The 144,179-nt window shown below is 38.0% G+C and overlaps 3 protein-coding genes across 25 annotated transcripts; all 3 read right to left on the reverse strand.

The window, feature by feature from the left end:
- Positions 1–2,616: 2,616 nt before the first annotated feature.
- Positions 2,617–11,772, reverse strand: FBXO5 (F-box protein 5). Of its 3 annotated transcripts, none has more exons than XM_085541503.1 (5): positions 11,634–11,772; positions 6,583–7,304; positions 5,819–5,909; positions 4,662–4,823; positions 2,617–3,754 (listed from the first exon to the last, which is right to left on the reverse strand). In XM_085541503.1, the coding sequence occupies exons 2-5, from the start codon at positions 7,287–7,289 to the stop codon at positions 3,503–3,505; spliced, it is 1,212 nt and encodes a 403-aa protein (XP_085397629.1). In that variant the 5' UTR covers positions 7,290–7,304; positions 11,634–11,772; the 3' UTR covers positions 2,617–3,502. The 3 variants fall into 3 exon arrangements, with proteins under 3 accessions (XP_085397629.1, XP_015713717.2, XP_085397630.1); XM_015858231.3 differs by lacking the exon at positions 11,634–11,772 and adding an exon at positions 8,764–8,802; XM_085541504.1 differs by lacking the exon at positions 11,634–11,772 and adding an exon at positions 8,695–8,802.
- MTRF1L (mitochondrial translation release factor 1 like) lies at positions 10,811–24,170 on the reverse strand. Of its 8 annotated transcripts, none has more exons than XM_015858226.3 (7): positions 23,799–24,170; positions 21,355–21,434; positions 19,140–19,323; positions 15,191–15,354; positions 14,253–14,370; positions 12,365–12,501; positions 10,811–12,098 (listed from the first exon to the last, which is right to left on the reverse strand). In XM_015858226.3, exons 1-7 carry the CDS (start codon positions 24,094–24,096, stop codon positions 11,895–11,897), a joined length of 1,185 nt encoding a protein of 394 aa, XP_015713712.2. In that variant the 5' UTR covers positions 24,097–24,170; the 3' UTR covers positions 10,811–11,894. The 8 variants fall into 8 exon arrangements, with proteins under 8 accessions (XP_015713712.2, XP_015713715.2, XP_015713716.2 ...); XM_015858229.3 differs by having other exon boundaries at positions 10,875–12,098; positions 19,140–19,298; XM_015858230.2 differs by having other exon boundaries at positions 10,875–12,098; positions 19,140–19,298; positions 21,355–21,495.
- Positions 24,171–26,935: 2,765 nt separating this feature from the next.
- Positions 26,936–96,320, reverse strand: RGS17 (regulator of G protein signaling 17). Of its 14 annotated transcripts, none has more exons than XM_085541512.1 (6): positions 95,829–95,977; positions 57,074–57,217; positions 36,842–36,939; positions 35,460–35,549; positions 31,552–31,786; positions 26,936–29,530 (listed from the first exon to the last, which is right to left on the reverse strand). In XM_085541512.1, exons 4-6 carry the CDS (start codon positions 35,486–35,488, stop codon positions 29,342–29,344), a joined length of 453 nt encoding a protein of 150 aa, XP_085397638.1. In that variant the 5' UTR covers positions 35,489–35,549; positions 36,842–36,939; positions 57,074–57,217; positions 95,829–95,977; the 3' UTR covers positions 26,936–29,341. The 14 variants fall into 14 exon arrangements, with proteins under 14 accessions (XP_085397638.1, XP_085397637.1, XP_015713723.2 ...); XM_085541511.1 differs by having other exon boundaries at positions 95,825–95,977; XM_015858237.3 differs by lacking the exon at positions 36,842–36,939 and having other exon boundaries at positions 95,825–96,320.
- Positions 96,321–144,179: the final 47,859 nt, after the last annotated feature.

The following is a 144,179-nucleotide window of genomic DNA, read 5'->3' on the forward strand; positions in this document are numbered from 1 at the left end:
CCTGTTTTTAGTAGGAGTTAATTTACGCCAAGGTTTCTAAGAACATGCACCTTTTTGCAATACTTAAATACAGACATTTCCTGTAAAGTGTTCACCTTGCTGCTAAAGACACATCTTCTTCAAGCAGTGATGGGCTGTGCTAAAACATGAAGTTTTTTTGCTTACCTTGTGCTGACAAGTTGAACATGAGTTAGTAGTTTCCCTAGACTTTAAGAGTAGGCAGAAGTCACAGAATCATTTAGATTGGAAAAGACAATGAAGGTCAAGTACAAAATCATCAAACTGACTTGCCTACTCCCGTCACTGAACCATGTCCCTTAGTGTATGTATGTAGTATATGGTATGTATCTTACATACCACCAGGGAGGGAAAATCTACCACTTATCTAAGCAGCTTGTTCCAATGTCTCACTACCCTTTCCATGAATAAACTCTTCCTAAAGTCTAATCTAAACCTCCCCTGGCACAAACTTGAGGTTGTTTCTACTTCAGTAAAGAGACCAAGCCCTAACCCACTGCAGCCTCCTTTCAGGTAGTTGTAGAGAGTGATGATGTCTCCCTCTTCTCCAGACTAAGCAGCCCCAGTTCCCTCAGCTGTTCCTCAGATATTTTCTGTCATCCGTTATCCAGCTTTGTGCTTCACTGAACACACTTCAGAATCTCATTCTTTTTCTTGTACAGAAAGGGCCCAAACTGAACACATTGCCTGAGGTGCAGTTTCACCAGTCACAATTTGCATTCAATTTCTACTAAGCACAGCTTCCCTATAATTTCTTTCTAGAAGAAAGAACCTATGCTTTTAGTTTCAGATTCACCAGGGTCACTACTTTGTTTCCACTCCACCTACGAAAGGCTGTAAGCCCATTACAACCTGGCTGAAGTTTCATTAGTAGTCAACCTTTTCAGCAAGGTTTGAGGTAGAAGCTTGAGGTTCTAAAGACAGTGAAAAACATCTTTGTATCATTTATACCCCATGACCACCAAAGCCACATAATCCAATTTCTCCCCATTAGCTGTGAGAATGTTATCCTCAAAATTCTGTATAAGTCAGTAATACAAGTAAATTGACATTTCTAAAGGAAAACAAACAACAACAAAACAACACAATTTTTCACTTTCACTGTGTAAAAATTATTAGGTCTATCAGAAACTATTTAAAGTTTGCTGTATTAATTTCAAAGGTTGAAAAAGTGAACTTATTCAGTCTGTAATATCCACATTCAGCTTCAAAACTTCCATGTCAAACACCATATTGTCAGACCAACCCTCTGCTGCCATCTGTTACTTGCCAATGGTCATGTAATATTGTCAGGAAAGGTTCAGCCTCTACTGCCATACCATCAACACCTGCCTCTGATATCATGGGCTGACAAGAAATAGAAGGCATTACATTCAGAGAAGACTTTGTATAGTGGGATGAAGGGCTTTTAGCTTCCATTCTAAATTAACCCAGAGACCTTTTACATAAAGAAAGTTACTGATATAACTCACTCAGCCTCCTAGGCTAAGTCTCAGATTTATGTTAGGAAATTAAGTATACCACATAAAAACAGAAATTAAGCGATTCTGCCTATTTGTACCCCAGCTGCCAAGAACGAAAAATTCAAGGGGTCACTACAATATTTGATGACTGCTATACCAGCAGCTTAAGCAGGGCATCGTGCTGCTTATCCCAGTCATTTGTTTGCTCGCTAACTGAAAAACAAGCAACAGAAAACCACAATCATTTCCAGAAAAAAAAAAAAATGGAAATAAAAACTAGCGGTTTCATGAAAACCTTCCTTCCTTTGCTGTGGAACGGTCAGGATGAGTTTACTAACAAGGTAGATCACAGAATCATAGAATAAGCCATAAAATGGCCTGGGTTGAAAAGGACCACAATGATCATCCACTTTCAACCCCTCTGCTATGTGCAAGGTCACCAACCACCAGACCAGGCTGCCCAGAGCCACATCCAGCCTGGCCTTGAATGCCTTCAGGGATGGGGCGTCCACAGCCTCCTTGGGCAACCTGTTCCACTGTGTCACCACCCTGCACAACAGCGTAACAAATTCAGTCAACAGAAAATTTGTTACAATGTAGTAGATCAGAAAACTATTAGTTACAAGGGCCCTTCAGTAAGGAGGCAGGAAGGCAGAGAGGGGATTTGGTAGGTGTTGAGTAGGAAATAATACAAGAATGGTGGTATAATAGATAGCCAAAAGGTTATCTATATGAAAAACTCACTGATTCTGCAGCCTTCAATCTAGATGGAAAATACTGAGACTGGCTACCCAAACTTCACGAAGGATCAATCTCCAAAAGAGATGCTGCTGTCATGGTGGTCAGCCCTTAAATGAAGTCTAGGAGAGGTGGAGTCAAGCTCCACCCCTTCCGGGATCACAGCTGGATTACCTTCATCTGTGCTCCCACAGCTGACCCCACACTTGCCTCAGATGGTTAATCAGATGTTCAGGCTGTTATCAACAGTTTCCTATACAGTAGGTTTTACACAAAACCAGGAGATTTGACTGTTGTAAAATGAGCTTTTTTAGGAAACACTACTAGCAATGATAACAAATGAGCATGAAAAATTGTTTTAAGATGAAAAGCAAGAAGTCCAGAGATACCAATCAACTTTTGGAAAACTGTAATTTATTTTTCACATTTACAAGATGAACAAAAAAAAAATATTTAACTTATTTACAAATATATACAAATACTAAAATGCACCTTATTATTTGGAAAAGGAAACTGGCAGTATTTTTTTAAAATATTGAACATGACACAGTACTTTCCTTTTTTTTTTTTTAAATAAAAATGATAATAAAGTGTTTCACCACATTTCTAACAAAACATCTGTAGATCCTGAATAAATGAAGGAAAAGGAAATTTAAGATTCAAGTAATGTAAACCATCAGAGAACATGGGATTATTAACATTCACAGTTCAAAAAACTCAGGGAAAACCTTGAAAAATTACTAAAATTTTGAGTCCCACACAATTTTATTTTAAAAGAGACTTCACTCACCTCATCTGACATTTTCACTAGAAATGCTGTTAAAAACCTAGAAGAACAAGAGTAAGCATTTAAATAAAACAGAGCTTAGGCTTCCTCCTGTTAACAATTCAAGAATGGTTTGCATTATGCCAGGAAGATAACTTGCCAAAACCATGTTGTTTTTTTTCAATTCAGTACTTCTGTGAGGAAGTTTGGAAGTCTTCAAACACCGAGGACAGAAATCATCAGAACGACATTTAAAACGTTACCAGTACCCACATCCAGAGTTTTCTTTTCAATTTGGAATCAAGACATTTCAAAATAGTTATTTCTGAAAACTCTGAGAAACACACAAGGAAATGATAAAATTTACTTTTGCTTTTTTTTTGTTTTTGTTTCTGTTTTTGTTTTTTTTTTAAACAAGTAGAATAGCAGAAAGCATTTTTTGGTTTGGTTTCCTTTATGGAAGAATTAACGTCCTAAAAACCTTTTATGGCACATCTGACAACGCTATCAGGATGGATCACAATCGACGCAGATTCTGCTTGCTTTTCTTAGTCCCAGGGAGTGCTCCCAGTTTAAAGCTTGATTTCACTGGTTTGCCACTCATACAGTCATTGGAGCTGTGGTAGCTGCACATGCACTTTGTGCAGAAGTCAAAGCCACAGCCTTCACGATTGCACGTTGCTCTTTGCAGGTAGGAATCGTACTTTGCAGGTGAGCCACAGCGACTGCAGACTTTGAAGCTTTCAGTGTTTTTCAAGGTCTTGGCTGCCTAATGGAAGAAACACATAAAGTCATAAGTGGAAGGTAAACATTCCCCAGTGTTATTAATGTGCCACAAAATATATCATAATTGCTCTCACTCTAGCAAAAGTAACTACATGCATACTAAGTTTAATTCTGGTTGCACCAGATTCTCATGGGAGACAGGACAGTCTGCAGGTACTTTGGACTGAATTAGAGGTATGCAGTTTGTAATTTTTTCAGCTTGAAGGACAGTCAGAATAAATTCTAAGCATTTATGTATGAAAAACAGCCCAAGTCAAGCTCTGAATCCTCCAAACCTCATCCAAGAACAGTGATTTAGCTAACCTTAAAAAGGAAAAAAATTCTAAATTCTACTGAAATTATACATCCCATTTTTCAAAAAATGAACAGGCTACTTAGTTCTTGAAACAAGAAATTGCCCACTGGAGTTGAAGTAAAACTGACAGATTCTCTTGGATTGCATAATTGGAAAATGTGTGACTCATTATAAACGCATGGGAAATAAAAGGAAATGACTACAATTCTTATGCCTGATGGAGGCCAATATTGAAGACAAAGAAAAAAATACAGAAAACACTGAGCCATTTAGATGATACCTAAACACAAGGAGGAAAAAGGTGGTGTAAAACATCCCAGTGTATTAACGTTCTCCATTTTATTTCTGTCACTCTCTTATGATAGCCTCAATAAGCAAAAGCAGACAGCTTACAATCATAGAATGGCCCGGGTTGAAAAGGACCACAATGACCATCCAGTATCAACCCCACTGCCACAGGCCGGGCCACCAGCCACTAGATCAGAATGTCCAGAGCCACAGCCACAGCCTGGCCTTAAACACATCCAGGAACGGGGCAGTTACAAGTACTTCAAGCTGGAGATGCTTTACAAGTTGAACAAAAATCCCCAGTTACCTCAGAGAATTCCACGAGCCTGCTGTGATTTTTAGATGCTTTGGATCTGCTGCCTTTTTTACTCAGGCTCTTCGGTGGGGTTGCCTTCTGAACTGGAGCCAAAGCTGCTCGGTAGAGAACATACTCCCTTGTTGCAGCATGTTCTGACGTCTTAGTGCCATTCTAACAAAGAGAACACAAAAGAAACATTTAAGAGACTGTTTATGGCAACTGTTCAACTTTTTGTTTAATAGAAAACAAGAACTTTAGAATTTACTTTCTTATTATAATATCATACATATTTAAGCAGAATGTTAAATTTAGCAATGTTTTAAAGCACAAAGCAATATTTCCACATTTTTGCAGAGAACAGGAGTGCTTTTACACTTTCCTTCTGAAAAGTAAACTCCTCCCCACCACTGATTTTCTGTTTGCGTTTCTGTACAATGGGAGGGGGAAAAATCAAGCTTTGTGAGATGAATGTTTCTGTCAGTGGTGTCCAGCTGTTTCTCTATGACAGGCTGGGATCAGGAAGAAGAGAGTAGTTGACTACCTCATTTTGTGGCAGACACCAAGCCTTGTTTTATTGTCTTTTCAACTCTCAAGGAAAAAAACAAACAAAACACTTTTGGTGTTCTTAAAGAATTCTGCCTTAGTAGAGTGCTAGATATAGGTCTGTAGAGCTCTATAACTAGATCTTGTATCTATTGTTCATCCAAAAAATAGACATTAATAGTAGCTCAAAGTAGTGCAAAGTTTTTTTTTGTTATTTGTGGCCAACACACTTCAGACTGCTGCTATAAAATTAGCATCTCTGAGTCTCTCTCCTTCCTGGATCACCATGAACACCAAAGCAGCAATCCTCTATGGAGTCTCTCAGTGAGCAGTGCTGGAACTGACCCTACTTTCTTCTCCTCTAAACAGGACTTGTGGAAGAACATCCACATCTCTTGGTGTAACTTCTAGCCAACATCCCTTGGACTGCAAAAAGCAGTGTATGCACTACTAGTAACCATCAACACAAGAGATAATAGGGCGTCCTAATAGCACAAACTTTGGCACACCAGTAAAACTCTTTCCAATCTAATAACCTCTTGGATCGCTTAAGGCTGGGAAGATTCCTGGAATAACAAAGACACACCACTGGTTTAAAATACCCTACAAGTGCAAAAACTTACAGAAAGGTTTTTCAAAGCTTTACTATACATTTCGAATCCCCGTTTATCTTCTTGCAAAACCTTCTTCCATGTTGCGCTGACTTTGGCGAAACTGTAACGACAACACAAATATATCAGTTACCTTCTAAGAAAGTTGGAAAACTCATTACCTAATAGCAGGGATAACTAACCATGTTTCTTTCTTCCATACACAAATGGGAAACGTCAACAATAATTGTTTCGTCTTTCTAGAAAAACATACTGTCTACCAATACATCAACAATTCTTGTATTAATAGAACGGAAGGGATCTTAAGGACCATCTAGTTCCAGTCCCTCTGCTATGGGCAGGGCTGCCATTCACCAGATCAGGCTGCCTGGAGTCCCATCCAATGTGGCCTTGAAGGACTCCAGGGATTGGACACTCACCATCTCTCCATGCAGCTTGTGCCAGGGCCTCACTGCCCTCTGAATACAGAATTTCTTCCAAACATCTAACCTCAACCTCCCCTCTTTTAGCTTAAAACCATTCCTCTTTGTCCTGTCACTATCAGGCTGTATAAAACATTTGTCTCCCTCCTTTAAGCACTGGAAATCCCTCTAGAGTCCCCCAGACTCCCTTTGTGAATGAACCCACACTAGCTGTGCCTAATGACTGTATTGTCTTCTAGGTACTTTTTAATAAGTCCCACACTAATCTCTACAATTTTGCCAAAGAATACATGTGTGTTATGTGAGAATAGGTGGTTTACTTTCCCAGTGAAATACCAAGATTGGTATACTTACTTTATTAAGTCCATTTCACCAAGATGCCTTAAGATGCTTGCTAATATATGCTTCAAGTTCTTTTGGAAGAGTTCAGCAAGAATGTCTACTCTATCTAATCCCATTTTCTTTCCAATTAAATTACGAAGTTCAAAACTTTCCCTGAAAGCAATTCTGTCAAAAGCAGTCCAAGATTTGAGATTTCTTTTACCACTTTTTTTCAAAGTTGAGCACATCACTTCTTCATAATGGCTTACAGGTAACAAAGTCTTCTTGGACAAGTGTACTTGGATCTCATTCTTCTCAAGGCAGTGTTCTGGTGTACTGCAGAAATTTCCAGCCAAGGGTAGGCTGTCCTCTTGTTCTGTTGCATCACTGTATTGGCTACTTAACATAGAGGAATAACCACTGTCCTCAATAAGTTTACTATTTTCCAGTGCCTCCATTTCATAGACTCCTTCATCAAATCTTTGGGTTACATGCTTGTTTTCTTTGTTATATACAGGCTTTCCTTCATCTTCAGGATCTGGAATTCTGGGGGCTGCATGGTATGGTTCACTCAGTATTTTCTGATGCTCTTCAGCACAGCTTCTGCAAAGCTTTTCCTCAAAGGGTTCTTCCAGTTTTGTTTTCTCTGCAGCAGACTTTACAGGTGTGAACCCACCGTGAAGAGCCGTTCGATCAAAATCACATTTCATTTTGAAAGAGCGATTAAGGTTTGATTTCATTGTTCTGTTTGTATTCTGCAGATAATAAAAGAGAACATATTAGTGCATATCCTAAACTGCATCACAAACTCTTTCTATTGCTAAGATATGCGTTCTTTGGGAAGCATGAATTAACTTCTATCCAACTGACCCTCTGGAACCTCAAGTACGGACAATGAGTGGAACTAAAAGCTCGATTAACTGCTCAAAGCTAGAGCTTGAATGCTTTACATTGTCGCCATTCCACCAACTTAGATTGGTTTCACACACCAGTGCCTCCCATTCCTGTCCTAGTGCAATGATATGATGGGGACACTTGCTCCTTGCTAATAGTAGCTCCAAAGGCCATAAGAGACAGCAGAGTGCCCAGGAAAGAGCAGAGCCAGCCCAGGGCTGCCCAAAGGACTGGCACCCCAGGGCCAGAGGCCCTGCACCCTGCAATTTTGGGAAGGGAGGGAGGTGAACAGCACAGCAGAAATGAAATAGACCACGTGGATGCGTGGGGACAGAAGTAGAGCTCAAGGTGAAGTAGGGCTACAGGAATGATTTTGGCGGGTGAGAGGTAGAGGCGCGGGGACTGGTGGCTGCCGGAGGAAATGGGGCCCGCGCTGCCCGCTCCCTCCCGCCCGCCAAGTGCGGGGCTCTTCCGTGCTGTGACCGCGGGGGGATGGGCGCGGGGAGCCAGCATTGCTGCCCAAACCAGAGGGGAAAGCATTTCCCATATGCTTCGAAATCGCTAATGAAAGAGAGGCATCCCACATCCGAGCCGATATTTAATTTAGGGAATTCAGGTAACTTCAGTAGATTGACAAATACTATTTAAAAAAAAAAAAATAGAAACCTTTCAAGGCTCTTCGGAAAAAAACCCACTTCTCCGTACCTACGTGCCGAGGAAGAATGAACGAATCCTCCTCTGCCACTGAACAACCAAAACCAGAGGCAAGAGGTGCGGCCCCCTCACCCCTTCCCCCGCCACGAGCTCTCAGGCCGGGCCCACACCCCGCGCTGTCAGCGAGCAGCTCCAGTTCGGCTGGGGGCAGGGACGCGCGCTTTCTTTCCCCAGACCGGCGGCTTTTCCCCCAAAATGGTGGTAGCGGGGCGGCAGCGGATACCTCCCATCGGCGGCGCGGCCCCGCGGACGGGAGGGAGACAACGGCGGATCTGCCCTCCGCTGGGATGGGCTCATTGCCGCATGGCACAGCCCGACCCCAGAGCGGCTGGAGTGCGGCGGGCAGCGTACCGCATGCGGCGCGGAGGCAGGACCGCGATTTCCATTAATCACTATCCCATCTCAGTGCCGTCAGTAAGGAGAAGCAGGCAGGGCTCAGGGACCCCCATCCCCAGGCCCCTAATTCATCCCAGAGCAACTCGGCCTGCGCCCCCCACCCCACCGCCCCATCCATCCTCAGTACCCAGCAGTTCACACCTCATTACCCCCAGTGCGGCTCCCGGCCCGGCACTACCCCGCCCCGAGCGCCCCGCAGCCGGCGCTCACCTGCAGCGCTGCAGCCGCCGCGTCCCGCGAGCTGAGAGTGCGCGGCCGAGCTCACCGGGTACTTTTAAAAACTTTGAATTTGGTACCAAAAGAGCGCCAGCCAATTGAACGCCGCCTGCTCCGGCCAATCTGCCAATGGGGAGGAGGGCAGGAGGCGGGGGCCAATCCGAGGAGCGGCGAGCTGAGCCGCCTCCTTCCCCGCTTTCCCTCCTCGGCAGGCGGGGAGAGATGAGAGTGGTCGGGCGGTGGCGCGGGCGCGCTCCGCAGAGGTGTGGCCGCCAGCGTTACCCGCTCGGCAGCGCTCGCCCCTCGGCCCCGGCAGCGCGGGAGTCGCGTAGAGCGCGGTCTCCGCTCGACTCGCGGTCTCTGCTCGACCCGCTCCCTGTCTGCTTCCTGCCCGCGTGGAGGGCATCTCACTGCCTGTTTAAATGAATGTGATGCTGCAACGCTGCATCTGAGCGCTATTGCTGCCTTCCTCCGTCTCCATTCATTTTCAAATGGATGTGTATAGGACAGTCATAGCATCTCTCTGCGTGCACACGGTGTGAATTCACCACCAGTGAACTCTCCCAGGGAAGAACATGTCACATATAAAGTACGCCTCATCACCTCTTCCCCACCGATAACACAGGGATGAGAAGGATTTCTTTTAAAGTATATGGATGCCATCAGTTGCTGGCATCTTGAGAACGGACTGGATATAAGGAGGTACCCCACCACCCATATAGTGCCATCTCATAGCTCAGAAGGGCTACGAGTGCAGTGACACTATGGGGGTTACTCCTAAAGTAATGCCTCCATGGGATCCCCCCTCCAAAAAAAAACAGCACCCACTGACATTCAATCAATGATTGCTGAATGTTGATGGCCACCAACCAGTGGATGTAAGCATAGTGAGGGTTGGATGGTGTTTCAGCAGTGGGAACAGCAGGTCACCTCTGCTCTTGTTCACTGCTGCTAAATGTGCATAGTTAAATGGTGGTGACTATGTTGAAAAATTGTGTTTTGTAGTTGAGAATTTGCTCTATCAAATAGTGTTACTGTGCACTTTGCATCTGTTGTAGTTGCCCTGGAAATAAACAGGAGGCATAACTTTCAGAGCAACCTACTTACAAATCTTGCATTAAAACAAATACAGAGCATAAAAGAGACTTCAAGCCTTTATGGCATAAAGTCTGCACTGGTAGACCAAAGAGATCCCCACACTATGTTACAGTGAGGTTTAACAAGGCCAAGTGTGATGTGTTTCATTTGTGTCGAGGCAATTCCAGATATGAGAACAGACTGGGAGACAAACTCAAAAGCAGCTCTGTGGAGGATTTGGGGATTCTGATGGACAGAAAGCAGTACATGAGCCAGCAGCGTGCTCTTGCAGCCCAGAAGGCCAGCTGCATCACAAGACGGATGGCCAGCATAGAAAGAGTGGTGACTGTCTCACTCTACTCTACCCTTGTGAGGCTCCATCTGGAATACTTCACATAAGCCTGCAGATCCCAACACAGGAGGAATGCAGAGCTGCTAGAATAGGTCCAGAGGAGCCCACAAAGGGCTGGAGCACCTCTCCTACAAAGAATGGTTGAGGGAGCTGAGCTTGTTTAGCTCGAAGTAGGCTTGGGGAGATCTTACTGTGGCCTTTCAGTACTTGAAGAAAGCTTACAGGCACGAGATGTACTGACATTTTACACATTCTGAAAGCAACAGGATAAGGGGGAACAGCTTTAAGCTAAATTAAAGTTAATTTAGGTTAGATGTTAGGAAAAATTTTTTTTACTCATAGGATGGTGACAAGCTGGAATAGGTTGCGGTTGCCCAGAGAGGCTGTGGATGCCCCATCTCTGGAGGGGCTCAATGCCAAGTGGGATGGGACCTTGGGCAGCCTGGTCTAGCGGCTGACAACCCTGCCATAGCAAGGGGTTGGACCTGGATGATCTTTAAGGTCCCCACCAACTTAAGCCATTCTTTGATATGACAGATTGATAACGATCAGTTTTGGTTTTTCATTCCTTGTCACATTTTATATAGCATGCTTAGGCATACTCCTGTAAGCTACCTGTAGCAAACTCCTGCTTTATTTACTGCATTTACATTCTTACTCTGATTTCTTATGCTAATAAGTGTCAAAGTAAACAGCTTTATTCATGGTGATATTTTCCTTAGGGTCTCATTTCTTATTTACTGGTACTTTGAATACATTCTGTGTGTGTATACACACATATCTACAATGTATGATGGGATAATGTAGCATGGAGGCAGCAAGTTTTGCATTACCACAAATCCTTAAGACTGTAAAATGCCATCTTATTTAACCTCAGATAGAGACGTGTACTGACATTAGTAAATGAAAAAGGCAGTTTTTTGCACTCTGTACAAATGTTTTAAGATGCTGTTAAACCGAATAGTTTAAAACAGTGAGCAGCCACACATATTATGTAAACTTCAGAGAAATAAAATCAGTAAAATGCAGATCCAATTAAAAATAAAAGATAAACTGCAAAGAAACGGAGACTGAAATTGTATCAGCCTTCAAGACAGTCAACCAATTTTGTTTTGTTTCAGTTCCGATACAAGAAACATTCTTTTTAAAGATAATTCCAAAAAATAGCTACTTCTAGAACTCTTACTGGAAGGAGTATTCCTACACAATTCTTACTGCTTGCTATGTAAGAACTCCCTGTCCCATACCATGTATAAGTCATCAACAAATCTGCAGATTAGCAGTGTGTTCATTTATCACTTTCTTCCCATCACTAAACAAAAACAGGATTTATTTTTTTTTTGTTACCTTGACTAAGCTATCTGACACTGTGGTGATGCTGAAACTACTGTTTGAACAAGATTGGAACTAGAAATAGCTTATTTTTAAGGCATACCTTTTGAGAGTCGTGTATCAGTATCTTCTCAGTGGAGAAGGTTAAAAACTGCAGTTACATCTGGCCCAGTCAAATTTACTTTAAGCGCACTGCAGCAGCAACAAGGTGTTTTACTCAACAAGTAAGAATACTGTTCATCAGTCACAAGGAAACCAGCTTCCATTATCTGAAAAGCAGTTCAGTTCTCTGAATGGTACTCCAAGAAGTTCTTTTGCAGGTGAGTATCTATACCTGCAGACATGGCTTGACAAAGAGCAAGATTCACTTTTCATATTCTGAAATAATTTCCATTAAAGATTCATACTCAGCGTATTCCTTCAGAGCTTGTATCATTTCATCTAGCATTTCCTCCCCTAACATGAAGCTCTCAGTATGATGCACTGATCTGCTTATCCTGTGGTCAGTAATCCGGTCCTGTAGGAAGTTGTACGTTCTGATCTTCTCCGATCTTCCTTTGGTTCCAATCTATCAAACAAGAAGAATCAGTTTACAATACCGATTAAAAACCTTCTTATAGGAAAGCTGAAATACTGACTAAGCATTTAAAAATGGAAATCTTTCTCATCAACACACAGAATCCATTACATGGTACTTAGACTAGACTAGATCAGTAGTCACACTAACTGCTCTCAGACTTAGGAAAGAACACAGGAATTAACAAAGAACACACGAGTTAACCCCCAAGAACATAATGTTCATACAGAATAAAATCTTCATAAAATGAAACTTACTTGAATCTTTCGAACGCTGTTTCTCTTTTTGGTTTCTTCTTCTAGTTTGATGTTGTAGAGTTTAGCACAAAGCATTTGCATAGCCTTCTCTTTGTTTCTAATTTGAGATCTTTCTTGCTGACATTCAGATGTGACCCCTGCCAAAAATATGATAAGAAGTAACACTAAACTGTAACATATATAAAAAAAGAGTTTGCAATTTCTAGAGACTGTTATTATGAGTGAAAAAATTACGTATATTTGGACAAGGAGGATAACAGTCTAGGCCCCTTCGTGTCTGATGATATTTGGGGAGACAATTGCCAACTGCAGGCTGAGTTGTGTTCTAAGCTTTACAGCAGAAGAAAATAAATTTATTTTGGTATATTGAACAATGAAATAGATGATAAACTTATGGAAGATATCTGTAATTTTTTACCACAGTTCCAGGAAATTTAGCAGTAAAAAACAGTAACGTGCACTAGATAGTGGTTATACAGAACATACAAAAAAAGTACGGTTTCTTCCCAAAAATATACAATTCAAGTGAAGGTATAAATGAACAACCTAAGAAAACAGCAGGAAAAAGAAATGCAGGAAAAAGATGGTACAACCTAAGTTTCTATTTGGAAATACTGTAAGTAACTGGTAAGATTACAGTATACTGTTACATAATTACTTAGTGTTAATGTATGAAAGACAACTTCTGTTGTCTTAAACTTTACAAACAACTTCTGGGTCACAATGAAGACTTGTAAATGGACTTGGGATGAGAGAAATTGAAAGTAAAAGTATATTTGTAAAGGAAGAACGATTATGAAGATAAATAAGAAAATTTCAGATTAGGTGAAATGCAAAAAAAAAAAACCAAAAAAACCAAAAACCAACAAAAACCCCTACGCACTATTCCTAGGGCATAACCACAAAAAATAACTGCAATACATTTTGAGATTGCTACAAAAAACAAAATATAATGACTGCCTTCAGCAAAAGCTAAGACCATTTACTGCTTTTTGTCCTCACATTTGGAAAAGAACAAAACTATACAAAACTCTTCTAATTTGAATACCTTTTTGTCACTTTATCTTAATTAGAATTCTATCATCTTCAATATTTACATTCTACTTTACTGAGGTGATGCAACAAGTGTAGAGTGGAATTATGTATTCAATAAAGACAAAGAAATGGGTGGCAAAAACCTGGATATGCAAAGATAAAGTGTACTCAGGATTACCCTGAGGCTGTAAAGCCTGACTAATGTTTGTGGTAGAGAAGAGGAAAAGTTAAAAAGCAATGAAAGTCAAGGCAGATGTTCTGAATTGCTCAAAAGGAAGTTAAAATCTTAGAAACAGCAATAAAAGCAAAGATATGATAGCTGACGAGGTAGCATTTGAGGGTGTCTCTTATTCTTCTTACATTTCCTAACCTGGGCCCCGGGGATGGGTGTTGTAATTATATATGTAACCTATGAGAAAGGAGACAGAAGACAAATGGAAGTAGAACTTAAAACAACAGTTTAATAAGGAAAAAGAGCAACCTCTCTTTCAGAGAACAGTAAAAAAAAAACCCATGTCCTAAAATTTTAACCTCTGTTTTTCAGTTTCTTTTCCATTAGTTGAAAGCTTAATATAAAACTTTTTCTTATAAATTGATTTGAACAGCTCAAGAGTGTCACACAGTGGAAAAACAGATGGCTTACCTACAAAGGCCTTAACTATTACAAATAAGGGTAGGTATAAGACACCACCTTTACAACAGTATGGATATTTTCTGCACGCACAAAAATGACATGAAAACTTTGCTCTACAGTTACCCAGGTTTAAAGCTGTTGTTTCAAATCATATAGTACAGAAGAAATTACGACCGTATTTTTACAGTGTAGTTCTTGTACTAAGGAAAACTGAAGCACCTGTTGGAATATGAACTATCCGTACAGCACTGTCTGTGGTATTGACATGCTGCCCTCCAGCTCCACTAGCTCTCTTCGTTTCTATTCGCAAATCTTTCGGATTAATTTTCAGCTCCATCTGTCATGAAAGACAAAAAGAAAATAAGTCAAATATGCATAATTGGTTTATTTTATAAAGCATATTCATGTAAGATCTATTTTTTTTTCCCCTAAAGTTTGAGTGGTAGCTCAGATCCGCTTGTTAAAAGCTGAAAAATCAAAGATATAACCATCCATTAGCACTAATCTTCCCCTTCTTCTGAAAGCTCTGCACTCCCTCAGACAAGTTAAACATTATTTGAACTTGACTAGATGGGTTTCAGATAAAAGGGAACATACTGACTTTGTATGGCTCTGGAATGGAGTGGTGATCCCTAGGAGGAAGTAATGAAGCACATTAGGGACAAGAGGAAGGAATAAAATATTTTGACAGCTTGGTAGGACGAACATCCAAAGTTTTAATTATTAGCTAATTATTTATAACCAAGCAAATTTGCTACGGATGAATTGTCACTCATGCAACTTAGAAGGGGAAAATGAGGATATTATAAAAATGGAGAAGAGGGATGCTAAAACAAAACTCTATGTCTTCTCTAAACTAAATCAGCCACTGCATTCACTGAGCATGCAAGGCACAGTTACAGTAAATTTTCAAGTGACAGTGAAATAAACTGCCAGTAAGCTTGATATAAGGATTATGATGAAATATAGAAATTCTTTATTTCATTCCCTTAGGCAAAAATAAACAAACAAATACATCTTAAAACTTTTAGATTAAAAGGCAAAATCATAATTAAGAGACAACAATTAAACAGACAGAAAAGACTTTGGTATCAGCAATATGGCAAGTAAAAACATTGCTTATGGTAGTGTCTGTTATACCAAAAATAGTATATTACCTCAGTGGGCTGGGGTAATATTGCAACAGTCATTGTGCTGGTGTGAATGCGCCCTTGTTTTTCTGTCTTTGGAACCCGCTGAACACGATGCACTCCTCCTTCAAATTTCATGTACTTGTAAGCATCAAGTCCCGCTATACTGGCAACTGCATGTCTTAGGCCACCTTAAATAAAAAAGCAGTTGTAAAAGTGCAAACACTATTACATTTTGAGCATACTTAGGCATCGTTGTTTATTTCTTAAAATTACAAACTTATCATTTGGGTGTTTGGGTAGAATCACATCAAAAATGCAAGAAAACTCCAAAACATACATACTCACACAATATATCAAGTAAAGGACAGTAAACTCCTTCTAACAGAGTCCAATTACATTTTTAACATATGCTTAAAAGATTATTCATGAACCATGTGCAGATACAATACTTCCAACTATCGCAGAAATCTGACAGCAATAATGAGCTTATGTAAAGACCAAGTTTTGAAAGCCACTTTCAGCAATGACATCAAATTCTTTTGAGTAGTATTTGAGAACCTCAACGTGTAATGATAAGAAAAAAAAAAAAAAAATCACAGTAAGTTTATAACTTTCAAGTGACATCTGCTTTTTTAATAAATTCTTCTTTCTCATTCTCCTTTAAGCCTCATCTTAGCTCTTCCATTTCATTTTAACTTTTTACTCTGTAAGAGTTAGCTGAGCTCCCACCTCTCTACCCATGTATTAAGCAGAACATTCCATAGCAACACAGCGACATACTGAAAGTCAGCATGGAATGTTCACAATTGGAACTTTTGAACTAAGGCCCAGTACAATCAAGACAGAAGGTCTGTTGCAACATTAGTTGATGGTATTCTTCTTCTTCCTTGTTTGTACTACTGCAAATATTTTTGCTCTGCAGAAATTTAACGTTCCTTCCTAATTTTACTGAAACATTTTACTTTTTACAGTTAGATTTGTCAAAATTGGTCAAAACTGCCTCTTTTTCTTACTTTCACATGATTTTTGTCCCTGTGAATTCTAAAATTTCACTCCCACTTGTAGAAATCTTTCCAGTCAAATGAACCACTCAACACAAGCAGTTCTTGATTTATAGTCGTTATCTACAACTAACTCTGCAAGACAAAACCATCACAATTAGAATATATATGACTCCAAAGCATGTATTTTAACAAATAAGAATACACTCCAAAAAGTTCAGTTCAAATCTGTAAGGTACACTCTAACAGGTACTGTGAAATCTTAATTATTATGCAAACAGTATTCAAATAAACAAAATAACCCTTCTTGTAAAATAAGATATATATATGTAAACTATATAACTTGTGCATTTATTTGCACAATTAAAACATACTTGCTTCTTTACATGTAAAAGCAGACAAACAAAAAATAAATCAGAACAAGAACAAAGAATAGAATAAGTATATAGAAGAAGCCAAGCCAAATGAGATGTAGAAGTAACTTGAATGTTCAAAATTCAACGGCACTCCAGACAAGATTAATTATGTAATAAGCAATTCATTGCAAAAGCTAACGTTCTGTCTTTTCTCTCACACTTGTCCTGGCATTAGTACATCTACAACGGGTACAGTCTGCCTATCTGAGTTGCTACATCTGTGATATGTCCAGGAGACTAAGTCTGTAGCGATGATTGTGTAATCGTGGTAATGTGGAGCTTAGTACAAGATGACCAGGAAACTAGTTTAAGACTATTTATTTAGGTCATATTGTTTCGAATAAACTATATCAAATACAGAGTAATTTCAGGTTCATCAAGAAACAGTCAAATACAATGAAATTTCAACAAACCCTCTACTCATTTTGATTTATTTTTTACATTGCAGACATTTTTATGCATCTATCTCCAATAAACAAGAAACTTCAGTAAGAAAAAAAAATGGCTAGATTTTTATTTCAGGCACTGAAAGGAATATTTCTGCAGGTTTGTGTTCAATACCTAAGAATCAAGCTTTCACCAAAAGGGTAGTGAAGCACAGCTCCCTTTCTCTTGCAATCTCAGGGCTGCTAGTTGAGTCAGATCTGCCTTAACTATCCAGTAACAATAGGTAGCTTTCAAGCCAAATCAGCAGATTGATCCAATTAGCACAGTGGACTCAAAACAGCTAAAGCAGAGACACAGAAGGGATGTAAAGTTGGCAGCTGGCTAGAAAGGGGGACTGCCCTTAAAAAAGCTGACTTCCACCTTAAATCTTCTCGAGGTATAAAATAAAGACCCTTTCTCTCATATCATTTACACACATCTAACCTGTACAACACTGATTCAACTTGCTTTAAAAAGAAAGTTCCTGTCATTTCAGAAGCTAGTTCAGCTTCTGGTGAAGCACTGACTAAAGAGAGATTAGTTGCTCTGATGGATTGCATCCCATAACTTCCTACCTTTTCCAACTACATCTTCAATATTTCTCAAGCGAGCTGTTTTCCTTGTTTTTCTTTCCTCGATTAAAACGAAAATTTTCTATGATTATTTTTCATGTTGTTCATTACTTTTTATCAACAACTATTTATCAGAAGAGTTAATAAGAACAAAATTAAAACTATTAATTAACTGTTCATGTCTACAAAAAAAGAAAAAAAGGATGCTGATGGAAGTACAAACAGTTTCAAGTTACTAGTTGTAAACTGCAGGAGCACTCATCTACCAATCCATTCCCACTACAAAATATACATTACAGCCACAGCAAAACATAGGTTACACTAGCTTTACTCACTACACTGTATAACAGCAAGGCTGCAGATCTGTCAACACAGACTTAGTAAGTCTAGCCTGCTGAGAACTGTGACTAGCACTTTGTCAGTCAAAAAATGTAGTCCCTGCTACCGCTCATGCAAACCATCACATTTCAGACTGCAGTTAACTTGAGCTCAGTGAACCTTTGGCTGCTAGAAGGAGATGAAGTCACATTTTTCTGCTTTCACTCTCTCCATGAGTACTTCTCTTCCCTCTGTTGTACTGGATCACCTGAAAACTAATCAATTTTTGTATGTAGTTTGTCTGCTGAATTAACTTGGTAATGAGACTTTCAGCAACGATGGAAGTGTCAGTACAGAAAAGTCACACAGAGACAGCAGCCGGATTTCTGTGAAACAAATTTACACACCAGCTGGTACAATCAGTAAATTAATGTCCCTGCCTCTGTTTGTTATGTAAACCTACCACGTTCCCTTTCTGTAAACACACTGCTCTGAGAGATGCAGAGAATCAGCAGCTCCAGATCACCAAACATCTGACAGGTTAAATTTTACCCAAAGGTTTTCTCAGGCAATTGTGTTTTAGTTCCTTCAAAGTTTCAACGACTCCCTCACTTGGCGTATAAATTAGCTGTTACACAAGCTATATCTAAACATCTCCTTTCCTCATACAATCATCAACTGACATTACCTGAAAAAATTCAAGATGTTTTGGATTAAATGCCAAGAATCCTTTTAATCATAACGTTTTCCCTCTGCCAAAAAAAGAACATAACAAATGGACTTTCAACCCACCTTTAAGCCAACCTATAAACACAAGGTGTTTGTATTTTTAAGTAAATAGTACAGCATATTGAGCTAAAATTAAAAAATACATATTTCTTTTTAAAAATACAGGTTATATAAAACTAAAATATATCTGCATGACCTTCTGTATTTCTAATCTGCAAGCACTTTGTTTCATTTCTACTTTTTTGAAACTACTGAAAGACAGTATTTATTTATTTTTAGTATGTTTTAGTATGTTAGCATTTTAACAGTGCTTCTCAAGTGGAATTTCAGTCTCAAATACATAAGCTGAAGAAAATCGTACCCAGACATTCAATCTCTGCTTCTAAATAGATTTTCCCAGAAATCAGTTTCCCATAGTCAGGAAATTCATATGGCATAAGAATGAACATTTCAACTTAAATTAGAAAGTTATAAACAGTTACAAACATTTTCTTTTTTTTAAGTTACTGACCTATTTCACTGGGAAAATATTCTAATATTTCAAATTTCCACTTTTTATAAGCAGCATATCGTCGATACATATCAAATATCTCCGAAGTGAACAGCATCGCTTCTTGTCCTCCAACTCCAGCAGTTACTTCCATAACAAGATCACTGTTGTGTGTTTCTTCTGAAGGAATCAAAAGCAATACTATCTGTAAATGCAAAAACAATCATCTAAGATCTCCCCCTTCAATCCAAAACTGTTATTGTATAAAATGCCATGCAATAATTTACCTACTCTGCATTTTCCTGCATTAACTCACAGACTCTCCAGAGCGCTGTCTGCTCAATGCCTTCTGAGAGCCCTGGAATTAATACACAGGAATAGGGAGGGGAGGATGCTGCATTGACAAAAGTCTGCCTTTGTCTATTAGCAGAAAAAACAGATTTCTTTCAAGATCCACAAAATTTCATAGAACTTTCCATCAATTAGACTGCACTGGTTGGACACCATAGGATACATAATGATTCTTGCAAGAAAACAAAGCACCTCATTCCCATCAGATTCCTTTATAAACCAATATCGACTTCAGAACTAAGATGGTCTAGATTGCATTTCTTCAACACCGATTTATCTATATTATTTCTACTTATTTAAAGGCAAAATGGCTTTATTGATCTGTTGGATAGATATACCACAGAATCATCAAGGTTGGAAAAAATCATCCAGTCCAACCATCCACCAATCACCACTAGTTCTCACTAAACCACGTCCTTCAGCACAACACACAAATGTTTCTTAAGCACCTCCAGGGTCAGTGACTCCACCACCTCCCTGTGCAGCTCATTCTACTGCCCGGCCACTCTTTCAGAGAAGTATTATTTCCTAACATCCAGCCTAAATAAATCATCCCTGGTGCAGTTTGAAGCCATTCCCTCTAGTCATACCACCAGTTACATGAGAGAAGAGGCTGACTCCCAGCTCACAACAACCTCCCTTCAGGTAGTTATAGAGAGCAATAACATCTCCCCTGAGCCTCCTCTTCTCCAGACTGTACAATCCCAGCTCCCTCAGCTGCTCTTCATAAGGCCTGTGCTCCAGACCCCTCACCAGCTTTTCTGCCCTCCTTTGAACACGCTCCAGGGCCTCAATGTCTTTCTTGCAGTGAGGGGTCCAAAACTGGACACAGTACTCAAGGCGCGGCCTCACCAGTGCTGAGTACAAGGGGACAATCACTTCCCTGTTCCTGCTGGAAACACTGTTTCTGATGCAAGCCACGATGCCACTGGCCTTTTCGCCACCTGGGCACGCTCCCGGTTCATTCTCAGCTGAACATCAACCAATACCCCCTGGTCCATTTCCTCTACACAGTCTTCCAGCCACTCTGCCCTAAGCCTGTGGCGCTGCCTGGGGTTGTTGAGGCCAAAGTGCAGGACCCGGAATTTGGTCTTGTTGAACCTCATCCCACTGGCTTCAGACCAGCTATCCAGATCCTCACTACCCCCCACGCAGATCGACACCAGAATATTAGAACCAAAAACTATATAATAGTTCTGAAGGATTGATTAAAACTCTGTACAGCTCATAAATAATTTTTAGTCATCCTTTTTTTACTAGTATTAGGTGATGTCTCTTTCTACTTTAGCTTTCCTTTTCTACTTTTAACATATATCATAAGTATCTACATTTTAAAAATAATTTTAATTAAAAAACTTATTTTTAATAAGATGGCTGCTTTATTGCTGCCAAAGGAATACGAGTTATATTCTATTTCTACTAACAGCCAGCCAGCTTCTTGTTTGCCAGTAGCATTAGGAACATATTAACAGTGTAGGCAAAGGTTAACTATTTTGATACAAATATCCATGGATACTTAGTAGAACCTATACAAAGTAGCAGTGTAAAGTAGTTACATTGTATTACACTATTCCTTTCAAAACCATATCATGCAAGTAGCAAGTTTCTAACCAATAACAAACTGAACACCCATAAAGGCACATCCAGAAGAGACAAACTATAGCACCTACATATCAGGATGAACTGATAAAAAGAATTCAGCTGTAGACTATCTACATGCATTACCACACCTTAGGTAACATACTAGTTGAGGAGTATAGTTAATGGAGATTGGGATGGGCGGGGAAAGGAGCAGAGTTCATCATACATATTTAATGAGAGGACAACTTGGCTTTTTTAACTTAGGAATGATAAGGAAATAATAAGCTTTCAGAGGCAATCTAACCTGTTGTTTCAGTTCAGCTATTTCTTCTTCACAGGAAACGATTTCCCTTTCTGCAAGTTTCCGCAGATCTTCACTCTCATCTGGAATATTTGAGTATGGTTAATCCTCAGATTTAAGCCACTGGCACTCTCAGAAAACCTTCTGAAAAATAACCATGTGAAGAACTTACTCCACAAAATAATCACACCGGATCTATCAGAAAACTGTATTAATGTTACAGTCTAGAACAATGACAAACAATATCGTTCGAGTGAAATACAAGGATATGAAATACAAGAAAACCCACTTAGGCATAAGAAAATATAGGTTATTTACTGTAACGGTGGCCAAAAACTGAAGAAGGTGGCCCAGGGGTGTTCAGGGGTCACACCCCTGGAGACAGTCAGACCCAAACCAGACACAGCCCTGGGCTACACATTACTCTGCTCTGGGCAGTGGGCTGAGCCATTCCCTGAGGGGTCTTCTCACTTCAGCCACCCCACTATCCTGGGGAACACCCTCTTGTATTTCACTGTAATAGGGACATCAAGAACCAAGGGGTAGAGGAGTCCAACAATTAATATTTCATTAAAAGTACTACTGCTGTATGTAAAAACTGCATGTCAGTAGCAGCAACTTCAAGCAAACTATCTGCAAAAAGTCACCGTAAAGCAGCTGCAGAATTTCTAACACATTGCTGAAAGACATAAATGTGCAAGACTGCAGATAAGAGGAACTTGTAATTCTTACAAGTCAAACTTGTAATTGACTGTTAATCAGTCAAGTAATACTTGACTGATTAACATTAGTGATTTACAGTTAAATAGTTTTCCTGTGCTGCAGTTTGAATATATTAAGATGTCCCTTCCTCCCACTCCCTAGTCAGTATCAAACTTCAGACTTAAATGAAATACAGCTTAAGCTACCTCTGACCTGTAGTAATTCAGCTCACTTGCCCAAAAGAAAACAAAATTAAACCCCCAAAAGGAGAAAATTATGCACATAATGAAAGGCGTGGAACACAAGGACAAAACTGCAGAGTCAATGGCAAAAGACCTGAAAGAAAGATGTCAGCCACCAGCTCACTGTGCACAGCAGAGTCTGGGAGGTTCCCTCACAGCAAATGCACACATTTTCAGTACTGCAATTCATGTTAGTGATCAACTACTTTTTAAAACACGTTTTGTTGACTTTCCAGATCACATTTAATATCTGGGAAACAACAAATATTATTTTTTTCCAAATCATTTCAGCAAAAACGGAAGGAAAAAAAAAAAAAGCACATGTAAATTGGTTTCAATAACAAGTATGCTTTACTGTTTCAATAACAAGTGTGCTTTGCTTACAGCTGGCAAGAAGCACACATGGCTGAGTGGCTGACAAACTGTGACACCTCAAACACACTAAGCTGGTCACCTGCATCCATCTACTTGTTTATTTTAGACTAACTACCGTCTGATCAAGGCCTTGCGTTAAGGCCAACAGAATCAGATATTCACTAATTGTGAAGAATGAATCTATTCCATAGCACAGTCGCATATTTTACTATACAAATGTGTAATAAGCTCTAAAATCACTTAAGAGACATACGGTCTGATTTTTGGGTGGCTCTGTGTAGAGCCAGAAGTTGGACTCAATGATCCCTGGATAGTGATAGCACAAGGGGAAATGGTTTTAAACTAAGACAGGAGGTTTAGATGAGATACTGGGAGGAAGTTTTTCACACAGAGGATGGTGATGCAATAGAACTGATTGCCCAAGGAGGTTGTGGATGGCCCATCCCTGGAGGCATTCATGACCAGGCTGGATGTGGCTCTGGGCAGCCTGGTCTGGTGGTTGGCGACCCTGCACATAGCAGGGGTTTGAAACTACATGATCTTTGAGGTCCTTTTCAACCCAGGTCATCCTATGATTCTATGATGATTCTATGATCCTTGTGGGGTCCTTTCAATTTCACATATTCTACGATCCTATTATACGGAAATATTTTTAAGTATGAAGTGCTCACAGTGACCGATTAAACCCTTATGGTCACTTTACTTAAGATCAGCATAGGTTTTTAATGATATTGGTTCAGAAGGGAGACAAAAATCCTTCACTCTATTTCCCTATAAGGGAAACTAGCAGCTTTGGGCCAATTATTAACTTCACGAAAGGAAGCATTTCTCCTTTTTGCACTCCATGCCGGATGAAAATGAACAAGGGGAAAACGAGGCAACACAGTGCATTTTCTTTTCAAACAACATCAGTCACCTCCTACAGCCAAAGCAACGAGTTGTTAGTTCACACGCACCGTCGATACCCTTAAAGGTCTGCAGTGCCAACCATCCGTCTGCACCCGCCCCCTCCTGGGGGTCACCCAATTACGTCGGGTTATACAAATACCTCCCCGCACCGCCCCCTAGGCCCGATTGGGGCCTTTCCCCCACCTCGGGGTCGTGCACAGGCCTTTCGTTTCGCTTCACCTTGTAGTGCCAGCTCCCGCGTGTCTCGCAGCTCCCGTTCCTTGTCACGCAGCCGCTGGATCAGCTCCGCCAGCTCCGGCCCGGCCTCGCCCTGCACCCGCGCTTCCAGGAGGCGACTTAAGGAAGGGGTGGCAAACAGTTCGTCTAAGCGAGGCCAGGCGCTCAGCCCACGCCGCGGCTGCTGCGGGCGTACTTCCAACGCGCTGACCCTGCCGGACCCCGCATGGTACCTGCGTGCAGGCAGTGCGATCGCCCGGCAGCCTCGGGCTGCGCGGAGAGCTCGAGCCAGCAGCCCCATCCCGGCTAAGGGCCGCCCCGTGCGCTCAGCCCTTCTTTCGGCAGCTCACCGCGCCGGAGGTACCGAAGGCGCTCGGCTGTTTCCCTTCCGGGTTTCCGGAAGCTGCCGAAGAGGCTCGGCCCCGATATCAGCCGTCGGGGCTCCGGCGGCGGAAACGAACGAAGGGGTTCGGCTCCGATTGGCCGGCGGTGACTGAGTCGTGTTGAGCTGGGCTCGGAAAGTGTACTGAAGAATTTAGGTTACTGTAAAAATACGCAACTGGCCATAAAACTTTATTAGGCAGTAGCTTATGTCACGGCAAGTCAGATCTTTGCTATTCTACCATCCTTGTTTGTGTCTTAACAGAAGGAGGTAACCATACTTCACAAGCGAAGTACTCTGTCGGGGTATCAAAAATTGCATCGTTGTAGGTCAATAAATCGTCATGAGTGTCAATGCACCAATAAAGCTCTATGACAAAATATCCTACATAGTTATCCTACATAAATATAGGATTACTAGCGCAACGACACATCGTCAGTAGGGTAAAACTAACCTGTCTCACGACGGTCTAACCCAGCTCACGTTCCCTATATGTTTTTCTATACTATTCAATTCTATACTACGTGCAGTAGTGTAGAATAAATGTAAAATGTAAAATGTAAATGTAATGTTAATGTAAATGTAGAAGTAAGCTGGGCAGCGGTGCACGGTGCAGACCAGTTATTGGTTTCAGTGACCTCAAACCACTGCCACCCATGTTGCTCCCCAAGGTGTGACAGGTGGATTGTATCCCTATTTTAAGCATGAAAGACGTAATTCCACTACGTGACAGGTTGTGGGTAAAGGAAGGGGCAAAATCTGGCTTTTGGCATAACATGGAAGTAGTTGTTTCCCAAAAGTACAATTAATGTAATCCTTTTACTAGCTCATATTGGTGCCACTGCTGCATTGTGCTTTTGCCTTGCAAAAGACACACCTGCTGCCGAAGCCCTGAGGACTGAGGTGAGCAAGCAGGACCAAAGTTTTCTCTCTGCAGTTTGTGCTCAGGACAGAGGTGAACAGGGCTGGACAGCTGCAGCTGTGTCCCAAGCTGTTCCAAAGAAGTGCTTCCAGGCATCTACAAAGAAAGCAGTGTTTTGGATTTGGTAGTTAGACATGGTTCAAAGCAATCTGGGGAAGACACACAAAGGGCTTTTGCAGCTATGGTTTGAATATGGAAGCTTCTTCCTTAATGCTGTAAGACCAGCCAGCTACTCTTACAAAGACCTTCTTACCTCATTTATATGCTATTCATGGTCAAATGGCTGTTGTGTTCACTACTGATGCAAGTCTGGCATCAAATGACAGTTCAAATCCCATTTATTTAAGTTATGATGAAGGTCTATTTGTATTTCGTTGGTTTAGATCACAAGCTAGCATACACTTTTGCATACTTTTAATTTATAAGAGGATATAAGTAGTGCGCAATTTCTGTCAACTCTCTGTGGTGCTGTGAAGGGGTGATGTGGATTCCATGGATGCTTGGATGAGTCTGAGACAGTGTGGACACATTTTCAGGGCATTCTGCCCTGCCTGTGCTGGCCAGCAGACACTCTGGTCTTCTCCATATGTGTCTTCACGCTAATTTAAATACTTTTGGTGTTATCTATGGTTTTGTTTTATCCTGGGCATCTTAAACCCAGGGTGTCTTAGGAGTGTACCCACATGCTCTGCTTATTTATGTCTATTTGGCATTGTGCTCTATTTAACAGGAAAGCTAGAACACCAGACAAAAATGACAAAAAAACGTAACTCACATTCCACAGTGCTATATACATTCTCATGAAAAACTGAAATACAAGTTAAATACATACTTATTTTATTCCAGGCTATAGAATAAGTGTATTTAGGCAGTTTTTCAAAGTGTATTGTACACTGCATGCACAATAAATCAGTTTAATAGCTTGACTGTTTTACATTTTGTGTTCAAAGAACTGTATGACAGGCAATGAGATCATGTTATGGCACAAGTTGTTGTCCATTTGGACTATATCCATTTTTTCATACAATTTTGGGAAACCCAAACTGATAGATGAAATGTCTATTAATCATTTTAATATGAGCATTTGCTCCAAGAAATAAACTTCATACAAGTCATGTTCAATTTATAAACCCCTCCAAATAGAGGATTTAAGACAAGAAATTTTGAACGTGATTTCATTGCAGTATTACACTGAAGACTGGTGTAATATTTGTCAAAATGATGTAACAGTTTCCAAATACAGGTTTTGGAATCTTTTGCTAGAAATCCAGGTAATATTTTAGGGCCCACACAGTTAGCTTTAAAAATGTCCTTGAAAGGATGACTTGTCTGTTTTGACAAGAACTTCTACCTATGTGAAATATCTTATAAAGATAGCTTATGACTAGCAGGTCACCATCAAATAGTAACATTAAGAATATGTAAGTCTACATTTGTAAAGGCTTTTGCATGCAGTTTTGTCTCTTACACATTGTTTAGATGTGTGAACCAAATGTTTGTGCCTCAAACACCAACAAACTTGAAATTACACTATGTAAATATATACATATATGATGCTGTGTATGTTTAGTATCACAGTAAATATAACTGGTATTAAATGATACTAATCATATATAGGACCGTAGTTAAATTCCAGTTAAGAAAAAAAGCCAAAAAAATTCATTCTTCTAACAGTATTTCACAGTAGAAGGAGGCAGTCCTTTCTCACTGACTTCCCCCCCCCTCAGGATTTGTAAACATCATAGCTATTACTCTGTCGGTATAATAATTGAATATTTTATTCATAATGGTAAGTAGCTAACCAACATGAATAAAGTTGTCATAACACAATAACACTTTCAGACAAAACAGTTATTTATTAAAAGAAACATTTATAAATACTTTGTCTTGCATTTTAAACTACATTTTCATAAATAACAATATTTAAAAGTGCTGAATATGGTAGGATAGTCAGCAACGCCACTGTAAACAGATTTGTTTTCCACTTTGCAGATTTTTTTTTTTTAGATCCCATTCTGTCAAACACTACAACAGTTAAAATAGTTGCATAGGGAATAGATAATAGCCCTTTTAATCATCTCCTGAATTCTATATAAATTACAAAACCAAATGAGTTTAAGAAACAGTTTGTTAAGTTGTTCTTATATATCCAAAAAAAGCACACAGGTTTCAAGTAAAAAGAATGATTAAAAAATTCCCCAGACTTGCTATTTGAAGCATGTTCAATAAATTAAGAGGAAGAAAAAAAAAAAGAGAGAGAGAGAGAGAGAGAGAGGTAGTAAAATAAAGGAAAAAATAAGCCCCAGGAAATAAACTAATACCTGTTTCCTACCAGCTACTGTGTAGAGCCAGAGCAGCCTTGGCAGCAGCGATTTCGGCAAGAGCTGGCACCAAGGAGTAGCTTGCTGGTTGGAGCCAAGTTTGCTGGGGCCAGATTCCACCTAGTTACAAAACTGTAAAATCTTTTGGACCCATCAAAAGCAATGGGAGTATGCTGTATTTAGTCCTAGGAAAGTGAGAAGAACCTTGCCTCTAAAGTCTTAGTACAAGACCAGAGCTGACGGTGCTAAATATATATATATATACAAACATACATACATATATATATTTAACTAGCATTCAAAACAATTTCATGGTTTACCTTTAGCAGTTTGTGAGGGATGGGAACACTTATTTGTCTCATATCTGGTAGGTATGAAGATGTTTGTTTTTTTAAGTTCCAAGTCACTCTCTCTTTAAACATCAAATTGCATCCTTAAATTGGATATTTTTGGATAAAAAGGCCAAGCAAACACCTACTAAAACCACCGTGGCAGAAAAGTGGTTGGAGTACTGTGCTGCATTAGCTCTCATTTAGGGCTCAATACAGGACTCGCTACCCAGGAAAGACACCCACTGAGTTTCAGTAGGCATTTTGCTTGGGTAAGAACTGCAGATTTAGGAGCCCTTGAAATTTGGTTTAATATTACACTCCAAACTCCTTGTTTTCAAGGAGTTATTCAAAATCAATGAGGCCAGAAGCTAAGTCTTCTTTAACCCACCATCTTGTAAAACACTTGCTTAAAAACATTTTTTGACTGGATTTAGCCTTCAAAAAACACAACAAAAAAAATCTTACAGGACAGATGCAATTCATCGAAGTGTTCTAAAATACTCTAAAATGCTACATGTAGGCAATCTTTTATTAAATTTCTTTATTAAAAAAAACTAAATTATCAAGCTTTCTGTGTTTGTTCTTGTTTTTGTTTTCTTATTTCTTTTTTTTTCTTTTTTTTTTCTTTTTTTCTTTCTTTCTTTTTTTTTTTTTTTTTTTTTTTGCTGAAGTACATAACATTATACAACAGTGTTAGAACTGGGTAGCCAGTCTTTAATAAATCAATTACAGTATCTGACATCTGAAATGTACATTGAAAATCTTTGTTCTTTTAACAATTAAACAATATCAGCGCATAGATTGTGTCACTCAGATATGGATCCCTTTAAGTGTTTTGTGCTTTTTTTTTTTTTCCTTCTTTTTTATTTATTTTTTCTTTTTCTTTTTTTTTTTTTTGACATTGCAAACTCTGTAATGAAAATGCCACAGTTTTGGCAGTGAACAACCAGAGGAATCCTCCACTTGATTTATTTTAAATAAACAGTGATAAATAGCTCTTTCTATACAGAAATATTGGCTTCAAAAAGTCAGTGTATTGTACTCAGTAGAGCATGTTGAGTAATGCTACACCTTAAAAATTGGCTTTTTTCAGTTAGTGATGTTAAAAAAATGCAAGCCTCTTTCTGGTTTGCTGCAGTTGTTGTTTCTATGTACCATTAGACTGTATTGCACAAAAAAAGTTCTTAAATACAGATATAATTTATGTTATTGGATTAAATATTGCAACAACTAAGTGGTAAGTGAAGCAGTTTTACCTTGCACATGCAATGTGAGGATACACAAGGAGACTGTTCATAAAACTACAAATACATCATTGCAATCTTGACTGCAGTTGGGTGAAAGGAGTGCGAAACAAATGTATTTTGGCAAATCCACTGTTTCTCTCCCATGCTATTTCAAGCAAGGAGGACCTTGGTAAAAATGTAGACAGAGACCATAGTATGTATTTGTTTTCTTCACAGTAGCCTGAGTAGAGCTAAACTGTAGTTCTCCAGGAACCCAGCTCCAGATGGTAATAAACTACTTTTCTTCTGTCCCGCCCACCCCCGAAAAAATGAAGTTATTTTATTTGAAAATTAAAATTAAAACTAAGTTTCAGAAGTAGAGCCTGTAATACTTTCAACAAGAGACTTATAAATTTGAGAGTTCAAGAACCTTGGGAAAGAGTCTCTGTGCATTAAGGTGTATATCTGGAGTTGGGCATCTTCATACATATGAGGACTGGGATCCAGCAAGTTTCTGTTGATCACTTCTCTCACCCGGGAGTCAAGACTAACCTGAAGAAGATGAGAACAGATGGATATTATACAGTAATGCTGGAAAGGTTGTATATATCTCTTTCTTTCATATGGCTCCATGGAACATCCTAAGTTCATCACTTTATTCAAGGTACACTCTAACTTTCAGAGTAAATGTTCTAAAATGCACACACATGATTTCAGACTCAGATGATAGACTTTATTTCAGTTTTGACTTGGTCTTTGCATCCATCTTAATAGCTGTAAGATGAAATGCCTCTATTTAACAATACTAGTGCTAATAAATAAAGTTCTGCAGTAACCTGGATTTCCCAAAATAAGTTCTTACACACTGAAATGTTTTACTTTTTACATATTTTGAAATATTTCTCACAAAGGAATGTTGAATGACCCTCACGAAGTTTCCTATTCAGCATTCTCCTCTGAATGTGTCACAGATCTTAACAAGACCAGTTCATGAGGCTAGCCAATCGATTCTTCATTACCAAGCAAAATGGCTTGGACAAGAAAGCTCACATTTGGCAGGATAGTGGTGTTCCTTTGCCACTGAATACTGTAAAAATTAATTGCCATTATAGAATGAAACAAATTAATTATGGATCTCTTAATTCACATTGTAGTTTTTCAGTGACTCACTAAAGCCATATGGCAAGATTAATTGCAATTATTCAAGTTATCTCTTTGGTAAATAGATGTGTGCAAGGTATTTGTTTAGCACACTGGGACATTCTGCCTCAGTGACTTCATCACTGAACAAGGCTGAATATTTCAGCTCCTATGCCAAAGTTTCATCCAGAATAGGATGCTGGGATGAACGAGAACTTTAAAGCTCCCATTCTGATCTAAAGCATTGCAAACTGTTCTCATTTGCCTCATATGGTTTCCAGTAGGGGCAGAAGCAGTTGGGTTGATGACATCCTTGCATGCCTAGGGAATGAATTATGTGAGCAGTTCTGTTAAATCCTAAGTCCCAAAAGACTGCTTTAGTCTTAGCTGCTGGTTCATATTGGCTTTGGAAGACAACAGGACATACAGTAAATATGTGCCTACTAGATATATATATATACACTGTCAGAAATACAGTAGCTTGCTGTACTGGCAGTTATCTCATTCCAAAGTTAAAACATACACTATGTCAAAGAGAATGTAAGGGAATTTTAAATGGCTGTTGGTTTCATTCACAAGAATGAAATTGCAAAAATTTACTAAAAGCAGAGGTAAAATGTAGCAAGCAAGGTCCACAAGTAAGCATAAATTAACACATACAGAAACAAAGAAGAGTTGCTAAAGGTACGTGACATAGCCTAAGAAACTCTTCTACAATGCCTGGATATTTATTTATTTATTTATTTATTTATTTATTGTATGTTTATATATTTGTCTGTTCCAAACCATGATTTGATGCTGAAGATAATTTCAGTTGGACACTGAAGAAAACTGTATATAATTTCCTGGGTATTATCCCACCTTTCATTAAGAAAATACATGATCACAATTCTTAGACTATTTGATTGTATGTAGGGATAACCAAAGCAATTTTTGCTTTTTTTTCCCCAGACAGCTCTTGCAGCAGATAAATCTGTCATTATTCTGATTTTAATCCCACTGTGTTTTACAAGGCACTAATTGTGAATCTATCCCACGATTTGTTTCCTGTTAAATATTATTTTATTTGTCATATGTTGCTGAATTTATTTATTTTTTTTTCCTCCAGAAATCCATTTTCATGATGTACTTTGTGTCTTTGGCAAGCAAGTTGCATTACCAAAGAAGCATTCCTATTTCTCACCCTTCTGTTTCTGGAATTTCCCCTTCATTCCTCTTGTACTGAGAGCTTTGAGGAGTTGTGGCCAGTGATACTAAGCAGCTCGGCTTATGTCAGCACTTGTGCAGTCCCTCCCTTTCTCATTTTATTTCCTATACTGAGAATTGTTTTCATCTGAGACTGTGCATACTTTTCGACCCCTTCTGGCAATCTAGAGTATAGCATGTCTGTTTTGGAATAGGAAAGGAATTCAATCTAACATTTACAGCGTTACCTCTTTTGGTGAAAGTATAGAAATGTAATCTTCATATATAAGCCTTGCTTTTTCTTCAATAACTTTCTTGTTCTGTTCCTTCTTTAGATCTTCACATGCAAGCCAGAAAAGCAGGTTCTCTTCACTATACTCTGTTCGAAGAAACTCTCTAAAAAGGTTCCTCCCAGCTGGTGTTTTCATCATCTTGTCAAAATTCTGAGCCCAAGACAGAATTTCATCTGCAGTCGGGTTTTGGCTGCAAAAGGAAGATATCATTACAAATATGTTTCTATTTTTGTAACAGTGTTTTCATACAATTGTCCAAAATTTCTCCTTTCCACTGCACTTCAGCCCAGAGTGAAAACTAGAATCAACAAAACTTCAGAAGTGACAGGAGAATTTTGTTCACTCTTCACTTGCTCATTCATTATCTCAATAGGCCACTAAATGTGTTTAATATTAAGAGACATGCACTTGGCTTTCTGCAAGTTTTTTACTTGTACTGTTCACCATCAGACTAAAGAAAAATCCAATAACAGAAGTGAATTCCTACCCCGTAGTTAAAGGAGATGTGAGACAGCTGACAGTAGGTTCTCTCTCCTGTCAGGCTTGAGGGACACCTGATGTCTCTGCCTGCTTCTGATAGGATTTGGCCAATCTCTGCCTGCCACACAATTTGGTTCAGCAAGGACAAGAAAAACAAAAGGCTCTTGGCAGCCAAGGGCATACTAATGAGGGCCAACAAAATAGTAATTCAGAGAGCCTTTAAATTAGCATATTTCTCTGTGCTTGTACCTAGGGGTTGCTAAGCTTCTCTCTGTTTGGTGCTATTGACCTGAATGATGATCTACTGGCACAAGATGTGATGGATGTTTCTGGCAAAACTGGAGAGAGAAGAAATGGGAAAAAAAAACCAACTTATTCCCATTTTCTGAAGGAGGCTATTTACGGCTTGTACCAGCGGATGCACAGGATGAGTGAACAGAAAACCAATTTGTGCCACTAATCCATAATGTACAAACGAACAGTCTGAGAAGGTCATATTCAAATTTCTTAACAACAGTTAAGTACGGTTTCACACTTAACTCTGAGTGCTCATCCTCCCCTTCCTGATAAGATACAATGCAAGAATTTTACAGTCTGCTGTTAGCACTGTCTTTGTAATCATGTTGCACAATAAATGCCATTTGCCCATATAATTTCAAGTTCATTTTTCAATTCGTAGTCTGCATGCAAGACAGAGTGGGTGTCAGGAAGCTATTTATGACACTTTTTTGGCAGACTAAAAGATCTAATAAATGAGAAAGTTTTTAACATTTAAACTAAGCAGCAAAACTAAAAAGTATAAACATGCAGATTTTATGGTGAAAAGTCCTCACTCTTTGAGGAAAGAGAAATGAACCTGCTGGAAGGGGTGGAGCTGACAAGCAACCCATGTTGCCTAGTTATCAATTTGGAAAATACTGCAGTTAGATGAATATAAGAATATGTGAACAAAAAAAGTACAGAATAAGGCAGTTTGATAGAGTTTAATCTATTAAGATGTTTTACATCTGTAAGACATGTCATTTCATTAAAAATGGATTTCCTGTTCCCTCTCCAAAATGACAGTTTCCTGAGGAGATTTGTGAAGTACAACCCTGTGCTATACAAGTAGATTAATTTAAAAAGAAAATCACGCAGACTGTCCAATTTGATAAACTAAAGCTCACTTATGTCTAAATAACTTATCTTGATCTTGTGAAGTAGGAGAAAACTCCTTTGTTGAGGTCTTGAATTTATTAGACATCAAAGGCAGCCTAAATGCTGCACCACGGCAGTGCTGAACTAAACGTTCCTTGTTCCTAGGTACACGAAAGAAGAGGTTGGGACTGCAATAGGATATTTAATTTAAACCTCTGGATGTTCTCTCACCTCCTGCTCAGGTATAGTCCTGACACACAGAACAGGCCTGATGTTTGCTGAGAGCAGCTCCATTCAGTTACAAATGGAGTACATCATACAAAACGGGACACTAAGGACAGGACAAGACAAGAGCCATTCTGCAGCCATTGCAACCTTCTGCTCAAACCTCCTCCATTTTTTTTGCATCAGTAATGAGCAGTTTCTGCAGAATCCACTAACTTAAGAGCTGGTGTAGACAAAACAAGGTATAAACACATCACCTTACCCCAAAAGCTTTTGAAGTGGATCTGTGAGCAGCTGCACACCTGAGGTTAGGGGATGCCTATACAGTGATGGAGCAAAAGGCATGAGCACTCTCCCCAGGTAACTACTTCTTACTGGTGTATGAGTTGATGGAATTGCAAGTTGGTGAATCTGTGAGTTAATGAATGAAGCAGTGACTCAGGATCTGCATGAGTTAGACTAGCCTCTTTAAAGGATACTTGGCCCTTGTTTGAATTTTGTCTAATAAGTTCATGAAATAAAGTTTGATTCACAGAGTACATTGTCCCATTGACTTGACAAGTTTAGACAAACTGTAACACTAACCATAAGTGATAACAGCTATTTAAGTTTCACTATAGGAAACTATAGGTTTTGACATAGGCTAAATTCAGCTGCCCTGTGTTATGATCTAGAGTTACTGGTTTCTCCATTGGCTTACAGAAGGACCTTAAGTTATGCAAGATGAAGTTTTATATCATAGTCGAGGTGAATTAAGTAGTTTAGAATTAATTTTTACCTAAACAATCTCTACTTGCTACCTCTGCCTGAATCAGCTCAAGAGAAAGAGCTGAATTAATATCATCTGGAGTACAGTTAGTGGTGGGGAGGCAGAAGAGGAGGGAGCAGAGACAGCACAGAAGGCAAATCTTCTCTGAAGGCAGGGAGCTGTTAATTCACAGCTTTGAATTAACCATGACTTCTTCATGTGAAACCACATGCGCTCTTTTAATATTCCATGGACAGACCTTTCAGTCTTCCATTCTTCTGCCTACCACCAACAATGATGTTGAGAAACTCCCCAGATTTCAAGATCTGGACCATTAGTGAGCTGTTTCACCAAGCTTTGTACTTTCTTTGCATAGCAAAGCTACAAGGCTGCCGCATTAAAACCTGTGAAACATTTAATCCCAGCAGGGAATGTCATGAAGTAAACACATTCATCATGATGGAGTGCTTCTGTAAATTCTTTTAAAGTGACTTGAATTCCAGAGTGCTCAGCTGCACCAAAGTTCAACATAATATAACTGGAGGATATAAACAATTAAGACATTCTCATATAAAGAAAGAAAAAAATCCGTCAAATCAATTCACCACGTGTTCTCTGTCAGTAAAGGGAAAAGTCTATAGTGCTTTCATATTTTGTGGAACGTTTTTATTTATCCTTTCAAAACTGATCATGAAAAGCAATGGTGGTACTGAGATATTTTGCTTGTGTTGCTTTTAAATTCAATAACGTCTTCCTGAATTAAGTTTTAATGTACCTTTTATGGGATTAAAGAACTTAAAGCCACAAGTTTAGCTTTTTTTCCCCAACACAAAAAAATATTTGCCTTATCTTCAAACAGAAACAGGCTCAGACTTTCAGTATATATACATCTGTCTTTCAAGACACATATTTCCTGGGTCAATTCAGGTAAAACCATAAAACAAGCTGATGTACAAAAATTAAGCATGTTAAAAAATCTAACTGTAAAATATACTTTTGCCCAAGTTTGTTTTACTTCTTGACTGGGTAAGTAGAAGAAAATGATTCTACAAACAGCAGAGGCCCATGGATCAGTTAAGCCATTTTCACATGCCTTCTGTTCCTCCCCATTGCTTTGTATCCATAAATGTGAAACTATCTGTAAGGCTAAATATCACTGATAGCATTACACGGCAAATCTGATTTTGCTTCATTTTAGAAGTCTAAAAAAACTAAGGCAAATTAGTTACAGGTAAATAAAAATAAATAAATAAATAAAGTTTCACCAACTTACCATTCTTCTATGACTTGGATGCTTTCCATTTTGGTTGTATGTGTTGGCCTTCCTGCATTGTCTCCTCTATCTTCATTCCTAACAGTGAGGCTGCAATGTAGTACAACACTTTATTTTGTCTAGAGAATGTTAGTTTAAAGCAATTACTACAATAATGCAAATTTTCAAATGCTATAATGTATTTCAAGTATAATTTTTCACTCCTACCCCTAAAATTTATGTCCAGAATTTGGAAAGAGATTTTTTGATAACAATTTTTTTCCTGCGAATAGTAATTAACATGTGGTATTAGCATGTATGACTTTTTTAGAAACTGACAGTTTATCCACTGAAAGTTGGACAAAAAGTCAGAGGTCACATTTGGAGTGAGTTTACTTAGTAAATCATGAGTAATATTAGTAACAATAAAGATAAGGAAGATAAGAATTTCTGAATTGATGAGGTATTGGTATTCTACCAATCCTAGACTGGTTCTTCATGAACATTCCCTTTTGTGTCTCTTGGATATGGTGTCAGTAGATGGCTTGGATAAAGAACTTAATATGTGGCATCCCCTTACACTTTCATCTAACTCGAATTTCTTTTTAATTCCAAAATATAAAAGTTACTGTCCTCTCAACTGAAAGGCTCCTATTACCTTCATGTTACTAGAAACAAGTCTATTACAAGAAGAGAGACTTCCTTTATGTGAGGTGTTTTTGTTTTGTTGTTGACTTTGAGCTGGTAACTTGCATCACTTACTTTTCTGTGAATGCTCTTTATGAGTGTTCTGGACCATGGTACTGACAGAGAAAAACCACAGTCCCTAACTATTACTAATGTGCATTTTGAATAACAAAAGTATAGGAAAACTGGTTCCAATAATAAAGCTTAAGAAGTGGAAAGTAGTAAGAAGATAAATTCCCTTCACTGGCCATTCCCTGTGTGTTGAATTGAGAGAAAACAAGAAACCAAGAAATTAAATAAATAAATAAATAAAAATCCTCCCTCCTAGTCCCAATGATGTTCTAATTTTGAATATCTAGGTTCTATCAAACAGTGAGGCTCACAATTATTCTAAGTGGCGACAGATATGCAAAAGTATGTTGATATCTTAAAGATTTCTCTCCTGCATTAATCAGAGTAATTTGTACTCAGCCCTAAAAAATCCCAACTTTGAGACATTTTTAGTACAAATGACTTTTCTTCTGGCTCCTCTGCATCTCTGAGTTTCATTAATATGTTTTCAGGCATTTGGCAGAGTTAATGGGTGATCTCAACTACTTTTTGAAAATTGTCATTTTAAGCTCCCAGGTAAAGCAGAGCACATATTAAGACTTAAACATTACAAAGATATAAAATTCTAAATAAAGCTGTTTGATGCTTGCTGTTCCTTCACTTACCTGCCAAGACCTTAGTTCAGGCCTTTGGTCCTGCTTCCCCTGTTACAGCGTAGGAATGCAGCTCCAGTGCTGCTAAGGTGTTAGGATGTCATCAACTGCTGCAGGAGAAACAACACATCCTGAACTCCGGGGTTGGCAGGTAAAAAGCCCTTCCATCTCCTCTGACCTGATGTTTATCAGTCTATAGAGGGAGCACCCATTGAAAGCGATGGGAGTTCCATATATAGAAGGAGAGTAAAAGGAGCCATTTGCTTTCTATCCTGTAATCTTTAAGTCCAGACATGTAACTGATTAAAGTTCACCTTGTGTCTGTGTGGAGCACAAAGCAGGGCTGAGAGAGAAGCAGAGAACTCACAAAGCTGCTCTCACTCCCTCCTTTGCAGTTTCCAGTAGAGCCATATTTGTGTTCTCTGCTGGGTTGGAAGAACTGACTGTCCTTTAATCCCTGGAGGAGAGAGTTGAAGGAAGCAGGAAACAGCTTGTGTTGTTTGGGAATGTAACAGGGTGTTTACTTGAGTTGCTCTAGAAGTAGCTGCCTGTTTTCTTTCCCCTTTCACATAAGGAGCAGCTAAACTGCGCTGAGACTATTTACTCACTGCACAGTAGACTTATCTCATGGTTTGGATGCAGAGTCTTACTGGAAGTAGAATGTGACTCATCTAAAAGCAGTTGATCTACCCTCCTAATTTAATTTTATGTCTGGGGTCAGATGCTGATTGTTGTGCTCATGCAAAATCTCTGCTCAACTTTGGAAAACTCATAGGGGTAGATGAGAGGGGAAAACAAGTAGTGAGTGGGAAATGAGAAAGAAAAATAGAGAAATAGACAAGAAATCCATGTTGATCTCATTGCACTTCTTGTCACAAGAGTAATGGATCAGCCCCATGCATCTGGATTGTCTGCAGGATTACATGTCAGTAAAAAGTTCAGAACGCAGAATACAGTTTTCTGGTACATGGACCTGATTCCTTTATCCCAGCATTTACAGCTGAAGGCCAACAGTTGAAGTTAGTGCTGCAAAACAGGGAAGACTCTGAAGAGGTGTTATATTTGGTTGGAGCAATTTTTCAGGTTTACGTATTGAAGTCAAAACTGTGCTAAATTTATAATACATCTTGGCCTAAATTCTGCATTATGTTTCCAGTGACAACCACCAGCCCTGTATTTTAACTCCTATTTATCTACATCTGTCAAGACCAAAGTTCCATCGGATACATTTCTTTTGATATGTTTTTCCTGTGAAAGAAACCATCATTTTAACTCAGGAGTACATTCAATTCAGACATGTTCTGTTTTTACTCAAGGAACAGGTTTGTGTTTGCTTAGAAAAAAATATTTACACATTTTTGACTGTAAAGCTAACTTGAAAGCAGCACTTAAATAATACTGATCACAATAGCACACTGCTATCTTTCACATCAAAATGACAACACTGAATTGTTATTTGCTAAGTTGCTATCTTCATATGAAAATAGCCTATATGGTCACATTCCCCTGTGGAATTCAAGCAGTCCTTAGTGGGAAAGGCACTCTGCGTATCCTCCACACACAGTTCCATCATGGAAGCTAGTTGATTATGGTAGAAGAATTATGCTGTCTAGCCTACAGCTCAACAGTAAAAGTAACAGGATAGAGATTAAAAAATAGTCTTGCATTTAAGGCTTTAAGAAGAGGAAACAGTTGATTTATCTCATCAAAACATTTAGTTAAATAAAAGGGAGGTGTCCTAGAATGACATCTGTTTTAAAATAACTTACAGGATGTATATTATTATTTATTAGTACATCCAACAGATACCTTTAGAATTTAGAGATCCAAAAGATCTAGAGATAAAACTACAACAAAACTACTAAGGCCTTAAAAAGTGAAAATTTGAGATGTCTAAAGGAAGAACATAGCAGAAAGCACAAGCAATGGTTCATTTTCTGTTCCTTTGGAAGGTGTTTTTTATCCAATTTTACACTTGTTTCATTGTTCTGGAGAGCATGGTAAGAAGTATTTCAGTAAACCCAGGTGACCTTATCTTTATGTAGCATTCAAATATAACTTGGGTTCCTGACTTCTATAAGCCCATTGGTGTATGGCAAATCATAAAAGCCAAGCTAAATAGACAAATCCTCAAGAGACTTGAAGCAATTTAAGAGCAAAGATCTCACTCATTACCTGTCCTCAAGGCACTTCCAGCCAGGGATTTTAGTCTTCTTTAAAAGTTGCCTAGCTTCCCTGCTGCTGCATTTACCTCTACTGTCAATAGGAAACTAACAATTATTTAGATGCTGGACCTCATCTTTCATTTTCTGTATATCTAGTACATTAATAATTTTTCATTGCTTCCCAAAGCTCAGTTTGGAACATACTAGTGCCTAAATGTGGTGAATCAATCAGTGAAATTGCTGTTATGGCAAAAAAACTTCCATAGTGACAGATGCTAAAACTGATACTAGACGTGTATGGCTACCAGCAGTTACTATTTTCTCATTATATGCATCATATACTGTATATTATCACAATATTTTTGCAATATATCTGGCACTGAAGACATTGTAATGATGAAAGCCCATACCCTTAGTAGCCTTTACTATGCTGCCATGAAGATATGCAGTATAAATCAAACTGGGACACTGTACACTTGTTGGGTACGCTATTGAGTAGCTATTCAGGAGATCTCTGTTCAACTCCAAGTTCTTTGTTGAAATTTTTAGCTTATTTCTTTGCTGAAGTTTTTAGCTTCATCTCCAGATCTTCGATTCCTTTACTTCTATTATAAGCATCTGACATAAAGTATGTTGTATGAACAGACACATATTTTTCCTGGTTTTAATTTAGACGCAGAAGTTCATGTTGGTACCTCCTGTTATTTCTGGTTGTGGATCAACTTCATCAGACTTTCTTCAATACTTTGGTTCAACTTCCAGTCACTGAAAAATCAGCTGTTTGCACAGCTCTGTTCATGTGCTGAGGCATGATCTGGTAGAAATCAGAGATCCATTAGAGATGGGTGTTGCCTGCAAGGCTGTATGGCACAAAAGCAGACAACTATACTTGCACTCCTTAATTTCTTTATGAAACAATTTTTTTTTTTTCCTGACGCCTTGTTCTTCTAATAGTTGGAAGACTGAAGCCTGAAGGCACTGAAAATGGCTGTGCTTATGATCAGAGTGTGAATTTGTTATATTGCATACATCAGTAATGATGAGAAATAACATCAGTATCTTCACAATCCATTTGTAAAGAACAATACAGCTATGTTAATCTCAAAATTACTTAGGCAGAGTCTAGTCAGTAATGCTGTCTTCTATCTCACATCTAATGTTGCAAAAATAGGTATCCATCAAAAAGAAATTTTAACGTGCACAATATTGTCCAAAAACAACTTTTTTTTTAAATTGCTAGCTGAGTGAAGAATGCTTCTGAGAGTTCATTTTTGTTTCAATAAGTCAATAAGAAAAATCTTCAACTAGAGTGATGTTTTTCCATGGAGTCTTACAGTAGATATTTTCATAGGCTTAAGTTACTTTATATCCTGTGTGCTATTGGTTGTAATAGAGAGAAAGCTCTCAAAACCACATATTGCAGACTCTTGTGAGAGACTTTTTAGAATGTATAACATAGAATAATAAGATTCACTGAGATTGGAAAGACCGCTAAGGTAATCTAGTCCAACCGTCAATCCATGCCTGTGACCACCCTAGATCATCCCACTCATTGCAACATTTACCCCTTTTATTAAACATCTCCAGGGATGGTAACTTCACCAATTCCCTGGGCAGCCTGTTCCAAAACTTCACCAATCTTTCCAAGAATTTTTTTTTTCCTAATATCCAACTTGCCAATAAGAATAGAAAGACCGACTAAATCATGTATACTGTTGTAATTTTAATATATGCAAATCTTATAGGTGCAGAGTAACCTTTAGCCAAATTAGTAGTATTTAAAGTCTGGAGCAGAGGCTTATGTGGTGATCAAGACCAGAGACCCTGGTTACAAGGTCACTATAAGCTATATATATTTATCTCACTTAGAGATGTGAATCAGCAAAAACTGCAAACTTGGTATTTCAATATATCTTCATTTGCTGTCTGTGAGAATCTTTGAAGGGGAAATAGTGGTCAAAATCCTTGGGAGTCACTTACTTAAGGTGATCAGAATCTAATCTTATCTGAGTCAACAGAACATCATAATCTTTTTTCCAAAGGCGAAACAGATTAAAAAATAAAGTAAGTTAATGCATTTGTCTTACAATTAGTGTCCATCCTAGTTCTTTAATAAGCTTAACAGATCATAGAATCATAGAATTACTCTGGTTGGAAAGATCAAGTCCAACTACAGCCTAACCATAGTACCCTAACCCTAACAACCCTCTGCTAAATCATATCTCTGAGCACCACATCCAAATGGCTCTTAAACACATCCAGGGATGGTGACTCAACCACCTCCCTGGGAAGCCAATTCTAGTTTAACTACGCTTTCTGTAAATAAGTGTTTCCTAATGTCCAGCCTAAACTTACCTTGGTGCAACTTGAGGCCATTTCCCCTCACCCTGTCACCTGTCACCAGTGAGAAGAGACTTGTCCTGTTCTCACTGTAAGCACCTTTCAGATACTGGAAGAGAGCAATAAGGTCTCCCCTCAGCCTCCTTTACCCCAGACTAAACAGCCCCAGCTCCCTCAGCCTCTTCTTATAGGGCTGATTTTCCAAGCCCTTCACAAGACTCTTTGACCTTCTCTGGACCTGCTCCAGTACTTCCATGACCTTTTTGTACTGAGGTGCCCAAAACTGAACACAGTACTCAAGGTGAGGCCTCACCAATGCCTTGTACAGGGGCAGGATGACTTCCCTAGTCCTGCTCACCACACCATTCCTGACACAAGCAAGGATGCCATTGGCCTTCTTGGCCACCTGGGCACACTGCTGGCTCATATTCAGCCAACTGTCCATCAGCACACCATGTTCCCTTTCCATATGGCAGCTTTCCAGCCACACCTCCCAAAGCCTGTAGGGTTGCCTGGGGCTGTTGTGACCAAAATGCAGGACCCAACACTTGGTCCTATTGAAACTCATGCTGTTAACCTTGGCCCATAGATCCAGTCTATCCAAGTCCCTCTGTAGTGCCTTTCTTCCCTCTGGCAGATCAACACTCCTTCCCAACTTGGTGTAGTCTGCAAACTTACTGAGGATGCACTGAATCCCCTCATCAAGATCATCGATGAAGATGTTAAACAGAAGCAGCCCCAGCACTGAGCCCTGGGGGACACCACTTGTGACAGGCTGCCAACTGGATTCAGTGAAGAAATACAGGATGTAAAATTTTATGTTGAAAACATTTTAGAATCCTTATGTAAAAATAGCTACATCCCTTTTGGAGGCAGTGAACTGTCTCAGGTTTAAAACTAAATTATGGAGAGTGTATTTAGTAGACTGCCATAGGAAGGAGGCCTGCTGGGGAAAAGCCAATAATTACCATAAGGCTATAAGGCTATAATCAGCCTACTTGGCAGTGTCCACTGAAACTAGAAACTCATTTCAAAAGGTCCAGGTACCTGTGGTGCTAAGTTTCCTAAGTGCCAGAGTAACATTTGCCCTAGGTGAAAAAATGGTGCAAGAGACATTTATAATCCAAATTGTTTCTAGAAGAAAAAAAAATCGAAACAAACCTAGAGTCCAACTTTGACTCAGCTAAAAAATGTATTTTAAAAATGTCTGCAAGGTTTACCTTATGTAAGAAAAAAATGCAAACATTCTGTTTTGGCTTCTTCTGTTTTTAAATAAAGCAAGTGTTTGCAAGTTTAGCATCCTGAAGATTTTATGTCACAGCTAAAAATCCTCCAATATTTTAAAGCTTCAGAAGGTGGAAAGAATGTGTAGTCATAAACCTTCCAGCTCACATGCACATTCAGCTTATTCTGTGATCACATCACTCTGACCTGCAACCATAAAAGCCAGAATGATAACTAGATGGTAACTGGCTTATGTGGTGGGCTTTTTTTTTTTTTTTTTTCCTTGTAGATCACAAAAGGAAAAATAAAAATGAGACAGATGATAAAAACAGACACTTTGTTTCTTCCATTGAATAGGATACATTCAATTTCTCCCTTTCCAGTCTTCCTTAGTGCCGTTATTTCTTTTCAATTCAGTTTTCTGCATTGTAATGTGGTGTACTTCAGAATGTTCCCCTTTTTCCATCTCTTTTTTTGAAGAGCACAGAGCTGAGAAACAATATGTAACAGACAGTTGGGCACTCCCATGTGCCGTGAATGTCCTTTCAACTGAAAAGCTGAGTGTCTGCTCAAGATCCAGTAATAGTAAATGCAGGCAGTGTTCTGGCTCCCATATGAATCTTTCTGCATTCTGTAAATCTTGTGGGCCAATTGGGAGCTCAAGGTGGAAATTTCCTGCTCTCATTTTTGCTAATGAGTGTAGAAGTTATTTCACAGACTCCTCAGCTATGATGTGGTCGAGAAAGCAGCTGACTGCAACCTAGTTTCCGTTGGGTACAAATTTGACAGTCAAAGAAACCTGAGTTTTCAATTCAGTTTTAAACTCCATATTCCCCACAGAACAGTGCTTCTGAAAAAAATTCAGACTCATGAAATTCTGTAATTTGATGCTCTTAAAATCAGTGCTCTGATAAAGCAGTAAAACAACCTATAGTTTTGGATTAATTCATTGTTAGTAACTGTTATCTTAACTAGTTGTTTGTACTTATTTCCAGGTAATGAAATCCTAGATATATTTAAATGAAATATTGTGCTTAGCTTTATTAAAGTGCTTAACTTTAAAAAGCTCTCAAAAAGTTACATTCTATCTTAGCAGATGCTCTCACCAGTAAGATTTTTGGTTATGAGAGATTTTCTGATAAGAAAGCAATTAATCAGAAAATCCAGAAAGTACAACTCTTAATTTCAAGATACTTCAGGTTTATTAGCTTATTATACCACCTGCAAATACTTTTTAACCTTTCATTCAGAATCATGTTTATGCTAACCAATGGGGAAAGAATCTGGAAGAGTAATATCTTAAGGCAACAAAATCCCCAAACACAACTAAAACTGTTTTTTCTCTGATTTTTTTTTTTTTTTTTCCTTTTAAACACTCTTTCTTACCTAAACTAAATGAGTGGCATTGATGGTATTTATAGCTGTAAAATGTGGAGACAATAGTAAATAGATGTGGTAAAAAAATCTTGTGCCTACACGCTAGTATGTTGTCCTGTTTATTGCAGTGTTTCTAACACCTACAATGCAGCAGCAATCAAGATAAGGAATTGCTGACAATTCTTCTGTACTTGTTCCATATTGCTGCTGTGAGAAGAGAAACGTGAGAGTTTAAAAAGACGCTCAAAAACATGGCAGATTAAGGCAGGTTGGGATAAGGTAGGGGGTCTTAACTTTCTTCATTGTGAAAACCTGAACTAAGGTCTGCAAATGATTTTGTTCAAAGGAATATGATAAAACCAACCCTACTGTAATTCAGAACTGTGAACTTCCTCCTGATAAAAAAGAAACTTCTCAGTTTATCTGAGACTGTATGTTTCTGGCATGCTTTGAATGGGGGGGAGAGCAGGCTGAATAGCTAACTGCTTTTCAACAGGAATGCCTCCTTAATACTGTGCTGGATTCAGGGTAATTGGTCAAAGTCATTACAGACGTGGCTACAAACCATAACAGAAAAATGAGATCAGAGAAAATTAAGGTTTAAGCTATCTGGATCATCTCAGTCTATTAAAGTCTGATCAGTTAAGGCATTTGGCTCTGTTCACATATTCTTATTTGTGTTGTGCTACATCTTAGCCCAAGTAAAAGCAGAATTAAACCCAAGTGATCCAGTTCTTAAGAGTATAATAATCTCTTTGTTAATGAGAAGTCTTGGACAAGATTTTAGAGTTTATGTAAGATCATTATATAAGGTTATTAAATTGCATCCCACATGCCTCTGTAAAAGTAAATTATCCTTACTGAAATATGAATGCTAAGCTAAAGTAAGTCATAGAGGCTCAGTAAAGCAAGTAACTATAAAGAAGGTTTTGGCAAATCTGCAGTGTTCCACTCTATTCTCTTTCTAATATATTTTACTATTTTAAATGGAACAGATCTATAATATGGTTATCTCTTCTCTTCTTAAGGGACAGTTGGACTAACAGACTCTTTTTAAAGCCACGAGCTATATCATCCTGCTGTACTTTCCAGAAAATTTGAGCTCAGTGTAAATTTGGCAGACAAGCTTTCAAATTTGTCCAAATTCTGCATTTTCCTTTTGAACAAAAAGAATTCAAAAGCAAGGCCTTGCAGAATCAATAACTCAAGTGTTGACGTATCTTCCATCACAGAGAGATATTTGCAATCTGATCACAAATGCAAATTTTCACGTGACTCTTCCTTCTTTTAGAAAATGTGAAGAAGCAGCTTAGCAGTGGAGAAATGAACCTTGGCAGAAGGGGCATTTTCCTGAGATATCCACACATATATATCCACAACAATAAATGTTTTGCAAACATTCAAAATCTGGGATTAGTTTTTGCCCAGTCAAGCCAAAATCAAAATATCACAGACTGGGTAAGGCTGTCTTGGACCTCAGGGTCCATCTGGTCCAAGCCGTGCTCAGGCAGGGACACCCAGAGCAGGGCGCTCAGGGCCATGTCCAGGTGTGGTTTGGAGGTCTTCAAGGAGGAGACCCCACAGCCTCTCTGGGCAGCATGTCCCAGTGCTTTGTCATCTGCACGTTAAGGAGGTGTTTCCTGGTGTTTGGTTGGAACTTCCCATATTCCAGTTTGTGCCCATTGCCTCTTCTCCTGGAACTGGGCACCACTGAAAAGTGACTGACTCCATCTTTTTTGTACCCTCCCTTTAGGTCTTTTTGCACAGCCCCAGCTCTCTCAGCTTTCCCTCACAAGAAAGATGCTCCAGTCCTATAATCATTTCAGTGGTCCTTCACTGGACTCCCTCCAGCAGATCTATGTCTGTCTCACACTGGGAAGCCAAGAACTGAACACTGCACTCCAAGCATGACCACCAGTGCCAAAAACATCACATTTATTAGAATTGCATTTACAGAAAGACCGCAACTGAAAATATATTTAGGGGATATGTAAAAAAAAACAAAAAAAAAGTAACAATATTTACATTTTGGAATGTCTTATTTTTTCTGGATGGAAAAGGGAAATATTCTCAAGGCCAATAAGAGTAAATGCAGGCTAAAGGGCATGTGAAAGTAGACTTGTCCTTTTAATGGGCAGCCTTTCAGAAAGCCAAGGCTTGCTGAACTTGCTTTTCTCCTCTCTTCTTGTGTGACTGATTTAATCTACCTGGCTACAGACACTGCAGCTCAGCAGGCATCCAAAGGCAGATGGAAACTACCAGTGTGCACTGTACTTGAACTCCGGAAATAAAGGACAGTATCTCCCTCAAACTTAAGGCTTTCACTGTTACTGAGAGGAAGGAACTGGTGACTTAGAGCAGTCTGATTTTCCTAAATTTGCTTTTTTTTCCTCAGAAGTATTTTGTCCTTCTGAAGATCTGTAAGAAAAAATGTTATGTTAGATTCCACTACAAGGAGGATACAACGATAGCCACACCAGAAGGTATTACATTTTTAGAAAACTTTGAGTCTCATCTCGGTTAAATTTCTTTTTTCTTTTTCTTTTTTTATGGCTTCACATATAGAATGTATTTTCTGTATAGGTAAGAAATACATTGCTGCAATGTGAACAAGTCCTGTTGCCATTGATTCTTAATGGAATCACTCTGGTTTGTTTCATTACTATAGGGCTGGTTTCAGCTCTAGGCTGAATTCAACTTCAGCATGTATTTCTCATGTCATGTAGCCCAACAAATCACTATTCTGGCTGTCAGTTTCATTCCTTCCTTCTGAATAAGATTACCATCCACATTCTGTCTTGTGCAATGGATATATCTAATTACTAGTGAATCTACATTGTCTGTACTCCTGGCTACAGCTATTTTGCAAGCAATTCCTTCATATATTTATGACAATTAAAAGTGACAGTTGTCTAGCGTTCAAAGAAATAGAAGCTACATATATTATTTGAAAGAGTAATGATGAATAAAAGCCCTCCAGTCCTGTAGCAAGCAAGCCTAATGGTCTCAGTTTATTCAGATAAATGGACCTAGTCTTGATTTCCATAGCAGTTTTGATCATTCTTAAAGAAATTAGAATAGCAGCAACAGTCAAGAATTGAAGACTCAGTGTTCATTTTCAAATGGGAAAAGATGCATTGGAGCATTAATACTAAATTCATGCCTTTTAAAAGGCATTGCAAAGTTCTTCATTTAAAGAGGGCTTTACATGTTTGGAAAGTGTAATTCCTACCACAGTGTTTATGAGCACTTTATCTGATGAAATTAACTTGGGCCAAGTAAGATAGAGATCTTCCATTTAACATCCTAGCATGGGTATTAACAGATCGTTTCCAGATATTGTTAGACAAGGCTATGAGCTGACAAGCACTTTCAACATGGATATCAAAAGGAACTGAAGATATCTTTGAAGACTCCAGAACACATGCTCAGCATTTGCTGGTATCAGGATCTAAATCATCTCCTTCAGAAAAGCTGGAGTTGCCATCTAGACCAGTATTATGGTATAGAGTTATTATGAGTGACTAAAGAAGATTCTCATCTTCTTTTGCCTTTCTGCCTCTCATAATGAATATCTGACCCACTTTCTACTGAGAGGATCTCCATCACATAAGTGTTATCTGCTAGGGGTGCAGCCTTATTTCCATAATACATTCCCTCATTTTTTTCCCTTAAAAGCACTAGGCATTTATTCCTGTTTTAACTGACATTTTAAACCGATTTGGAATTATACATGGTTAAAAAATAAGCCTTCATAAGATGGAAGTTTTGCTACTAACAGATTTAAGTAGCTTTTTTTTTTTTTTTTTTCCTGCTCTCAGGAAAAAAACTGCAGGCTGCATTTATTTTTTCTGGGGCTGGGAAAGTTCTATGGCCCTGAGGCTGACTGGCACCCCATACCTCAAGTCCATAAAGCCTATATCCAAAACAGGGTTGGTTTCTGCACCTGTGACAGGTGGCTGAAACTGTGCCAAAACTCTACCAGGGAGGTAACAACTTTTAATTTAACAGTACCATATTGCCTGGGCTTCTACTAGATGCTGTCCCCATTTAGTTTGCTAATACATTTGCAGCCAGTGTTTTTAATTCAGATAAGATTTTGTTGTTGTTCTGCATTTAAATATTCAAGTCCTTCTTAAACTGCATGATGAAAGAAGTTCTGAGAATTTGCAAGGTCACTTTTGCTCCTTTAAAACTGTCTATGAACAGCAAATGACACTATGAACATGCCTTAGTTGAGCTCAGATTTTGATCTCAGACACACTTTGATCTTTTGCCCACATCTTTATTTCTGTTTTCCATAGATTCCTAAATTAATGCCTTCTTTGTAAATACACTGTTGTCTAGTTTTCAAGAAAGGGAAAAACAAGAGTGAGAATGAAAGAAAACTGATCCCCATCTGGGGAGATGTCAAAAGCTCCAAACTCCTAACAGCTGAAAATCATTCAAACTGTAGCACAGACTGGACTCAAGCATCCTCAGCACTCGTTTTTATTGTGGGGTTTTTTGTTTGTTTGTTTTTTCCCACAGCACCAGTCAAGCTGTGTACTAGTGACAAAAAACCTGTCCTGACATTATGAATCTTCCTCCAGCTCACAGTCTGCAGACATCAAGGGGGAACAGCATTTTGTCTCAGGAAGGTGGGAAATGGGTATGAGTGGCAAGGGAGAGCAAAGATGCTGATGCTCTGAAGTTATCCATCTTTTAAAGAGCCTCAAAGGACTCATCAAGTTGCTGTACCCCAGTGCTGGTGATTCAGCCACTGCCTTCTTTCTCCCTGTTCTCCTTATAGCAGGTGTCCCTGAATACACCCTGCATGCTGTGCCAGGACAAAATCAAGATCATTTTCTAAAGTTAACTAGATTTAGTCTTCCTTCTCCTTCTAAGGAGCTACTGTCAGCATCTTATGTATGGCTGAATTAGAATGAGCCTTGTGTAATCCCAAATCCCTCCTGAGCATGTATTTATTCTTCAGTTTAGGAAGATTGTGGTTCTGATTTTTTTTTTTTTTTTCCTTGCATTCCAATTTTCTTTGCAGAATTATTTGCTTGAAATAGGACAATTTATTTGCAGTTAGGCTCTGCTTTTTGAATAAATTTAGCAGTATTACACACATAAAATTCTATGCCTTTGGTTTGTGAAGTTTCAGAAACATTTATTAAAAATTTACTAATATATTATGGTTAAGTTCTACCCATTCTCTAACCTGCTTGTGTTAGCACAGATGGGTAAAATGTTACTAAATACTTAAGCGTCTGTCTATTTTGCAATATGAAATAAATTTCACAGTTTAAAATACTAAAAATCTAATCCTGACACTAGGGTGCTTGTCCAAGAGAGCCCAGTACTGATTTTGATGTTAATGAGAATTCTATCACTGGCTTGAGAGGCATGATAAGCTATAGCTTATTAGATTCCTATTTTGTAGTGGTGAGGAACATAATACCTTTGAAAATAGAAACTCTTCTCACATGGAGTTAGACACAGTTATGATGGTAAAGGTTTTTTCAGACCATGGCTCTTGACTGAGAACTAATTTAGAATAATTTTTATGTGCCAAACATCTGTGCAATGCCTTGTGTATCTTTGTGCTTTCACTATGATTTTATGGTAGACCAGCAGCATCTTAGTGACTATCCCTTTGCAAATATTTGCCAAAATACATTCAGTGTGTAGCTTAATGATTTATCCTATAGAAGTTCTTGACTCAGATTTACTTTACGTATCTCATCACGGCAATGATTTGCACCTCTGTAGCAAGTGACCTATGGGACTTGCTCCTGCTGTGAGCCACTGACTGGTCCAGAGCTGCACAAGGCATTCTGCAGTGGTCTTTAGAGGTAAATGTCAGGGGGATGAGAAGAACACACAGAAAGAGAAAAGACAATTGATGCTATTGAAAATAGGGATTTCTAGACTGCATTTTGACTAGGGGAGATAAGACAAACTTGGTCATTTTAGAACAGAGCTCCACAGTGACAGAGGCAGGTTCTCATGAGATTTTACTGCTGAATTTTTAACCTCCTTTAGATGATTTTACATTAAATTCTACTTTGTAAATTTTATTTCTGCAGTCTTTCTTGTTTGCTGATATTCTTTTGATTTCTTGCAGTGTAACCTTACTCTCTAGAAGTGGATGCAGGAAAAAATGTATTGAAGAAGTTCACTGCTGTTAGCATACCTGAGACCCCCTCTGTCATATGTCTGTACTTTGTGGCATTATTCATGTAGAAGAAAAACGCTCCCCTCATTCAAACAGTATCATTTCACATCCGCTTCACAGTGTTGCAGGAAGGACCCTCTCTCAATTATAAAGAAGAGAGAGCCTATTAAATATCAGACTCTTTAGAAATATGAAATTCTCCGCCCTGATTTTTTAGCTCTAGAGATCATCCCTTTCCTTTGCTTTAAAGAGAAATAAAATGCTTTACTTACTAGCATGGTCTACAAAAGTATGAAAAGAACACTTGACAAGCTATTTATTTTTAGAGTGTCTTCTGTGTGTTTTTCCAAATGCAGAGAATTTAGATTTCTTATTTTAAGTAGCTGAGGGATCATCGAGAGACTCACTTCTGAGCACTATGCATTTAAGTCTTTGCCCCAAGCTCACCCTGTGGTGCATTCCTATGACAAAAGGAATGTCTGCAGGGCAGCTTTCTCTCATGGCCTTGCCACTCAGGATCGGTAGACTTAAAGACAAGGTGATTTAAAACCGTTTTTCTAAAATATTGCTGTATACTGTGTGTGACAGGTTATGTAATGGATTTTTTCCAGCGTTAAATTCTACCTGTCAGGAAACCTAGTGCTTTTATCCTCAGGAAGCACCAGTGCTGCCCACTGCAATGTGATAACCTGGGGCAAGGAAAGCTAGGCTGTCCATAGAGGCATAAAGCACAAGTTCCCAAGCAAGTTAAGCCCGATATCCCACAAGATTATTCTCCCTGAGAGAAGGGGAATGTTTTCATTTTTTACCTCTGTAACCACAAATTATAAAAACTGAAGGAAGTCCTAGAATATTTGAAAGAATAAAAATACTGAGATTGAAACATCTTTTTCGTTTATATAAAAAAGATGACACCTATTTCAGTAAAATAGTGTGCAGTAGTCTTCACTCTCGTATTCTGCAGTGTACCCTAATTCCCAGTGCACCTTTACACGTTTGCTTTTCTCAGGTCTGATGTTTTGGAAAGAAAATAAATAAAAAATAGAATGCAGAGAATAGAGTACATCTTTTTGAGATATGTTGGCCTATGCATTCAGGGAGGAAAAGAAGAATTTAAAAATTAAATACAATTTAAAAAAAAATAATAATAAAAAAAAAATTTAAAAAAAGCAAAAAATGTTCTTCAAAATGACTTCTTCTTGCTTCAAATACAAAGACTTTTTTTTCCCCTGCTAAAAGCTTACACAAAACACTGAAGCTTGGGTGTCCCTCTGTACCACCCCCACCTTCCCTCCCTCCCAGTTTGCTCCTAGCATAAAACTTCTGCAGACAGAAGCAGAATATAGATTTTGTTTTCCGTGTTTTTCAGAACATGTGGGTATAATTTAATGCATTAAATTGCTGGGAGTTTTTGTTGCTGTTGTTATTTGCTTTTATTTCCTTCCCCTCCAGACTTTTTACCATAGTTAAATAAATTAAAGCAGCCCCAAGGATTACCTTGTATAGAATCATGCAAAGCTTTGACTTAATTTTTCAATGGCAAACGAAATGCTGAACATGCTGGAAAACTATTATTCATCTCAGAGTACTAGAGGTGTGAAGGACAGATTTTATTCATTTATTTTATTTTACTTAGAGTACCATTCATGCTATCTATTAGTTGGAAGGAAGAAAACATTGAACCCTATCAAGAAAAAAATAAAATAATATAATAAAAAATAACTCCTTAGAACTGTATCTGCCACCTTGCACTCATGGCATAAGTGACAAATATATTTTTGTAGTCCTAAGTCAACTACTAAACCCATGCAAGGAAAATGTTCCCTTTAATAAAGAAAAATATTTTTGTAGCAAAGTCTTGTGTAAGAAATTTCATTTCTAACACACAAAAGTTATGGGCAAGTTTCAAGAGCTAGAAGGGAAGGTTTCTTGCCAATAGTACCTCCTGTTTTCTGCCAAGCTGGCAAATATCCTATCTTCTTTGAGATCTCTTGCGTGTGGGAAACTAGCTACAAAAGGGTCACAAGAAATCAAATGGCAGCCATAACTTTTGTATGGGCACAGCTCAGAGATGCTAGGCAAATGATCACCTCTTTCATAATAGCCTTCAGCAACTGCTTTAATGGATCCTTTTTAGGAAAAGGCCTTTCTGCTTAGATCTTTGAAACAAGCTACAGAACCAGGTATGGTTGTATGATCAGCTTCATTTATTCCTGGAAATTTCTGGTGTTCCTAGGCTCCTGCATTGAAAAGTCTCTTGCAGGGCAGATGCTGGACATCTCCTGAACCTTCCTGTGTGTGGTAAAAGAAGAGATTATCAGGCATGAGAATGTTTCAGAGCTCTGAAATTCACTGAGCACCTTATGAAATGAAGAGGACAAACAGATGTAACTCCTTGTATAGGTGAGAGACAAAAGAGGAAGCAAAATAAAATTGACAGAATACCCAATGTTCCCATGTCAGTGTCCTGAGTTTCTTAGAAGAATGTGATTTGCAAATGTTTTCAAGAGAATGACTGTACTGATGTCTGCTCAGGAAGCTGAAATGGCAAACCACAACAGAACGTGAAATAATGGGCTTCCACCCTTCACTCACTGGGCTGAGCTCAAAGCAATCCATAGCACTAAATACTAAATCCATAGCACTAAATGCTAATAGTTCAGCCCTCTGGAGACAGTGCTAAGGTCTAAATCTGATCAGCAGAGAGAGAAATGTGTTACAGGAGACCTCCAGAGGGAAATTTTTGCCTCTGAATTAAATGGATAAGCTTTTCTTGTTGATGACTTTAGAAACACTGTACTATATCCATTAAGGACGAGTTCCTTAGCTAATGATGTTAAGGTACCAGTCCAAAGCTTAATTTAGTTGAGCAACATCCTCACCATGCCTATCAGAATTAAATTCCATCTTAAGGAGTCTGTTTATCTCTATCTGGCCAATGTGAGCAAACCTTAATAATCAGACCTGCTCAGTAAATTGAGGAATTTACTCTCCTGACAATTATCTGTACCAATGGATTTACTTGGTCTATCTAAGATGGAGTTAGTTATCTCTCCATAGTAGCTGCTATTTTTCTGTGTTCTGGATTTGAGGATAGAAGAGTATTGAAAACACACCAAAATTCTAGCTGTTGTTGAATCGTGCTTACACTAGCAACATCAAGGTCTTCTCTGTTTCTTAAACTGTCACACCAGCAAGTAAGCTGTGGGTACACAAGAAGGTGGGAGGAGACACAGCCATGATAGCTGACCTCAAATGACCAAAGGGGTATCCCATAACTTACGAAGTCATATTGCAATAAAACTGGGAAAAAGAAGGAAGAAAGGAGATGTTCATCTTTATGGTGTTATGCATGATGAACCCTGCTTTTCTGGAAATGACTGAGCATCTGCCTGCCCATGGGTAGGAGTGAATGAATTCCTTGTTTTACTTTGCTTGTGTAAGCAGCTTTGCTTTACTTACTAAACTGCAATTATCTCATCCCACAAACTTTATCCCTTTTACCTCTCCAATTCTCTTCCCAACCCACTTGGAGGGAAGGAGGGAGTGGCTGGGAAAGGCTCAGTTGCCTGTAGGGTTAACTAACAATAATGGAAATGTGCTCCAGTTGCTTGTTACCTTTAAGAAGGAATTACGAGAGGAAACTGTTTGTAAAAAGATGTGCTGAAAATTTTTGGATGTAGACTGCTGCTGTTAAGTCTCTATTCGATAAGGTATTATTTCCTCAAACAAAGGCACCAATATTTGTCTCTACTGTTATGCAAACAGAAGATTTAATGTCTGTTTTTAACACAGGGTAGGAAAAAAAGGGAAACAAACATCACATGATTTACAGAAGACACTTTTAGAATTGCAGTGATTTGTATGGAGATACAAACTATTGGACCAACTTTTCAAATAGATACAAGCAAAAGATTTTGCTATGAACTGCCTCCCTTCTCTCCACATTTTTGTGAATAGTGAGGAAATTGAAGCAGTACAGTGTATTGATATAAGAGTTGTCCACAGTCAAAGAAGCTGGAGGAAAAACAGAGGAAAAGCCTTCTTGTCTTGATATCGACAGCTAGATCATTATCATCACCATTAATTAACCCAGCTACATTTCCAGATTGGTATCCCCAAAGAAATTCATATTACTCAAAATTCTTGTGGTACTAAGGAAAGCAAGTAATTACAATAAGTCCAGGGAGCCTGTTAAAATCATTGACTAAACCTTCTTATTCAGTGACTCTGGAGAATTATCTACCAAGAATCACCTGTATAATGAGTGACTAGCATTGTTTTGTATTTTATTTATTTATTTATTTATTTATTTATTTATTTATTTATTTATTTACTTTTAAGGCAAGTTAATGGAGAAAGAACAGTAATCTGTATGCCAGCTGGACTGTTCAAGTCTAATAAACAAATATGGAACTAGAACCAATTTGCTTTAACTCAGATTCTGAAACATCTCATATTGCCTTTTTCAAAAAGTTTTGTCATCTCCCCTCTTTTGAGGTTTCCTCTATAGATTCATAGTAGACAGAGCTGGGAAAAACATATTATATTATCTATTTTATCTTTTTGATTTTGGAAAATAAAAGCAACGTCATTATCTAATTTGACTTATTGTTATGACTTAATCCAGAAAATTATTTTAAATTGACAGGATTTCTCCATTTTCAAACTAATATATGTTACCAAAACCAAACCAACCAACTTAATGACAAAATAGCATTCAACTCTGCCTAAACCCCTGAAAGACAGGATATTAACAGCAGAAGCAGTTACTAAAGCAGCTGAAACGACGTCCTACATTTTAAAGCAATAAATGCTTTTAGAGTTTATATGCATAATCCATTCAAATATTTCATGGTATTGTATTCTAAGGAGTGGAGGCAGCTCAAGGGTAACAGAATTCATGAAAGCATCAAAACAGTATAATTGTCAGGTAAGGGCTCTTGACCTGTAACATGCTTAAAAAATATAACCAAATGTTATTAAATTTTACAAATTAGACAGACTTTTATGTTCATATTCCAGTATGTAAGTAAAAATCCAACCCTAGCTATACATGCACAACAATTCTATTTCTGTTCAATAGAGGGATATTGTAGTCATGGTGGATGATTCTATGGAAGTGTAATCTTAAGGATGGTTAAAAAGTAAACAAGATATTAGGAAGTAACAATAAAAAAAACATGAGCAAACAAAAAACTGCTGTGTTACAGCAAAAGCACTTTTTATACACTTATCTACACTACTGCAAAAATTCTGGTCACATGTCAAGTGGGAGGTTGTAGAATAGGAAGTGTACATAGAAAGACATGAGGTAGGTGGATAGGCAGAATATAGACAAGGGTAAAGATCTGGGTCAACGTCTTCACCATAGATCATCACAGAATCACAGAATTGTAGGGGTTGGAAGGGACCTCTAGAGATCATCAAGTCGAACCCCCAGTCATGATGAGACTATGGAACAAAAGACAGATGAAAGGTGATAGAACAGAACATTAAAAAAAAAAAAAGATCATGAATAAAATTATCCCCTGTTCCTCAAAATCATAGGAACAAAAAAGAATCAAATGAAATTGTCTCATAGTAGATGAAAAAAAATAAAAGGGATTAATAGATTAATAGATGATGCAGAGCACAGGTCAATTGTAGGATATATTGGCAAGTAAAACCTCGAATGCCAAAAGTTTAGGCTAATTCAGGAAATCACTTCAGAAAATAGAAAACTTGTTGAAGGATAATTCATCAAGGGCTATAAAACTTCTGGGTCAGGAAGTTGTTAAGCTGTTGATTCCCAAAAGTTGTGAGCTTTGCTGGGATAATGATGAGGAGGTGGATGTTTGTTTCTTTTACCCTTTCCTTCTGGCCTTATCGGGTTACTTACTGAGGTAAGATGCTGAGCTAAGTGGACCTTAGGTCTGCAACAGTACAGCTAAACTTAACACAAAGAAGAAAATAACAGTAGCAAAACATCCTTCCTTTTCATTAAAGCACTTCTATCTTTTTGCTGTATAGAATGAATGCATTACAAAATATCTTCGTAAAAGCATGAGCATTTGCTCATCTTTGCTCCAAATATCAACTTATATGTATTTTTAAATGTACTGGGGGCAAATAGGCTCTGATTTTAGATTGGAGGAAGAGGGCTGATTCAAGTGAAAATAATACAGACACACAGAGGAATGGTCACTCCAAAGAGACTGAACTGCATAGGTAATAGGATGCACAGGCCCTGAGCAGCACTGCAAGTCAATTAATTTATCTAATATTAAATGTTTACAACAGTAAGATGTAAAGACTCAGTGTCTCTCAAGATACTGAGAATTTAAGGACATTTCTGAAACTGTCTTTAATTCTCTGACTTTCCAAGCCAATTGTTCGTTCATCAATAGACAAGCAAACATAATTCCTGAACCTTTTTTCAACTAAAATTTTGACACATCAGTCACTGTTAGAAGTAGAATTTAAAGCAAATTTCCAAATTATAAATTATTTAACAACTAACTAGTAATAGAAGTCTTCCTTTTTCCCCCTCCTGAATGCAAGGAACTACAATATAAAAAGGAATAGCAGAAAATAAAGACTAAAAAAAACCAACAACCTCACCTATTTTGAATGCAAATATAAAAAATTCAGTATGAAGTCTCACATATATTAATATTATAATGGATTTTTTCTCATCTAGTTATGATTTAGGTAGGGTAAACACAGCTTGAATTTACTACTCTCTCCTCTTCCCCTTCAAAAGATGTCCAGCCAGATTAGGGAATGATTTAATGTGGGTTTTTTTTGTGTGTTTTTTTTTTTTTTGTGTGTGTGTGGTTGTTTTGGTTTTTTTTTGAGCGTGTGTGAAATGTTGAACTGTGCCTCTTGGCAGCAATCCTGTCCCAGACGTTTGCATGCTCCCAGTACTTGGCACTTGCCATTCTCATTGTTTACCTGTTGTGGATATGGAACCAAATATACTACAGGACATACCATGAACAGCTGCAGCAACAGCACCAACAAAAGCAACATGTGTTGTTGGGCCTTTGGTTTCCAGGTGCTTGAGACACAGCTGATGTTCCTTCATTTTGTGACTGCTGCCTCTTTCTCATTTCAGCTACTTCAGTGCCCAAGTGGCTATAAGAACACAGACATAAGAGATGTACAGAATTACTACAGACCGTCATGAAGTACATTCACATTTCTATAATATCCTCTAATTCTACTAATTCTTGCAGCTTATGGTAGCAGAAGCATGTGAGCATCAACTCGGCTAGTCAAGTCATAGTTCTGTTGGAAAAGCAGTTTCCAGAAGACCACATTTTGGTGACAAGCTTATACTACCGTGCCTTTCAATCACATCTGTTCTTATCACTTCAGATGGACTAAAAGAACTGTTCTACTCGGCTGAACACCAAGTTACACAGCTTGGGTAGCACTTGCTAGAGTCTGAGTCACTCATTACCATGTGAATATCGGAGCTTTTTCCATGGTACTAAAGTTTTGGCAAGATTGTTATTTACTTTAAACGTGAGTTGGAAAGTGATTTTTTTTAAAAAAATTAATTAATTACCTAATTAATTAACACCAGTATGGACTTCATTGGTCATTGTTGGACCAATGAAATTTATATAAGTGATGTAAAAGACATGGGCAGTAATGGCTGTCTGTTAATAATGAGGCAAGATTACAATGTGTGTAACTGAGAGGTTTGCTACTTGAGAATTATTTTATGTAAATAAAAGGAATAATAAATACGCATTTCCAAAATACTTTGCCAGCTTTGGCGCTATTTCTGGTGTCAGAAGATTTGCTTTTGCTCACTGCCGGTCTTTCCTAATTTTCACTAGGCCAAGATATTTTTCTTTCCAGTGACTTGCACTATACAGCTGGAAGTAGTATTCCATGCATCACTAAGCTAGAACATCTATTGCCAGGTTACATTACTTTGGAAAGTTTAGATGCCAGGGTCCTTCTAAATGGTTCACATCTTTGTACAACTGTTGTTTTCCCAGAGTAACAGTTACTACAAGCAAATGCAAATTAGAATAAATGTAGTACTTCTGTCTTTGACAAAAAAAACAAAAACATTTTTTAGTGAAGGGAGCAGCTGAGTTTTAAACAAATGTGGTTAGGAGAGGGCATGGTATCAGCAGCACGTGCTCTGCTTCTACCCATGGGCATTCTGCAGCAGCTGGAAGTATTGAGGAAAGGTGGGTTCAGGTTAATTTGGCACTGGGGTATGTCATGCAGCACTAACTGAGAGATGTCTGTACTCCTTCCTCCTACATGCATTCAAACAGCAGCTGTGAGGGTTTGCATCTATGTAGCTTGTAGCAAGAACAGTAAGCCTTAGAACTTGAACACATGCTGCAAAATTTGGGTCTGATGCTCATTTCAACTTCTTGTGCAGCTAAATTTTCAGCACACATTGAAAAAATGAGTAATTACTATGGTGTTTTAGTCAAACTAAACAGTGAACAACCATCTTTGTTTCACACAAAATGGTCTTAATTTAAGTGGAATTAAATCCCCAACACTTCTATCATTTAGGTATACTTTCTGAATTAACTACGAACTTATGTTAATGATGTTATTTATTACAGTTCCTAAATTACCAAAGATTAAAAGGTTTTTTTTACCTGTTGCAAACATTTTGTTAACATGAGACACTATGACAGAATTGGAAGAGCACCTGAATTTCGACAGTAGTTAAGCAGGAAAGAAGTACTGCAACACAAAGTGTAGCTTAGATAGGGATAGCATGCAGCCACTTTCTTCAAATTACAGTGCTGAACTTCTGCTGACTATGCATGATGCATTTAAATTATTTCATATATAACTGTGCCATGCTGTGAGTAGTACATACTTCAGCAGGTGCAACGACTATGGGTAAATGAATTAAAGCCAGATATTTTCACAGGGAACATTTGCTTCTTGTAAGATAGAGGTTCTCACAACATTACCACATAATCGCAAAAATGTATTAGTTTCAGAAACCAGGAAGATTATTGTGCATTTCTCAGACATTTTTAGCTAGACATATAAAATGTACTATTAACATTGTTGGATAATGGCTAGAATCTGCTTCATTATAAATACAAGGTGGCATGATAAAGGTTATCTATTCAGACATACTGATGACAGCTGTGACTTTGCAGTACTTTTAAAATAACTTTAACATAGCACAAGCTGCTGCTGAGATAGATGAGCCTGGTCTTTGCTTCTGCAGAGCTCACAATCTCTCATTCCCTCACCTGAGGGTGCAGGCAGTAGCACTTGTGCAGGCAGCTGATGAATTGGATAAAACCATAGACGCATTTTGAAATTATTCCAAAGCATCAAATGAAACAGATAGGAGACATTCAGCTGCATAAAGGTAAAACCCACAGCTGTAATTCTCAACACACCTTGCCAGGCATGTCTTGGGGCAAAGGCAGAACTGTGATTTCACAGAGGTGGTCCATGTCCTCAGCTTTGCCCAGCAACTTCCATCATTGGTTGCATGGTCAGCCTTTTCAGAGTCTTGCAAATCTGGCAGTACACAGTGGTGTGAGAAAACATGAACCTTCAATGCACAGCATTTCTGGAGGCATGGTATTCTCCAAGGGAGCTCAGAGCCCACAGACTAGTTGGTCACTGGAGTGCTACTGCTTACTTTGCTATCTGCTGAGTATGAGCAATGATGCATCCTATTCCTGACCATGCACCAGCCCTTTGCTATAACTCACATTACATCTTTTTGGAAAGATGTAACTGAAGCTATCAGAGATATGAAAACTGCACACTTGGTGCAAAACAATATGTTTACAGTGGATGAAGTAGAATGAGTGGAAACTTTAGTTTCATGTTTATTTAGGTTTCATGTTGTATTTGCAAATATCAGATGTCATCTATGCCAAACTGTAATTGGTTCTGCTAGATTATTTACAATGCACGAATATCTTGACTATATTCAGGAACTGAATCACAGTCAGAGGATTTCTACTTGGTACTTTGTTCCAAGGTATGAAACATAAATTTATAATCTTTAATTCAGCAATTAGTTTAATGAAATAAATTATTTTAATGAAAACAAGTATAAAAGTTAGTATGCAACTAGAAAGAATACTATGAGCTGATTATTGATCTGACTGTCGAGGACAGTGGTACAAACTGCATACACTGTCACCAAGACATCAGTTTGCTTTTTATGTTTTTCAACATTTTCACTCTTTAGCTTGGCAGTAATACTCAGTGGTGAAGGTGGACCTTTATCTAGTAGAAGCAGTATTTCTCCTTGATACTCTTTATGATTCTCAGACCATCACAACACACAGGTTCAACATTATTCTGCCAGTTTTGCGTCTAGTTCTCAGCCTGTTTGGTGGCATGGTTTATTAGCAGTGCTATGATTTCAATTTGTGCTGATCGGAAATCAGAGCAGCGTTCCATTTCACTTGACTGATTCATTCTCTTGGGGATGGGTGGATATTATGTCCCTCTGAGCAATACCAATAGTCATGGAGGATTTCATGAGCTGCCTCTATTCTTCAGAGCACATTTCAAAATGTGCTGCCTCTACTCTTCAGCTGAGGAAAGTAACTCCAGGGCACAGCAAGTGCTTATTATACTTGTTAAAAGACAGGTAGTTCATATAAGTTTCAAAGTAAGAAAGCCCCTACAGCTCTCTCTGCACCTTCAATATTGCAGTGCAAGAAGAATATGAAAACTAAAAAAAAAAACAAAAACACCCTAGAAATCTGGAGTAAGGCTTCCTGTCAGTTGGAGAACTGATGGCACAAGGATCTATTTCTATGTTTAGGTGTTGTAATTAACACTTATTCCTCTGGGTACTCAGGAGTAATTATTAGAGAAATTCCCTTGTACACAGAAGAGTGAGTAACTTGGGAAGATAGCTAAAAAAAAAAAAAAAAAAAAAAAGACAAAACATTTGGTTTATTACATTTATAACTGGGAAGTCCCACTCAATACTGAGTGCAGTCATGTCAAATTCCATACACTGTCTCTAGAAAATGAAAAGAAGGTAATTTCTGAATGATCGCACCTCTCTGTCCCTTCATCTCCCTGTACTTGTACTAAGGTTTTAAAATGGCTTCCTGGGAAAATCCCAAGATGCTAAACACAGCACAAAGCACAAGCTGCATAATTACAGTGACTCTGTTGATATCCATCATCTAATGAAAGAAGAACATTTGTTTGTTTGTTTGGTGTCCTCAACAGCTTGACATTACTGCCCTGCAAATTATCTGAACTTTACTTTTGGCACTACCCCATTCAGCTTTCTCTGCTAGTGTTGTAATGTTCCCACGTACATGACCCTTCTGTAGCCTTTTCTGTTTCCCAGTCAGGATTGAAAGCGCATTCGCTGGAACAGCTCAAATACTGGAAAGTCATAGGAACCTCTTGTAATTCCATTAGAGACTGAAATTTTTTTAATCATATCTTCTCAAGCTATTCCCTAATGTCTGTTTTGAAAAAGAGATATCAAATAAGGGTGCAGATAAATGCACTATGCCTGTACAAGGCAAGTAACATTATGTCTTCTGTTGCAGGTAGGACACATAGTAACTTAGTTTTCAGGACAGAATCGGAGCAGAATCTGTTAAAGCAATCTGTATTCTTTCAAACTTTTGCAAGAAGAGAAAAAAATCACCTCACCTCAGAATGCAGCAGTCAATGACAAGGCTATAGAGAGTAAATTACTCTGCAGGCAAGAAACTTAGCTCTTAAAATACTTTTCTTAGTTGATCTGGCACATCAGCTCTTCCACATTCTTTTAATTTTTCCAGTTAAAGGACCAAAACTTCATCTGTGTAGCTCATAAAAATTCAAACTCAGTTCTCTAGACATGACTCTACTAATGCTTACAGATGCTTCTGCTGTTACTTGAGATACAAAGACAATTCACACACATCAGTCTTTTATCTGTGCTCTTCATACATCCAAGAGAGTGTCTAAAGGGTAGTAAACAATGACAGACTGAAAGATCTTATCAAATGTCTATGAGCTATAAAGATTTCTATACATTCTTGGCAATACTGAGTGAGGAGTGAAGTCAAGACAGCAGGTTACTGACTGCTACTGACTACCAATACAAGCTTCATGGAGCAATGATATTCTCTACTTGAGAGATACCTTAACATGGATATATTCACTGTTTTGCCACTGGATCTTGACAATCACTCAGTATTTCACAAATAAATAAATGCAAAGTAATAGAGTAGAATAAGGTTACCAGAAGAAGCAGTGTAATTGAGTTGCCTTGGGCTCCATTTACTTATTTCAATGTACCTGTAGTCCATTAAAGAATATTAGAAACTACTGGTAACAATGGAACCTTAATTGCACCTTAATTCCTTCAAATGTATCCTACTTGTACAATTTAAATTAATTATAGCAGTATGGAAAGTTTTAAATATTTCTATTGTTAAGAATTAGCATTTTGGAAAGAAAGATCAAAGCAAACCTAATTTCTAGGAACCATTCTGTTTAACAGCAGATATATCAGAACTTTGAACTATAACTCCAAATTTTAACAGACTTGTTTTCTTGTGTTCTTCAAAATCTATATTTTGCACCAAGTTTACGTTCTAAAAAGACATTAAATGTGTTATTAGAATAGAGCACTGCTCCATGGACATTCATTTAATTTCAGACTGTGAAATTTTGGCTGAGCACTATGAAGATTTTACCTTGCATACAGTAATACACTTTTTATGACTTTTCTAGGCATTTTGTGTACTCATAAAGAATTTCTGAGATTTCTTAGTATCCTTAGGAAGCCCAGCTGAAATCTCTGCAATCTCATCAAGTAGATATGCATTTGTACTTCTGAATCAGATGTTACTGCTAAGAAACAAAACATTAAGTCTGACAGTAATACATTACTGAGAAGTTTGAGATGCCTGCATGTGGTTTTTAAAGAGCTGTAATAAAGTTACAATTAAGAGCACTCTACAGCATTCAGAAAGATTTCCTATAAAGAAAAAAAGATAAAACTCATCAGGAAAGCTTTAATCGTTTTTTAAGCATATTGTTTTTATTTTTACTTTTGAGAAACACCTGAGAATCTCCTTTTTTGCTACATTTACCTGTTGATTGTGGCTGGTGTGGCTGCATCTGACTTGGACATATGAAGCTACCACACTTTTGAAAGATGCAAGATATTTTCCTCGGAGGGAGAATAATTATTTAATTTTTTTAGCAACAGAAAAAAATAAATGTTTGTTAAAGTCCATGACATTCATCATAAAAGGACACTATGATACACTAGATAACACGAACAACGTTATTGCAAGCATTAGAGTTCTAAATTCTAAATGTGTTTATCTGCGCTTAGAAAGAAGAAAAAGAAAAAAAAAACAAAAAAAAAAACCCAAGAAAAATTATAGGGTCAGTATAATTTGTAGCAAGTGTAGGAGAAAAACATTTGCATGGTCAAGGAAATTATCCAACAAGCCTTAATGCTGGTGAACTACATTTTCTGCACGTAAGACCACACTTGTAAATTTCCACAGGCAAGAAACAGCAGCAACTTTGCATAAGCAATGCATCATTTAATCAAATAAACGCACATAACTTTCATTTATAATACACGTTACTATAGACTGAAAAACAAAGAAGGCATTTGAAAAATGGCTTTAGGGTGAAAATAGATTTTACAAAACCACTCTGGAAATGGTTCTAGTCTCTGAAATGAAGAAAACCATCATTCTTCACTGTAAAATGAACATATGCTTCTTCTTCCAAAGTTGGTTTTTTGTTTTTGTTTTTGTTTTTTTTCCACTCCAAAATTCCCTCCAGAAATAGAAGTTGCAACTTTGGACAGTAGCCTCAAGAAAGCTTCTGTAAAGTCTTCTGTAATAACAAGACTTGGTCATCATACCGACTTTAGGTTTGCTAACTGTCTTCTGACAGAATCCTTGTGTGTTCCAGCCCTCTTTTCATCACACATCATCAAAAGCACAAAAGAAAATCAAAAAAGTAAAATAAAAGCAGGGAAAAGGGTTTTTGTTAACACAGCAGAAAAAGAGGAAAGGAACAGAAGGTGGCATGAAGGAGGAACAGGTTTAGGCATCTAGCATCCTTCAGGATGACTTGGAACAGTGGGAGGTTAATGCAAGTGCACACTATAGATAGGCTTAGTAAGAGTCTGATGAAGCAAGTATCTGCCAGTAAAAAAAAAAGAAGGGGGAGGTTGTTGACATTTTTACTCTCAAAAAAGTAGCACTCAGGTTGTACATATACACATTAGCTCCTGTGTCTCTTCCAATCCCCACCTTCCTCCAATTTATGCTACCTTTTATTGAACTTGTAGCAAGCTTCTTGTACGTGTGCTCCTCTGGTGCTAATGCTTGCTGACTAGAGGAAGGGAGAGGAAACCAGTTTCTGCTCATGGCAGGGAATTTGTTTTTTCCCACCATGCTAGTATTTAGCTTCATAGCACTAAGTTTAATGCTTTGGCTCTCTCAATGGACTGTGCTATTAGCAGAGTCCTTGCTTCCACCTTGCTATTTTCTCTGCTCATTTACCTTTCTGGTTCCTCTAGACAACAAACTTACCTCCTCTGACCTTAGTTGTTAACTCTGTTTTAAGAGTACCTGCTGTATCTGCATAATAGTTTCAGATGCTGTCTACTGTTACTGCACAGTGTGCCCCACCACCATCCCAAGTCTGTAGCTGCAGACTCTGTCAGCTTGGGCTTTTGGTTTCTAGCCCTTGGTGTGGGTAACCACCTGCTCACTTGCATAACAGGCTCAGATTTTTGACACTCATCATTCTTATAATTACATCTCTGTCATGTCAAGCTTTCCAATACATGTTTGACTGTCATAGGCAGGTCTTCACCTAACAGAAAAGATGGGGCTACAATCAGAATCTGATAAGGTAGAAGGGATGATTCAGTATCACATAGAAGGGATCCCTTCCCATCCCTTCCTCATCATCTGCCAATCTCCTTATCTTTCCTGCTGACAAGATCTCTCTGTTGTTTTGTGCTTACTGGTACTAGGACTGGTGCTACACCGTGGGTGCAGCGTCATTGCATACGGTAATAGTACCAAGCATCGAGCACTTCACAAAGAACAAAACTGCAATCACAGTTTTACCTGAGCATCTTCCAGACAGCTGACTCATTTTTGGGATATGGGCTAACAGTCATTCATATCATTAAAAATGAACAGGTTTTTACGAGACTTACTCCAAGGTTGGTTGCAACATACTAAGTACGTCTTCTCAATGGTTATGCTTTTATACATACAAACAATTCTCAGTTTAGGAAGACACTGATTTTTTTTAAATTTTTTTTATTTTTTTTAATTTTTTTTTCCTGAATGGCTCTGTTGCCATTAATTTTCTGGACTGAAACTCTAGGAAGAATCCTGGCATTATCACCAAAATCTTTGCAACAAATTTTAATCAGATGTTTTGTAAATTGTATGTTTCTAAATTAGGGAATCATGTAATTTCAAAAATCACCATGGTTCTTACAAGTTCTCATGTCAGTCTTGTATTGCAATGTGTCAGTTCCCTCTGTGAGCCCAGATGTTAGGTTAAAAGCAAAACAAACAAACCTCCTTTTTTTCCCCATCTACTACTGAGTGTGAGCTTTTTATGCTTCAGACACTATTCCTAACACAGATGCCTTCGACCCTTTCCATCTGCTCTTTCTTCTTACCACGATAAATAAATAAATAAATAATAATTAAAAATCCAACAGTTATTCTGTTTCCACGGAAGCAGCTTTTACTTCTGTGCTTGGAGAAGGTTTGTTGCCTGAACTCCTGTACTTCCACTGGTCTGTCTTGCTCTGTGTTGGATGCTGCTTCGCCTTCCTGTTAGTCACACATCCCTCCTAGTGACTCTCACTTCACCATCTGCTGCTTCCAAGTTTTGTGTCCTATATGCAGTGTCACATGCAAGGATTCCCCACTTATAAAAAGAAAGTGTCTCTTTTCCTCATTAACAGCACAGTTTGTGAAGGTGCCAAAGCTGCAGCAATTATCGTGGTCTCAGACTTCTGCAGGGTTTCTCCAAATCTCTGAGACAGATGCATTCCCCAGCTCATAGCCACAAGCATGGGGGCAGTCATTCAGAGGAGCTCTTTACTCCCTTTCTGCCCATGGTGAGCAATCATTAAATACAACACACAAAAGTAAAAACCCAAAACCCAGCCTGAAGTCAAAAAGGGAGCTGAAGGCAGTGGGTAAATGGAGAGAAAAATGAACAGATCTGGAGGAGAAAGCAGGGGTTTACCTCACTAAATCTTGGGTTAGAACAATTTTGGAGAAAAAAATTAGAGCAGGTATCACCTATGTGACTTGAAGAGCATCAACATTTGTTTGGGTATTTGCCTGGAGGTACACAAAAATAGATGCACAGCTTTCAATTTCTAGGTGTCCTGAGCTACATGTATGTCAACAAAACAAACATTTCAGCAACATTTACTTTGGTCAAAAATGTAAAAGTTCTGCTTGGGTCTCATGGAAAAGCTGAGGCACGCTCCACAGACAACACATCTCTGGGCAGTGGAAACAACCAGTCTCAGCCCTGAAGCTGTTTCCTTCCAAGTTTCCCTGAGGCAGAAAAGAACACAGTGGTGATTTTCACAGCAATGAAGCTCTTCAAGCTTTTTTTATTTCCTCTCCTGCATATTTGTTTAATCCCTTCCCTCTGCTCATCTCATTGCTTGAATACCTGCCTTAGCTGCTTTAGTCCCTGGTAGCTTCTGACTTGCTAGCTTACCTGGGAGGACGGGTTTCCCCATCTCCTGGGGTTTGCTTCCCTGCTGCCACAAACTGATGTGGCTGCTGGTACGTTATAACGTCAGACAGTGGACCCTTGTAGCACAGTCTCTCTTCCTAACTACTGTGGTGTGGTGGAAAGGTACACCATAAATGTCTGAACTAAATAGAGAAGACCTAACACTTGAACAGGCATCTCTAAATTCAGAGATTCACAGAATGCCAGGCTGAGGCAGGGAGCTTGAGACATTCTGAAGCTAGTATGGGTAGTAAGTTAGCATACTGTGTGCCAGGAGAAATATATGGAAGTACAGAGAAAGGAAGCAAAAGCAATTATGATTTACTCACCCCTCATTACTCTTCCTATGGTCATTTTTTAACACCATTTTTAAAAATACAGATTTCCAGCCATACCAGTAAAAGAGTTTTCATTGTAAGCTACCCACATGCTCTACTACATTTGCCAAGAGAAAAGAATAAATTATGTATTCCTGTAGAATTTGGTAGCTAGTGCTGTATGGAAAACATGCATATTACTCCAGAGTAGAGAGAAACAATAATATAGAAAGGATTTATTTATTTATTTATTTATTTTAAGTGAGTTTACTATTTTAGCATCTGTACAAACGCTAAATAGAAATTTGTTTAGAAAGAATCCACTATTTTTCCTCTTGGAAAAAGATACTTGAATTTGGAATTCATGCACTGAGAGTAAGCAATTTTCCAGAAGTTATTTTATTTCCCCTCTTTCATTGTATGATGCTATTCCTGAAGCAGTGTGTGATAAGGGAATGCTGTGACCCGCTTGCATTTGTTTCAAAGCTGAATAAGTGAAAAAGAATTGCAAATCATTTGCTGCATAGAAAAGAACAAAACACATCCAAAGGCAGAAAGCCCTTTTGAAGACCACTTATAAGGGAGCTGCAAAAGCATGTTATATACAAGTTTTATTTGTGACGCCTTATTTTTAGAAAAATTTATAGGATAAACTTGAAGCTACTCTGCTTTTGTGATTTATTATAACTTTCATGATTCCCCATAATCCAAGTCTAGTTATTGTGTCATTATTAAAAATTAAAACTTCTAATTCTCAAATGGAAGGGATGAAAAACATGCTCTGAAAACTTGAAACCTTTCTAATCTCTGGGAACATGCAAAGTTTGTTATGAAGTTGTCATATCCAGCCAGATCTGTATACTTACAAACTCTCTAATCTCCTGCTGAGCATTATCTGATTTACAATCACCAGCTATGTTACTATACAGTAAGACACTCAAATACCGTTTGAGTATGCCATGAGTATGCCATTGCATACTCATACCATTGAGTATGCAATGAGGTAGAGTGAAATTATTTAATTTAGATAAAGAGATCCCAAAAGATCAACAGATGACATGTCTTGGAATACTGTCTTCACAGATGTCTAAATGAAGCTTGATGCAAATGTCTGGTATACCACTCCTCTTCCTATCAACTCCATGCTCACTGGCAGTGTAGACTATTTGATGCCCTCCTGTTTTCACTGCCACACATTGTAGACTCCATGAGAGAAATTCCTTAGTACCTTTATATCATGTACGGTACAGTGTTTAAATAAATGAGAGAGCTTTAGCATAAAGAACTGTATTTCCTCTAGACAGTGAAATATACTTTTCCTGTCTGAATAATAAACAAGTTATATCTAGAGCAATTAGAGGGCTAGGTACTGCTTTCATTATTTAAAATGTGCAAGAGTGCTGGGAAACTCTGGAATTAATTTTAGTTACTGGAAACCTGCATTTTTAGTATTAGACACAAAGTTGTTTTGGGAGGATGGTTTCTAAGGTTGCATGATGTGAATCGGATTCCTTTGACATTTTAAATTTTTTTAGTAAGCAAAAACCAACTATGTTTGCTCCAGCCAAATAAATGACAATATTATTTGAGGCAAAAGATGAATTTTCAACACAACTGTGTAGCCTCAGATCACAATGCACTTTTTGACAGGAGGTGTGCAACTAAGTGCAGTGATAACTAAGAACAGAGGCTTCAAACAGGGACATGTAAGACATTTCTCAATAAAAGAGAGCACTGCTTGTTTCAAGAGCTCTCAAACTAAAGAAGCTTTCATGTTTTATATTTGACTCATGATTCTTGTGAAGTTTTGGCATATTTAGTAAACGGAAAACTGGAAAGACAAAGCTCAGCTTTTCCTCCCAGCATATTTGACACATGGCAGCATGCCTAATGCCAGATCTCCCAGTCTTTGCTTGTTCTTGAAGTGGCTTCATTACATGTTATAGGCAAGAAGACTGAAAAATCCAAGCAGAGTTACTCAGCTGTTTGGAGACAACTGGTGGAGAAGAACTGCCATATAGTGCCTAGAGGAATTCATGGATAGGGAAATAAATGGGGGTAATGCAGCCAGTGTGGCACCCTCAGAACAGTGTGGCAGAGGTCTCTGGAACACTGCCTGGAGCCTCTTCTGGAGGAAGGACAGCTGATGCAGAAGAAAAGGTATAAGATATTAGTTCTAACAGGAACAGATTTCCCCAGTGGTATTGTGGGTATCAACTTTTCTGTTTGTTGTTCAGTTGTCCTTCCTTAATAGAGGAAAGGCCAACATGCAAACTCTGTTTCCTAGTTACGTATTCCTGTCTGCTGCTTCTCCTTCTGAGGTACTTCTAGTGCTTCCAGCACTACACTAACATGACATCAGCATGCAACTGACAGCTGAGATTCCATATATTTGCAGCTAATAACCTGGTCATCTTTTATTCCAGTGCTTTCCAGGACTGCTAGCAAACATTCTTCTGTGCACTCAGTCAGATGGTCACCTTACATTCATCATTTTTTCTTGATGTTTGCATATTCTTCCCAACAGCATATTCCAACACAGCTCCTTCATTTTTTTTTTCATGCTGGGCAACCACGTCTGCATTGCATGTCGGCTACCACACATTAATTCTGAATACTGCAATATTTCAAGTCTGCATTTAAAATGCATTTTATATTTTTCTTCACTGTCTACAGTATCAAATTCCTGTTTCTCATTCAGAACTTCAGGTAGGGGCACTTCCTTTGCACATCAATAATCGTACTGCAAAGTTAATTCTGGTACTTTAGTGGGACAAGAATTTTGCCTCAAACTGCAGTCCAAGTTTAGTTTAGTATTAAAATAAACATTCCCCAAATTGCCTTTAGCAGTTCAACCAGACAAAAGCTCCATCTTCACTTGCACATGCAAAATATTGCTCAAAAGCATATTGTTTCCAAGGCTCATTTCTGTGTATTTTCCATACTTTAAGCACAGCCTTGTGGTTAACCATCTCTGCTCAAGTTAGCAAAAATAACAAAGAATGTCAGATTTTTCAGTGCTGTCTACTTCCTGAAACATGAATGCTCCTACCTGACTTCTTTTCTGGATAGTTCCAATTTCTGCCAAAATGAAGGCAAGTCTGAAGCTTCTTCAGAAGCTTTCCCCATTTCCAGAGAGAGCTTTGGCTCCCAGTGGAGGATGATTCGCCCCTTCTCTTCTCTAAAGCTAGGAGAATTATCTTCATTGCTACAGATCTGCTCTGAACTAGGATCTGGGTGCGTTGCGCATCCTTCATGTAGCCACTATATGGTCATCAGAGCTGAATGTGTGACGGTTATATGATGTTTGGAATAAGCTTCTCCTGTAGGGGCTAACTCCATAAGCAATTCTTACTGGGGAGGAAGATGACAACACAAGGGAGACTTCTTTTTTCTATTTATATGTAAATACATCTGCCACCCTTCCTTATCATATAAAGACAGTGTTTTAATGAGACACAAACAGGAAGTGGTTAAAGGAATGTTTCCAGGCAATTTATTGAAGTTGATTAATCATTACAGATGAACTGAATGCAACTAGCTAATGAAAGGGATGAGAGCTAAGAAGCTCAATACTTCATTGATACCATTTGCTCCAAAGCGACAACTAATTCAGCTGTACAAAAAATGGCTTTTGAAAAATACGTAGGTGATGTAGCTCACCATTCTGTACTAATAGTTTGGTCTCTCATGAAACTGTTGGGTATCTTACAGGCATATCTGTAAATAAAACTTCCAAATAACCTGCAGTGATCTGCATCACTTGTGAATTACTTGGTAATATTAATAAGTGTGATTGCATTTATTTCTCAGCAAAACAGATACAAACTAAATGCTGGTGATGATAGCAGATAAACAAATTTCATGGGTATTTTTAAGTTGCGTCTAAAAAAAATGCAAAAAATCCCCAGAAACTAATAGTTATGCCTTGCTGCATAGCAAATAACACTTAACCTGATTGTACCAAGGATTAATCAGAATTTTCCTGTGATTGTCAGAAAACTGCATTTTTGCAACATTACAGGTTCCTAAAGAGTGTGGTAGTGGTGGAAAAAATTTTGCTGGTTTTGTTCTAAATTTCTGGCTGGGAGAACCCTTTCCACTTTTTTAATCTTTCAGTTCAGTGTTAGGATCTTTCTTCCACTGATGTTGTCATGATTCATCAGTTTTCCAAATCCTGGGAGTGTTTGCTAGACTTATCTCCTATGATGCACTGTCTTCCTCTTACTATCTAAACCACATAATGTATCACAGAAGTTTCAACAGTGAGAGCACATCATGGGAAACAGTGGGTAGAGAAGATCCTGGTACAATATAAAGCTGCTTTTCTTCAACTAAAGTCTGAAATGCCTTGGTCAGAGTTGTTCAAATGATGCTTTGGTACTTCTGAATACCAGTTCAAAAATTTTGCAGAGTTGCTTCAACAATTTGAGGAAAAATTATTTAAATACTACACATTTCCACTGAGTGCAGAACTTCCTGCTCATCCCACCTGTACCAGATTCTTTTGCACTGCGCTTATCACTGTACCATTTCCACCTCCACAAGTAGAGCTCCTGCTGTAAGCACTGCTGCTGTTTCTGTGCACCTTCCCACCTCCTCTTCTAGTGAGGCACCTGCAGTAGTGGCAAGGGTGGTGGGAGCTAGAGTAGCAGCAAAGAGAACCTGTGTTATTTTCCTGAAAATTTAGCCTAAGAACCTGAAGATGCTTCATATGGAAGGTTAATTTATAACTAGCAAGGTAATTATTCTGTTAAGGTATTACAACAGGAACAGGAAGACGTGACTGTATACACTTAGATGGCTTTTCATAGCCCTGCAGTTGCAGAACTTAATCTGCTTACTGGATGTTACTATCACTAAAGCCATTCTGTGGAGTAAAGGGAAATCTATTTTTTATATTTTTTTATTTCTTTTTCTTTTTCATGGTGTGATTCTGTGATTCTGTAATGAGATGCTGATGACCCTGACACTATGCATGTTGATATACACTGCTGTCCTGAGGAGGACATAATAAGTGCAGGCGCATTCCACAGTCAGGACAAGAAGCAATCTCAGTTTGGTTATGCTAGCTCCCCATGCTGTCACAACAAACAAAATCAGTAACGCTTTATGCACTTACGATATTTTTTGGGGAGAAATAAGCTGCCTTATATAACATCACCTTAATTTTATGCCTTCAGTAGCAGCCTGCTTGGGTAGTGTCATAGTTCTTCTGCACAGTGCCCAACTGCTAGCCAATTCCCATGTCATTCCAGAATATACTTGGTCAGGAATTTTTCAAATAGAAAAGATCATATTTGTCAAAAACAAAACTGACTACTGAAGCAATTGTTTTTGACAGATGTCCTTAAAAAAAAAAAAATTATAATAATAATCTTATTTGAAATAGAGTTTAGAAGTTGCCAAAGTATCTCATTAAAGTAGTGGTGTTTTTCCGTTGTTGTTCACTTTTTCATTTGTTTGTTTGTTTGTTTTTTTCCCTAAATAGAGGCCAGTTTTTTCATTTAAAGACATTTCTGTTTTTAATCTAATCAATTTATGTTGGGAACTGGAATAAAAGCATTCTAAAAAAAAATCTGTGTTTTCATTAATCTTAACAAATTTCCTGATTTTCTACCCAGGAAGGAATGCTATGTCTGAGCAAATTTTTCAGCTATTCAAGACAGAAACATTTTGGAAAATGTTAAAGATGCTCAGGAGATGGAAAATCTTGTCCTGTCTCTTTTTCTAGGCTGGAGCTTTTCAGGACACTGTGCCATCTAGGTCTTAGAGACATTGAGAGTTAAAAGTGGAATACAGTCTTTCTATGATAATACCAATTTTCCTCTTGTATCTAAACCACTAATTTTATAAATTTAAAAGTCATACTTTCCACTAGATTGCAATTTATCTTGTTTTCTAGCAGTCATGCTGAAAAAAAAACCCTGAGTGCTTCCACATGAATAAGGAAAACTGCTGTGCTGTGATTAAAATAGGAAAACAATTGAAAGGAGAAATCAGAACTTAGAATAGAATTTGTAAATGGTTATTTGGGAAAAAAAAAAAAAAAAAAAAAAAACAAACAAACAAAAAAACAACTCCAGCCCACAGCAAACTAATATTTAGAGAATAAATTTAGAGTATTTCATGTGTTTAAACTTGATTTTTATGACATGAACGAATACCTTAAATTTGTCTCTAATCAAGTGATTGCTATTTATCCAATGGTATACCTGATTATTTTACAACAGAGAACAGAGTTCCCTTATCATATGTTATATATTTAACTTAATATAGAAACTAACAAAAGCTTTTTAGGTTACCGAAGCTTTTACACTTTAAACAATTATACTTGAATGGCAAAGAGTGGACACAAAGGCACTTGGATGTACTTTTTCCTAGAAATATATATATTAGCTAGGAAGTAATTTAGTTATTCTTTACTTCTCATAACTAGAAGAAGAAAAATAATGTTTAGACACTCAAACAATTTAACATCTGCTATTACAAACATCTGGGTTATCTGACTGAAATAGCTCATCCCCTTTTGAGTACTCCAGCAGACAAGTATACAGTTGGTCTGGTGGAATGGAATCTTTTAGCCAAAATTAAGGAAAGCCAGAGTTTTTTTTCAGTCACATAGTGTTGAATAGTCAGGCAGTGTCATAGAATCATAGAATGGCTTGAGTTGGAAGAGAACTATTTGGAAGAGCATCTATTTCCAGTCCCCCTTGCTGTGGGTAGAGCTGCCACCCACCAGCTCAGGCTGCCCAGAGCCCCATACAGCCTGGCCTTGAGCACTTCCAGGGATGTGGCACCCACAGCTTCTCTAGGCAGCAGTGCCAGTGCCTCACCACACTGAATAAAGAACTTCTTCCTGACATCTAATCTAAATCTCCCTTCAAACGGTCAAGGAGTACACAGAGAATTATAATGCTGCTGAAGTGACATTATCCTGTGGGAAAGGAGCTGTGTGACAAAGGATGTTACATCTTTTTTTCCCCTTTTCTCCATTCAACTGCCATGAAGAGAATCAATCATACTTATTAACATATGATTTTTGCTCTCTTTTCAGGATTGCTTCATTTACAGAGGTACAGCTCAGGATGTGGCAATGACAGGCTTGAATTTAAACCTGATAGTCTCCAAAATCACAAGGATGTCCGAGAAAAGTTGCAGGAAGGCATATCATCATTTGGTTTTGTTCAGACAGAGATGGTCAATCATTAGCATGAAAGTGTCCAGATAACTAAAAAAATGCCATAACAAAAGGACTAGCAAGTACAGCCAATAGCGTTGATCTCAATTTTAATTTTCAAGAAGAAAATGATGAATAAATCACATTATCAATGGGAAAGATATGTTTGACTAGCATATTGCTGCTAGTTCTTGTATGAGATTAGACTTCCTTATGAAATGCACTTAATGTCTAGCAGTAAGAGTTTGCAAGGCACAAGATTTACTTGCTAACAGTACATCAACAATTAGTACAAGCTGAGATGCCTATTTGTCAGTCAGTAAAGTTAACTTCAAAACTGACACAACCTGTTATTCCAAGTTTTGTTTAAGTGCCAAGATTATACTGACAGTCATTTTCCAGAGATCTCAGCAAACAGTTTAAGAAACTTTTTATTGGTTTCCATCTTAATTAATTAAATAAATAATACTAAAATTCTTCAAGTATTTATTTCTCTCAGGTTCCAGGTAAGCCTATGTGAAAATAAATCTCTGTGAGACTCATAAATAACCATATGATTACTCCTGTCCTTGGCTACAGAAGAGTGACCACAATCAAGTTTACTGAATATAACAGTAAGTTATTTAGTCCTGATTACATCTCAGCACATGATCTGTCTGGAAGGATTCCTGTCTAGACAAAAGAGATGCAAAACTGAGAGTTATGCAGTGACCTCTGCAAAGACTGAGAGATTTCTCAGGTACTTGTTTCATGAGACAGATATGTGTTACTTGCATAGGTGCTTTCTAGCAGTGTTGAATCATAAATATATCTATGATTTTCCAGTCACCATTTACTTTCTCTTTACTATTATACTGGAAATGCAGTATTAAACCAGTATTATAAAACAAGAAAGTGAATAGTGAGCTCTAAGCTTTATACGAGCTGTCAGAGAAGTGGAATTTAAACAGTTGCTTTAGTGTACATCAGACTACTCATTTTAACGAATGAAATTTGTTAAAAAGTAGCCTTATGCCCTACACACCATCACTTCACACTTGCACAGAGCTTTCATCAGCATCTCAGGGCTGAGATATTAATCAGGTTTCCAAATAATGCTGAAAGCAAGATGACTTTTCATATCCTACAGGTTGTCACATAAATGTGAAAGCAAATGCAGAAGGTAGTTGTTTTCTTTTTGTTGATAATCTTTTTCTTTTTTTTCCCTCCAGTTATACAGAAAAGTTCAGAGTAGGGATTCAAGCACAAGGCTGTTGACTTGCCCAAATATCACCAGTGAGGATTACACACATTTGATATTAGACTGTCAAATTGCTTCTAAAATGATAACAATAATCATAATTATTATCATGGTGGGAGAGTTGAAGTCAAAGTTCTTATTTTAGAATAGATAACCCCCATGATTTTATTCAGATGAAGAACAAAGGAGTAATACAGGACTCAGTGTTATGCTTTATTGTCTGATAGTCAGGAAGATACTGAGAACTGCAGTGTAAGCAGATGCAAACTTGTTGGGTTTTTTTTTGTATCAATCAGAACTCAAGCTTGGATACACTGTTTCCTAAATGAGTCAGGATTATTCCTAATCAAATGCAGAGGATAGCTTGCACTCCTTGCTCAGGAAGATGACATGCGCCACGATGTAGAAGCTTGCAGGTGTTCACCTTGTTTTCCTTTTCAAAGGCAGTTCTGCCAGCTGTCTAAGCATCTTCTGCTTGCTTTCCACCTGTTTTCTTTACTCAATCCTCCTTTATGCTGCTTCATTGTAATTCAGTAGGTGCTTATGGTTCTGCCATAGATGAGTTCTACTCCAGAGCTTTAGCGGCAGTTCATAGCCATTTGGCAAGAAGAAAGATGGGTTATGCTTTATCATCGTGGCAGAAAACTGCAATTTGAGTCAGTGAGAAGCCAGGCAGTTATAACTGACCTCAGGTTTCAGAAATAATCTCAGTCTGGTCTCCTGATGCAGCCTCTGCTATCTAGTAGCTTAGCTCCGAAAGTCCACTAGATGAAGTGAATTTATACAGGCTCAGCTGCAGTCAAGAGAATAATACTTTGGTCTTCAGCACCAAGTCAGATTCTGTTACCCAAATAATATCAAAGATTCAGTGGTATTCATCTGACTCTAAATGGTGTACGCAGTTGTTCTCCAGTATATTTTCTTCAACAACAGCTGATACCGATCACTGTGGCATGCTTGCTTTAGGACAGGTATAAACAAAACACTTTCAAACTGCATATTCTAACCTAAAGTAATCCAACAAGTTTCACATACCATAGCTTCTTGAAGAATGGATTTTCTCTGTTCTGAAGCAACTAATCCATAATCTTCAACTAAAAATGACTATTATACTAACCTAGATATGGAATGAGGATGGCCCTCTTTCAGATATAGAAGCTATTTTTATGAAATGGGGCAAATAAGTTGCCTTTTGATGTGATATCTGAAACAACAAAAACTAGAAACTGGACTAGCTGAAAATATTGAAAAAAAAATATATATAATCAGTTAATCATTCTTTAGATATGCTTGGCAAATTTTCCTGGTAAGAAGGATATCACTTTGGAAGATAACTTAATAGAGAGACAGTACAAGATAGCTGGTACACTTCTAATGGCATTGCTAGGGTGTAATGGGGTTCAGATGGCTATATTCAAGACAGATGCTATTATTTGTTCTAGTTTTACCATAAGTGACACTATGATATTTCAAAAATCAAACCTGAAAGCCCATTAAAAACATCTTGCTGGCTTGACTCATAACAAAATGTAGGAATTGTGGTTTTTTTGTATCGTGCTGAATAGGGAAGCTTTCAGAACACTCAGCCTGAAGATTCCTAGCTTTTACAGCAAAGTACAAGGCAAACTTAGTGGTCTAGTGATATGCTTTTATAATCCTTTCTCTTTTAATGGTGTGTCTTTTTCTATCTAAGTAACTGAAGCAATAGATAGGAATGTTGCTTCCCCATTTATTCGTTTATTCTTGGTTTGGTGCATTTGTGTCACATTCATGGGAGGCTTAAAAAAGTTGGTCAGTCTCTTAGTCTCACACAAAGTTATCTACATGCTTTTCAACTGAAGACATTAGTTCTGTGCTCCAAATGCAATCCAGATAATGAAAATTTAATTCAGCACAAAAACCTGCTCCTTACTGTACTTTGGTTTTAAGTGGTCCCTTAGAGTAAGCCATTGTTTTTCTTTCACAGACCACACCGATTCTTTATTTGATTTGTCATTCAGTGTTCATCTTCTCTGCTCTCTCATATCCTAAAATCCTAGCATGCCAAATTGATCAGAGAGCCAACAATATATAGAGAAAGCATGATCCAGGATTGGTACCAGGATCAGATTTGGTAAATGTCTTCACTCAGGTGAACTATCACAAGACGTGATTACAGTATAAACAGAAAAAGGACAAAAATATGGGGTAGGGTATAAATGACTTTTCTACTTGGAAGCTTCAGAAAAACACACAAGTGTAGAACTTCTTTGCAAAAATAAACATATTTTAGGATGTCTGGTTAGGCTGAACACCAGTTAGGTGCAGGTCTTTGAAGAGAACTTGTCGAGTAATTTGTTGCATGTAAAATTTACTGTAGGTTTAGTCTTTGTTCCAGGAATGGACCCAGACTTTTTTAGTTTAATGGTTTGTTTGTTTGTTTGTCTGTTTTTTAACTAACATCTTCCATCTCTTTGAACAATAGTTCAAATGTTAAAAGACCTTTTTCAGCTATTCATTTATTTATGTATTATATGTCAGTCCTACCATACGTGATCACATTTTTTGCAAGATAACAAAAAAGACTGAACATAAGAATAATTCCTAAAGCTAAAACTAAGGCCCAATCAGAATACCAGAAGAAAACAAAACAAAACAAAACAAAACAAAACAAAACAAACAAAAAAAGGATAAATCACACAGTTCTGGAATTTTTAGCAAAATGAGGAAATGAGAAAATGAAACCAATGCTTCCTTTTGTTTCTAGCACATCATGGGGACTACTACTGAGTCCTGGAGAGCTGGCCTGCTTGGCTGGTTTGCAAATACCAGATTACAGAACTCTGGCTACAAAGTCACAATGAGCACCTTGCTTTTAGAGGCCTTTCTACCTCCAAGAAGGAAAGAGTACTGCGTGAATTATCTGTGCATCTGCAATAAATTAAAAGACTTAGACACCTCAGATGAATTGCTGAAGGCAGCATACCATGCAGCTTGGCAGCTTCAGCCAGCTTAAGTCTATGCCACTAGTCCTCAGAATCCTGATTTTTGATTATGTATTTCTACTATGTGTTAAGCCATATAGTAGCTGCTGTGTCAGGAAACTAACTCTATAGTAGTCAGCTGGATTAGATCTCTGGACTGATACACACGTGGCAGGGAGACAGAAGCAGCAGTTCTGGTTTGGCTTAAGCAGCAGCACCAGGAGTGGGGGACACATGACCAAGAGGGTTCTTTAAACTGCCCCTTCTTGGGACTGAGAAATCCAGGCTGGACTGCAGAATCACAGAGATTTTGAGGCATAGCCTTCTCCTAGATTTAGGACTCTGAGTCACCTCTTTTAAAAACACATTAAGGACCAAATTATACTTTGAAAAATGAAATGGTGGATGTGCTTTCTTTCTTTCACTCAATATCAGAAATATTAAATAATGTAGCTCCATCATTCTCTTTGGTACAGGGCAGCTACCAAGATGTTCCTACTGCCAGGTGAGAGCCACAGTGTTGGGTACTCAGCTGCCTCTTTGGAAAATGGCTGTTTGTTTGATGGGTCCAAGCAGTGTGAGTGTCTGTTTTTTGTTTTTGTTTTTGTTTTGTTTTGTTTTTTGGGGGTGGCAGGGGTGCAGAGGTTTTTTTTTATTGTATCTTTGTTTTGAAAAGCAGCATCGTGTCAACAGAAATAGCAGAAAGTGATCTTCCCTTTAAAAATTTTCTGAATGCAATACTGATGTCTAAGGCAGGTCTTCTTGTGTCTGAGAAGGGAAGGTCTGAACTGAGATTCACACAATGTGGAACTGAGGCATCTCACATCCTGGCCAAAGCTGCCCATCCTCCAATTGTTTCACGAAAGAAAGATGGAGAAAATGGCAGCAGTTCTGGTGAGAGCAGTGGGGATTAAACAACTACAAAACCAACTTATGACTAGAATCCTTCTTCGGCTATATTTTGGAGTGACAGCTGATTTGTCTCCTGTGTTGTGTGATCTCAGCTCAGCTGATTTATGAGAAGTACATTTTCAGCATGTCTCCAGCTCTGAGATCTCTGGTAGAAAACTTGTCCTGATAAAAGCTGGTAGTGACAGCTGGAAGCAGTTTCAGGCATGCCTGTAAGCAGAATAAGAGACAGCTAAGGAACATGACTTGGGAAATTTGGGTGTATGGGCAATTGGATATTGAGGATTCTTGGATACAGAGGACTGAAAGCCAAGTAAACACTACTTTGGTTTCCTGGTAGCAGATTGTGGCCAAGGTACATACAGCAGCTACTACCATCCAAGCCTGAGTAAAGAAGATAAATTCTTCTTTGGCTATTTCTATGTCATGCCAATTCAATTTATACATATATACCTCATCCTGGAAGGCTGAATGCAAAATGGAAATGTAAGAAATGTTCCAATTAAGTGAAATCATTCAATACTTTAAATTCTGTTTTGTCTAAAAATTACGTTTACTTTTTCATAATAAGAACAACAATCAGTAATGCCTCTAACCCCTTCAAATCGGGTGATCTTAGGTTTGCATCACAGTGTGAGTTTAGACATTAATGAAAAAGCTAGTATCTTTCTGTTTACCAGAGAACTGATACTTCTTGAAAACAGTGCTGCCAATAGTTATGTTATAGTATGATAGTTATGCATCTTCCATAAACAGAATTGATGAGAAAAAAAAAATTAGGGAAATTTTGGATGGTGGACAGCATTGCATTTTTGTAGTAGAACAATTAAACAAAATCAGTTTTGAAATGTTAAGGATATTGATTAGGATATGATGAAATTTTGAATTATCTCCAAAAAGCAGCGATAAAATCTTTGGAAGGCTTTCAGTTGGCTCAGCTGTATCTGTTTCCTTAATACTTTAGTTCTGTAATAGAAATAAAGTATGCTTTGGACAAGAAAAGTCTTCAGTAGATTCCGCTCATAAAGGAATGGCACGAGCATTTACTGCTATCAAAAGCTGTCTGTATTCTTTCTTTTCATGGGGGGATCTTTAGATACAAATGTAGTTTAGCTTTGGAAAAGTTTATTTTCTCTCCATTCAAGAGGAGCGTATTTGCTCTTCTTTATACAAAGAAGTATTAATTTGAGGGTGGGGTGTCTTAATTTGAATGTAGGTAATGATTAGAAAGGGAGAGAGGTTATAAAAATGTTATCTATTTGTTGTTGGTTTTGATCTAGTTGAACAGTACAAAGTTTTGAGTGACTCAGGAAGAAACTTTAGTTGCAGATGGCAAATGAAAACTAAACCTTTTTTTGGTTGGTTGGTTGGATCCAGTGCTGTTGATGAGCAGCATTATAATTCAGTTAAAGATACGTATTACGTTTTAAACTATTTTAAAATCAAAACTTCATTAATAACTGGACTAATATTCAGGTGAAATAAACACCTTGTTACAGACACCAAAATCCTCAGATGTTACAAACCACATCTGATAATGAAAAAAATATTAGAAATCAGCATTTATGTTAAAAAGTGACAATAATAAGTTTCTTTCGTTCCCCTCAGTCTTCACTATGAAATTCTCCAGCACCTTTTTTTTAGCTCTTTAACACTGCTTTTCTTTTCCCTACAATATGTTTCTCTACTGCTTTATGTCTACACTGGTATCTCTGTAGTCAGCTTACGGTTGGTGAGATCTTGCTCTGTTCAGCCTCTCATCTACCTATGACATTCTCCTTGAGATTGCACTGGCTACTTAAATTCACTGGATAAAAAGAAACTGTCTTTAATTCCTCTCCAGATTTTCCAGTTTGTTCTGTACCATAATCTTTCAAATCACTTTGTTTCCAACCTTTTAAACTTCAATCATTTGTTCCTCACTCCTTCATTTGTCTTTTCATCTGTTGACATATTTCATTTTTTTTTTTTTTCAGAGATTTGATTGCCTTCCTATCTATGCAGCAAAAGGTCTTCCTACCTCACCTTTATTATTGTCCCCTCAGCTTTATGCTCTTTACTTTTACTTCTGAACTCTCCTTTTCCATACTTCAGTGTCAGTGTTGCCATCACTGAATTCCTTCTAACATCTTGTAGATCCCTTAGGTTCCGGAGGTTACTTCCAATCTTGCAGAATTGTTTCTTTACCTGGGAAATCTAGATAGTAGTACATACCACCTAAATCTTTCAGTTGACCGTCTCTATAAATAATTTGTTTTCTTGCTCTTTAAGTTCAGCAGTACTTGCTTCAAGACATAAGCAAAGAAACAGCTGGAAAGCCAGAGGCAAAAGGTTCACAGTGAATATATATGACTGTGGAATAAGAAGTTTTTCAGATCATATAAAAGGGCTGTATGCCAGACAATGAAACAGTAGTTAGCATCTCAATAGAAGTTTAATCCCACTTATTGAATAAACTTCTGTTCTATGTGAAGTTGACTCACGCACTTCCTCTTCCAGAAAGCTTTTGTTTGTTTGCTTGCTTGTTTTTGTAGATTTGTGGAATGAAAAAGAGTTTAATTGAACTGTCTGCATGTTTTGTCAGAAAGTAAGTTTTTGCAGATTTTTCTGCTAGGCTGGTGGCCTATGCTCATGCCCATTGTCCCATATTCAAAATGCTGGCAGTTTTGCCTTGCTGTTATTTATTAGGAATAACACATCTTCTCACTGGAGTAGACTTGTGGGCAAGCATTATGATATTTTTGTTGAAAATATTTTTAATTTCATTTTTCTGGATGCAGGAGCATTGAATACTTTAAAAACGTATATGGCCACTTCCACTGTCAGCAACTATCTCTGGCCACTGATCATCATATTCCTACAGATCTACTTCTGATCTTGCCACTCCCATTGCTGCTTTGAAGAGGTTACGGTCACTCCTCAAAAACAATCAAAATGTCTCAAAATTTCTTGAATTTTTTTTGACGTCTTATATCCTAACTTATAACATTGTTATAATTGTATTAGGATTGATGACTTCTGGAGAGAGACTGACAAAGATTAAGATATTCTTGACAACAATATTTTGTAAAAATTCATACCTAATCTTTTATTTTGTGGAGTTGCAGATTATATTTGTAGACTGAATAAACAGGCTTTGTGGTGACTTTCTTTCTGCCTTTAAGAAGCTTTGCTTATGAGAGGACAAAAAATCAAGTGTTCCACTCAGTTGTATGGGTGGGAGGATCCCATGTTCCATTCACATCACTATGCTGCTAACAAGACAAGATTTTTGTATGTAGAAGAGGGCCAGGCAAGCTCAGACACTGAGCCTCATGGAGTAAACAGTCAGTGGACACAGACAAGATCAGTGATCATTACTTGGTCACTGAGACCAGCACTGTCTCCAAATATTTATTTAGAGTGCCTGAGTTCCAGACTGGCCATTAACAAATTGTGTGTGCATAGCTACAACCTTGGGGTAGCTGCTTTCTATAACCAGGGAACTCTCTTCTGACACATGTAGATAATACTAATGACACATACCCTTTGGTCTGGCATCCATGCAGCATCTTAGGAAGGAGATGTGGATGAAAGCATTTTCAACTTGTTAATATCACTAAACTTGAGCATTACTCAGAAGCAGTGAAAAACATTCAAAGTCTGAAACAGTCTAGAAGCCAAATTTAGATAGCTTCTGAAAGGTTTTAATGTTTGTTTGAATAATACAATTTCTTTTTAACTATTAAAAATAAACTGAAGCTGAGTTATAATTGCATTTGCTGAAGGCATTGCTGCCTGTTAATTGCATCAGACATTTGATCATTGTTCAGCCCTCATAAGTTTAAGCCTGGCCAAATCTCATTTTGCAGCAAGGTCCCTGCCCTAACACAGAGCTGAGTGTTTCTCAACTCAATACTCAGCTAGAACTACAGTAAGTAGAATAAAGGAAATGTCATGCTTACTGTCGGTTCAAACCTTTGCTTAGGTGTTCACAGAATCACAGAATCACAGAATTACCCGGGTTGGAAGGGACCTCAAGGATCATGTAGTTCCAACCCCCCTGCCTAGCAGGGCCACCAAACATACGCCTTTACTAGATCAGGTTGCCCAGGGCCCCATCCAACCTGGTCTTGAACACCTCCAAGGACGGGGCATCCCGTGTTCTTCATGTATGAGAGAGAAACTTTCATAAAGCAGGATGATCTGTTTCAGTTCAACTGTTCTTTAGTTCAACCCACTGGTCAACAATACCTAGTTCACAGTACAGCTGAACTATAAGAACAATCATGAACCAATTCATCCAAATGATCCAGATTCTTTGTATATTTGACAAATGCTTCATTTTCTCCCATGATTTTACTTTTCTTCTGAAGGTGATTCATGCAGTAGCAAATAAGTGTATGACATTTTTGACTGCACTGTGAAGCCTCAAGTAGCTGAACCAAAGCATCTGCATCTTACAGTTATCACTGTCGAAACCTTGTTCTTCTAGACTAATATCTAAATGTCTGTATATACTTTGTTCATTTATATTACCAGAGGCCAAAATCGAGAAGCACTTGTAAATAACTTACAGCAGTGTTGCCTGAAAAAGCAATTTCTGTCTGAGAAGAGAATGTATGATGTTTAAGCTATCCTGCATCCCAGTCAGTGGAAATGTAATCCTGTGATAGATAAAAGAAGCGAAAAAAGCCAAAAAACTTTTAGGCCTCTCTAAATAGTAAGTAGCAGTAAGTAAGAGCAGAGCTTTTGGGAGAGTAATAGAAAATTGTTATATTAGAATATTATTTTTTAATTAAATTAGCAACACCTCAATTTGTAGTTTCCTTTATTTATTTGGTTTGAAATAAACGTGTATTGACTTTTAAAGAAATTGCATCTACTAAAGTTACATAAGTTCAGCAAAACTTACTTAAGTGTATTTTAAAGACTAATAAGACTAATGAAAAAAATTTTAGTTTTCTGAGATATATTTTTCTCTCTTTTTTTCCTATCTTATGTCTTGCTTATTTTCATTCTAATATTCAGATACACTTTTTCTCTCTGCTTTCTCTTTGTTTGTTTGATTTGTTTTTTGTTTGGTTGGTTGGTTGGTTCGTTGGTTTTGTTTTATTTTATTTTGTTTTTTGGTGTTTTTTTTTTACATTTAAGATAGGGAAGATGCATACAGAAGTTGGTGGAATTTTTATTTTTCCTAACTACTATTGCACCAGAAATGTTTTTCCTTTTTCTTTCACACGGTATGACCTACGATACAGGTGGCTGTGTGTAAGCTCTTATCATCACATCTCCTGAGAACTAGTCACCTGTTCATCTCAGTAGTAGTACCATAATCAACAGGTTTCTTCACAGAATAAGTTGCAACATTAGGAGTATCAGAATATTGCTTTCAGTTAGGCACAGACTGTAGAAGTTTATGTGGCTGAATTTTTTCTTAGATGTTAGATTTCATGTGTTTTGATGCCATTATTTACAGCAAGGAAGGCTCTGTGTCACAGTGCGGGAACTCAAGTGACACAATTCTAAGCTTTCTTTGGGTGTTAGCTGCACCTTACCATGTAATCGCCTTAAATAAAAGAAAGTGAGAGGATGTTTATGGAGTAGTCATACAGTCTATCACATTCTCATTACACTGAACTCCATAGATCAAATTAGGAAGAGAAAGAGATGGACGAGGTTTTTCATGAATGGAAGGAGAGGTGTTGCAATGGCATTTGAGTCATCCTCCTTCACAAGATACAGAGATTTCACATTCTGAGGATTCCCTCCATCTTCTGAGGTCTACTTGATCTTAGGAGCAATATGGGGACAAATATTAAAGGGGGGGAAGATGATTATGTTAGGTGGACAAATGGAAGGATGGGAGACCAGTTTAATACGGATGACTGCAAAGGAACTAATGGGGAATAAACCATCTTCGGATAAATGCATCATGAAAGAAGAAAAAGGTTATCAACTGGATCTCTGGGTCATTCTGAGAATAAGAGTAGATGCAAAACCCTTCCTGCTTCTAACATTAAATTGATCCTGAAAAAGAAGAAAAAGTAAGAACTGGTGGTTTGAAACAGCTGGGGATTTGGATGCAATTAGCCAGGGTGTTTCCTTCACTCTATGCTCTTATTTTCCATTGCTCCTGCAACTATTCTTAAGCCACCTGCTGGAATTGGCCATACTAATAAAAAAGCAGCCTAAACCAGAGAGCTGCCAAGCACATGCTGCCAGTCTGGTTCAATAGCAGTTGATTTGCTTGGCACCCTGCTGCATATGCTCTTTACCTCAGAGGATAAGACTCTAGCACAATTTAAAGCAGTCTCTCGCCTACATGGATTGAGGTCTAGCACATTTAAAAGAAAAAGAAAAAAAAAAAACAAAAGTATATTGTTTTAATACTGCTTAGCTTCGTTTCAAAACATAAAATGCTGTCTTCAGGTGGTTCCAGTTAATATTTCGCATAATAAAGTCAAAGTCAGGATGTCTCTGGTATTCAGTCCCTTAGCTGCATATGATCTCACTGCCCAGCAGAATAGTTTCTACTTAACAAGCTAAATACAGCTCTTGCATTTGCATGTTTGAAATATGACTGACAGCAAGCATAGCATGTAAGAATAGTTACTGCCATAGAACTCTGTTAATGGAAAAATGCCTTATATGTTAATAGCAATTGAAGTATCTAGACTCTTAAAACCCTTATGTACCTTAAACCAATTGAATTCCAGCTACAGCTCAGTCTGCAATAAATTACGCTATCAGACAAATGTATTCTTCTTATATTAAAATTATTTTAAACCATATTTACTTGAATTCAATGAGGCTTTTACCCCATCTTTAAAGGAACATAGAGTAACATTTCACTAAAAAATAAACTACTTCATATTTACTTGGGGTATCAGAATACTTTGGAGCAAACATCTTGGAAAAATTGACGGGAAGTAACTTATGCCACTGCCCATGGATGTGTTCTGTGCTCAGCACAAGGCAATTTATTCAAAATATTTGAAGCTAAATTAAAAATAAAAATACATATGCTGATACAGATTGATTAAAGCATCTCTCCTAGGCCAAGATTCAATCAAGCTGAAGAATGTACAGTGTTGCTGACGTTCACAATAACTTAGGATTAGAAAATGTATTGTGCATTCGTTAGTAGAATTAAGCATGAGTTGACTAGTTAATTCACTCTTACTCCTCCTGTTACTAGCTATAAAAAATAAAATAAATGGTGTGCCTTATAATCATGATCTCATAGGATATTTTATCAGAAAAACGAGCAACAGGTAAGTGCAGAAAATTATTTTATATTTCATTTGATAAAGCTAGCATTGGTATTATCTTACTGATTCGATGTATTACGAGTTATCTCAGACAAAGCTATAATAGTTTAATGGATCACACATACACAAAAAGGCAAAACAAAATCAAATTAAACCGTACCAAACAAACAAACAAACAGACAAAACCCAACAGAACACCCCACAAACAAACCAACCAAACAAAACTGAAACAAAAAAAGAACTGATAAACCAAATATCAGAAGATTTGTGCAGAAAGTATCAAGTGCAGAAACTGACTATGTTTCCCTTTTCTCCTCATTTACAAAATGTAGGGCTACACTGCTCAACCACCCAAAGCTATGCTTCCTAGTGAGGGATGTTTTTCTAACAGGGCCATAAGTAATATTGTAATGTAATCAGGTTACACATGCAAGGCATCAGTGTAATGATACTGGATGAAAATACATGGTCTTTGTACTGGTCATTCGATTAGAAAGACTGACTTCTGAGTCAAATGCAAATTCCCATTTTTGTCCGGGAGATTTTTTGCAGCTTAAGCTATCCTTGATATCTTACATATCAGTTAAGCTGTCAAGTGAAGCTCGAGTCAAGATTCTTGGTGTTAAATTTAAACTCTTTAAATCAGCAAGAAAACTATTTTTCCCCTTTATATTCAATTTCTGCATCTGTCAGTAATTTACTGTGTGATCCTGAGGAATCACTTAATTAATAACCATTTGGTTTTTTTCCATGGAATAGCAGTGCTGCTATGTCCTAGAATGCAAAAGTGACATGGTTCTTCAAACAATAGGCTAGCAGAAAAGAAAAATGGCATGATGGGAGAAATATTTTAAAACACTTCCTTAGATAGCATTAGTAAGGATAGACTTTTCATAATGTGTTCTGTATTTGTTCTCAGTGTTTACTAGATTATTTAGATTCTCAAGATCATGATATGAAGCATAGAACTCCTTTGTTTTACTGCTTGGAGATTTCTCAACTCTATTTTCTTAAAAGCTTCTGAAATGTCACCTGCTTTTACACACTGTATGAATCCAGGTCAGAGTGTTTGTCCAAGCATTATATGCCTGGTCAAGAAAAAAGCTCATCAAAATTCAATCACAGAAGGTATATCTAACTTTCCCATTATATCACACACAGATATGTTTTAGAATAATGAAATATATTTATATGAATATCCTACATAAGGTTACCTACCAATTTGATGGCTGAAGTTGATGCCTACATAGTCAACATAAATCAGTTGACTTCTGTTAGTACACATAACATTGTGATTGTAGAATAAATGAGATGAAAATGAACTTGGTTAAAATTATATGCACTAAAAACTGATAAATCTTGATCTGAAATTAAAAATGATCTTTAATTGGATACTTCAGAAATTTGTTCTAATATGCAACTTGACAACCTTCCCCAAATTATGAACAAAACAGAAGGAACTATACAAATTGCTAATGACAATGCTTGTAGTAGGCAAATATTGAGGGAGTAATGCCGTCAACAAGGACAAATCATCAACTTAGGGTGATCTATATCCATTTGTAACTAAGTTACAGCAAAGAGGAGTTTACTTTGGTTGAATCCAAGCCAGAGAAGATAGGATGCAAGCCAAAGCAAGAGGCTGGAAGTATTATCCTGAAAAGATGTGATGTATGTATTCTGAAAAGCTAAGCAATTCCAGGGCTTCTTCTCTGTCTTTGAGGCTAAATGAACAATTTAGTTATATTTTTTTAATTAGCCTGCCCAGATCTAAATAATAGAACAGCTTCATGCAGGCATTTTTTTGGGAACAGTCTCTGAATCTGGGACTACTCTAACCATGCCATACATAGATGGTCAGGTTCTGGTATACCAGCTCAGACTTCTGTTTGTTTTGTTTTGTTTTTTGTTTGCTGGGATATAACTTTGGAATCTAACAAGAATTGAAAATTATGGCAAGTAAAAGAAGCGCTAAGTGCAGTCTTGCACCCAGAAGAGCTGCTCTTCCTTAGCTATAAGAATCCAAAATCTTCACCATGTGAAAGCCACGTTACTGCAGTATTTTTCACTGACTGCTTTTGAAACACATTTGGGAAGTCCTTAGATGAAGAGGGATATTGATCATTTGAGGCAGGTTTAAGAACAGCTAAGACAACGACTGAAAGAGTATGAAACATATTTCATGGTAAATGCCCTCAGGAGTCATTTAGTTTTAAAAATAAAAAAGTTGAGGAGTGGATTTTTCAGTTTCTGAGTGCTGCAGGATATGAGATGGCATACAGATAGTAGAGGTAAAATAAGGGCATTTTCTTGCACAGTATACAGTGCTGCTATAACTAGATTTTTCCAGTGTTCAACTTATGTCAGATCTCTCTACCCTACACTGCAATTTGCAGTACAGACATGCACTTTAAGACAGGTATTTGATACAGGACGGTTCTTCTGCAGGCAGAGCTCAGGACAAATCCCATAAACAGCCAGACTTCTCTGACCAAGTGAATCTTTGTATACTGAATCACTGATCATTGCCTAGTTGTAGAGGCGCTGATCACTCATAGCTGCTATATTCATAACTTCATAATTTATGAAGTTGCTACATTCACTGGGCAGCGGTGTTCCCTCTATTCTTTTCTATACCTTCACCACACAAGTACTGTCTTGACTTTTTATAGTAGCTCTATAGGCTGGTTTTACATACGAACTAATCAGATACTGAATCTGAAAACATCCTTGTCTGTTCTGGTAAGCATGATGCTTACCATGCAGCTAAGACTCTGAATATTACTATCATTTTTTTTCACATTGTGTGAGACAATAAGAGTTGATAAAAATCTTTTAACACAATAAATACAGCAATGAAAAAAAAAAATAAATACAAACAGTACAAATTAAACATTTGTTACTAGATTATGAGATGTATCAAGCCAAATGAGTTAGATTATCAGACCATTATATGACAACCACATTCCAACAAAGTAAAGCTAAGCATGAAAATAATTCATGGGTATACTTTTAAGCCACTGTAAATGAATAACAAAACATAGGCTACACATTTCACTCCTCTCTTCTCAAACTCATCTTGAAAACCGTGAAAGTATCTCATTAATATTTTAGAGCGTTTTTCATTTCTGAAGACATTAAGACATGGAAACAAAGCTATCTTTTGGATACTGAGTAATCAGGACCACACTTCCCACCTATGTTCATTAAATCGGGGTTTCTTGTGAAGCCCATGTAAAGGAAGTTATGACTCACTGCTCTAGATTTTCATACAGTGCAAACAATGAGAAAACCTCATTTACACCACCCAAAGGTGTGGTGCAGTATGAAGACTAGGAGCTGCCTGCAGGACTGGGTAAGAGCTCCATAATAAAGTAGACTGACTGCAAAATTCCTAATTGCAGAAGGTCACTCTAATTGCATAATAAGCACAATATTAAAATATATATTGATATTTACCTCTTATTTAGGCTTTTAGGAGATCAGTGTGTATATGGTGACAGTGGTTGGTACTGTGAGCAACAGAAGGACTTAAGCTCCTTGCCTTAGCTGCAATGTATCTACAACTGACTGAACACTTGCCTCATGGAGTGACCTGCATTTTCAGCTCTCTCATTTGAAAGCTGTCTGAACAGTAATAGGCATATGAATGTTGTGCTAAGGATAACCTGACAGCCTTCATCTGTGATTCCTGTGGTCTAATTGCTTTATCTAATCTATGAGCACATGGGATTATTTTACTGGAACTGTCAAGAGCTGCTGATAAATGAAGACATTGTTACAGCAATACCACACCACAGTAAAGCATAACATAGCAAAACATAACACAACAGAACAGCCCAAACCATATTCAACCTTCCCAAAACAGACTAACAGAAAGTCTTGCTTGGACTTGCACTGAGCTAAAATTTCAAAGCGAAGTGGCATATTCAACTGACTGTTACAGCAGGAAGCCATGACTGAGTAGTAGTCTCCTCTCACAGGCTGTATTTTCTTAGTTTCACTCTCTCTCAGGCAGCACATATAGACTTAGGGCTCTATAGAGTCATCTAGCTTATGAGCACTCCCTCATATTTCATCAGGCACGGGGCTGGCATCACTGGAAGGAAGAGCCAAGCTGCTTTAAAGGAAGCTGCTTTGCTAGCAGAAGCTGCATAGCTGTGTTAATGCATCACTCACTAATTTACTTTCTTTCTTGCTGATGAAACTAGGCTATTTATTTTGTATTTCTGTATGAAGAAGGATTATGCAGCAGTCATCTTTAAGATATCTGAATGTCTTTTAGTGTAATTTGTAGTATCTAATGCTGGCATTAGGATTTAAGATTTTCTTAATGTTTTATTTCTGTTCCACCTCCCTACCTGCAAATTCCCTACATGTGTTTTGTCCAGAAATTTTATGATTTCTAAGAACTCATTGCCGTTTGCTTTCTAAATAAATAATGTATGAAAATTGAGATTGTATGAAAAATATGAAGCATTTCATCCATATTTTATAAACAAGGCGCCCGAAGACAAAGCTAGCACTAAAAACATAAAGATATGATAGATTCAGTATTAAATCAGTTTGTGTTACTTTGATTTATTCTACATTTTAAAAAATTAAGCTGAGATTAATTAATATAGTAGAACAGCACAAAGCACATCAGTCGTTTAAATTGGATTTTCAGCTATTTTGCATCACCAGAGCAGTGTAAAACAGCTGAAACACATCAGCATGCCCAGCCCCGACTTTGGCTTAGAGGATCCGTTAGCCTCAGCCTGGGTTTTGTGCTCGTTGGGAAGGAGCAGTAGTTCAAACTGTGAGATCATTGGTTGTGTGCTTTAAGTATTCCCGTAGTTCCCTGCCACAGTTACAATGCATGGCTGCTTCCTTTGTGCACATTCGAAGCAGTGGCAGTGCCAAGAGAAACCTTCTGAGAGTAGATACTCAACTTTGGGTAGAGGCACCCACTTTTTCCAGGCAAGAGGTCTCTGAAGCAATAACCTACCTATGGGATTGGCTGTCATGCAGCTCTGTGCCACAGTCCCACTTTACAGCACCTGCTGAGGTGCAGAGCTGACAGGCTGTATACCTTAGGAGAGGGGCAGCACCCCTTGGGAGCCTGCAAAGCCACTCACACAGGCCTGCTTACAGCCTGCATCATTATAGCCATTAGCTATAACCATAAATAGATCAACTTAATTATGACTTAATCTATTCATTTGTTTTTATACCCTATGCACAAGCTTTTAATTAATTAACAATATGGAAAGTCTGATCACATTATTTCATTACCAGGACTGCTTAGGACAAACAAGTGGTCAATAGAAATGCTAAATTTCTTGTACAATTTCATTTTCAACTAATTTTAAGCCAAGCTAATTGGCACATTATTTTTATGTTCTTAGAGAATTATTTATATATTCACAGAACAAGCACTACAAATAGGGTAAGGATATATTTTTCATTAAGAACACCAAACCTGGGACATTGGTATGAGTGCAAAATAAATCCATAGCTGAGAGCACGGAGATGTGATCAGAAGGGAGCTAATGGAACTGCAACCAATACCTCTGTAAGAGTTGATACAGCTTTATATAGTACACGTTGTGAGTCCCCACAGGAATCCCCATGAGCTATGTATTTGAAGACACGTGTGAAGCATACAAGTAAGAAAGTGGTTCCATTCACTGATTACAGGAGTAAAAAAAAGGTTTAATCTCATTAATCTTACTGAAATTTTTTTCCAAGCTTATGCATTTTTAAATAATGGAAAGCTTATGTAAATATATATGTTTGCCATTTATATATGCATGTGTACATACACATACATGCCATTTATTAGTGGAAAACCATTCTCATACTTGGTTTAAGATTGGTTAGAGTCAGACTGATTGACATCCATTCTATCCTGTCTTTGAAATAATGCCACCTGGTCCCCTCTTCCTTTAAACTGTTGGGATTACAGCACCTGAGGCCATTGGTGTTTTGGGTTGGTTTTTTTGTGTGAAAAATTTCTCAAGTTATGTGCGTTTCTACTGATCTTCATCTGCCCACAATCTGCTGTGGATTATTCCAAGTTGTGCCCATGGCTACTTTCTGAGACTTTGGGTCTAAGTTGTGTGTTTTTAGCTCTCTAGTCTCTTAAATTACTCTTCTGATGGACTCAAGTATGGAGTGGCAGTGAGATAAGGGAAGCTCTCAGCTACATCAGTCTCATTAATACTGATGCTCCACAAGCACGATTCAACCTCAGAAGTACTCCTTGTGTCACAGGTCCTTACAAATCAATTTGACTTTATAGGAGATTTAAACTTTACTTTTGAGACTATGCTCATCATTCAGTTACACACACTCCCTAAAATTAACTTTATGCAGAGGAATTATTAGCGATGTCAATCCCAGCGTGCAGAGTTCATAGATACGAACTTCACGTGCAGCTTCCATTTTGTATTTAGTATACTTCTTGAAAAACGCTGTAGTTTGAAAAGAAAACATTTTACCTTCTGTTTGTGTTAAGGAGAGACTGGTTTAGGATGGGGACTTTTGCTGTCAGTCAGACTTCATTTTCAATCAATAGTGCAGGGAGTTAATTTTCAGCAGACAGCTTTTCAGTGCCTTTGTGAAATGAGTTCATAGGTTCAGGGCAATTTTTGTTTGTAAACGTCCACATGGAATAACAAGAAAAAGAATGTTTGTTCTTGTCTATAGACTCCAACATAAAGACCAAGGACTTGAGATGTCCTTAGAGCCCCAGGCAGCTCTCCTCAATTAATGTTAGACAAAGTGAAGGGACCCGAACAGCCAGTGCAGGACTTGCTCTGCTGTGAGGACATTGCCAGCACCTGCGCAGGCACAGGGCATGCCTTTGTCACACACGAAGGCTAAGGAGCACCTAATGAAATCATCAGACAGCAGGTTCATGGCAAACAAAAGGAAGTACTTTTTCACACAAGTCATAATTAAATTGTGGTGCACACTGCCAAAGAACGTGGTTGAGACCAAAGTATAAATGGATTAAGAAAAGGGAGTAGAGAAAGTCAGGGGCTTATTAAATACAATGGTCTGGAAGCAAGCACTGGAGCTTTAAGAAATCCCTGTACTACAGGGATTGAAAACATATAGCAGGAAAAAAAAAATAAAAAAAAAAAATCACTGCATACCAGTTCTGTTCCTTATGTTTTTCTCCCCTTAGTATCTGCTAATGACCACAGTCAGAGTCAGGATATTGGACTGGATGTCTAACTCACTACTGCAGTTCTTTTGATTGTGTGCTTTTAATCAAATTATGTTCCTATTTTGGCTACTTGGAAGGACCTGAGGCCTTGATTGAGAAAGGCATTCACTGTCTGACTCTCACATATTTTACAGAGGTAAATATACTTGCATTTCTCATTGCCTTCAGCTGTGCAAACTAATTGGGGTGGGGCACACGCATCTTTCAGTAGGACTTTGCTTATGCTGAGTATACAATCAAATGACAATAAATATTTGATAATGGGGATAACAGTGTGTAATACCATCTCTTTATAAAGGTCAAATAATTTGTTTGCCTAACTAGCTTGGGTTGCAGGAAGATTCCCCAGTGACTTATGTTAGGAAGGTGACACTCACATCCACTGATTTGCATAAGAATTATCCTCCTTTAAAGAACTCTCAAAATTTGCAATGTGTGTATATATTACATTTGTGGAAAGCTATTTATCACCTCTTACCTACAATAGTATTGCAGAATGATACATAACTCATTCACATTTACCTAGCAGGGTGTTTGAGATTTCATCCATTTTGCAAAAGCAGCAAACCTATAACGTGCCTCGGGTAAAACTCAGATACAGAATCAAGGAAACCAAATATTGGAAATCCTAAATGCCTCTGCCAGTTCTCAGCCAGGCAGAGCGGGTAGGGTTTCCCTAGGAATCAACAAGAGGCAGCTATAAATTGTGCAACACTGGCTCGATAAACGAGCGAGGCAACCACAGCCTCCTTAGCTGCGGGTGCTTTCATCCTGGGGAGAGGTGAGGAACCGCGGGAGCAGCAACAGTAGCAACAGCGCACCGCGGCTTTCGGCGGCTGGAAGGGCGGCAGCATCCCCCGCCCCGCCGGTGTTTCCCCGGGTGCGGGGAAGCCCCGCGCCGCCGTGCGCTGTGTCTGTGCCAGCACCGGGAGCAGCCCCTGCCCCGCCGGCCGCGCCCGCCACCTGCTCCTGCCGCCGAGCCGCCCCCGCCCTCCGACATTTCCCGGGAAGGAGGCCGGGGCCGGCGGATGGCGATGCCGCAGGGCAGCGCGGGCGGGGGCGGCGGGTGCCGCCCGGGTGCCACGGAGGGCGGTGCGGCCCCGAAGGGCGGCGGCGGGGGCTCCCCAGTGCGAGACCGGGGAGAAGGAGGGGTCGGAAAGCCGCTCTTGCGTTCAAAGCGGCTTCACGCCGGCTCCTCCGATTGAAATACTAATTGCATTAATAGCAATAATCACTCCCCCCCTGTCAAACGGACCTGCGTTACAAGAGGGAAGGTCAAGAGGAAAGGCAGGAGAGCTGCTTCACCGCGAGCCGCCGGCTGTCACCCCGCCAGCGCGTGCCCACGGCTTTCCCGGGGGCGGCCCTCTCCCCCCGCCAGAGGCTGGGCGGCATCGCCCGGCGCGGCGCATCCCCGCAGCATCGCCCGGCGGATTCCCGCGGCACCCCGGGCACAGGCAAAGGGGCTGCGGAGGAGGGAGCGGGCAGAGCCAGCGGCACGGCTCCCCACCCCTTTGTGCACCGCGGGCACGGAGCCGCACACACACACACACACATGCTGAAACACCACCTTGCATGCAGCCTCGGCGGCGCAGCCGCCCGTTGTTGCACACACACACATATACACATACACACGCACGCACACTCACACACTGCCGGTCCCCTCGCTGAACGCATTTTCGGCTGCTCTCCGTCACCCTCCATCCATCCTCTTTCCCTCCCTCCCTCTCACCTTCCTCCCTCCTCTTCCTCTCAACCCCCCCTCCGTTTTGTTGTTTTGTTTTCTTTTCTTTCCTCTTTTTTTTTTTTTCCTTTTCCCCCCACTCCGCGCATCACTCCGAAGCAGACATTTTGATGCCATTTCAACGCGGTGCGGGCTCAAACACAAGCGGAGCGCCTTACCCACCCCCGCCCGGCTGCGTGCAGTTGGCGCTCAGCGATCCCGAGGAGGGTTGCGGCGGTTCGTCCCTAGCGGAGCGGGGCTGCTGCCATCCGCCCAACTTCAGCACCCACAGCCGGCACGGAGCGGAGACGGCGGCGGGCGGGGAGGAGGACGGCAGTAGGGAGGAAGGGCGGGAGAGAGGCAGGCGGGGAGGGGAGGGTGCGAGGAGCGGAGGCTGGGAACCTCCGCACATGCGCTCTGCCACCGCAGCCCGGCGGCAGCGGGAGTTTCCCCGCTCGGCCCCGGAGGGTGAGTCACGGCCCGACCCCGCCGCGCTGCGCTCCCGCTTGGGGTTAGCTCTTGTCCCACGGTGATGTATCCAAACGGGGGGGAGGAAAGTACGGGAAAAGGTTTATAGAAAGCTGTCCAACTCTTCTAGTGTCGTCGAGAACGATACGGCGATGTAGTGCCTGAATAACTTTTGGATGTTAGGCACCTGAAGCACAACGCCTGAATAAAGAACGGATGTGGATCTGTCAGTGGCGACCGCACGAATCAAGAGCGGGGTGTTGTGAAAATCTGGCTGCAAATCCCGAATCCTTATTTGTTTCCTTGCTTTCCAAACTCCACTTACCATATTTTGGCTCAACGGAAAATGTGATTTAGCTTCTTTACTGCACCTTACAAATCTGGAGCCTGATACACCTCAAGGCAACAGCGCTGGATTTGTGTTTGGCATCTGGATCCTGTCAAATCATGCCATGAATCCAGAAATATCTCAAGAGAGAATGCATTGCTACATTTACCACCCGGCCAAAGCAATCTTGCAAGGTGCTACAAGGAGGCTGAGGGCACACCTTGCTGTCAACCCTTATTAATTCTGTTTACAACACTGATCTAGACACCTGTGTATCACATCAAGATCTCAAAACAGAGTGCTGCAAAACCTAAGCCCAGAACTGCATCTATGATAGGGCTGAAATTAAAAGGATTGGCCGCAGTCCTGAAGGGAAACTGTAACTTCTGTTTGCTTCTATCCTGACTCTCATAGTGGAGAAGTCCAAGAACTGGAAGGCAAAGCTCCACTTGATACCAAAGGTTGATGACTAAGTGAAGACTCTTACCTTATGTCATGTTTCCATCTCTTGACGTTTCCACAGTTAATTTTTTTCCATTCTGTCTCTTCTGCAGCTCATAGCTTGTCTCCTAGCAAATAGACCCCTCTGTGCCTGGTCTATCTACAGCCTTCTCTTGAACTGTTCAGCCAATTTAAAATAACAAAAGTAAGAGCAAGGGATATTTGGTTTCACTTTTAAGCTTTTGAAAGCTTTAAGCTTGAAGAAGACCTTCAGGGCCTGATTTTTTTTCCCCAACTATATTAACTGTCTTGATAAAATTCTACCTGCACGTAGAGTCTTGCCCTTGGATAACCAGACAACTTTTAGTTATATCCCCAAATAAGGATGTAGGTGTAACCTGACGTTAAACAACCAAGTGAATGGCAATTTGGAAGTGTTTCTGAAATTTTTTCTCTCATTCTATTTTGTTAGAAATAGTGCTCTGTAGAGTTTTTTAAACAAACAAACAACACAACACAATAATTAGGAAGTGTTAAAGGTTTTAAATGTGCTTTTAACTCATCTTCTCTGTTCACAGAGAGTTAAATGGAAGTTAATACTTCCTTTGTCTTTAGGCAGTCCACACCCCAGGGTGAAGTAGGGTATCCCAACTGTCTAGAATACAGCAAATGTAAACTAGATTTTCTGATCCTTCAAGAATCATCGAATATCCTCAGGTGGAAGGATCCTCGAGGATTATTGAGCCTGTCTCCTGGCTCCACATAAGACCATCCAAAATCTGAACCTTATATGTGAGAGCAGTGTCAAAGACACCTTGAACCCTGGCACTTGGAGCCTTTCCCACTGCCTTGGGCAGCCCATTCCATGTCCATGGCCTCCTGGTGCAGAGCCTTTCCCGAACCCCCAGCTGCTCCTCCCCTCACACAGCTGTATGCTGTTCCCTCAGGCCATGTCACTGTCGCAGAGAGCAGAGCTCAGAGAATACAGACCCTGGGAGACATTCAGAAAAGAACATGCTTTCCTATCAAAAATTCAGAGCATAAATGTGCTGTCCAGTGCTTGGAAACATGGTTCAGGAAAGCCAGCCTTTTTAGGAAATATTCCTGAGCCTTGTTTAACTTACAGTTCTTATACTGGAGTTTGTTGACTTCATACTGAAGGTGGTAAGCCTTCAGAGCCTTCCGAATACTGAGACAGCAGTTTTGTTCTGACAAAAGCTGTGAAACCCACCAAAGCAGGTGTCTTCTCCTATAGATTTACATTCATAGGTAGTATATTCAAAATTTCAAGCTAAAAGAATGAGTAGTGAGTACAAATAAATGAAATAATTTTATCCACTTACTAGGAAAAAAAAAAAAAAAGAAAAAGAAATCTCAATTTTAAAATTTCATGTTACAAAAGGTCATGCTTCAATGGTTTAAATGAATAAAAGACTTCATTTTCCTGTGAGTCTCTTGATATTTCCCACAGCCATTCCTATTTACTATAGCTTCCTGCCCTGAACCCTTTCCTTGTTGTTCTTTAAACTCTTGTTTATAAATACACTTACTTCAAAAGCTGTTCAGCTGCTCTGTTCAGACCACTGTCTAATCCTTGTGCCTTTTTTTTTTTTGTTTCTGGGCCTATCTTGTATCATGGAACAAGAAGCATGGTCTTGTTCCATGCTTCTTTGCATTTCTTAACCCAAATGATTTTCCAATTGCCCCTTATTCACTGTTTTTTAATTAAAATCTGTTCTTGATTTTCCAATTAATTGTCACTGACTTTTTAGACAAATGGGATGAATGGAGCTGTGCATTATAGAAGAACTTGTAAAATTTAGAATGCCAAGTACAGGAGAAGGCTTTCTAGTACAAAGATTGCATGTAAATAAAAAACAAACATAATAAAACACACCATCTTTGTGATCTTTGACACCAAGATTAATATTACTTTAATGGAAACCTTGATGATAATTGGTTGACAATGTAACTTCGGTGAATTTCATGTTTTACCTGTACAATACAAAGTATTTATAATTTGTCATGGTCATGAACTCTTTAAGATTACATTCTGTAGTATCTGTTCCTCTTCAGCTTAAGAAGAATCACTGGCTGTAATTAAAACAAATCATTATTCAAAGCTTAAAATTAATCAGAAAGTCATGACCTTATTTCATTTCCTCAACATAGGTTCAGTGTGACACAAATTGAATTATTTAAAATGTGTCAGGGCCTCTGATAGTATATGTATGATTTTCTCTTTAAAAAGAAGTATTACAACAGCTTACATAGGTCCCATCAGCTAGACAATGAACTGGAAAAATGCCTTGTAATGACAGAAGTGACTGGATATTTATGGATCACTTCATGCAAAATACTAACTTGAATCTTTCTTATCCATGCCCGTACAACACCACGATTTTTTTACAGCTGTTTTGAAACATCACAGTTTTTAATGCTTTTTGATACTATTTGAGTTCAAATAATTAAATAGGCCTTTCTATGCTGCTATACAGAAGATAAGTCCCAACTTCTTCTTGGCATAGGCAAATAAGTTAAAGAAGTTGACTGTTTGGATGAAAGATGGATTGCAAAGAGTAGAACTGCAGAATTTTGGTGTTACAAAGATTCATTTATTGCAGCAGCAGTAGACTGAACAAACTTAGAGCCTGTTTTTGAGAGTCCAGTTCCAGATTTCCCCAAGCAATGCCTATAATTTGTCTTTTCGTATACAGAAACAAAGGCTTCAGAAGTCCCCTTATTAAAGAACTGCTTTTTGCAGATGGCAGTGCACTTGTAGCTCTCAGTGCAAGACCCAGAGATAATGACATCTTGTTTTGCAGCTGTTTCTGTTAACTTTGGCTGAGCAATCAGTATTTCAAAGGCTGGTATTATGTGCCAACAGCCACCAAGCCCCTAAAGTCTGTTGACTCAAATGGGAAAAAAAAATGTCACTGGCACTAAACCAAAGAAACCAGAATGAACTACAGCTCTGGTCTCTTAGATAGCTTCCTGTGGGCTTAACCTGTCATGGTGGCCCCTTCACCAATATATTCCTCCATTACAAGCTAGACAAAGATTTCTTGCACTATTCCTTGAGCAAAATGCATTTTATCCCCCTGCTGCATGTGCTAGACTGAATGGATTTTAAAAGGTTGCTTTGCCCAGAAGTGGGAGATAGAGATTTACATCAGTAACCAAATGATCTGAGCGGTTTACAGTGAAACAATTCTGCTTTTTAAAGGGAAGTGAACAGAAAGGACCGAGAGACAAGAAGTAATTTTTTTAAGGCTAGTAGACACAAAGTCACTTTATCTTCTAAGAAATGACACTTGGGTGGCAAGAATTATGTACTATTTTGAATCTATTTGTTTTTAATATATGTTAAACCCAGAGTTATGAATTTTGATAGGTGTAAAGTTGATGATCAAGATTGAGAAGGCACAGCTCATTAAATACTGATTCTTACTTAGCTTGATGATCCACATACTGTTTCTCTATTGTGATGTAATCCTAAACCTTTGTTTTGTATCAATAAAAAGAGAGTAATCAAGCTTTATAATTTTATCCTGTGTCAAGAAAGCCTTTGAACACGTAGTATGTGGGACTCAAATATACATTTTAAGATAAATTCATAATTAAGAAGTTGAGTAAGTATTAAAAATACTTCATTTTTTCTCAAATGAGAATTTGTGCTTTCTGTTGTACTGTACATAGCTTATAATTTCATACAGCTTAATTAAGTAAAATGAAAGCACAAAGACTTATTCTTTGTACATTCTGTTTTAAGTAAGTTCATCTCATATTTCCACAGAAATCATAATTAAATGGAAGTAAAAGGTAAGAGTGCAAATAACAATTGGTTTAAAAAAAAAAAAAAAAGTCCCTCCAACTCATTACAGAGCAGTGATTGGATGCGCTGGAATAAAATTGGATATTCTATTTCATGGATGGGTCTGTATGGTATCTGTTCTACACCATAAGGTAGAAGCAATGTATCCAATATAACATGAAAAAGTTAATTCTGTGTCCAGTCATTAAATTTGTTCATTTTTCTTTATAGCACACTTAGTTCTTCTGTTAGAGTTCTTACCAACAACCAGAGCAGGAATTAGAGACATACTCTGTGAGTTCCTGAGAGGATGGAGGAGAACTACTTTTCAAATAAAACCAACCAAGAAAAGTAAAGTACTAACATGTATCTGGAAATACAGAGTGATTATATTTCTTGTAAATTTGCTTAATTTAAATGTGGCCTTCTCATCTGTCCTCACTACATCTGGCAGAAATTTAATAACAGCCCAAAGCCCAAGTTTCCTGCCTCACACTGACATCAGCCACAGGCTGGTGTTGGTGGTTTGTATATTGCTACAGTCCCAGTGCACATGCAGGGATCTCAGACAGCAGGGTAGTTCTGCGTGTTTGAGACCCATGGCTGCACCTCAGCCCACCAACAGTAACTCAGCTTTGATTATTTTCCTGCTGATCTTCAGGTATCAGAACCAGATCACAAGCGAGAGCACACTGGTATACTTGTTTTACTCTGTCATTTCCTATTGAAGAATGCCCTCAAAGTTAGATTTTCTTGGCTAGGAATCAGCATATGATAGCTGTTTGGATACATTAGAATTAGATACCTTTTTCCTCTTTTGTCCAGAGAAGCTGTGGATGCACCATCCCTGGAAGAATTCAGGGTCAGGTTGGACGGGGCCTTGGGCAGCCTGATGTGGTGGGAACTATATGAGCTTTAAGGTCCCTTCCAAGCTGTTATGTGATTCTAATATTCTTTTTCTTGGATCACCTCTAGAAGTTTCACAGGTACCTGTGGCAGTGGTGTGTCTCAAGGCAGTGGTGGGGACACTTGAGTGAAGCTGTTGTGAACAGATCTTTGGCAATTCTTGCCTGCCGTATCACAGCTGTCCTCCTCTGAGACATCTGTTCCTCTGGATGAAAATCAAATCTCAGCTGGCTGTCCTTCCTCTTGTTCGCCAACAGATGGAAGCAGAGCACTCCCTCTCTGATGTTAGAACTCCACCTGTGCCACTCGGAGCACTTCAGGTGGGGAAAAATTTTGGTGCTGCCATTTGGCACGGCTGATTACTCAGCATTCACAAACACACTCCTGTTTGAAGGATGTCTAGTCTCTCCATCAGCATTTGTATTGGCGTGTTGACAGCATTATTCTCTTCTTGGTACTTGCTATTCCTCTTTGCAATGTAATAAGCCGAAACTTTCTGAAGTGAAGCTTCTATATAGTCACAGAGGAGCAATACAGGGTGACTGAGGTAGGTAATCAGTAGCAGATGTCTCAAAGAGTGGCTAAATTTTCCCTGTGAAAGATGCCTCCAATATTCTGCAACAAATTATTTTTCTGTATCTGTTTTCAAATGGGTAATAAATAGAAACATGAACTTCATTCTTTGTCTGATAAGCTCATCTACAAATAATTCCAGATATTTACTGTGTGCAAAGTACTTGCCAACAAGTTCTGCAAAATCTATCTGCTCTGATAGAAAGTAACTGCCAGGAAAACTAAAATTGAACAGGGATTTGTCAAAGCAACACTAAAATTACCATTTTGCTTCAGTTTAAATTTTCTGCAGGATAATGGAACATTCTTCTGTAAATCAAAGAATGATTTTCCTGTCAGATTTTTCTACGTGATCAATTTAGCCTTTGGTCTACAAATAAGCAGCTGGATACAAACAATGGGAGATGAGAATGTCTGCAACTTCCACTTCTTTCTTATAATGCTGCTCAACCTCTCCTACCAGATACACCATCTGAAAATTTCTGATAACACTCCAGTGACTGCCTGTACAGTGTTGCTATACTCAGCTCAGAATCAGCTTAAATTCTCAGCATAAATTCTGAATGCTCTTGCATAGCTTGCATTTGCCCATTTTTGTTCCTTTGCTCAATTGCAGGTGCCAGGGTTTGTTAGGATCTGTTCTGCTTCCCTTTCCTTGCAGTTATTTTTGAGGCATCCCCAGGCTGAGAAGCATGGATGTACATACACTTCACTCACAAATATAGTCTGCATCAGTCTCAATTCAGAAGAACTACTGGGGCTTTGAGAGAGATGAGACAGGCAAAAGAAAGTGAGTGTAGGCCTGGTGATTTGCAAAACGCTGACTTGAAAATATGCTGCTTCATGCAAAATGGCTCTTTTATAGCTCCACTTGGACTTAGCCTTTTGTTTCTGCTATTATCTCTCACAATTTTACTACTACTACTACATTTCTACTACTACTACTATATTTCTAGCTTAATGGCTTCTGCACTCTACCTAACAAGAGAGAGTGCTGGTAATTTATTTCAACTATGTATGGTTTTAAATGGAGCCAAGTGCTAAATCAAAGGTGTATCAACCACCCTATTCTGGCACTTGGGCTGTGACAGCTGCATCAGGGCTGAGCAGACAATTGTGGCAGTTGACTCCTGTGCTTTCTGTTTTCATTCTACATTTTTTAGAGCAATTTCACGTCCTAAACTTACAGTTCATTTGGAAGAGGATAGGAGAAAAAAATCTGCTTTTTAGTGTGATTTAATGGACTGAGCACATGACTGGAAGCTGAGATGCTGCGTGTACCTACTATTCTTATATGGTGATTATGTACCTGTCAAAACTCACTTCCCTAAGTAGACTCCTGAATTAGCCTTTATTTATTTAAAGACTTTTAGACTAGTCTAAATTTATTTAAACGTGATAAAGCAATTCTTGGATTATAGTGAGGCAGCCACCTAAGCTCATTATTTCATCCTTAGTCTCCCTCCCTGAAAATTTTTCCTATATTTATTATCTTCTGTTGCTTTTGTGTCAAACTACCATGTTCTCTTTCAAGAAATACTCTTGTCTTTATTTTCTGAAGTACAACACATGTCTATATCACTAAAGGGAAAGAAATTGCCATTGTGTCAATTGTTTAATATTGCACTGTCTGATAGATACAGTCCATAAACACAGCTACAGTAATATCATACAGAGAAACATGGACTGGTACTCTTTGTTCTGGAGAAATCATGGTGAGCTCTTGAAATTAAATCAGCCAAAAGCCTCTTTCCCTTTTGAAACTGTTGGCTAGAATAGACCATAGGATACTCTATGGTAGTTCTGAGTTATTCTATTTAACACATTGCAGTGGTCATTTCAGTTTTAAGATATCATGTAATAAAAGATAATTGACAATCTCAAGGAAATTTATGTTCATGTGAACTCATAATCTGCCCACCAATTTCTTTTCCTTCCCCTCCATGAAACACAACACCTTGCCAAGCTTAGTTTGTCTGAAACCAAGAAAAATAGTATTGTGAACAAGCTGGAAACAACATAATTGCTTAAGTATTTAAAAGCCCAGCTTTTTAAGATTATTCGCATGTTAGCTAAAACTGTCCAAAGCCTCATAATTCAGTAAATGGCTTGTAACAAATACTACTTTTAAAAATAATAGGGCCCAGTAAACAAGATGAAACAGAACCTTTTTGAGAAGAATGATTTCACTGTTTTCAAGTGTGATTTAATGCCTGTCACAATCCAGAAGGCAGCAGACCAGAACTTGAACAGCAAGCTTAGTCTGAAAAATGAATGTTTAAAAATGGCACTCTCTAACCAAAAAGGTCTGTTTCCCAGATATAATCAGAGTTATAGTGGTGGGAAAGCATCTGGAAATTTAATCAGACTAAGGAATACTACAAAGAATTCCTAGAAACTGCTTTGTGAATCAAATCAAAGGGCTTAAAATTAAGTAACATCAAAGCATCTTAAACGATAGGGTCTCGTTTATACTAACCAACTGCTATGTACAAGATTCAGGCAATGCTTATGACCTGTGCATTGTCAGAGTCAGGTAGACAAGGTTACCAATGTTAAAGGAAATTACTTTTCAAGAAATGACTCATTTTTCTCAACTAAGATACTTAAAGCCCCTAATTTATAGAGAAAATACAATAGTTTGCTCATGAGTTTTGGAAAGGCTATCCTTCTAGTAATATCTTAAGTTGGTCACTCTAACTTTGTCATGGTTTTATGGTCATCAGTATTCCGCATTCACCATTTAAAAAAAAATGTTTTAAGTTTTATCTGAGTGTCAATGCTGTAAATTCAGAAAGCTCACACTAGTTTTAATATAGTTGATTGAGCAGCTGTACTATCATAATTTAGATAAGGACAGAGTTTTCAGGACATTTTAGATCCTGCAGGCAGAGATTTGAAGATATATCTTTTTTTTATCAATTCTTCTTTAGAAGATGACATGATCTGAGAAAGGTGAAAAAAAAATGACTCACACAAGTGGTCAGGCCATTCTCTTAATAGCCCTTTGTAAATTAAAATCTTGAGTAAAGCTCTCTTTAAAGTTATATGAGCTCACAAAACATCAGTTTCAAAGGCAATCATTGAGCAAATTTCTGGGTCACAGCAGAGTAGATGAAGATTGCCCATTGGAACTGGAAAGGCCCAGTTATCATTATGTATTCAATCCTGAGAGCACAGTGAGATATACTCAAGTTAGAAGTTGAGCTGCATTCCAAGACTCTTCTGTTCATTGATGAGCACGATCTCCCCAGCTATGAACAAGCCTGACCTTGCTTGATGGCATCTTTTACAGGATGATGGGCCATATACTATTTTGCAAGTTAATTCAAGGAAAAGTGTCTAACTTTTCTGGTGGTGCTGGTAGATAGAATAGCATTTGTAAGAGTCTCTGCAGCACCAGATACTTTGCTTGTGCATGCAGAAAATGGTAGGGAAGTTTTTAATTACTGAAGCCCTTAAGCCCATATATCAATATGCTGTGAGCCTAAGTCCAAATGTTGAGTAACACCAGAAAATTCTAATAGCAAAGCAGCAGTTATTGGATATGATCTTTTAATAACATTTATATGGAAAGTACAGTAGTCATTTTGCTATTAAGTTACTCCAGTCTTTCATTCCTTACCCACTAAAAGCTCCATTGCTATAGAGAGCTATTGTGTCAGAATTGGAAATGAAGTTTGCATTTCAAGATAAATAACAAGGGAACAGTTGAGAATATCCAATTTAGGAGAATAGCAACATGACCAACATACAATAAATGCAACTGTAGGAATGAAAGAATTTTTCAAAATGAGAAAGAAAGGAGAAAAACATTAGAGGAAAACATCTAAAACGGTTTAAAATTTATCAACCTGAGCATTTTCTTAACATTTCCAAACAAATAAATTATTTAGTTTTTCCCCACCCTCACTCCAGCACTGGGGTTTTGAAATAAGAAGACTCAGAGAAATTTACATCTGCAGATTTGGACCTTAGAATGTTTAAGTGTAAGTACTGGGGATGGATTACAAGAATCACAATTGCTAGGATTTGTCTTTGTGTTATTGTTGATGACCAAAAAAATTAACTGATGCTCCAGTGTTCCCCATTCCTCAGATGATTATTACTTGTCCTTTGTGAAAAATATTATTGCTATAAATCCTAGCAAATACAATTTTTTTTCAAAGATATTCTTCACATTCATTTTTTCCTATTCTGTGTACATTAATGATACTTTTCACTGGCACTTGCACATCTCATCTCATTTAGACTCCAGCATTCATTCCTGAAAGTTTACAGTGACTAAGGTATTTTCTGCAAGGTATTTGCCATTTAATAGCTTGGTCCTACAAGGCACCATATCCTCTCTCTAGGGCACTCAACTCCTTAAACTCCTGCATCAGTGAGGGAGTAAGCAGAGAAGGTGGGAAAAAAAGTTCACTGTCTTATTAAAGTTGATTTAGTTAAGCATTAAATAAGAGAGACTGTAAGAGATGTAGTCCACACCGCGCATCCAGAGGTTGTTGATGCTAATAAATTTATCAGGCTTTAACATTTGAGAGTTAGTGAATAAATGAGGTGGGAAAAACATGCCCTCCCTGTTAAAGTTTTTGTCCCTAAAAGAGGCCCAGTACCTTCAGAAACTCAGCCAAAAAGCACACAGAGAAAAATGAGTGAAAGCAGCAGGAATTTAAAAAGCAAATGCTGCATCAAAGGGACAGGAAGGAACTGCAATAACACTGCTGTGATTGCAACTGGGCACAGTCCCAAGAGTGTGGGGAACAAGCACCTCCAATAAACAGAGCTGTTTCTGTATCAAAATGCTTATGAAGGCTTGGTGAAACAGGAAAATACATTGAGTAAAAGGTGAATATGCTGATATTTTATCCTCACAGGCATTTACTCCTCAATCATCAGCAAATGTGAAGTCCAATAAGGACACATCCAGCTGCCAGCATGCGAGGTCTCTGTGAACCTTAGAGCCCTCGTGAAATCACACTCCCAAAGCTAAACAGGCAATGGCATTCAGATGTGTCAGCAGGCCCCGTGTTAGAGCTCAAGGGTTAGAAATGGATTAGGAAAATGGGGAAAAAAGGAAAGAAAAAGAATTAGGCCTCTTTTTGTACTGTGTTTTATCCTAACCCTTCCCAGCTGAATGGCACTACAACTCCAAAAGTAGTTACATTGGCAGTATTATTTCCCTATTTATTCTCTGTTGAGTAACCCAAGAAAAAGAGAGTATTTAATTCTGAGAGTCACCATCCAGTCTTGCTTTGCACGCCAATGACCACGATTAAAATAACCACTGTGCATCTGGCTTATGTCACTTGTGCCTCTGTATGCACTCTCCAGTCTCAGTCTGAGGAATACAAACACAGGAAGTAACGTCTGCTTTCTTATTTCTTTTAAAACCAAACAGGTGTGTGCCTTGGGATGTGCAACAACTCCGGAGAGGTACAAAAGAAGTTTCTGAGGGCTCCTTATGTACCAACTAATACAGCTGCTCATCAGTTTCCAATGGCAAGAGCCTGTTTGTATTTATGATGTGCTCAGTAAGCCCTGATTCTGCAAACAATTATGCATGTCTTTTATTCAAGTAGGCTGTTTTCTGTGTTTAACTTTATGTTTGAGGGAACCATCTGTGACTGTAAAGTTTAAAATGTGTGAAAGAGAAAGAGAAATAAAGAACAGGATTATTAAACAGAAACAAAAAGTTAAAGCAATAAAACCCTCACTGAATGATAATAATTAAAACACAAAACACCAGCATAAAAGGATGCTTCAAATGACTTGGAAGAAACTGAACAGAATATGAGAACCATTTCTTTGATTTTTCAGAAGGGCCACAAAAGGATTAATTGCTATTTGACAGCTGTGTGGGAGGAACAGACTTATAGAATTAACAAATGGCTTGTGTTGGAAGGGACCTTTAAGATCATCTAATTCCAATCCCCCTGCCATAGGCAGAGATGCCTCCCTCTAGAGGAGGCTGCTCAAGGCCCGATTCATCCTGGCCTTGAACAGCTCCAGGATAGTGAAAAAGTGACTTAGTTACTCATGTATCATGCATGAGTAACTAAGAGTTCCAAATGGGAGCTAATGTGGCATCCCTGCATAGCACAACACACCTTGTGGAAAGGAAAGGGCAAAAAGAAGCTTGATGCCGATATTAAGCTTTACATCCTCAAATTTCCCATCTGTGATGGAATCAGCATGACTTCCCTGTCTCATCAGAGGGATTAGTGCTAGACTGTGAGGATGTCTACATCTCAGTCTTAAGCACCACAGCAATGAAAGCCTCTAGAAGCAACTAGTGGAATGAGAAATGAGGTTTTGTGACCCAAGACACAATGAAGACTTCCTTTGTTCCGTATGTGGGTTCATATTTTAATTTCTCGACAGCCATTTTGTGATTTAGAAAATACAGACAATAAAGACAGACTTCTGAGTAGCCAGCAGATAAAACTGATGAGGAAAAAAATGTGAGCTTTCCTACAGGAGCTAAATGAGTCAGCCTGTTTACAGAAGCCTTGTTAGCTGAAGACATAGAGGAGTAATGTGCTACAATGCCAGACTACCAGTCAGCCAAAAAACAACATTCTTTTTGAGCTGAACTTGAAATATTTTTTTTTACCATTTGGATATTGATCTACAGCACACACTGGACTTTTCAGTCGTAGAATATGCAGTGTACTGTAATTTGTGTTGCTGATCAAAGAGATTGCTTTGATTGGGATGATTAAAGTAGGAAAGCAGATCCTTGTGTTTCTCTTTTGCACAAGAGCACACAAGGGACAGAAATTAATCAAAACAATGTCAGAAGCTGAGGAAGCCTTGTACCACATGCTCCTTCTGGTCTACAAGACTTAAACTGAAAAGATTTTGAAAAGAGAATATACCTTATGCAATTCAGTGCTATTATCAGATGCAGAAACAGACTAGCCACATGGATCACATGCAAGGCAAGAAGACTGGGCTGTTACCTCTAGGTAGGAATACTATCATGAACAAGGAGGTGTGTGGCCAGTCAACGTCTTTCAGTTAGATAGAATTAGTGGTGAAATACAAACTTAGCTTTTTGAGTACCCTAATGTATTTTTTTTTCTGTAAGACTTGGAAGAAGGCTCTTTTTTTCTTAAAAAGAAAAAAAACACAATTCTTCACATGGTCACCTACCTTCCGTTGTATGATGGCTTCTTCAGAGATTCAGTGTCAGGACAGAATTGATGTTTTACAAATTTTTCTTGAAGTCCTACATCTCAGAGAGCTTCTTGTATTATGGTTAACAAAGACTGCAGTTTTCAGGAGCTGTAAGTAACCCTTCCCACCTTCCCAACCCTAAACTTGCCTCTGAAAAGGCAAGGGGTCTATTGTATGTCAGCATCTTATACCCTCACTCCCTTCAGGCACTTCTTTTGCATTTAGATTATCTTTAAGAAAACATTTGGAGTTATCTCACATCAGTCACAAACAAAGTGATCACAGCAAAAATCACCAGTACCCAATCCAGTTAGGCAAAAGAGACATTCTTGTCTTTCCTATGGCACTGCTCTCTCCCTGGTTTTTCCCCTTGATTTACTCTTCTCAACATCAAGAATATCCCACACACCGCAAGTAGACATATAGGCTCTGTTTAGATGTAAGGTTCCAGGTGTAAGTTCTCCTATTCATTGACTCCTGCCTCCTGCAGAAACTCAGAAACACTGAGCAAATTTAACTGACACTGAAAACATTTATTCATTTATTTATTGCATGAAACCAGCAGCATTTTTCTTTCCTCTTTGCATCCTGTCACATTTCATTTTTACCCTTAAACCTTATGGATATTTTTTCAATGAAACATGAATATTTTACAGTAATTGTTCAGAAGAATGTGACATTTCAGAAAATTCTGACCCCCTTAAAGAAATAAGGAAAGCAAGATAGCATAAGCACCATCCTCTCCACCACACAAAGGTAATACTATATCTCTACAACCAAAAATTCTGAACGTCCCTTCATACCACAAAGCATAGTGTCTACACATTACATTTGTTGGCATCTGTAGACAGAAAAACTCACAACAAGCGCTACACTCTTTCTCTAAGATATTTTGACTATTTATTAGGAACAGCAGAATATCCCCTCAGATTAACACATCCTGATTACAGTTTTCTTCTACAGCCTCATCATTTAGTGGGACAGAATTTTAGTGAATTCCACATGGAGAAAATTCCATGTCACGAGACACTTGCTTTTAAAATCGAATGGCTTGGAAAGCTCACTCATCCAAGCACATTAATTGGTTGAACGCTTTTGAGTGCTTTATCACATTATTTCCAAGGGCTGCCCTAAATGCTAGGAAGCGAGCCATGGTTCTGGTGATTAGTGCCAGAAAGCTGAATATTAATTATTGCTAGGCTACATTAATATAGCAAGAGATTATCTGTAACAAATTTCAGAAATAGATTGTTGAAAGAACTAATTAAAATCTAATCATTTATATTGTGAATTTCTGATTAGATCAGTACAAAGGTTGATCACATGTTCTTTTATAATTGATCAGAAAAGCATGGAAAATTACCAACTTACTATTAATATTTTGCAAACGCAATAGAAAAGTTTGTTGTAATGGCCTTTCTTAGGACAGGAAAAATAACTTTTAGTCAGCAAGCATTAACAATGATCCTGTGAAAGCACAAATTTCAGAAGAAACTTACTTGTCACTTGCTGTGAGACCAAGATTTTTAGCAGGTCATTCTTTTCTGGCGCAAGCAATGTAAATATTTGTGTGTATTTCTTTCCTTTAAGTTGAATTCTTACCAGTTTACCACATTACTATCACAGATTAATACATACGTACATTGACAGATGTATTCAACTATCTCTGTTTATATTGAATGTGCATATGTTCTATGATTGCTTAAGCAATTGTACTTCTAAAAGAAATTAGTGATATGGAAAAAAAATGGTACAGATTATCTGCATTTGCTGTTATTTTTGCATAGGGAAAAATGTAGGGTACACACATACCACAAAAATGTCGCAGTATTGTGACATCATATAACATACTATAACATGTACTTAAATTTCAAGTCTACTGACTAAACAAAACCAAAGGGCAAACTTCAGAGTTTGACCTTTGTTCTTTTATTATTTGGAAGTGGAACTAAGACAACAATTTATTTGCAAGTGGGTTTCATTCCTAGGTGATAGGAACAGGAATATCACAGTGTATGTTTGTCTCATAGAAGATTTGAATCAGTTTAGGTTTATGAACCCTGGTTTCTTATAGATAGGTAGAAAGTATGGCTCTGAATCAGGCTAGAATTGTATCTTAATGCTTCATTAAATAATGTTCTCAAGCTTTAAAAAGCTGTTAAGCTTTTATGCAGTTAGACAAATAGATTAATGACAAAACTACTATTACTGAGGATAATGTAGATAATGCACGCTTGAAAGTTTACCATTAGGATGAAAACAATTATTCTAAATTCTTAGTGAGGAAGTTTAAAATGGATGCAATCTGGAAGCATCACTTAAACATATAGGAATAACTCCAGGAGCTATGAACAAACTTCCGAAACTAGCAAACTGATTAATCCACCTGGGTGAAAACAGAAGAATGAAGTTCTTATTTATCCTTTATGAAAAACAAAGAAATTAATTTCTGGAAAGTAGAGGAAGCAAATTCCCTTTTCATATCATTTCAATGATAATAATAAGAAGGAAGAAAGTATTTCCTGTTTTAGGATGTCTGAGAACAAAGTTAAAATAATCTTAGATCAATACCAATTATTTATTTTGTAATTTGATAGCTAAAATTTGTAGTATAAGTAGTTTGATCAGTTGCATTCCGAACTTTAGAAAACACTTGTTCAATAGGAAAAAAAAAAAGAATAAACTATAAACAAGATACACTTTAATAAATACATTTTAAATTGCTTGCTTAGAAAAGAACCCTTGTGTCAGGCTTCCTATGTTTTCCACTTTTTTCTTTATAAAGCCATGATAAGCAACCTCTAATGCATACCAATGCAGTACCCTTCAATTTGAAATTTCTGTTGAAGAAATGTTTTTAATGGACTATTTCACTCACTTCACTTAATATTTCTGGCGTGGAATTTTCAAAGCAAAGGAAATTAAATTCAAACTATGCAGCTATCTATCTGAGTTATACATTTTTCCTGACAGACACCAACAAGCATTTCAACTTAACCAAATATTTTTAAGAGAAAATCCTAGCAAAATGCATATCTTCTATTTGGTGAGTATTTTCTCCCCTTAAGTCATACAGCATTTCCACTTGTTACTATTTACAATTTCCTCATGATTTAAGAAAATAAATAATGCCTTTTGATCTAACCTAAGAATTAAATGTAGAACATGTGTTATTAACACTAAGTAATTTTCATTTTATATCTTCTGGTGTTTGGGTAAGCAGAGATTGTTATGGAAATTTTAACACCTCCATAAGGAGAGTTTGCATACCTGCCTTTGGAACAAAAATAAAATGTGGTGGAAACAGACTTTTTACAGAGTAGCCTTAAGTGTGATGCATGTTGTCATGTGGGAGGGCTGGCACTTTCCTAAGGCAGAATGAAAAGAAGTGGTACACGGGTAATTAATAGGGGAACCCTCAGCCCACTCATACAAATTCGGCACCTCATGCGGTTCATTGGATTTAGACTGCTGTAGAACAGAATTTAAGATCATTATTTGCATAGGCTTGGTACAGCCTAAGTGGTGTATTAAGTGCTATTTTCTACAGTGATGTAGGGTAATTCATTTACCAATCAAAATTATCCCATTACATCTCTATCATATTAATAACTGTTAGACTTAAATTCCTGTGTGATTTAGAGTATAAAGAACTTGTGAAAATAAGATTTAGCCTTCTAAATTGGTGCGATCTGCAATACTAAGAGCAACTCAGATTATATTCAAAAACAATTAGTTTCAATTCACAACTAGTGAATTGACCCATATGACTTCAGAATGAATAAATATGACTACTGTGCAGGTGGATAGCTGATTAATGAAATATGTATTCATCCATTTTGCCATATGATTCATTCAACAAGTTTGGCTACTATTTTCTGAGGACTATTTTGGGGGTTCAATATACAAAGGTAAAAGATATAAATAAAAATATGACACCAACTTAAAGAGATTACAACTGTTGAGAGATTCCTTGATCAGCATTTTTCATATTTCTGAATATCTCTATATTTTCTTTCATCCCCTCACTAAGTTATTTTATACCTTGTTCTGCTGTTGAAAATGTCTATTTATTGCCAGAAGTATTAATAAGCCATTATTACCAAATACTGATAGGTAATTTCACTTTATGATAATATTACATGCCCAAATGCATCTCCTTCCTAAAGCTTGACAAATATCATCTAACATAGAAGTCTGGATGAAGTAACAGTGTGGAAATGAATTCCTCTATGTGGAAAAAAATAATTGCAGCAATTGACATTCAGTGACTTTTGCTGAAATTGATGGAAATCGAAGTGTGGATGTGAGCTCAGAGAGGCAGCATGTGGTGTGTTTCAGCAGTGACAACAACAATGTGAAAGACAGGCCAAATTCTGGACAGACATGCAAATTTCTACAAGCATGGCAGGCAGGCTCTTGTTCATTCCTGGCAAAAATCTGTAGTTAATAGTAGTGACTGTGTTGAAAAACAGGGAAAATTCTCAGCTATGAACCACTGCCTGATAGTGTTATTATGCTCTTTGTATATGTTATAGTTTCCCCAGAAATAAATAGGAATCATTACTTTCAGGGCAACTTCCATATATTTTCAATTGCCATCTACTTATACAATAAAAACTTAGAATTTTCTTTGGTTTACTTATTTTGGATGATCTCCCTTGATTGAACTATTGACATATATTTTTCATCAACTGCATCCAGATTGAACCACTGCACTATATTTCTTGAGAACAAAATCAGACCAATAGAACTATCACTAAGTGCCTCATTTCTGTTTACACATTCTAAGTATTAACACAATATTATTTTTGCTCCAGATCTTGGAAAAGTGTAGAATTTCAGGCTCCTGAAAATTTGCAAATAATGTATTTTCTCATAGAACTCAGAAGTGACAATAGTTACACTAAGACTATTAGCAGAAAGCCAAAGAAATTAATCTATTTCCAGGTTTTTGTTTCATTGTTGGTGTTTGTGTTTTTTGTTTTGTTTTGAGAGGGAAATTTAAGCAAATACATAAAAATCAGTAAAAATAGGAAGCTGCTTTCTAAAACTCAGTTACTGCAAGAAGATAATCTATCAGAATTGTGAAAATGATAGCATAATTTGATAATTTGATAATAATAAAAATGAGTCAAAATGTGTTGAAAAGCAAAGACATCAAATTTTATCTGGAGAAAATAAAACCAAGACACTGAGTCAAGCATTCAGCAAAACATGTTTATTTACTAAATGGTGCAACACAACATACTCATGGACACCTTAGTTTCTCATTGTTTGTGACCAAAATAGTTAATGCCAAACCTACAATTTCTTAGTCAAAGTTGATGCCAATAGGATCAGATTTACATCATATTTCAAGCAACACTGAAATTAAACAGTGTATCTTAAAAACTTTGTCATGTTCACATCTAACTGAATATATTTAAGGAAAAGAATACAACAAAACTATTTCATACTGTGTTTATCATTTGTAACATTTCAAAGATCTCAGCTGGCCAGCTAACTATAAACACCATGAAGATGCTCTTGAAATCCAGCCTTGGTTACCCTGTAATTGATGAATCAAGTTTGCTAACTCCTCCTTTTTCAGTCCCATTTTGTTATTCCCAAGTACTGGAAAAGTTTTTGCAGAAGAACCTTTCAGATACTAGACCAGAATAAGTTTTGCTTAGTTCAACAAATAGAAGATATTTGCTAGGATGTAGAATCAATATTCACAACCATTATAATAAATAAATATCTTCTGTTGTGAGAAACTATTGTAGGGACTTACTTGTTAACTCCATGTAGCATCATTTACATAAATGTATATTGATAACATTAATCTTCCCCAATAATTCACAGTGAAGTCACTGAAGGATTATGAGTAACTTATTAGTCTGATATCATTTCAGCAATACCTACTTCCTGCCTTTCCATTTTAAAATCCTGGGCTGGAAGACAGAAAAAAATGTCACATCTAGTAAACTAATAAAAATTATTAGTGATTCACACTGAACACTTGAGACTCATAGTCTACCCAAATCAAGTTTCCTCAACTTAATAAAATTCAGTTATTATACAGGTTCATAAAGTTATTGAAGTACCGAAATATGCGGATATGTACCCACTGGGATTTACAGGAGAATAGGAGTTAATTGCATAGAGTCTCCTGCAAATACCAATATCAGAGTATTTCTAAGGAAGGCAAGCAAGTTTAGTATAAAATTTAGCTCTAATAGCTGAAATATCTTGTCAAGCTACAACTAAAGCTGAACAAAAAATAAATTCAAAACCATTAAAAGTCAGCCTTATGAGTGGGATAGTAAATAGACCCAGCTGAAAGCACTTCAGATCTCATTCTGCATGTATATTAACCCATCTCCTAATAACGAAACATACTAAGAGGTGTTGCTATTCTCGACACATTTCACTAGCTTTCATTCAGTAACATCAAATTTACATTGCAATGAAGATTCCTGCCTGAGACGTCCTTGAAATAGTGACAAACCTCTGTCAATATAGCATTTCTCTTGAGAGAAAAAGTGACATTTTACTTGATACAGAATAATCAGTTTTGATCAGGGTTCCAAAGAAACCAGATTGTGAAGAAGCTGAAGATTAAAACCTTCCCTCTCTCACATTACTGCTTCTCTCTTTTGTAATTAATCATGATGAACATGTCCTTTTTCAAATGTGCATAACATAGGGTCTTCATATCTATGAAAATATCAGGAATGCACTTTTCAGAAGCATTATGTAACTACATAATCACCGAGCAGGTTTAGTACTTTAATAAATGGAACTTAGTTCCATGGAATGGGCAATGGAATGGTTTCTTCAATGTCTTCATCAATGACATAGATGAGTGGATCCTCTGCAAGACTGTGGATGGTACCAAACTGAGTGTTGCCATCGATACATTGGAAGGAAGGGAAACCATGCAGAAAGACCTGGACAGGCTGGAGCAGAGAGCCCATGTAAACCTAATGAGGTTCAATAAGGCCAAGTGCAGGGTGCTGAACTGGGGTCGGGGCAACCCCAGGTATTTATATAAACCCGGGGAAGATCTCCTTGAGAGCAGCCCTGAGGAGAGGGACCTGGGGGTCATGGTGAACAAGAAACTGGACATGAGCCAGCAGTGCGTGCTTGCAACCCAGAAGGCCAACTGTGTTTTGGGCTGCATTAATAAAGGGGTATCCAGCAGGGAGAGGGAGGTGATTGTCAGAGGGAGGTGATTGTCCCCCTCTACTTGGCACTTATGAGCCCCATCTGGAGTACTGCGTCCAGGCCTGGGGTTCTCATCACAGGAAGGATGTGGAGCTCTTGGAGTGGGTGCAGAGGAGGGCCACTAAGATGATCAGAGGGCTGGAGCACCTCTCCTATGAGGAAAGGTTGAGGGAACTGGACTTGTTTAGCTTAGAGAAGAGAAGGCTCTGAGGAGACCTCATTGCAGTCTTCCAGTACTTGAAAGGAGCATTCAAACAGGAGGGAGAATACCTGTTTATGAGGGTGGATAGTGATAGGACGAGGGGGGTGGTTTTAAATTAAGACAGGGGAGATTTAGGTTAGAGATTAGGAGAAAGTTTTTTTACTTAGAGGGTGGTGGCACACTGAAACAGGTTGCCCATGGGAGGTCGTGGATGCCCCATCCCTGGAGGGATTCAAGGCCAGGCTGGATGTGGCACTGGGCAGCCTGGTCTGGTGGTTGGCAACACTGCATATGGTGGGGGGGGGGGGGGGGGGGGCTGAAACTAGATGATCATTCTGGACGTTTTCAACCCAGGCCATTCTATGATTCTATGATAAAAGGCTTAATTGTAGTTATCTTTAGATAACAGAACTCATAGATGGAACAACAATTCCATTTAGGCACTCAGGATAAGATAGAAGTGGGGTCAGCACCTGAAAGTACTTCATGCCTCAGCTACTACCTGCATTAGGACATAGCACAACTCATAAGTCATCCCTTGTTTGTCATTTTTCACTACCCATTTAAAAAGATACTATCTGAAAAGATCAGGATTATTTTGACCTTTAAAGATCAGACCTTGGAGTTGGTTCAGGCTTAAAATGGAAAGTTTGGAGCAGAGCACAAATTTCTATAACTAACTGTTTCAAAACATGACCTTTATCCCACTCAAGCTATGTTCAGATGATGCACTATTTGATCTTCCTTTTCTAAGCCAGATAGATGGCAATGGCAGCCAAAATAAAGGGTTAAAAACAGGTAGCTATAGAAACCTATTTCATAAATACTTTTGTTTTGCAGGTCTGATTAATTGAGTGTAACATTAAAAATAAGTTTCTGTACTGCTTATGAAGAGGCAAAATTGCTTTTGTTAGGCTCTTGGTGATATGAAGTAAGGTATTCAGAGGTAGGCCAATAGTCATACACAAAAAACAAACAAACAAAAAACTGACACAACAGTTTTTGCACCTAAAGCAGCCACACCCCTTCACAAAGCACTCAATCACCAGTTCAAGATGTGACCTAACAGTTCCCCTACGCTTTGTAAACAAAAGAAAACTAGCACAACACAAAAGCACATCCTTTGTGCACACATGAAATTTTCTTGCCCTTCAATACAGCTTTTATATTTTTACACTTTATGGTGATTGCCATTGATTGGATTGTGTTATCCTCTCCATATCATTGTTCTACTCTGTTGTTTTGACTCTTCTTGCTGCTATAGTTGCCTGCTTTCAGTGCTGTGGGTTCCAGAAGATCCTGGTGACAGGACCTGTTTTTACACTCCTTGGTACCACAGGGAAATGTGAAGGCTAGATCTTAAATGTCAACAAAAACAATGATACCCTGACAACATGAGTTAAAGTATTAGCAAGGAAAATGAGAAAGCTGTGCAGAAAATGATCTAACTCCAGCAAAAAGGAAGTCCAAGCACAACAGACTCAATTAGACCACAAAATTTACACATAGAACCAGCGCTACGCCTGGCACGAATACAAGCTATGCCAAATAGTTGAGCAATATCAGATTTCCTATATTGACTTTACTAAGTGGAAGTACCAAGACCTAGTTAGTTCTAAGAAGCTCTACTCTAAGAGGTGTTTTGCACATGAGTACAAATTTAGGGCTGTGCATTCTTTTCCTTTCAGGTTCAGTGACAAGGCTTTAGTTTTTATTATCACAGGCAGAACATTACCATGTTTGAGAGAGTATGTCAAGTTACCTGTGCCTGGTCTTGTGTAGTGAACTGCCCCTCTTCTTTTCTGTTTAATTTCTTATTTTTCAAATGTTTTTCTGATGAATAAAAGTCAGAGAAAGGTGCATGAACATAAATATTTATTTATTACATGTTTACTGAGTAAACAGCATACCTAGAAAGGCTATTAGGGTACCTAATAGAATGTATGAATAATGGCTGTCACAAGCACTAATAATTATTTCCCAGCACTAATGGATTACACACTCTGTTAGAATAATGGTAAAAAACAAGGAACAGTTGTCCAAGTATCTTTGCAAGGAAAAGACTTAATTCAAGTTCCTGCTGTCAACCAGTGATCAGAATACAGCTACAAATGATTCAGTCTTACTTTGGTTCATGCATACAACTAATGCAGGTAATTGTGCATACATACATACATCACTTAGGTTCTTCAGTATCATGCTCCACAATTGTCAGTTGTTTACGGACTGGTTCAGCCCGGTTCTGTGATGAGTGGGGTAGAGGGATTTTGCAAAATCTGTGCTTCCAAAAAAGAGAAACAGAGGATCCCAAAATGATTAAAAACAGTGGCAGTGATCTGAGGAGAAAAAAATAATTTACTAAATATGGTACTGGAATGCAAGATAACACACTATAATACAATATAATTAGAATTGAAGCTAATAAATCAAATATAATGAGAGAGTATCTAAAAGCTATAGGCCTTACAATAATACTGAAGTGACACATGCAGTTGGGACAGGCAGCAGCGAGGAGAGGTGAAAAAGAGAGACAAAGAAAAAGGCCTGATCAGGTGACTTTGCCAGGACTTACATCTCCTCTTTGACCACAAAGCACCCTGGGGAATGTAGTTCTTCTCTTCCAGACAGGTACTTAGAACTGGAGCATTAACACTTGTCAAGGTTTAAACGAAAATCTACCCGCATCCATGACAGGGGGGCTGTGGGCCCCGCAGGGGCCCTAGGCCAAAAGGAAAAGTTAATTAGGAAAAGAAAACAGCGGCAACGATCTAAGGAGGCACACTTATTAACTAAATACTATATCAAAATGCAGAATAACACAATGTAATACAATATAATTGAAAGTGAGCTAATGAATCAAGCAAAATAGGAGAGAGAAATGAGTCCCAAAACCGAGAGACCTACTGTAAACTCTAAGCGACATGGTGAAGGCTCCCACACACTCCCCTGAACGCCAGAACTCGAAAGACACCAGTCCTGCCTGCCAGAGAGATAATATAGTGTCCCAGTCCCGTGACCCATCTCTGACCATGATGTTCTCTGGGAGATGTATTCTTCTTCTGTAAGTTGCAGATTCAGTAAAATTATTCATGCTTTTATGATGTTATGATGTGGAATACTGATAGCAAAATTACAAAATTATTAAACTACGACAACACTTTAACTCCCAGTGCACTGGGAACACATGATGTTACAGTGTGGAATATCAGTAACCAAAAATCATAAAACCATGATAACAATGTTCTTGTATCTTCCTTTACCAATTTATACAGGTGCCAGGTGAAATGTCTCTGTTGGTGATGGAGCTGTCACTTAGAGGAACTGCTTGATATACAGCTTGGAAGACTTGTCACATAAACTACTACTTGGTTTACAAATGGATTTGTTTCTATATGTCTAAGCTTTTAAAGAAGCAAAAGAAGGCAGTGACTTCTACTGGTATAAAGATGCTTTCGAGCAATGGAAGATAACAAAGAAGAAAAAGCAAACCTGGCAGTTTGACCACAAATGATGTACACAAATATCAAGATGAACAGAAATAGACTGAGTAAAAAACTAAAGTAAGTAACTGGTATATATGAATGTAAGTGTAATCTTGACTGTTGTGTAGTCAGTCTGTGACTCACAATATCAAGCATGTAAATTTATCTCTTCAGCAGGTCTGCTGCACAACCCTTCAAAAATCTCCATTTACCCGATCTCTATATAGCTCATTCACCCAGACTGAGTAGCACGCATCTTGAAGATTGAACTGTAATACATTTCCATCTTACCATACCCACTTTATTACAGCCTTCCTGAATAAAATAATTAACCAGATTTTCCAAGTGGTGTCTGAATTTAAAATATAGTTTACATTTATTTTTTCTAATTCTGCTGGAAGAATACAGACTCAAGTTATAATTAAATTAAAGCATATGCTTTTTTGTAAGTCTAATGATTATCATTTCACCTTGCCAGGTTTTGGGTTTGGATGTTTTGTAGCTGATCTTTAAGTTCAAACCACTCTGCATACTATAGCTTTTTTAGATTTTACTTCCATTTGTCAATGGATGTGACTCATTATGTTATGCTATTTCCCTTTTCCCAGTTTATTGTTTCTTAATATATGCACATTCTCATTTCTCTGGAAATTCACTGAGGTTTGTTGAAAGATCCTGACTTATAACTTTGCATTTGCAGCGTAATTGCTTTGTATAAGGCAGTAAAGACAGACATTCTATAAATCTAAAGGTAGAAGTTTATTCTAAACATATATTGCTCAATTCAAAACTTTTATGAGATCGTAAATAGCCCACATGTTTTTCTCGTTGCCGTATTCTGAATGATTTTATTGCAAAAAAGAGTAATAATAATTCTCTTTCTTCTCTCCTTCATTCAAAAATATTAATCAAGTAATCATCTGTGAATTTGAATTTACCAAAAAAGGATTGAACATGAAGAGATTTAGTGAATATCATTATAGTTGATCTTCTTGTTCTCTGCTTTCCTTAAAACATCTTTTCTTTTTTACATTTTCATTAGAATACTTTGCTGAGCTGACCCAAGAAACCATGAACATATATCAGCCTATCAAACACACAGATTAACAGCACTGCTGATACTGGCACTATTTTCCCTTGGATATGGATGTCTTTAGAATGTACCATTCATATTGTTAAGTAATAGTATTTGTCTTCCAAAAGCATTGATAGAGTTTATTCTAAAAACACCCTAATTTTGTGAATATCTTCTTCTAAAGTCAAAACGTGTTTACAGTACATCCTAAAATCTGCTTAGACCTGGAATCAGCCATAGGAAAAGCAGTAGAAGGGACCACAAAAATTCACTTATTTCCCTCTGTGCCCAGGTGGTAATCCTAACACACTTCTTGCAGACATCTACCTAGGTTATTCCTGGAGATCTATAGTGAAGATTCTGCAACAAGGATTTCTAATCTGATGCTGATCTGTCCTTGCCTGAGAACAAGTCACTTTGCTCTAATTTCCACCACTTGTTCAGTGTTCTAATTCAAGTGCACAGAGAGAACAGTGCATTCTCTTCTTCTCTGCAGTCTATTCACATAGGAGGTACATAGCAACTTAAATGATGCTGCAAGAAATCTCTGGCATTAGATAATACATTGGTTTTGATTATATACTTCTATTGCCCTCTACTGGGTAGGAACATGAGGCTAAGGTATGGTTAATAGTGCATCCAATATGTATGCATATGCTACTACAGCAGCGGTTCCTAAGATCAGTCTTAGTCAGCACTGCACAACAAAAGCACTACAACTTCACTTCTTAGTTGTAACTAGAAATTGTGAAGAAATGAATCTAGAACTACTATATGCATAATTTATCTTGTTTCTGTTAACCTGGAAGTAGTCTGTGTTGAAAAGAGAGCTGTAGTTGAATTTCCATTATGACCATTTAATCCTGTAATTGATCAAGGCCATATTTTGAAGCCACTTGTTATCAGGGTGCAAAAGGAAAATAAAGGGAAAAATGCCAAGTGTATTTACAGTACTTTTTGTAATGTGCATCACTGGTAGCTAGGCATTTACTTGGTGTAAGAGAAGAATCATTTGCTTCAGAAGATTGACCTCTTCTGTTTACTAAAAAAAATCCAAACTCTCTCCAAACCAACATAAATTGATGCTTTGACCAACAGAAATCTCTCTGCAGGATGAAAACTACTTCTGCATTTGGACAAAGACCTGCCCATTGTAATTACATTTATTTTTCCCCCACATAGTGATTCTAATTTTTTATTTGTGTGTGTGTGTGCTTGCTTTTAGCTGCACAGAGCCACTTATTTATTAGCTCGCAGAAGGCTTGATGAAAGACTAGTGGCAAAACACTCTCAGTTAAATGTGTGCAGCCCACGGAAGCAGTTTCTTTAAAAACATTATCTGAAATACATCCTGAACTGGTAGAGAACTTCATAGAGAAATAATAATTAGATCTGGAAATGCATATTAAGCCTCTTTGTCTGTCTTCTGTGAACACATGACTGTTTCCTATGCTGAACTTTAGGACATTTAATTTAGAGCCATATTTAGCAGCTCTGTAAATACATGAAAAATAAATACATTCATTTTAACCATACAAAACTGCAGTTCATTCTCTTTACTAATTTTAATGATAAGACAAATGTTTTCTTAGCTAACTGAAATATGGGGGGGAAAAAACAACAAACTTATGTTTCCTGCTAAGCTACTTGTTGATGTCCTAGGAGACTGAATGCTGAGAGGCTGAGCTGCAGAGCATATTCAGCTTCAGTAGAAATACCTCCATAGCCTCCAGCAGCTGCATGTATGCAAAGCCAAGAAGGGGACAAAGGTATCTGAGTGGACAGAATTCACATGGAATAGTCATTACTGCTGATGGCAGTGCATAAAGTGGAAATAATCTAGCACAAATGTGAGCTCTCAGGTTGAGTGAGGCAGGGGTGGTAGCCATAGAGAACATCTTACTCAAGAATATAGGCCTACAACATGGAAATAATTGAATTAAAGTAATCTTCAACATAACAGAGTTATCAAGATATTTTTCAAAGTATATCTTCTCTATAGAATAGAACAGAATAGCTGGACAGGAGATTCAAAGATTATCCATTCCAACTTCCTGAACTCTTGAGGGCAAATCACAAGTTAAATTATGTTATTAATGTTATTACTCAATTAACTTTGTCAGTGGTTTTACAGGCTGGCTCAGCTCTGTTCCATGATGAGTGTGGCAGAGGGATTTCACAAAATCCGCACTTCCAGAAAAGGGAAACAGGGGACCCCAAAATAATTAAAAACAGCAGCAGTGATCTGAGAAGAAACAGACTAATTTACTAAGTACGGTATTGGAATACAAGATAACACACTATAATACAATATAATTAAAGCTCATAAATCAAATATAATGAGAGAGTATCTGAAAGCTGTAGGCCTTACAGTAATACTGAAGTGATGCACACAGTTGGGATGGGTAGGAGCAAGGGGAGGTGAAGGAGAAGAGAGAGAAGAAGAGAACTATCAGGTGACTTTGCCAGGAGTTCTATCTCCCCTCTGACTACAAAGCTCCCTGGACAGGTACCCAGAACTAGAGCATCAACACTTTAACTCCCAGTGCACTACATGATGTTGTGATGTGGAATACCAGTAACCAAAAAATCATAAAACTATGACAAACTTTTAAATAGTGACAACCATGGGGCATCAACCACCTCTCTAGGAAACCTGTTCCAGTGTTCAGCCTCCATCATGGCAAAGAAATTCTTCCTAACATCGAGTCTGAACCTCTTCTGGTACAGTTTTGTGCTGTTTCCAAACACACTGCCAGATTCTCAGTGAAAGAGACAAGCAGAATATGAGTATAGACGATAGAAGGCACAAGTCCTGCATCCTGGTTTCACGGAAGAGTCCAGCACTACTGCTTGAAAACTGAATGGCTTGCCAGTTTACCTGGAATATCCCAGGCACTACACAGAGAGACTATTCCATGTAACTGTCTGTCTGAAACAAGTCCCTCTATTGGGGCCCGAGGGTATCATGATTATCCAGGCAATGCTACTTCCTAGCACAAAGTTTTAGAGCCGCAGCTATTTCAGTAACCACTAGCTGGGTTGAATGTGTATCCTGTCATTGAAATAAATAAATAAATCTATATACTGCCTTGGAACATTTTTAGAGAAGAATTTTAAAAAGTAGAATAAATAAAATAAATTTTAAAAGGCAGTAATTTGTTTGTTTGTTATGCTTGAGCAGAATGAAATTCATCTTCATATGAATTCTCTTCTACCTGCACTTCCAAGCGTTAACACAAGGCGGCACTAAAGCACTGCAGTACTTCGTCGGTCTAAAAGGAATGTTCGTTTGCGAGTTTCCGCTAAAAAAGACGGACCGCACAAATTAACATGAGCAAAAGATGAAAGGAGTTTTAAGCTGTTATTCACTGCATCGCGTTCTTATTTCTCATTTCACTTTATACACGCATCTCTCAGTGTGTTGCTGTGCTTGGGAGGACAAGTTTTCCAAGCAAAGCGGTGAGAAAAACCCAGATGCAGACATCTCCAGATATTTAGTCCTGCCCCTTCATGTCTGACAGCACAGACAAATACTTGGATAATTCAGTCATGAGGGAAAATAAAAGGGCTGTTACGATGAAAATCAAAACAATATTATGGCTATGGGGGCTGGAAAGGGCACTGAGGAAATAAGATGGAATATTTCTTTTGTTTAATGCTATAAAAAGGTTAGAAGATCAAATATCCAGAAGCGAAGCAAAAAAGAAAAAGAAAAAAGAAAAAAAAAAAAAAAAGAAAAAAAAAAAAGGAAAAGAAGAAGAAAAAAAAAAAAAAGAAAAAAAAAAAAAAAAGGCATATGCCAGTCTCACACTCACAGGATTTTTTAAAATTTATATAAAACAGCATGAGAATGTGGTTTTGAAACACCGATTTCACCAGGAAACACATCTTCAGTCAAAGCTTTAAGTCATTATGCTCACAATAAGAGCCACAGCAAGAAGGAAGAAGAATGTGTCTGCATCAAATAATACCAATTGCAGTGTTTGATTCCATTTTACATTTGCTTTACCTTCACACAGAAAAGGTGTAAGAGTGGCTCCATGTTTTGGTGGCCAGAGTTTTCAGTGCTAGTAGTTTGAAGGGCAGCAGTTGCCAATGAGATAGAACCAAAACAACCCCATTAACATTGGCAAGCCTGCAGAGAGCATCTTGAATGTACAGGGGGCAAGCACAGCTTAATTAGCGCTGAAGGAAAAAATGCAGGAATAGAATCCCAGCTTGCACCTTCCTGCCAAGCTAATGCTCAAGGGATATGGGGATGAAGTCATTCTCATCCTCTATTTAATGTATTCAGTCCAGATTGACAAAGAAACTTTGAAACAAGTTTGCTCACAATGCTTGAAGACACAGGAAAACACGCTTATTGCAACAGGTTTACTACTGATCCATGTTTATTTTTTCTGTGAGGTCTCTTCATAAAAGGTAACCCATCACTTCTGTTTAACAGGAAAAAATAGTTTAAATAAATAGGAGCTTTCAGTAGTACTTATTTCAACATCTTTCAAGACAGTGTGCAGTAATCTGCTTTCTTCCAGAAATATTTATGGGGGTAGGAAGTTGGAGAAATCCAGACTTAATAATTAACATTATCAGTAATATTTGTGATGTATTATACATGATTCAGAATTTCATTTTGTCCATTCTTCTACAGGAACAGTCACTCAACTAAACCTTCTCAACTAAAACTGTGTTACTTCTCAAGGTTGTCTTACAATATGCATCATCATTAAGAAAAAATAACAAGTAACTTTAACCACTTGCATGTGTTGTGCTTACTATATTTGACCTGTATAAATTTAGGCAATCTGTTGAACTGTGGGTCTTAATTGTGATGAGGAACTTTGTTCTGGTACTGCACCATTAAATCTGACAGAAAAATTGCCGTTCAACTCAACAAGAACAGAAATGAGGTTTCTGAAATTAGAACTGGAAAATGCAGTATTCAGAAAAATAATGAGCCTAAGAAATAAGTCTAAATTGACTTGATCACATTTTGCCCTTGAAAACTTCGGTGCTGGAAGTAGCTGCTGGTGTTACTCAACAATCGTCAGCTTTTCTACATTCTGAATTCTAGTAATCAAAAAGTAGCTACAGTTTTCCCTCTGCAAAAGACCACAATATTCAAAAACTCCAAATTGCAAGTATATAACTATAAAATACAAATATGTAAATACCAAACTACTTTAAAGAAAGAAGGCCACACTTCATATGTTTCTTTGTGTCCTAGAGATAGTTAGCAGGCAATAAATATTAGAGCATTTTAACTATCCACATGGAGGAAGACCTTTAAGCGTGAACATGTTCTGTTATCTGGATCAACATCATTCTTATAGTCTGAAAGAGACACTTGGCTATGATTGAAGAGTTAATACACTCAGTCTTTTAGAAAGATATTTCTTGACTGTATTACTTTTCATAAAGATCAGTGGTGTTTGTCTTGTCTTTGAACTTTCTAGTTTGAAATTGATATTGCAAAATGCTGTATTAAGCTTTTCCCTCAGCAGTAGATTCTGGCAGGAAAACTAGCTTCTGATTTCATTGAAAACCACTAGGCAACTTGGGAACTGAAGGGAAGTTCTTTTGAAATACACAGTTGAAAAATAAAGAGAAAGAAGGTTAAAAGAAAGTGTGAAATTACCTTAGTAGACCTATTTATTCTCACCTTGAAATCACTGTGAATGCCCCTCTCACGCCAAATCCAAGAAATGAAATGACTGAATTAAGCCCAGAGAGGCTAGAGTCTAGAAAACTGCAACAGAATAGTCTAACAACAAGTAGACCTGTCCAGATTAGAAGTTGGGGAGAAATTCACAGATTTGAAGGGGCTAGAAGGGAGCACTAACAATTGTCTAGCCCAGTCCCCCTGCCAAAGCAGGCTCCCTAGACCAGGTTGCATAGGTAGGCATCCAGATAATTTGAGATATTAGAGACACAATTGCAATGTAAGACCAGTAATAAAGAGAAGATAAATCAAGGAGCATAGAATTGGCTTTAAAACAACCAAAATACACTGGTTCCTCGTCGGAAATAGGAAGGTAAAATGATCTTTCAGGGAGCTTTGTCTCATTAAGGAGGGAAAACAGAAGTATAGAGATTTTTGACTTCCATTCCTGCACTCAAACCTATTAATCAGTTAAATCAACTTATTTACTCAAAGCCCAGTCCTTGGCTGCAGCTTAGTGGCAGAGTAAGAAGTCCCTGATGAAGGCTTTACAGACAGTTGACATACGTTAGCGCATTCTTGCCAAGGTACATCACAACTTGAAAGCATTGCTGTGTTGTGCTTCTTGCCATTCTGCTTCAGTGGATAAAAAATCTAACAGAGAGAATATTTTTGTTCCAAAAAATAATGAGATCTTTCTTACTCCTACAGTAGATACAAATGAGATTTTGTTGTGAGCTTTCAAAACACCTCAAAAATAATATGTAGATGACAGAGGCACACCAATAAATTTTTATCTGCATTCATAACAATGCTTCCTGCACTGCCAGGAATCCTGCATTTGGTCTTTTGAGAGAGGTTATTTCTAGTGTTTCTTTTACTGACACATCAGAAGTTGTTAATCATAGGCACCCTCTTGCTTCTGTCTCATACAGCCATGATTAACTTCAGGATGGAATATTTTAAAGTATTTCTGGAGGCCATCTTAGGAAAAGATTTTAGTTAAGCTAGAAGTCTATGTATAAAATAGATAAAGTGGCTTATCTTTGTTTAGCACTGAGCATGTAATATAGGAGAGAAGAGAAACTAAGAAGTAAGAGGTTATAAAATGACTCCCAGTTTGTCTCTGGAATGAGATACTTTTCTGAATTGCAGACTCAGAATATTATTTGTAAGAATAAACAATACCTCTGATAAATCAAAGAAAGAAAATTCTGAAATAGTCTGCCCCATGTAGTAAAAACTACCTTGGAGGTAGACAGTGACTTTCATTTGATCCTTCAGATTACACATGAAAGAGAAAAGAAGTAACTCTTCAGTCTTCACAGATCCTTTCATCACAGGGTGGATGCATCTTGTTTTATTATTCCAAAGAGAATCTCAGATTTTATGATGCAAGAAAAAATCTCCATAGATACAAAATTCACTATGGCTGTCTCAGTTTTAGAAGATTGGCACAGGGTCCATGCTTTGAAACTCTATAAAGGAGTGAATAAAGCCATAAAACAAACAAAAAGACAAGGAGGAGGAAGATAAAGAACAGATTTCTGAGACACAAGTTTGAGAATGTGCGATTTTAAGATCGCTCACTAGGCAAAATAAAGCATTAGAAACAGAATTAGCAAATACAGTTTAATGAGATGTGAGAAAATAACACAGAATCACCTGAAACAAAATGAAACAAAACATTAAATGTTCTCTTGTAGGAAAGTCAGGGATCATTTGTCAGGGAGAGCCTTTGAATCTCTGTAGATGCAGATTCAGAATCTTCTGTGAAAATAACATTGATCAAGTTTATCTATATCAGAGACCGTATCGTCATAGACCATTTGATGGGATATTTTGACCATGTTAAGGAGGGATATGGGATTGTAGTGATGATAATCACAGGGTAACTACAAAGCTCTCATAAGAAAATTTGCTCATCTTACAGATGAGTTGCTTGTATTATGTTGGACATTGCTCTTTCACTTCAATCATAGCTGCTATGTTCACTTATCTTCAGAATAGATGGTTTAAGAAATGACATTTTAATTTGTCAAAAATGAAAAGTCTAAAACTTGAACCCTACTGAACCTAAAAACTTGTCTTTTTCAGTGACAATGGGGAAATGCATGAAGAGACTGTTCCTTCCTATCCTTGCTGCTCTGAAGTAAACAAAAAAGTTTATTTGTGTGCTTGCTTTTGGATACACTACAAAAATAGTTTTCTATAGTTTGAAATATAAATGCAAAATTTCAGGTCAAAGGAAAGCCTTAGCCAAATATGAAATATGAAAAATAGTATTTATTCCACAACAATAACTAATTAACAAGGAAAGGATGATGTGTAGGCCAAGTTAATCAGCTTCTGCATTGTAGATCTATCTGTAAGGTGAGGAAGCAGCCTGCATCAACTGTCACCAGATGAATCTGAGTATGAATTAGCGGAGAAAGTGATGACAGCAATCAAGCATCCAATACATTACTCTGTGGTAGCTACTGCTCTGCTAACAGCTAGAATTTGCTTGTCTGCCCCAAATTGTTTCTCTCTCAGGAACATGCTGCACCAGCTGCTGTACCTGCTGCCTACAACACCAGTACTGTGGGCAGTGCTCAGTTGGGAACACGCCATGTCCTGTAGCAGCTGTGACAAAGCCAGCTCTAACATCTGCTGATAGCACCTGAAGATCCATGCTACCAAGAACTGCTGAAATAGAGCTTGAAATCCTCAAGATTATTGCCTGGGTCCTATTTCTGCCTGAATGCTCATACAGATAATGAACAGGATTTGTACCAGCTTTCCCTGGATATTGCCTACTTAGACATACAATTGTAGTAATCTGTTCCTACAGATTTTTGTGCAGGCATGTGAGTGCCTGTATGCAGATATGTTAGCACTGTGTGAGATGCTTCAGTCAGTGTGAGAAAGACACAAGAACACTACTCAGAACTAGTAAAGCTTCAAGTCTGCACAGTAGTTATCTTCGTGAAAAAAAGTATCTTAGCAAAACAAATATCACAGTAGATGTATAAATGCACACACTATGCTTTTAAGGTAAAAAAAGTCTCCCCTGTTAAAAAAACAAACAGGAATAAGAAGCTGAATAATGTTCAGAGTCACTCAGAAAACGATACATTTATTCTATGTCCAAGAAGATCTAGAAGAATTTGCATTTATAAAAGTAAAACAGAACTACAAAAATCCAAACAAAATTTTGTATGTATCTGAAATAAATAAATGACAGTCCTATTAACTATTTCACATTATTTTTCCTTTCTGCATATCTGTCTTACAAGGTGTAACATGATGGAAACAAGACAGCAGAGCAACAGGGTCCCACAGAAAACGAGGATCCACTCAGATATCCCAACAGCAAGCACAGAAATAAGAGAAACTTCTTACCATCAGTCTTATAAAGCCCTCAGATGTGTAGAGATCTCCACACAAGACACTCTTGCCTCCACTGCCAGCCCTTAAATGAGGAAGGGTCACTGTATGCACCTGAGCTCCCCTAGGTTGGCTCTGCCTTCCTTCCCACTAGGTGTGCAATCACTGCTTCAAGCTGCAACTTAGCATTTCCACTACACAAAGTATAGCTGCGTACACATATATACAAGCGGGTAGACTGTTTGATGGATGAGAAACTGGTTGTGATATTGTTCCCAGAGAATGGTGGTTCATGGCTCAGCATCCAAATGGAGATATGTGACAAGTGGTGTCCCTCAGGAGTCAGTACTGGGACCAGTACTCTTTTAATATATTCATCAATGACATCAACAGTGGGATCGAGCACACTCTCCAAGCTGTGTGGTGAGACTGACATCGCCAAGGGTTGGGATGCCATCCAGAAAGACCTACACAGGCATGAGCAGTAAGCCCAGGAGGACCTCATGAGGTTCAACAAATTCAAGTGCAAGAATCATAGAGTAACAGAATCATAGAATTACCCAGGTTGGAAAAGAAGATTATAGCAACCCCTACAATCAATACAAACTGGAGAATATAAAGATGGAGCACAGCCCTGCCAAAAAAAGCTTGATGGCACTGATGGATGGCAAGCTGGATATGAGTCAGCAAAGTGCCCTTGCAACCAAGAAAGACAATCATATCCTGGGCTGCATCAAAAGAAGTGTGGCCAGTAGGGTGAGGGAGGTGATCCTGCCCCTCTCCTTTGTGCTGGTGTGACCTCACTTGTAGTACTGTGTCCAGATGTCGAGTGCTCAGTGCATGAGAGATGTAGACCTATCAGAGGGAGTCCAGTGTGGAGGGCCACTAAAATGATCCAGTGGATGAAACATCTCTCCTTCAGGCTGAGAGAACTGGAGCTGTTCAGCACAGATAAGAGAAGGTTCTAGGGAGACTGGAGAGAAGCCTTTCAGTATCTAAAGAGGTGGGCGATGAGAAGGAAGGGGACAGATTCCTTAGTGAGTTCTGCTGTCATAGGACAAAGGGAAAAGGTCTCAAACGAAAAGAGTGGAGATTTATATTGGATATGAAGGAGAAGTTTTTTAAAGTAAGGTGTTGAGGCACTGGAATAGATTGCCTAGAGAGGTGCTGGATGCCCTGTACTTGGAAACAATCAAGATCAGGCTGGACAGAACACTGAGCAACCTGATCTAGTTGTAGGTGTCCCCATTCATTTCAGAGGAGTTTAACTAGAAGACTTTTCAGGGTCCCTTCCAACTCAAATGACTTTATGATTCTATAACCCTATTATATGTGTTAAACTTTAAGTTTGAATCCTGTAAAGCCTTCCCATATTGAAAATTGATTAGTCTTTATTCTTAAAGGAAGCTGGGATTTTCCCCCTTTGCAGATATGGGGAGTCACAAATTATCTGATTTAAAAGCACTATAGATCCAGCTCTGAAATGTAATCTGATTTATCTTCCTTTATCGGCTCCTTTATTGGTAAGCTGAAGTTTACTGGTCTGTCTACCACCTGAATTACATCTCACTATAGCCAGTGAAGTAAAAAGATATATGGACCATAAATCTTTACTGCCATCCTCTCACCACAGTCTGAAAGAAATGCCATCAGCATCGTAACTAACACAACTGATCATGCATAGCCTGAGATTCCCATCAGAGGAGTCCAGTTGTTATTTTCTGTTCAAATTTTCACTGATTTTCAGGGCTTCTGAGAGACCAGAAAAAATGTCACATAAAGCATAGCCTATTGCTGATGACAAATCACATGGTGAAGCCTTGTTACTTTTGTATGTTCAGGAAATGCTGTTCAATGGGACCACCTGGGACCATTGTCATTCGGCAAATGAAGCAACTCAGCATCTTGAGTTGCAGGATCGTGAATGGGTTAGGACTGTAGTGGATATGAGGTATCGACTCAGATAGAGTGCTGACATGGTAACTAATAATACGCTCAGAGTGCAAACAAACTCCTATTAACTTCACATTAGACTGTAGGTATTTAGCTCAGACATTTGTACCAAAGCAGTCTAACAGCAAGTTCATGAGGTACTGATATGTATGATTGTGCTACTGCATTTTATGATTAAGTCAATATTTTTAATATCAGTTGTGACTGTGAGTCAAATCCTTTAATTTTGAAAGCAGCATTAAAATCAAAATTAGTTAGACTTATTTAATAAATAAAGTTTCCTTGGACAGCAGAGCAGTGAGCTGGTACTCAGCATTGCTGGGATCAGGTCAGGTTGTCTCTACTTATCAAAGGTCACATCGTTTTACCTCTCTTGTCATTTTTTTTCCACTCATTAACAGGGATAGTGGTACTGATCCCTGTGAATAAGAAATTGTGGGGGAAACTGATAGTTTTATATTCCTCTTGCTCAAAATCCTCCCTTAAAAGTGGTAGGGCATTTTGCTTTGCTGTCTGTAATATTTTGTCTTGAACTCAAGATCATCTCAAAGACACAAGTAAATAGCTGTTGAAAAAAATAATGTGTGGTATCCATCAAATAAGCAGAATCACCTGTTTTCAGAATCAAACACTTTCTGGTGTTAAGTTGACTTCAGAGTGCATGCCAGACACTTGATTGATTGCCTGAGAAGTCAAACACGATCTCTTCATTATGCTAATAATGAAGTGATAGAATTTCAATGACAATTTTTTTACAAATGTCAATGATTATTTAATTTTCTAGTCAGTATAATCACACTAATAATCATTTGAAATCACTGTCACCACCACTTTAATACACTTGTTCAGAGAAACAATTGCAGATGAAATAAAATGTTACACTGCACTGTCAGTCACCTTGTTTCAGCCTGAAAAGCCCCTTTCTAGAAAGCATATTTTAATGTTTGGATAGGGGCAGGACTTCTGTGTATAGGCCTGCAGTGGTGACAAGGCATTTCAGAAGACAAAGGTGGTCTTTATTGCACTGAGAATTTCACTCTGAAGAGCTTTCTTACCTATTTCAGGGGGAAGACAGGAACACTGCCCATTCATATGCTGTTAGGTGTAACAGCGAGCTCCTTGCTTCCATTAATGAAGTACTGCTTCACCATCTTCTCTTTGCCAAAGACTTCATGACAGTGTCTCAGGGAACCTAGAAAGTCTAAGGAGCACTGTAATCAGCAGCTACCCTGGAGGACAGGGACAGATCTACCTCATCCATCCACAAGTGTACACACCCTGTTTCACTGATTACCAGTGTTATGTGCCCAAAACAACTATATTTTTTTAAAAGTTCATCAACCAAACCAAACTGTATATATGCACAACTGAAAGAAAGACAGTGATGTTGCGTTTTCGTCTTGCCCCATGAGATGCTCATTGAGTGCTGTCCTTACCCTGACATTTATGGGAATAGGGGTGAGAGTACAATGCTTTGAATCATGGTGGGACTGAGGATTGACAAAGTGCCCAAACATCAGTTCTGGCTCAGGAGGATGCAGGTTTTAGAATGCCTGGCAACTTTGGTACTTTCCCTATGATAGCGCCATAGACTAGAGACAGTGGATGACGAGAGTTTTGAGAACTAAAAATTCATATTCAGTGCTAATATTATGCTTAAGTCTATTTTACATCTACAAACATACCTTTGGAACTGGGGTTTTGTCACTTTCTGCAGAGGTGAGCTGAATTCCTGACACAAAGTACAATATTTCCTTCCAGGTCCATTTATGAAGCCTGCTTGACAGATACAGAATAAATTATTTTCTGAAATAATAACTTAAAAGCTAGAAATAATGCAGTTCACTCTAGAAATCTCCATCATTTGTATAGCAGCTACATGAAATGTACTCTCACTGACTTACTATACTGAAGATGAGAGCTGTTCAAGTTTCTTTCAGATACTGTTTTCTAGCATGTAAAAAGATGATGGAAGAAGTTTCTCACTGCATGTTCATGCAACTTCAGTAGACCATGTTCAGGACAACCCAAGTGGTAAGAAAGAAAACACACAAGGAGGTTTCAATGCCAAGAAGGAGATATAATATACGTGAATCCTCTGATAAAAAATAACCAAATACTCAGTGCTAGAGGATCTTGTCATGGGGCATTATGCATGTGGCAAAAAGCACTTGAACCAGAACATTCTATGAAGTCTTTGTGTACACAGGATTGAAAAAATACAAGAAAATGTGAAAGGTTATAAAAAAGCACAACAAACAACACCAAAAAAGATGTGTCAAACAATTGACAAAATAAGCTAGTGAAGGATACAGACTTTTGTTATTTTTACAAGGCATCTCAATGTAGCCATTAGGCCTGGGGAAAAAAATGTTAGATACTGAAAGTGATGATGAGCCTGCAATAAGTGACTAGAGACATTTTAAAAGATTTTTAATATATATGATATGTATTTTAAAAAAAATAATGAACTGTGTTTAGTTTTGGTGTTAAGAATTCTGTATGTATTATAATTTTCCTTTGCTGGCAAGCATAGAGATAATGGTCTGCAATAGTGACCTAAGGGTGGTCACGATGTCTGCTTTCAGAAGAAATGTTGCAGGGTACAGATACAGATACAGAAATATATACAGATACTAAATGATCCAATTGAGTGGTTGATTCTGAATTAGAACTTACCTCACAGCTGTGAGATATCTGTGAGAAGTCAATGATAAGCTTCTGCTGACTCCCACAAGAGAAGATAAAGCCTATAATTTAGCAGGTGTTTTTCACAAACACCCAGAGCTAAATCACTGGAAGATCTGGTAGTTACTTACTGTGTCATGAAAGTACACTGAACATGTATTTTATTTTCCAGACTGACCTTTCAAGGCCAGGAGATAACTGATATTCAAGAGAGTAGGACACAGTAGGAGGTTATGGCTTTGTGCGATTCTTCCTGGATCCTACTCTGTAATTTGGTATAGAAAACAGAGCTGATGGCACGTTTCTTTTCTTTTCTTTTCTTTTCTTTTCTTTTCTTTTCTTTTCTTTTCTTTTCTTTTCTTTTCTTTTCTTTTCTTTTCTTTTCTTTTCTTTTCTTTTCTTTTCTTTTCTTTTCTTTTCTTTTCTTTTCTTTTCTTTTCTTTTCTTTTCTTTTCTTTTCTTTTCTTTTCTTTTCTTTTCTTTTTTTTTTTTTTTTTTTTTTTTTTTTAAATCCCCACTGTGTTTTGCATTCTGTAGAGACGAGAATGCTAAGTCTTGGAAGTATATCTAAAATCATGGTCATGGATATTCCAATATTTCCTCTTGTTTTCCATGAAGAAGGGAATCACCACAGTACACTGTTTATCTGCATTATCTGGGCCTGCCTGATCTCATTATATATTTTTTTTCAGTGGCCAGGGCAAAGAATATCAGGGAGGGAACTACTGGTCATTTTGTTAGCAGAGCTGCACACCTTTTTGTGAGAGAAGAACAAACCATTGTACTTCTAAGAATTTTCACAGTATGGTGGGTTTTTTTTTGGAATGTAGAATTCATTGTATATAGGAAACTGTGAATCACTGTTATCAAATTACTTGAAGTTTCATTCTCAATTCAGATTTATTTATTTATTTATTATCATGTTCTTTTTATTCTGTAAATACAGAGAATCTGAACATCTTTATTTTGGACTGATATTATTATTGAACTCAGAAGTCTGATTTGTTTTGCTTGGTTTGGAACATATGGCATATTTGGAGAATGGACACATTTAAACACCAACTGGAAAACATTTGAGTACTGGCACTACTAACCCAGTCAGGAATTAATCAAAAAGGTTTTAGATTACCCAAATATAAGTTTCCAGATAACCTCAAAAATTATCACAGACTTTTACCCCTCAAACACCACTTATGTCTTTAAATATTTATTTGGTACATTTACGCAAAAGTATCAAACAATAACTCCCAGTTGTCTGGGACTATATCAGAGAAACTTTAAATTCACTTGCAATACTTGGTTTTACTGATCCTTCCAGAGAGAGCCCAGTATATTGATGGATAGCAAATTACCTTTAAATCTGTCATGACCCAAATCTGGCTACCCTGGGTAAATTTTGAGGACTCCTTGAGTTATATAAGATGATATGTCTTGTGTTTTGTTCTAAAATAAATTGAAAAGAGAGGGAGAAAGAAAGAGAAAGGGAGAGGTGATAAAGATAAGACAAAGGTGTAAAAGTGGGAGTGACTGCCCTTGAATCCAGCAGAGTTGCAGTAGTCAGGATTGTCTGTCGGTTGTTCCAGAAGGCAGCACTTTGAATTTCATGTGCTTGCCAAGCCCTCCCACCCTCCTTCCCATCACCAGGAGAAGCTCAGTTCTTCAGAATACTCCATAAATGAGTCTGCGATCTTGGGTGGTTGCCAGGCCCACCCTAATGCTGTGATCAAACATTTTGTCTCTTACAAATTGTTTATGTATTTCCTTTTGTTTTCTGTAAACAAGAGTACAACCAAGCACGTCGATCTCATTCATGCAAATATACACAGAACACAATTATTTTTCCCACAATGCTGAACTCTGCCCAGCTTCTACAGTAAGTATCACAAAGTAGGTAGATATTTTAAGTTGCTTTGAAGCCAAGAATTAAAGAGAAGCAAAACCATAGCTGACAACTGAAAAGAAGCATAGAATTTATTATAAAATGCAATTCTGGAGATTTGAGCAGCTGAAGATTAGATTAAATGTCATTTCTCCATTGATGACATGTGAAGTACCTCCTGTGGTTTGGAAATGACATATGGCAAAGAACTGGTGATGCTCCAAGTTCCAAACAAGCAGTGATTCAACTACTATACAAATGACAGAAAATTTAATTTGATAATTTAAAATATTGCAAAAACAAAAACAAGCAAAAAACAACAAAAATCAAACAAAAACCAACCAACCAACCAAACCCAAAACTCTTGCCCATCTACAGAAAAACAGTTTTCAATTCTTTCTTTTTATTCTCTTTTGTTCTAACTTTCCTGCTGTCACTTCTCTCACGCTACGTATTTTGTGACATGAGTTTCAGTGCCTGTCCTATGTGCATCTTTATCTACCAGTTTAAAAGCATTTGAAAAAAAAAGTGCTTGAAAGCTGCAGGTGTGGATTGCCCTGGACAAATGTACACACTGGTGAAAAAATGTCTTTTGGCAGCCATTGCTAGCATAGACAGAGGAGAATCAGTTATCTAATCAATCTGCTGTCAGATCACTGCTCAACACAAATGCCATTTAACAGAATATTCCTGTTCCTGTGGCAGTGATAGCAGAAGGCAGTACCACTATTAACTGCATTTATTGGAGAGGTTATTAAAAATAATTTTAATGAATCATTTGTTTGAATTATCTCTTATCTCACTGTTGATGACATGAAATTAAAGGAAAGGGGATGTTAAGTCCACCTGATGTACCTTGGGGAAATGACTGGAAATAGATGTCTCGGAGTTAAAACACAGACTTTTGAACATGAATGTAAATCCTGGTTTCTTATATCCTAGGGCAGCAATCTAACAAATCAATCCTTTATACTGTGAGATAATAATAATGATGATAATAATAACAAACAAACAAACAAACAAACACACCAGTAAAACTCAAGTGTATCTTCAAATGCATTTATTGGAGTGAACTGTTACTTTTCACAAAGATGCTACCCAACAAACTTGAATATTGAATGTACATTACTCATGTCTGCAGCACCTTTCGCAAATTCATCTAGAAGAGTTTCTTGAATTGTTGCTGATCTTAAGCTCTGCGGTTAAAATGATTTTCAGCTTTACTCATGCAGTTTAACTTTTGCAGCTTGTAGACATGCTCCATTTGTATCAAGGGACATGAGATAAAGTATTTTTTGAAAGAAGCAGCTATGGAAGTTCACCACAAAAGGTTCTGTGATCTGAAAAAATCATACTTCATTCCTTTTGCATCCATTTTTCTATACTTTGCAAGGGCATAAATGTAGAAATGTGACTAACATGTAGGTACTGCTGGTACAGTTGAAGGCACTATCTTGGAGTGTATAGATCAGGAAAATTTAATTGCAATTGTGATACTGTAAGTGCTATGTCCTTTCTAAGACAGATTTTCTCCAGGGCAACATCTTCAGTCTCAGGGGGTCATCTGAGATATAGCACTGTGAGAGTTTTGAAGGAATAGTTACGAGCAGCTCTAGTCTACACAGTGATATACTTCTCTACGAAGTGCCAGTAACTGATGAATAGAGAGGGCTGTGCAGAAACCCAGGGGAAAAATCTACCAGTTGATGAAGTTTTTGTCCTTATGTCTTCACAAATGGTAGTTTAACTTTCTTCCAAAGTTCGGTGTTAGTAAGGGAATTACAGCTGCTTCCTGAAGAGCGTCCTGATTTCTCAGTAGATCAATTCATTTGTTCTTCTCCTAGAGCATCTTTTTTTCCCTCTTGAGTATTGTTTACATTATATTTTTCCACTGAGTCACTTTTTCTTTTGCTGCTGATAGTAAGATCCATTTGTTGAACAAAACAGAGTGACTGAATTTCCTGCAGTAGTTTTTAATGAAGTCTTTTATTTAAGTTTCACAGCAAGAAGATAGTTAAAAGGTCAAGAGCAACAAGAAAGCTCTGCATTTCACTGACATTTAAGGCCTTCCTAATTTTACACAACTGCTAATTTCAAAGCACTGCATCATTCTTCCTGAGGAGTAGAAATCACACACATTCTTTTCCTGCAATCTATCACACATATAGCACCCGACAGAATGCTGGAACATTTTTGTATTTTGTGAACAGGTACTTTGCAACTGAAATGAGATTTTCATGCTTTTTTCAGCACTATTAAAAGTACAAAAGCAAGGATGATGTCAGTACTTCTCTAGGGGAATCCAGGAGTAATTCCAAGATCACACTGGCCTGGCTGCCTTGAATGTCCATCCTGGCAGGATACTCAAGCATGGCCAAGATTTTTCCTCCATCTCTTCTTTTCAGACAGCAGCAGAGGGTGCCCAGGCCTGTGAGGAGCCAGGACATTTCCCAGCAAGCCAAGTCTGGACATAGTGTCTGAGTGTCACTGCATGGCAATAGCCTGGAAAATTAGTTTGGACCAGAGTATTTCAAAAGGCTGATCAACCTTACAGATATCTCATGAGTAGCCCTTGGGAAGTGAAAGATAAGTTAGAGACTTTATTTTCTCTCTAAGACTAGGCAGTAAGCAAGTCACAGTAGGAGCTACATCAGATGAAGAAGGTGAAGTTAGATTAAAGACTCACTGGCCACACCTGCCTCTTGAGCCCAGTCTGAGCATAGCAATATAGAAACTGAAAAACATGTCACTTAAGTATTTTAGCCATACCTCTGGTAAAATAGATAAGGCATTTTCTTCCAAGTGACAGAAAAAGAGTAATCAAGCACTTTAAGAAAAGTACTATTATTTCAGCAATTTGTTTTAAAGAGAGGAATGGAAGAACAGCTATTCGGACAGTTCCATTTAATGATAGCACTAATGGCTGTTCTCCAGGTCCATTTAATCTCCTCTTCAAAATGACAGACTTATATGTCCTCAAGTCATGGTATCTGCTCTCCTCAAGCACAACACTGGTTCTGAGGTTGCTGAGTTCACCTGATTTTAATTGCAGCAACATTTTAAAATCAGAGCCCTGGAGATGTTTCTGTTTCAAAATAAAAACTTGAATATGTATAGATATTATGGGAGGTAGTGTTATTGTCACTTAATAAAGCAGTGATAATCTAATCTAAGTAGGAGATTATAAACATGAGGTTGGCTGTTTGTTTTTGTTACGATCATTTACTTTGGCAAGTAATTTGAATAGTTTAGGAACTTGAGCATGGCTAATTTGGCTATCAGTTGTAAATGCAGGTAAGAAATGAGCTCTTGGAAGATGTCTGTAACATTATCACAACAATAACATTTTTATTTTCACAGGCTAGCATCACTCTAGATATTTCAGATTTATTGATATCTCTCAACAAAATGTGCATTTAAATCTGGATAACAACCCTATATAAGACCTTTCATCAAAGAGGCAGAATAGAATTATGCAGTGTTTATTTATTGTTAATTTCACAAAACCAAGACTTGTATAAATTTGACCAATTTTGCTCACAATTAAAATTATCATTTTTTGTTGTAATTCTATGCAACTAGCTAATAATTATTTTTTTTCAGCTGAAGTATCTTCAGGATTAAGGTGGCTGGAATACAGGTATCGACCTCTGTTAGCCAGGAGTGTGGAGCCAGTCTGTCTGATATTGATCATTGTTTTGGATAATTCTAATTTCTCATGATCAAAAAGTTGTATTTTGATGTTATGTACTGAGCATGGGCCTGAGTCTAAAGAAAAGAGCACAGAGAACAATGACCCCTTTTTTATGACTTCCCATGTCTTTGCAGAGCACCCCAAGGTGCTGCTCCTGTGCTCCACCCCAAGAACTTCCCATCTCTCAGCAGTAGTTTTGAGACTGAGGTGGTCTGCAGTGGCCAAAGAACTGTGGATCACATTGCCCACTCACACTGCCTTTCCTGTGCAAAAACTTCCTGCTATACTTGAAGCATAGGACAGCTCTCCTGAACCCATAGGACATTTGGATTGGCACCAGCACACCTTTCACACTTAGGAACAGCAAGTTTTTCCCACAGGTGAATGATATGTCTGGAAAAAGTTGGGCAGAGCAGATGGAGAGCAGACCTGTTCCCCCACTGTGTGTGTAGTGTGCAAGAAGCCACACTTTGTAGAGGATCTTTGCTCCCAGCCAAGAGGACTGTGCTTCAGAGATTACTTGTACCTTAAAAAACTATCAAGCAGTGCAGTTCTTTGTGCCAAAGCAAGGCTTATGTTACCATTTGATAGCTTTCTGAGAAGGATTTGGCTGTATAAAAGTGTGGTAAACACTACAGTTAATTAGATGCCTGCATCTGCGCATTTAGTTAAGTATGTAGTCAGATATTGGCTCCAACCACAAGAATCTTGTAAACAAAGTCATTGAAGATACGTGAAGTGTTTGGGTGAAGATCCTTATATAACAAGATTACCCAACTGAAACCTCCTAAATTCTAAATGAGCAAGAAAATCAAAACAAGAAGTAAATTCTACCCAGACACCAATGACACGGCAAAACAATTATTAAAAAATTGTATGAATTTTGCTCACTTTCCACCATTACATATACAAATGCAGCAAAACCTCCTTCAGTGTAATTTGATATGAGTGATGAATTTATGATTGCTGTATTATTAATCAGTGATTATGTCATAGCAGTAAAGCTGGTTTCTGAAACACTTTTCTAAGTAGGATTCTACTATTTATTTTATAATTGTATATAAAAAACAAAAGAATTCTTGTTCTCTACTCTGCCATCACCCTGTCTGCCAAATTTCTGTCTCATTGTTAAAGAATAACAAAAATCCTTAGTAACTTCTGCACTGCAATTTGTCACATTGGCAGTTTTGAACCTAACTTTTCAGAGAAACAGAGGGATTTACAAGCTTGTGTGTGACACAGTTCTGTCAGTCTTTTCAAAATCTGTCTCTTTTCAACATTTGGAGGAAAGAAACAGAATGAAATTGTCCTGACAATGTCTTATGACCTTCAATATTTTATTTCCTTGAAACAATGTGCACCAAACAGGGACAGAACATAAGAATGGGCATTGGATCTCCATCATTAGCTTGGGGAAATTGTTAATGATATCCACAGCCTTGTTATGGGTTGTGCCAGCTGAGATGGCTCTGGGGACTTCCCCAGCACAGCTTGGTGTTAGCACAGGCTGCAGGTCACTCCCAGAATGCAGCCTGGATGAGGCCAGAACAGCTGGAGTCTGAGTGAATTCACTGCCCATTGCTGTGGGTAGGTAGTGCCAGCTGGCTTCTGGTTCAGAGAATGGGCCTTGCTGCTATTTGCTGCTGTAAATCTATGCCACTGATATTATCCATGCTTGGAAGAAGGATAAAACCCATTTTCCTTTAACTGTTTGCCCTAGCATTTAAGAAGGAAGAGGACTGCTAAAAAATATTATTTGTAAAATTGTAAAGTATTGGCTAGGCAAAATGTATTCTGCATCTGCCATGCCCTTCTGGCTGTGCAGATGGAAAACAACTACACTATACTGCACTTTTAGGAGTATATTTATAGCTAGAATATATTTATTGAGATAATATGGATACAACATAATGATTTAACAAAGTCTAGTTGTAACGAAGTCAGCAACATAAGATTTGAGATGGCTGGACATACTTGATAATTAACTGTAAACTTAAACACACACAAACAGGAGGCTCTCCTGTTGAGTCATGAGGTTCAGAGTGGACCCCCTTGCTTCTTAAACTCCTTGAACCACGGAGGGAAGGAATGTATGCATAGTGAATACTCTCCTTGTCCTAGACTTTGTCAACCATTCATGTCTAAGCAATCATATGTGTACAGTCAATCTAAGATATAATCTTAGTAAAGCTAGCAAAGCTTACAGTGAATCTAAGATGTGATCTTGGTGAGGCTAACAAAGCCTAAAACAAAGTTAGTCACTTACAAAGGACCTGCTTTGGCAAGGAGTCTTGATGTGCAAGAGATCTCTGCACAGGTGTAAGCTGGAGAGGTGAACCTGTTATAGGAGAGATCTTGTCAGCTGTTGTGCAGGAGAACTCAAGGAGGGCTTTTGGGTTCCTCACCATTTATGGAAGTGAGATGATTGACTCATAGTCATAGGTCATCTTTTAGGTGCATGTTCAATAGGTCCTCAGATGTTTAACCAGGGGGCTGGTATCAGTTCCTTCAAGTGCCTTTTTGAGACAGATTTGTGTTCATTAATCTTTTTTAGCAACTGTTATCAGTACCGTTGTTCACTGTCTTCCTGTGCAGGCCTTGTGGAGAGCACACCATCGTAGCAGGTCTGTCCATGCCTCCAAAATACTTTGTGGCTGTCATCAGTTGTGGTAGTTTTGTTTTTTGGTGTTTATCTCAGAAATGCAACTGAAGGAAGAAAGATGTCTTCCTGAATCTGCAAAGTACCATGCAATGATGAATGAAGTGGGGGAAAAAAAATGTTTTAGGAATCTCTTTTAGGTGAATTAAAAGTACTTTTTTTTGTGTTTTGTTTTGTTTTGTTTTCCTGTTCAATGTTATTTGATGCTGCAGCTCCAAGTTTTAAAAATTCTTTATATTACCTCTTTTGAGAAGGATATTTGTCAGACAGCCAAGTAACACTGAGGAAAAGTGCTTACAAAAAGTTGGCAAGTAAAGGAATTATTCTCCTCTGAAATATAAATAATGTTCTAGAATCAAAAGAGAAGAAAAGCACTGAGGAAAAGAAGATATTCTAATCATAACAGTCAGATTCCTTTTAGGGAACAGTCTTTCTTCAAACCACTTAATTGCCCAAAGGCAAAATAAAATTGAGATTACACAAGTAAGTCTATATTTAATCTTACTCAATTTAATATAGCTATAGTAGTAGAAACATGAATGACAATACATCTCAGCTTCTATGTACTTTGTTATCTGAATGTGATTTTTCTGTATGCACACAGTCTCATATGGTTTCCCTGTATTTACATTGTAAAACATTCAAGCCAGAGGAAATCACCTTCAAAGTCAGATATAATTGAATGAAAGACAGATAATGTTATCTTTATAACATTGACAATACTTCAGTATTATAAAATGATTTCTTTTTCCTTAGTTGAAAATGTCCAATACCATCTTTACTGTTTATAGGGAATTGAAACAGTACAGTAAGTCTCTAAATATATATTGTTCTGAGTTGCAGGAGATCTGAAAGCAGCATACTTTATGTAGCTGCAGAAGAACTCATTTGGTTGATGATGCTTTTTTAGACTTAAATGCTTATTTCATATGAATGTAGTTTTA

Source organism: Coturnix japonica, chromosome 3, assembly GCF_054131305.1.
Source record: "Coturnix japonica strain WE chromosome 3, WE-NBRP24, whole genome shotgun sequence".
NCBI lineage: Eukaryota > Metazoa > Chordata > Aves > Galliformes > Phasianidae > Coturnix > Coturnix japonica.

Coding starts and splice junctions, on each gene's coding strand:
- RGS17 (XM_015858237.3), bottom strand. CDS start 96,057: ATGTGCGGAGGTTCCCAGCCTCCGCTCCTCGCACCCTCCCCTCCCCGC. Junction 35,550..57,073: donor TGTTGCTGCAGCTGTTCATG/GTATGTCCTGTA, acceptor ACTACATTGCAG/CCTCACTGTTAGGAATGAAG. Junction 31,787..35,459: donor ATCCAAGTCATAGAAGAATG/GTAAGTTGGTGA, acceptor TTCCTTTTGCAG/CCAAAACCCGACTGCAGATG.
- FBXO5 (XM_085541503.1), bottom strand. CDS start 7,289: ATGAAATCAAACCTTAATCGCTCTTTCAAAATGAAATGTGATTTTGAT. Junction 5,910..6,582: donor GGTGAAATGGACTTAATAAA/GTAAGTATACCA, acceptor TTGTCGTTACAG/TTTCGCCAAAGTCAGCGCAA. Junction 3,755..4,661: donor GGCTCGTGGAATTCTCTGAG/GTAACTGGGGAT, acceptor TTCTTCCATTAG/GCAGCCAAGACCTTGAAAAA.
- MTRF1L (XM_015858226.3), bottom strand. CDS start 24,096: ATGGGGCTGCTGGCTCGAGCTCTCCGCGCAGCCCGAGGCTGCCGGGCG. Junction 21,435..23,798: donor GCGGGAGCTGGCACTACAAG/GTGAAGCGAAAC, acceptor CAAATATTCCAG/ATGAGAGTGAAGATCTGCGG. Junction 12,099..12,364: donor ACAGCGTTCGAAAGATTCAA/GTAAGTTTCATT, acceptor CTTGTTTGATAG/ATTGGAACCAAAGGAAGATC.